At 36.1% G+C, this 144,179-nt stretch overlaps 4 protein-coding genes across 10 annotated transcripts in view; 1 reads left to right on the plus strand and 3 right to left on the minus strand.

Annotated features, from left to right (window-relative positions):
• Positions 1 to 3,785, minus strand: part of LOC121427754 (trypsin-like) — a 21,182-nt gene extending 17,397 nt beyond the window's left edge. Inside the window, exon 1 of the mRNA XM_041624301.1 lies at positions 3,658 to 3,785. Within this exon, the coding sequence (XP_041480235.1) occupies positions 3,658 to 3,721 (64 nt within the window). The 5' untranslated portion in view covers positions 3,722 to 3,785. The remainder of the gene's footprint in view (positions 1 to 3,657) is intronic.
• A 14,190-nt stretch (positions 3,786 to 17,975) lies between these two features.
• On the minus strand, positions 17,976 to 23,539 carry LOC121427705 (trypsin-like). Its single transcript, XM_041624229.1, has 5 exons — positions 23,391 to 23,539; positions 22,372 to 22,567; positions 20,230 to 20,486; positions 19,491 to 19,639; positions 17,976 to 18,504 (listed from the first exon to the last, which is right to left on the minus strand). The coding sequence occupies exons 1-5, from the start codon at positions 23,452 to 23,454 to the stop codon at positions 18,337 to 18,339; spliced, it is 834 nt and encodes a 277-aa protein (XP_041480163.1). The 5' UTR covers positions 23,455 to 23,539; the 3' UTR covers positions 17,976 to 18,336.
• An 18,441-nt stretch (positions 23,540 to 41,980) lies between these two features.
• LOC121427238 (N-acetylated-alpha-linked acidic dipeptidase 2-like) lies at positions 41,981 to 78,691 on the plus strand. 6 transcript variants are annotated; one of them, XM_041623545.1, is made up of 18 exons: positions 41,981 to 42,087; positions 49,887 to 50,274; positions 52,960 to 53,100; positions 54,590 to 54,722; positions 55,409 to 55,534; positions 57,041 to 57,224; positions 59,560 to 59,604; positions 65,832 to 65,913; positions 66,866 to 67,047; positions 69,675 to 69,797; positions 70,171 to 70,253; positions 71,152 to 71,283; positions 72,044 to 72,129; positions 72,605 to 72,695; positions 73,609 to 73,861; positions 74,716 to 74,800; positions 75,920 to 76,012; positions 77,186 to 78,691. In XM_041623545.1, the coding sequence occupies exons 2-18, from the start codon at positions 49,910 to 49,912 to the stop codon at positions 77,382 to 77,384; spliced, it is 2,403 nt and encodes an 800-aa protein (XP_041479479.1). In that variant the 5' UTR covers positions 41,981 to 42,087; positions 49,887 to 49,909; the 3' UTR covers positions 77,385 to 78,691. The 6 variants fall into 6 exon arrangements, with proteins under 6 accessions (XP_041479479.1, XP_041479480.1, XP_041479482.1 ...); XM_041623546.1 differs by lacking the exon at positions 41,981 to 42,087 and adding an exon at positions 45,212 to 45,620; XM_041623548.1 differs by lacking the exon at positions 41,981 to 42,087 and adding an exon at positions 47,219 to 47,241.
• Positions 78,692 to 87,562: 8,871 nt separating this feature from the next.
• On the minus strand, positions 87,563 to 112,690 carry LOC121427764 (inositol 2-dehydrogenase-like). Of its 2 annotated transcripts, XM_041624314.1 has the most exons (7): positions 112,207 to 112,690; positions 110,697 to 110,767; positions 106,988 to 107,096; positions 105,200 to 105,327; positions 104,688 to 104,911; positions 103,377 to 103,542; positions 87,563 to 88,086 (listed from the first exon to the last, which is right to left on the minus strand). In XM_041624314.1, the coding sequence occupies exons 1-7, from the start codon at positions 112,407 to 112,409 to the stop codon at positions 87,968 to 87,970; spliced, it is 1,020 nt and encodes a 339-aa protein (XP_041480248.1). In that variant the 5' UTR covers positions 112,410 to 112,690; the 3' UTR covers positions 87,563 to 87,967. The 2 variants fall into 2 exon arrangements, with proteins under 2 accessions (XP_041480248.1, XP_041480249.1); XM_041624315.1 differs by lacking the exon at positions 110,697 to 110,767 and having other exon boundaries at positions 112,207 to 112,323.
• Positions 112,691 to 144,179: the final 31,489 nt, after the last annotated feature.

Here is a 144,179-nt window from a genome sequence, read left to right on the forward strand (position 1 = left end):
GACGGTACATGTTGCGAAACTTCATCACAAAGGTTTTATCTCCCGATTTCTTTGACATACAAACAATATTCTCACTTCACTGTCACCTGCTTGCTGATCAGGTGAGAATGAAGTGAGAATATTATTTGTAGGCCTAGAATCTATGTCAACATCAGTGAAATCGGGAGATAAAACCTTCATGATGAATCTTTGAGAAGGTTATCTTTTCTTGATAATTAGATCAATCCAATGACCTACCTACCCAGTTTCATTAAAACATCCTTTATATTTAATCCTGTATTTTAACAGATTCAGCTACCTGCCACTCAATGCTCCAAGGCCAAGCTGTGCCAGTGCTCTGTTGCACACAGTTCAGTGCATGGTTAGTATTTTGACGTAAGACATAATATTTATATTGAATGATTGATGCCGCAGTAAATCTAAATTCCAACATGTGATGAAGTTGTTTGGTTGAGTCTGATAATCAACTCAGTGCTAAGTTCCAAAACTCAAAATTAAAAACTTCTTAATAGATTTGCTATTAACCCTTTTATTAAAGGGCAAATTTGATCAGATTTTCTTCGGAACATTGGTAACACTGGCATTTTCTTTCTTTGCTACACACATTCAACAAAATTAATGTCTCTAAAATTCATTTACAAAATATAAATGAACTATATTTAGTATTATGTTCGCCAATTCATATGTTAAACTTTATTTCTGTGTGATTAACAAAATACTAATGTAGTGTGATCGTAATAAACAAGCATTGGTAAAATGATTTTACAGACTGTCTCACTCATTTTATCACCCCCCTTCTCTCACTCTCACTTCTTTTCGACATCCTGCCATACTTATACAGTGCGTATCAAAAAAAAGTTTACACTTTGGAAAAGCCCTGGGAATTTAAAAATCTACACTATGTGGGTAATTTTTGCACGTATAATCGTGGGTTTGGGTCTCATCTATCCAATGAAGGTAAAAGTTTTGTCAGAATGTTACACTTGAGTGAGCACTGTCCATTTCTGTAAAGCTCGCAGAAATCTCTTTGCGCAGAAATGCTCGTTTTCATGCTGTGTCAAGGGGAAAGGGCGAAATCAAACTTACCGTACGAAACATTTATCATACATTTCCCTTGCACTTTTAGTCAATTAAAATAAAATGGATACATTCCAGCGTTTTGTAACAATTTTGCCACCCATAGTGAAATTTCAACCTTTACCCTATTTGTGCCAGCTGGATCTGAGGACATAACTGAATCCGAAGAAAAGTTTATATCAGACATCTCCAGCATTTCTTCACTAAGTTTTTATAATTGAAAGTGGGTTTACATTGCATTTTTCATTTAATACTTGTTTCTCCAAACTTTTCTCAATTTTAGCAATGATAAACAATGAAAATCAAGCTTAAGCCATTCCATGTAAATCACACCTCAGTGTAAAGCAAATATCGTCACGATGGGCTCGGTGTGTGGGGAGTGGGGTAGGGCGAAATGCACTCTTCGAAGTGTTTTGGGCAAGGAAACAAGTCTAGCAAAGTAGAAGATATCTTCAAATCAATTTTATTAGCTAAATTCCATGTGTTCTTCATGATTACGGTCTACTTTTATTCGCATAACTATTTCAATGTTCTGCGCAAATCATTTTTCATTAACTTTTCAAAAGTAAGTGGTGCTCACTCAAGCGGAAATATTTTTTGACAGTTATATCGTTATTTGCTTTAATGGACCTGTACCAATGTTAAAATGTGGGAAAATCTTCAGGATATTACAAATTCATAGTTTTACAAGATTTTTTCAAAGTGTAAACTTTTTTGATACGCACTGTATATGATTGAGCAACCTTTAATTTAAATAGTACAAACAACCGCAGTCTAACGTACATTGTAAGGTACATGTGCAATGTACTTACATATTTATTTCTGACCCAATACATGTAATCATAACATTTCTATATCACAATAATTGCCTCTTGACTGCTTACTGAATACACGGTGTTCTAATACATTTTTCCATTTTATAGTTAGATTTGGATTTCACTCTGTAATGATTATTGAAGTTCTTCCTCCAGTTCCACCCAAGATGCTTAACTTAATTGAACCTCCTATCTATATTGAAAGAGAAGTCTGCTGTGAATCAGTTGTCTAAATATATTTCGTCAATAAACTGCTTGGCTTTCAGTGTGAATAGGCAGTCTAGCTGTACAGACTCCCCCCCCCCCCCCACACACACGGGTAATTGCTGCTTGTGATTATTAATTTTTCTTACTTCACATATATAATATGTCACCGACACAGGTAACAAGACCTTATAACTCGGATTGTTGTTTTTGTCAAATCAATGTTATCCTATTCCTTGATAATAGTAATGATGATAATGATTCTACTATATACTACTACATTGACTCGTACTACTTCTTATACTGCTCCTACTCCTACTACTACTACTTCTACTACTACAACTACTCCTCCTCCTCCTCCTACTACTACTACTACAACTTCTACTACTTCTACTACTAATACTACTACTAGTGTTACTACTACTGCTACACTGCTTCTTTTATTGTACTTACATTGCTGTAATTATTTCTACCACTACTTCTGATGAAAGTAATTATATTGAATTAAAGGCTTATCAACAAAACCCGTAAATTCTACGGATGGTTGTGGTAAGAGAACTGAACCAAATTAAACATTATTCAACTTTACATTGTTCATGGCATGAAAATATCCAGGGTTTTTTTAAGACCCAAACGCCCCTAAAAAATGGGGGCACATTTTTTTTAAGACCCAACCGAACAAAGATAAAGCAAATAAAACGGGAAAACCTAATACTCGATTATTTTCATGGCTTAGGCAATAAATATTGATAGAATTACTGTCAATAACCCTGCTGACACAGGTAACATAAAAAGGAAGTGTCCATCGTACTTTTTTTTCTCATATTTTTACAAGAAAGGGGCGCAATAATTCGATCACAATAATGATTTATGGCTAATACCATATGTAGAAATGCATTGCCCGAGGCGTATATAGGCTGGGGTGCAATCTCCCGCGGAAGCAGAGGAGTTCCGACACTGTTAATCGAAACGAAATTATTTTGTACCCCTTCTTCTGCTTTCAACATCGGATTTTCCTAACTTTATTTCCACCTCCCTGTGCATCTACCCATGCCCAAAACGGCCTACGCACGCGCACTTCCTTGCCGACAGTGACGTCATCAGCATACTGCTTCTGCAAGTGAAATAATCTTATTATAAGCTGAATGTTTGGAACATTAACTTTCCAGACAATATTAAGTTATGTTACAATATACTCATTTAAAGTTACTATTAAAAGAAAAACCATCGAATCATATGCATCTCCCTCTTCAAGTTAATTATTCAACTGCCCTTTACTTCGCACCCACTTGATCAATGAAGAAATAAATTTATTTGAATGAGGCCGCCATCATTTTCAAGCTAATCCGCTCACGATGGCGGTCTCCTGCATTCGTTTAAATTGTTATTTTCTTTTAATTGCATATTGATTATTGTTGATATTTATTTTTCATTGCTTTATTCTGACTATTGCTTTATTTTTTTTGTAAAACAAAAATGTATCACCCAGATGTTATGTTGCATGTTTATCTTGAATGCAGAAATAAAATAAATCAATCAATATGTGATTATAGTGCCTTACCTTGCGGTATGATCATAGCCTGGATGGCGCCCAAAGCGCAGGCGAGTACGAAGAACCTCAGCATGATGACGAGTTGATGCCCGATGAACAACTTGAAGAAAGAAGTCCGTTGAATGGAGACAGGACCGAATCGGTGTTCTATTTAACCATTTTTTTTTCGAAAAGTGTCAGTAAAGATGCTTGGGAGTTAAGGGTCCAAGACCCTCCTCTTCACTTCCACCATTGGCTTTCTGTCTGTGCATTTTTTTTCTTATCTTATATTGTTTACCTATTGAGTGAGACGCCACGTTGATGATTGTATACCCTTACATCCACAGTGACCGACCACGCCCTATACAATGGTATCTTCAAATGAACAAATACCGTAATCAATCATCTCGTCACGAGAATACTATTTTGAGGTGTTTTTATGCAGTCAGATGGGCAAGTACCCATGGTATTCCAAAGTAAAATAAAGACATCTTATCATCGATTCATCACGATAGGACTACCGACTGAAAGTTCGCTCAACTCGACACGCGTGTATCTTCCGCGTGACATTGTGAAAGGGGCGTGACAGCTGATTTCTCTGACGAAGGATTTCATCATCAATTAGCAAAATAGAGTCTTCGTTTCGATCCATCGTTCTGTTTAACTAATTAATCAACTGCCTTGCACTTTTTACATACTTCATAAACCAGGCATTACCATAGTGTAGTTCTACCAACGTCCTCAACGGCCAAAAATAGATAGTTTTTTCTAAGTCTGTATAGTCATCGGTGTGACAGTATGTCATACAACAGAGTGTTCAGTTGAAAGAAAATCCATTTTGAAACAAAATTATCACGAAACTATATTTTGATGAATTTCATTAATTATCATTTTTTTAAAGTTGACGGATCATAGGAAATCAATAATGCTCATCTTACTAGCTTCATCCGTTATCAGGATCAACTATTGAATTATCGAATACATAGTCATGAAGAAATTGCTATGGCCTTTATGAGTAATGTTTATCTAAATATGTACTGTAAACAACAACACATTATACCAATAATGGTCAGTTCCTCAGTGCGTATACTGACCGAGCGAACAGTTCAGAACGATTTTTTAAAGCAAAAGTATTTAAAATGAATTGCAAATATTCTGGAGGGAAAGAATAAGACAGTTCGTCGTACGATTCACCCCAAGAGCATTTGATTGACATATGAAATGTGATTACGTGACCAATAATTGTCACAGATTGCTTTACTGTGTTGCTCTTTGAATGAAAATTTCTCATGTACTTCGTATCCGAATTGTTTGTCTGTCTATGATAGTAATCTTCGGAGAGAAGATGGTAAATATTTTTTTAATACATTGGTGAATATTCCTGGCTCCCATACTTGAACACCTGGGTTCGTGGGTTCGAACCTCGATGCAGTTTTTCCCCAAAGCATATTTTGGTTTTCCTATGGGAGTTGATAATGTCTTTTTCCTGGCCTTCAATGAGAGTTGATAATTTCAAGAAGACATTATTATCAGCATCATTATGATCAGCATTAATAACATACTAACATGACTAAAGTCGATTTAAAGAAACATCCCCCCCCCAATAGTTGGATAATCCTACATACATCAAATTGTGATAATTTCATCATGTTATGTTTATCATTGCCTCGCATAGCACAATTTCGACCAATGCGTTGGTGGCTCGCTTCTTATTATATATGTGACATCAAAATGTAATTAATTTTGTGCTTTCTCCCACAGGAAACTATCTACAAGGAATAGATTTGGTAATGAGCTGAGCTGTCATCACAAAAACGAACATTGCCTCCGTTGGAGAAACCACTGCCGTACGCAGAATAAAAATTCCTGGGGGGGGCAAGATGCATAATTTTTTTCGAATAATCTTGATGAGAGCGAGAGAGCGTACCAACCGACCTTCGGGGGGGGGGGCTTTTGCATTTTCGAAAGTGAAATTAAAAGATTTCGTGTATACTTTTGGTGAATTTTATGAAAATTTTCAGTAAGAAGAAGGGAGGAGAGGAAAAGAGGAAGAGGAAGAAGAAGATGAAAAGGAGAAGGAAGAAGAAATTGAAGAAGAGGAGGAAGGAAGGAAGAATAAGAACGGGAAAATGGAAGAAAGGGAAAGAAGGAGAAGAGGATCGAAGAAGTAAGAAAAGATAGAAGAGGAGAAATAAAAAAAAAGAGGAAGCAAGGTTGGAAGAAGAAAGTGGAGAAGGAGAAGAGGAAAGAGAAGAAGATAACAAAGGAAGGAAGAGGAGAAAGAAGCAGCAGCGGAGAATGAAGGAGGAAGTAGAAAGAAGAAGAAAGAATAATGGAAGAAGAAGAACTTGCACGCTCTCCCTCTCACATCTCCGGTATAAGCAAACATAATTTATGTAGCTACACGAACACTGCTCTCGATCTCTCTCCATGTAGGCTCTACCCTCATAGTCCGGGAGGAAGGACATGGGCTCCGTAACACAAAGATTAGCGATCAATCGCTAAATGAACTGACTAATCAATATCAATGTTACTTGCGCATTAAGTTTGAAATATTGACCAGGGACCAATCAGTGCGGTTCTTGCATATTTGCGATTAATCGCAAACCTTTGTGTTACGGAGCCATGTTTTCATTCTGTTGAATTCTCTAAAAATCAAACTTACATACGGAGACTTTTTCTTATTGTGTTTGATTATACTGTACTTAAGTTAATTACTACCCTGTATTCATACCTATTCATCTGTAAATTAATTTGCAATATTTCGAAACTTTTAAAATATTTATTATCAAATCTCCTTTAACATGGACACTTTGATGCACACTGAAATTTACTGTTTCTTTTGATATTATTTCAACTCGAAGTAACATTAGTTTTGTATCTGTCTACACAACAGATTTACTTTATTTAGATTTCAATCACTTGACCTTTGCTTCAACTACACACTAATTTTCTGCTTTTGTTCATTTTTGTTCATTTAGCCCTCTTTGTTCGTTTCTGTATTTAGACTTCAAACACAATAGAAGACAATCAATTTATTGTCATTTCTACCAATTGCATTTAACATTTTATCAATGTTAGTTCAATTTACGTTTTATCTCACACTATTGTATAATTATGTTATCTCTGTTGACTTTTTGCTTGTAAATTGAAAATTTTCAGCCTGCAAGCTGCCTGTTTGATACTTTTTTTCAATAAACAATACCAATTCAATTCAATGTTAAAAGCGAGTTCGTACAACCATAGTACACCATAGAAAAGGTTTGATACCATAGGTAGCTAGTATGGACCCTCTAGATCACTGCTAGGTAGGTAATAGTCTCAAAGTGTGGTATCACTTTTTTACTACCGTTGAATATAAAGAGCAATGTAAAATAGCTAAAGATTGGGAAAAAATCAATAACTTTGTAAGGGGAATGTGAAATGTAACTTGCTATATCTCCGCTTATATATGTCATGGATACGTCATACATGTATCAAAGTTTTGCTGGGTGACAGCTTTAACGTTACAACAACATTCAAAAGTGAAATTGAGATATCGAACCTTCAAAATAGGAATACACTAATCGACAGTGTCCATTTCCATTTAAAATAGTTATGAAAACATTGAGACGATAAATTTCTTTTGTGTTTAAATATGTGGCGCTCTATAACACTAAACTTGGATTAAATATGCCTTGTTCATAACAAATGAAGATTTTTAAGCATTTTCAGATATGCTCCAACTAGCCTGCGGGCTACTATTTTAAATCTTGTAGTGCCGTTATTTTTGGATCCAACGCTGCTTAAATATATTATAAGTTTACTTGCAATATAATCTGATCCAAACATAATTCATTTCCACTGGCGTAGGACCTCGCCCTCAAAAGTTAAAATGACGAGGCAAGACATTGACTATGGGGCAAAATGTAAAAGGAAATGTGGGCGACCGAAGCGATTGAGCCAAAAATTACGTTTTTAATATCTCTAATACACCAATATGTTTTTTGACAGTTTATGACATATCATCCAGAAAATATAATATTTCCTCCTCTTCCTTTCCTTTTCTTTCTTCTAACTTCATTTTTTTTCGTGAAATCTGTTTTGGGGTCAACGGCCCAATCCCCCCATTTTTACAGCATTTTTCATTACTGAACATCATAAAATGTTTTTCCTCCTCATAGTCTTTGTTTATATAAAGCCCCCCCCCCCACCCCCATTAGTAGGATGATCTCCGCCACCTAAATAACAAGTATCGAAATGATACTGGATGAATGGCCCAATGATACAACAAACATTTCGAATTGAAAATATCCATTTCGTGATTATCAAGTTCAATTCTCAGATGCATGTTACTATACTCTGTTATATACACTCAGCAAAAAAGTTCTTGGACACTTATAAAAGTTAAAATATTCCATATAGATATTTGATTATAGGCAAATTATTCCGCATACATTCGTAATTCCGAAGCTTCGTAATTCCGAAGGTTCGGTTATTCCGAAGGTTCGTATTTCCGAAGGTTCGTAATTCCGAAGGTTCGTAGTTCCGAAGGTTCGTCAATCCGAAAACGAAATAAGGTTCGTAATTCCGAAGGTTCGTTTATCCGAAAAAGAAATAAGGTTCGTAATTCCGAAGGTTCGTAAATCCGAAAACAAAATAAGGCTCGTAATTCCGAAGGTTCGTTAATCCGAAAACGAAATAAGGTTCGTAATTCCGAAGGTTCGTTAATCCGAAAACGAAATAAGGTTCGTTAATCCGAAAACGAAATAAGGTTCGTTAATCCGAAAACGAAATAAGGTTCGTTAATCCGAAAATTAAATAAGGTTCGTATTTCCGAAAATGAAAATAATTAATTTTGGTAACAAAAACGATATTGCTGATGTGGTTTACGGTACACCATGTGGAGTGTTATAGAAGCAGTGGATAGAAGAAGAGAGGAAGTGGATAGGCGAGAAAGTGGAGATTTTGAGAATAGAGTATTCTTTTTTGAGAATAGTCCTGAAAAGGACTGTAAACCAGAAGGAATGTTGAGTGAGAACAGCTTGAGTAGTAGAGCTGATGAGGAGATGCTGGCTTGCGTCGGCAAGTAGAGATGATGAGTAGTAGAGAGACTCGACGTTTCGGACAGGTTGACTGTCCGTCTTCAGGAGACGGACAGAAGACGGACAGTCAACCTGTCCGAAACGTCGAGTCTCTCTACTACTCATCATCTCTACTTGCCGACGCAAGCCAGCATCTCCTCATCAGCTCTACTACTCAAGCTGTTCTCACTCAACATTCCTTCTGGTTTACAGTCCTTTTCAGGACTATTCTCAAGAAAGAATACTCTATTCTCAAAATCTCCACTTTCTCGCCTATCCACTTCCTCTCTTCTTCTATCCACTGCTTCTATAACACTCCACATGGTGTACCGTAAACCACATCAGCAATTGTACATGCCACCATGCAAACCTTCAAACAACATCCAAAAACGATATTGTCATTACAAGATTAAACGATATTATGCAATGATAGTAATAACGATCGATGATACATGCGTGTGTTAGGGCCAAAGCATGTATTTCATTAAGAATATAGGCGCCCTGATCAAGCATAGGCTAATTTCGATTTTATCTGAGCAATTGCTGCCTAGGCAAATGGTTTAATTAAAGATGCAGGGAATCAAGTGTGTTGGAAGCGTGCGAGCAACCTCTAGATAATTTGTATTGGAGGGGATGTCATTTTTAATAACAGCTTCTGCTGGTAATAAAAATAAAAATAATACGAGAAATGATCCTTGTGAGATGTTGAAAGCGCGAATCGCAAGCTCAAACTAGTAGACATTTCATGTAACAAGATGCGAAGTGAGCGTTCGGAGCATTTTTTTTTGTAATCGTGAGAAAGATGTGTATCTTTCTAAAAGAATTAATGCGAGGGCGAGCTGTAATTTGTTTATATACTGACCTAGGGCCCGTTGCATGAAACTTTTTACCTGAGAAACTCAGGTTGTTTTTACAGGAGTTTTTGCCCTGTGCTAAAGTCAATGGCGGAAATCAGACTAACCTTAGTTTTCAGTTTTTACCAGAGTTTTCTCAGGTAAAAAGTTTTATGCAACAGGCTTCAGAAAGTAATCTTTTAAGGACTGCATTTAGTGACTCATGAATAGAATATATGTCTCACGAACTAAATAATGAGAGCGCGAACCACAGGCTTAAAATTTGTGATATTCAAACCTGAAAACTGGACATTTCATACCTTTTTTTGTAACCAGGAATAGAATGAGTTCCTCAATAAACAATACTTGATGCGAGCGAGAAACGTGAGCCAAATTTTTCAGATTATCCAACCTCAAAACTGGACATTCTAAGCGTTCTTGTAAAAAAAATAATAATAGCTGGGAGAATAGTTTTCAGAACTGAAGTGGCTTCCCTGGGCAAATAATATCTATATCAATATTATCATTCTGGGCCCACATGAAATTTCCAAAAGTTGGAGCACGTGATTCGCTCGCAACATCTCACAAGGATGCCCTTTTAACAGTAATTGACCAAAAAGGTGAATTTTACATCTTCAGATTTGACTTTTTCCCCCAAACCGCTTGCTCTCTACGCTCGCAGAAATGAAACGTAAATATATAACTTTAGTGATCACTTAAAAAATTGTGCTCAATTTAGTTACGACAAGACAACCTCTTCACACAGATGATAATCTAATGGTGAAAATATCCGTTTGCACCAAACTGCCCCTATTGGCCCCTTTTTTTGCTTTGCCCCCCCCCAAAAAAAAAAAAAACGTTCCGCCGCCATTGGTTAAAACACGCATCGTCTTCATGGCTAACTGCAAAAAGTTCTTAAAATGTCCCCTTAGATCAGGTCAGAGCTTAGATATTTAAAAATTCTGTTCGCGCTTCTTGCTAGCAGTTATTATCTAAATTTAGTTACATGGGCATCTCGCTTTGAAGATCACAAACACATTGCCCATCATATTAAAAAAAATATATAGCTTGCGCTCGCATTATTTAAAAAGGGTTTATCATGTTATTACATATTTACTTTATTTTATAAGGATAAAGCTAATTATTGACTGTTAGGACTACTCTTTCAAAGAAACAAACAAAAATCAACTTTAAACTGCCGATCAAGGAAAATATGGCTTAAAAAAATTGCCCCCCCCCCCCCTCTATTTGACGAAAGTTGGATCCGCCGGGAGGGAGGCAGGGGGCATCAAAAATGAAATAAAAAACAGGGGAATTAATATTTTCCAAAATGGGAAAGTTCCTTTTTCAAAAATAAATATGCCGTTTTTCATGTTTTTTTCGAAATAAAACTCTTTTTAAAGTATACAAGTTAAGTTAAGTTTTCAGGCTGGAATATTTAAAATTTTCAGCTTGCGCTTCGCACTCTCATTCGATTGGTGAAATATGCATCCTATAAAGAGGTCACTAAATGGTTTCTTTAACAGGTTCCTTTTCTGGTCAGTATGTTTAAGCTCGCGTTTTGCGCTCGAGTTAATTCTTTAGTTAGATGCACATCTTTTTAATGACAGCAGAAATCTGCTCGGATTTTTAAAAACTAATTTTCATTTTTTATTGAAATAACCTAAAGTTTTAGCTTGTGATTCACGCTCGCAACAACTCGCAATAATGCCATTTATGCCATTATAAGAATTATGCCATTATAAGAATAATTGACCACAAAAAACGTTATACAACTTCACCTTTGAATTTGTTTTACCAAGCCGCTCGCTCATTATACTCTCTCCCGAAAAATAACGCCTAAATATACATTTTGCCATAATAAGAAGTCACTTCAAAAAAAGTTTTTCTCTACTTCACTATCAAACACAATGACTTCAAGCAGATGATAATCTTAAGGTGAAAATATCACCAAAGTGCCCATTTTGACGTATGAGTTTCATTTTTTGGCTTTAACCCCAACGAAAATTCGTTCGGCCGCCCTTGCCTTCCCATCCTCATAATAATTAAACGGCAACAGTGTTCACCGCCCCCTCCCCTTGCCTCTGCCTCTGCTTTCCCGGTTTTCATTTTTCGGATTAACGAACCTTACTTTGTTTTCGGATTAACGAACCTTATTTTGTTTTCGGATTAATGAACCTTATTTTGTTTTCGGATTAACGAACCTTATTTCGTTTTCGGATTAACGAACCTTCGGAAAAACGAACCTTATTTCGTTTTCGGATTAACGAACCTTCGGAAAAACGAACCTTATTTCGTTTTCGGATCAACGAACCTTCGGAACAACGAACCTTTTTTCGTTTTCGGATTAACGAACCTTCGGAACAACGAACCTTATTTCGTTTTCGGATTAACGAACCTTCGGAACAACGAACCTTATTTCGTTTTCGGATTATCGAACCTTCGGAATAACGAATCGTCGGAATTACGCCACAAATGTTCGGATTAACGAACCATTTTTCGTTTTCGGATTAACGAACATCGAGGTATAGGCAATTTACGTGTTTCGGAATTACGAACCTTCGGAATAAAGAACCTTCGGAATTACGAAGCTTCGGAATTACGAAGTGTAACCAATTATTCTATGTCAACATGACCAGACAATATTCCTCTTCCAGTATGACATGGCATTTTCATGTGAACAGTCATGCATGGGTGATTAAATGCTTTAAACACTAATAGCATTGTTTGACTGTTCACATGAAAATGTCTTGTCATACTGGAAGAGGAATATTGTCTGGTCATGTTGACATACAATAATTTGCCTATACTCAAATATTTACATGGAATAATTTAACTTTTACAAGTGTCCGAGAACTTTTTTTGCCGAGTGTATAAGAAGGATTGCATGAGCAATTGCATTCATTTATTTAGTTATTTTCTCTTTGAGATATTCATAGCATAGAATGATTAAGAATATTCCAGAATGTCTCAGTAAAGCTTTGTTAGTAATGAGTAATATGTTATTTCTGGGATGTTGGAATGTCAGATAGACAATACAAACCCCTAAAATAGAACCTGCCTGCAGTGGAAATGAACAATAGGATTAGCTTTGTTGTTTACAATTGTTAATTTCACTGAGGTCATTCAAGAGCCTTCTAGAATTTGATTGTTCAATAAAGGAGAATGTTATGTTTGTTGACAATACTAGAAGTTTCCAGAATAGTGAATAAATTGTATATAAGATAGCAGTTTCTTCAAGGACATCATCACATCATATCAGATCAGAACTCAGAGTTTCAAGCCAGATTTTATGTCAGAGCAGAGTTTATTTCCTCCTGGAATATTCATCTTCTGTGGAATTATTTGCACGCCATCAATTAACTGTTTGTAGTTACTTTGAGAGAGAAATTCTCAGTTCTCATCGAGATCATCAAGCTGTTTTAATAAACGCTTTTCAACCCATGGATTGCTGAAATTGACTGTTAATCATCATCATCTTCACGGACTTTTCAACTTGTTACGGTGACTCTTGTTTTTCACCGTGCTTCAACATCTGTTTCATCATTGCCATCATTGTGAACTTTAATTTAAGAAATCTTTGTCAGCCAACTTTGATTTAACTTTGGATTATTTTGCTTAAGTACATGATCTATTTCCTGTAATAAGAAAAGGGCAATAAAAGGGCATTTAAAACTAAATTTCCAATGTTATTTGTTGCAGTATCGCAACACTTATTATCCCTAGTCATTTGAAATAGTATAAAGGAATGACACAGGCATTTTGTTGTATTATTTAACTCCATTTCAACTCAATTGAACATCTATTTTATTCCAATTGACATTTAATAAATTTTTATGTCTAATATACACATCAATATCATTGATATAGTAGAAAAAACAATGAATGTACAATACATAAATTGTACATGGAAAAATGCGTAAAATCCAGAAAGCAGGTGCCTTTGTCGGAAACCGGAATACCTTTAAAACCACCAGTAAACAATAATTGAATACGAAAGGACCATGATAATAAGAGAGGAGAAGAATAGAGAGGCTAACGCAGCGAGTAAATTAAGGAAGGATATGAATTTATGATGCAAATGACCTTGGAGTAGATAAACGCATATTTTAGTGAAGCAGCTTTTTATTGATTTCCTGCAAATTATTTAGGAGATATTTGCTCAAAATATCCTAGCATATCAAAGCCTATTTTTTACAGGAACCTTTTTCGCACTTGACATGTATTTGGAAATATCGTCCTTTGGCATCCCCATCATGCCAATTGGAGCAGAATGACATTTTTGCTGTATCGGAAACAGTGGAAGCAGCTTTTGCCTCAATGGGGGCTCCAAAATGGCAGATTTTTCCATAAATAGGCAAAATACGAAAAGGGGGAGGGTTACTTTGGCTTCGATGCCCTAGCACTTCTTTATATGAAAAATGGAACATCGTTGGGATCAGATTATATCCCAAATTAACAAGAAATGCTAACTTATTCATGTAGCGTTGCATCTCAAACTAACGGCACAACAAGATTGTGAAAAGTAGCCCATATATGGTAGTTAGAACATATCTGAAATGTTTGAAATATTGGACTTGACCTCTTATAACGCAATTTAGCCCCACTGTAGTTATATAGAGCGCCTCATGTTTAACATCACAAAATCTTTTTTTCATATCTACTTCAGATGGAAGTGGATATTGGCCATGAGTTTATTCTTACCTTGAAGGTTTGATTAATTTTAAAAGTTTCTGTAACATTAGAGCTGTCACCCAGCAACAATTTTTTCTTCAAATTTTTAGCTCATCCAGCCCGAAGGGCCGGATGAGCTAATGCCGCGGCGTGGTGTCCGTCGTCTGTCCACAATTTCAAAATGCTTCTTCTTCGTCATTTCAATTCCGATTTAAATTCTGTTTGCTTTATATGATAACACTAGGTGGGGGATTCGAACTTCTACACTGAAATTTGAAACTCATTAAATATACTAATTTATGCGCATTTTTCAAACTTCACCAAAAAATGCTTCTTCTTTATTTGTTGATCGATTTTGATTTTTGCTTCCTTTGGTAGCACTTCATGAGGTTCACCAAACTTCTCCGTAGAATTTTGAAATTTTGACTAGAAACATTTTTGTATGCTAATTTGTGCGATTTTAGTTTATGCATATTTTTAAAAATTCACATAAAATGCTTCCTCTTTTTTATTTGTTGACCGATTTTTTTTCCATCTCGTAGAGCTTCATGAGATTCACTAAACTCCTACACAGAATTTTGAACTTTTGAGTAGAAAATTATTTATGCTAATTTATGCGAAATTCATAAATCACAGAAAATGCCTCTTCTTTATTTGTTGACCGAATTTCAAAATGCTTCTCCTTCGTCTTTTCAATGATGAAAAATGCTTCTCCGTTATTTGTTGACCAATTTGATTTTTTTTTTGCTTCCTTTTGGTAGCACTTCATGAGGTTCACCAAATTTCTACACAGAGTTAAGAAATTTTGAATAGAAAATGCTACTTTATATGAAATCTTTTTTCATAGATCACAAAAAATGCTTCTTGTCTGTCATTCCTTCATCAATTTCAATTCTGTTCCCTCAATTTATGTCACCAATACAATCCCTACAGTGTCAACTGAGCTGAAATCAAAATTGTGTTAAATTTCGTTGCGAGATGGCTGATGAGCTCCACATCATTTTATGTGCTAGTTTGCTATTTTACATCGCTCTTTAAATTCGACTGTAGAAGAAAAGTAATACCACAATTTGAGACTACTACTTGCCTAGCAGTGATCTAGAGGGTCCATACTACGTATACACCCCCTATGGTGTCAAACCTTTTGGGGGGGTGTGGGTGGCACGAACTCCTTAAATAATGCCCCTATGAGATTTTGCTCCCGGAATATCAAAACTCTAGACACACATCAACCATGTCAACAATCTTATACTGAAATAGGATATCTTTTTTTCTGTTCACCTTCATGGGGATTCCAATCGATCATATACCGACACTCTCTCTATCTCTCTCTCTCACACACACACACCCTCTCTCTCACACACACACACACCACCCTCTCCCCCCCCCCCACACACACACTCTCTTCCAATCCTCACATACACAGATCCATGGATTTAATATTGATTTATTTTACCTCTCATTCTAACCCTGTGTTTGGATGGGTGTGTGTGCGCGCGCGTGTGTGTTTGTGTGAAATAGGGGGAGGTAGAACGACGAACTGGATGACAATGAATGGAAAATCCATTGAGGTACACAAAAAAAAAACACTGATTTTACGGAAAAAAACAAAAGATTTTGCAGAAAGCAATAACAGAATCATTCTGTAAATTCATAAAACAGGAATTTTCTGCAATTTAACAGAACAGGTCTGTTTAAAAGGGGGAAAAGTCAGTTTTATTTAAGGAAATTTGTAAGATTCCATACACCAAATACCAATTTCCTATAAGATTAGACAATCTGGTAAGATTACAGGTGTTCTCGAGACTCTGCTGCGGGAACTTCTTTTATTTTAAGGATAAATTTTCTAACAGTGCCTCAGCGTGCGCATGTGGGTATGTTAATGCACGGGCGTGTAACAGTATATTTTGGTAAATTACGAAAATTAACAACTAAGTTATCACAATGTTATCACAAAGTTAACATAATGTATAGAAATCCTCAAATCCCTGATAATTAAATACAAAGTCTATGGGACAATTATCCCTACCATTCTTCATCAAATTACCATTCCAAAATTTACAGTCTTGGTGCCTCATTTTTAAAGCAGCTGGAACTTTCTTATTGCTTTTCCGATTTTTTAATTCTTCAAACTTTCACCATTCTGCATGTTTGACTAATTTTCCCCTTCCCTCGGTTAACCCCTTTCATTTTTATATTTTTGAATATTTTTAAAAAGAAAGGTTTGGTTATGTACCCCGTGATTGAGTTTCTGTCACCAACCCTAAACTTTTATCTGAATATCCGCTGGGTGGGGGGCACACAGTCATACGATGTGAATGCCATGCTTGTCCACAAGACGTAAAAAGGGTTGATTTTTTTTCAAAAGTGCCTTGCGCATGGTGCGCGAAAATTGTATATTTTTTACCCTGTGTCATAAAAAACCCAGAATATTTGAGACATTATTTAGGGAAGGGAAAACGTGTTGACGGTATTCTGAGATTGAAGGAATATTTCTTGTTTTGAGGCCCTTTTTGAAAGTTTAGGGTGAGCATGGTGTCCACATGCTAATGACACCCCCCCCCCCCCCCATCTACTTTACCTCTGTCTATCCGCATTCATCCCCATACTCCCTCCCGAGCTCTTATTTTCTCTCTCTCTCTTCACCCTCTTCTCCTTCGCCCCCGGCCTTCGCCTCTTTTCCGATTGTCATTATTGTTGAGTTGATCCTACTTTGATTCCCAGAAATTACAAGCATTAGGCCTATTTTAGTGTATATGCATAGCTGCAAAATCACCGGTGTTGATTTAACACCAGACGGTATCTACAGTATATTGGAAAACACCAGGGAAGAGTGGAAAACAACACCAGTTAAGAATCAAACCGATATTGGTTTAACATTGATTAGTGTTGTATAGATGCCTATCTGGTGTTAGCCTAACGCCGAAGCGATGCCATTTCAACACATCTCTGGTGCTTTCCAAGCTGAAATACGGAAGGGGCACTCTTGGGGGACCGTTAGTGAGACATTTTCTCTTCGATTTGTCATTGGCCAATTTTCTCTCATAAGCACCCAATCACATGCAAAGATTTCTGTAGCTTGTAACAGTGGTAGAGGAATTAATTGACAAAAGGTTTGGTGAATTGCTTCCTCTGTTAAAGGGGAAGGTCACCCTGACGATGATTGATTACTATGCAAAAATAAGAAAGAAAGAAATAACAAAATAAACGAGAAATATTGGTAATGGTTTGATGAAAATCCATCAAAAAACGACCGAGTTATGAATTTTCGAAATTTTTATTGTGTTATCACAGACCAGTATACCTCCTTCATTATGTTGCGTGATATAAATTCCCAAATTACAATTTTCTAAAAGAAAACTGATTGTATCTGTGCAGGGGATATATCATCAGAGACATCATAACCCCTTCTTTTTTAAAAACAATATATTATTCATGCTCTGATATTAGAAAATTACGGAATTCATATTACATCATGGGGTAGATGCACGCATATGACCTGACAAATTCAAAATTTTAATTGTTTATAATTACTGTCTTATTTTTGATGGATTTTCATCAAACATTCACTAATACCATGAATACTTTTCTCGCATTTTCTGCTTATATCAGAACCAAATGATTATGAGGGTGAAGTTCCAATTCAACAAAACCACGTTTCAACATTCGAGCCTTTCTTCTCCTTTCCTCGGAGTCTCTCTCTTTCCCTCTCTCTCTATATCTCTCTCTCTCATCTGAGGCTTATATAATTAGATATACAAGACAAAGAGTTGTTGCATGCAATGTCCTCCATTTCCATTTATTATTCGTCATAATTCATCAGTATATTCATAGATTAAAAATAAGTACCGCATCATCGGTGCTTTTAGTGGACCACACCGAGTTGCACCCGTTGTCTGGAGCTATTATAATATATTCTTTGGTTAATTTAGCACTTTTCTGGGGTAGTGTTAACACCTTAGGATGTGATTCTTGCAGAACACCAATTGGTGGTGTTCTTCACACCGTACATACGCGTAGGTGTTATAGGATATTTTCTTTAGGGTTACATAATCATGTAAGGTCTACCAAGATTTTTTTTTTCTGTACACTTGAATCAGTCTCGATTCACCCGGAGGGACTGTAGTTATTATAGCGCCTTAATTATTCGCCATCTTGTTGGAAATCCAACCCAAATAGTTGGCGACGTTGGTATACACTCCGTATTTACCCGCGTCGGCACATCCGTGTCCCCAGCTCACGATTCCAGCCAGTTCCCATAAACCAGTTTGTTGATTTTTCACCACCATTGGACCGCCGCTATCACCCTGTATAAAACGATTCGAATTGGGTAAAAATACTCATGGATTTCCAAGCACATGCACACACTCACACAAAATTGAGTTGTAGGTCCCTTATTGGAGTTTTATGGCCATGGTTTGACATAAAATAGCTAAAATCACATTGAAATGACATCAACACCTTTGTATCCTATAGTAACAAGTGGAACGCCTCTGGCAGTCTTGCTTTCTTTTACGCAATTCATATAGCAGCTGTGCTGACCTTGAATACTACTATTGAATAACTATTCCAATAAAATACCAATCATAAAACAAACTATTTTCATTGACCCTAAATGACATTTGATCATGATCATGTGACCTAACACTTGTACCAATGATTAAGATGAGTATCTTAAAGAACAGTAGATGCGAGCTCGAAGCGCGCGAGCTGAAAATTTTGATATTTCGATCTGGAAAAAATTGACAGTATAATGGATGTTTTTAATAAAGGACAAGATATATATCCAACAAAAGATTATTGAGTTCTTTGGGGGTTTAGAACTGAAAACGGGACATTCTATTCACCTTTTCAATAGTGAGAAGTAGGCCTATTGGTTTCCGCTAAAGTAATGATACGAGCGCGAAGCGCGAGCTCAAAATTTGTATATTTCAATCTGAAAAGCGGACATTTTGAGCACGATTTTAAATAAAGAACGAGTTGTGTATCTCAATCTCGCTTGCCGATTTCTGTGTAGCAGTACAATCTTATTTTATTTTTGCACATCCGGAATTATTGGGGGGGGGGCAAAACGATCGTAAAGCGATTGCCCCCCCCCCCCCGATCGACGCCTCTGTCTGACCCTGTCTTACGTGCGTTGGTGATCTGCAGGCGGTGCATCTCTGACAACTCCGTGTAGGCGTAGGCCTATCCCTAATATATCCTCTGAGGAAGAGCGCTATAATCATGACGTCGCATGCATAAGGTGCACCGCAGGTTAGGGTTTTACTCAACGATCATTTGGTCTACCTACCTGGCACGAATCCTTTCCTCCTTCTGGGTATCCAGCACACACCATTGTATCGGGGTTGAAAGAAAGTCTGTAAGCCTTTCCACAGGTATCATCAGAGACGACTGGGACTTGGACTTGGTTAAGCCTTCTGGGAGTAAATCCGCCTGAGGCTATAATCATTATAATGATAAATATTCAAAAAATAACTGTTCTGAATGAAATAATGTCATTGACAATAACCCCACAGGCATAAATTGTAACCACTGTAGATTAATATTTTGTGTTATCCTTTTTTGTGACTTTGTTTTATCTTCTGTTCATGTTGTAGTGGTGCTTCCGGTCATGTTAATACATGAAAATGTCATAAATTTTTTTTTTGGTTGCGCTATACCCCGGCGATGCCGCCAGGTCGACTCTGGACCGTTAGGTATGGCCGTATCCTCCTTTTTTCGGTTAATGGATCGTCCTGTCGGCAGCGCTGGGGTACAATTTTCTTGTAAATTAAGATTATGTTGTATGTACTTATACAATGTTCTTTTTTTATTAAAGTGCAACGATATGTTTTGTATATTTTGATTATTTTTATGACGAATAAAAACTGCAAAGATAAAAAAAATAACCTCACAGGCTATGAATCAATAACAACCAACACTTATAAAAAAGAAAGAAAGGAAGGAAGGAATGAAGGAAACAAGGGAGGAAGGAAGAAAAAAAGAAAGAAAATAAAAGAAGTAAAAAAAAATCTGCAGTATGTACGTACAGAGAGTTCCCCATCCTGTGACAAAGGCCATGTCGCCATCATTAGGTCTCGCGCTCACAAGGCAAGCTGTGCTGATTTCATCAGTGCACGTGACGCTTTGGCTGAGCTTGATGAGTGCTATGTCGTTGTCAGTCGTTGATGGTTGATAGTTTTCATGAACGATGATCTCGGCTGCAGTATAGTCTTGGCGACTTGCTTCGCTTCCGCTTGATTTGTCGTGTACTCCTAATGCAAATGTGTAATCGTTAATATTGAACCTGAAAAGAAACCAACATATAACTTTTTTTTGTAAGATATTATATGATGGGGCCTAGAAATCTACTCACTTTAAACTAAAATAAATATGCCGATTTTGGTATTTGAACAAATTACTTTTCACTATGTAGGTAAATCCTCACCCAAGAAGAAAATCACAAAATTCACTTATACGAAAATCCCGACGTTTTTACCAAACCGAAGCTGTAGAAGGGGCCCTAAAGCTACGCACTCGATTTATCATGCGAAGAAATAGTATTTCATGTGCCTTAATTTCTAAATTATGATCATAATTATTGTTATAGGAAAATATTAAATAAAGTTAATATAAAACTCAAATTCCAAAGAGTTGCTGGTTTTCTCTGCATTTTTGCAGCCTCTGTAGATTTTTTTTTAATAGGAATCGTTCGTCACTCTGCATGAGAACATACAGGTGTTGTGACAATATAAGTACCATGACTACAAAGATCTGATCACTTAATGACGGATCAGTTTCCCCGATCTTGTTGGCTGATACCCTTCTTCATCATGTGCCTTTCAATCAACATGCTTCATATTTGGAGCAGCAAACTAGAAAAAGTAGACGATTTCTGAGAAATATGATATTATTCGATCCGGACACTTCCGGACGCACGTACGTAAACCTCAATAACATTGGGAGATACACGATCTATACACGTTATGTGCCACGTACATGTTGAATATTAGTGAGAAACTTAGGGAAATTGAAGTTTAAATAGTTAGCAATCAATGACAAATTTTCCTCTAAATCAAAATGTGCAGAAATTTTCCAAAATAAAGCACATGAAACTAATATTACTAAAGGTAAATAAGAAGTGCACATCGATTTTCCATGATTTTTAAAAGTGATTTGTTATCGATTCTTGCGCATACAATCTGTGAAATATAAAGTTCCAATCACGAACTGCTTCATGCAGGCCCTTCTCACGTTAACGATCATTAGACCAAAGTAAACAAGTATGAAGAGAATGTTATTCAGATGACAAGAACATTCACCTGTTAGTGAATTCATTAATCTATTGAATGTCCATCTCTTCATAGGTCCATGTTTTTTGTTTTGTGTGTATGATACACTCTAAAAAAGGATTGGTCAAAATGACCAATCTGTTGGTTAATATGCAGTGTCCGACCGATAAAATTGGTCAAAAGCAACCAAATTATTGGTTCAAATTGGTTCAAAAATTTGGTTGATATTGACCAATTTTATCGGACGGACACATATTAACCTACAGATTGGTCATTTTGACCAATCCTTTTTAAGAGTGTATGTTGAAGCAATCATGACAATGTTTATCTTACACATTAAATCAGTAGTCGATCCTATTATGATACTCTTGGAGAAAAAACATGATAAATATTTATTCTTATGATAGAAAACTCAATTGGGGACATGATGTTATTAGCTCGCCCATTGCTTTATATTCGTGAAGACAAGCATAGAACTTTTCCACTGAAACAAGACAAACTCTAATTGTTATAATTTGGCCGAGTTTGATTAAACTTTCAATGTTTTGTTTGTCTCTTTTTCTTTTCTTTTCAAGTTGGGGGTGTTGTGGTCAAGAGGTTACTACTCTCGTCTTTCAATCAGAGGGACGTGGGTTCGAATCTCAGCCACGGTTTTCCTTCAGCAAGAAATTTACCCACATTGTGCTGCACTCGACCCAGGTGAGGTGAATGGGTACCCGGTAGGATTTATTCTTCGAATGCTTTAGAGCCTATACGGCGGCTGTGTTACAGCCAGGGTAGTAATAATTATGACGCCAAGACAGTATCAAGCACAGTACAGTATATGCAATCATAGCAGCTGCGCTATACAAAATTGGAACATATTATTATTATTATTCAATGGTTTTGCTTTAAACTTACCCAGATCCAAAACAATGTGCCGCGCAGACGATCCAATCTCTATCTATAAGGGTGGCGCCACAAATATGTCTTCCGTTACTGAGAACCAGTGTCTGCCAAGGCCAGCTGTTACGTTTGGCTTCTTTGCCCCCTACTATAAGCGCTGCCGTCTCATCTGGATCGATTGCCGGATCTCCACAATTCGTGCAAAACTGATCTGGAAATATAGAAATAATATAATCTTCAGTCTTGATGATGATAAATGATGATAATAGTAATAAAAATAATGATTAAAATGATAATAATAATGATAGTAGTTATAATGATAATATTGAGAGGAAGAAGAATATGCCTAATAATGGTAATGATAACAATGAAGAAGACCCCCTCCCCACACACACACACACAATTTTTTAAGCTCCAAACGAACAAAGATAAAACAAAGCAAACGGGAAAAACTAATTTTCTTGGCATCAGCAATTGATAGATTTACTTTCAATGGCTCTGTCTGACAAACAGTTGTGAGAGATCCAATCATTAACTACTTGACAAGTAATAGCTGGGACAGGAAACATGAGAAAAAAATAAGTATGCTTCATACATTTCTTTTCATCGTTTTACAAAAAGTGGTGCAACAATTCGATCACAATAATGATTCATACGATATGACTTGTAGAAATGTCTTGCCAGTGACGGGGTCATCAGTTTGTCATGCATATAGTTGGGACACTTAGGTGCGATTTTCTACATCACACCAGTTTGTGGAACAGGGTTCACATCTGCATCCTCCAGCCTACTGCTCCTGCTAGTGAAATCTGGTGAGGTGGCGTCAATACCTCGGCATCCGCTAAAGGTTAATGAGCATGATGAGGAGAACATCTAGAGAAAAAACAGTTGGTGATGTGAGGAATTGCAGATGTGAATTGAGGTGTGTAATGGTTTGTGATCACTAAACTTTGAGACTTATGGAAAGCTATAGGCTCATTTACTAATATGAGAAGACTTGCGACAAGCATAATATGTGATGTATAGTGCCTTACCTCCGATTTGGATCATAGCCTGGATGGCGCCCAAAGCGCAGGCGAGTACGAAGAACCTCAGCATGATGACGAGTTGATGCCCGATGAACAACTTGAAGAAAGAAGTCCGTTGAATGGAGACAGGACCGAATCGGTGTTCTATTTAACCATTTTTTTTTCGAAAAGTGTCAGTAAAGATGCTTGGGAGTTAAGGGTCCAAGACCCTACTTTTTACTTCCACCGTTGCCTGTCTGTCTGTCTCCCCCCCCCCCCCCCCCCCTCTCTCTTACTATAATTCTCTCTCCCTCTCTCTCTCTCGCTTTCTCCCTCTTTGTCGCTCTCTTTAACAAAGTTTTTCTTATCTTATATTGTTTACTCATTGAGTGAGACGCCACGTTGATGATACCTCACTCCTCACCAATAATGACTGAACACGCCCTATGTAATGGTATCTTCAAATGAGCAAATAATGTAATCAATCGTCTCGTCGCGAGAATACTATTTTGAGGTGTTTTTATGCAGTCAGATGGGCAAGTACCCATGGTATTCCAAAGTAAAATAAAGACGTATTACCATGCATCATCACGATAGTACTTGACTTTCGACTGAAGGTTCGTTCAACTCGACGCGCGTGCATCTTCCGCGTGACATCGTTGAAATAATGGCTGATTTTCCTAACGAAGGATTTCATCAATTAAAAAAAAAATGGAGTCTTCGTTTCGTTCCATCTTTCTGTAATTAACCTATCCATTGCTATCCATTTCTTGGTGTAGCTCTGCCAACGCCCTCCACGACTCAAAATATATAGTTTTTCTCAGTCTGTATTGCTGCAACTGCATGGCATTATATACAACAGAATAATCAGTTGAAAGTAAATCCATTTTGAACATGTTGAAACAGATATCATTGCGAAAATAAGTACAAATCAACGCTTTACCTTATTTATTATCTTGGTCCGCAGCTAAGGTCTATCTGCGGCTTGCTTATTGAAATCGAATTGGATTTTTAGCTGATTAAAGGACGATTCCACCCCAACAAAAACTTGATTTGAATAAAAAGGGAAAAATTCAACAAGCACAACACTGAAAATTTCATCAAAATCGGATATAAAATAAGAAAGTTATGGCATTTTAAAGTTTTGCTTATTTTCAGCAAAATAGTTATATGAACGAACCAGTTACATCCACATGAGAGAGTTGATGACATCACTCACTCACTATTTCTTTTGTATTTTATTATATAAAATATGAAATATTTTGATTTTCTCGTCATTGTCATGTAAAATGAAGTTTCATTCCTCCCTAAACACGTGGAATTCCATTATTTTAACATTTTGTGCTTGAGGCAAGGAGGTCCTAATTGTCAAATTCGTAAAAATTGAAATATTGTATGATTCAAACAATAAAAACAAAAGAAATAGTGAGTGAGTGACATCATGCATCGACTCTCTCATTTGGATGTAACTGGCTCGTTCATATAACTATTTTGTTGAAAATGAGCGAAACTTTGAAATGTCACAACTTTCTTATTTTACATCCGATTTTGATGAGATTTTCAGCATTGTGCTTGTCTGATTTTTCTCTATTGATTCAAATCAACGTTTTTCTGAGGTGGACCTGACCTTTGATCAATTTTCATAAAAGTTGACGGATCATTGGAAATCAAAAATGTTCATCTTACTAGATTTATCTAACACTGTAAAAAATAAAGTGCTAATTTAGCACTTACAGTGCTTGTATATAGTGACTGCACTTCGAGTTCTGATTTTCTAGTTCAAATAATAAGTAACTCAGCACTGGTGTGCAGTCACTATACAAGCACTGGGAGTGCTAAATTAGCACTTCATTTTTTACAGTGTAATAATTATGATCAACTATTGAATTATCGAATACATCAAGAAATTGCTATGGTTCTTATGAATAGTGTTTATCTTGATATACTGTATAAAACAACTCACTATACCTTGTTATATTGACTAAGAGACTAAGTGAGCAATTATTATATAACAAGTGGAATGCCTCTGGCCGTCTCACCTGCATCACGCAGTTCAATATAGCAGCAGTGCTCACTTTGAAAACTACTCTAACTCGCACAAGATGTTTAGTGATACTTGGTTACTCTTATGTCCACTGTTTATGAACTAGACCAATAAACTTACAGAGATATGATGGTTATTCAACAAAAAACCCCAACATGGCCAAAGTTCATTAACCTTACATGACCTTTGACCTTGATCATGTGACCTGAAAATTGCACAGGATGTTCAGTGATACTTGATTACTCTTATGTCCAAGTTTCATGAATCAGATCCATAAACTTTTATAGTTATGATGGTAATTCTACAGATACGCCCAATTCGGCCAAAGTTCATTGACCTTTGACCTTGGTCATGTGACCTAAAATGCGCACAGGATGTTCAGTGATACTTGATTACTCTAATGTCCAAGTTTAAGGAACTAGACCAATAAACTTTCAAAGTTATGATAGTAATTCAACAGATACCCCCAATTTGGCCAAAGTTCATTGACCCTAAATGACCTTTGACCTTAATCATGAGACCTGAAACTTGCACAAAATGTTTAGTGACGATGCTTGATTACTATTATGTCCAAGTTTCATGAATCAGATTTATAAACTTTCAAAGTTATGATGGGAATTCAACAGATACCCCCAATTCGGCCAAAGTTCATTGACCCTAAATGACCTTTGACCTTGGTCATGTGACGTGAAACCCATGCAGGATGTTCAGTGATACTTGATCAACCTTATGTCCAAGTTTCATGAACTAGGTCCATATACTTTCTAAGTTATGATGTCATTTCAAAACCTTAACCTCAGGTTAAGATTTCGATGTTGATTCCCCCAACATGGTCTAAGTTCAATGACCCTAAATGACCTTTGACATTGGTCATGTGACATGAAACTCTAATAGGATGTTCAGTAATACTTGATTAACCTTATGGCCAAGTTTCATTAACTAGGTCCATATACTTTCTAAGTTATGATGTCATTTCAAAAACTTAACCTCAGGTTAAGATTTGATGTTGACGCCGCCGCCGCCGTCACCGCCGCCGCCGTCACCGCCGCCGCCGTCGGAAAAGCGGCGCCTATAGTCTCACTCTGCTATGCAGGTGAGACAAAAACGAAATCAAGCAAAAAAAATCAATATGGATTGCCAAATTTTTCTTGAAGAGTTCAATGTACGATTCACCCCCAAGTACATTGATTGACATATGAAATGTGATTACGTGAGTAATAAATGTCACAGATTGCTTCACTATGTTTCTCTTTGAATGAAAATTTCTCATGTACTTTGCTTCCGAATTGTTTGTCTATATCTCTGATAGTAATCTTCGGAGAGAGGATGGTAAATATTTTGTAATATAATGGTGATGATTTTTGGCTTTCATACTTGAGTACCTGGGTTCGAACCTCGATACAATCAACATTTTTTCCACAAAGCGACATTTTCTTCCCTGTTATCGTGTAACCGGGGCTTCTGGGAGTTGATCATTACAAGAAGACAGTATTATCAGCATAAATTGCAGTCGTTTAAGAAGCCGAATGAAAGAAAAACAAAGTCTCCGAATAGTTAATTGGATAAAATTGTACACCAAATTATGACAATGATTCAACAATGTTATGTTTATCATTGCCCCTCATGCTCATATACAGTGCGTATCAAAAAAGTTTACACTTTTAAAAAATCCTGTAAATTTATAGATTTGTAATATCCTGAAGATTTTTCCACATTTTAATATTGGTACAGATCCATTTAAGCAAATGACGATATAACTATCGAAAAATATTTCCGCTTGAGTGAGCACCACTTACTTTTGAAAAGTTAGTGAAAAATGATTTGCGCAGAACTTTGAAATAGATATGCGAGTAAAAGTAAACCTTTATCATGAAGAACACGTAGAATTTAGCAAGTAAAATTGATTTGAAGATATCTTGGACCTCTTTTAACTTGTTTCCTTGCCAAATACAGTGCACTTCGAAGAGTGCATTGCGCCCCGCCCGACTCCCCCACTCACCAAGGCCATCAAGACGATATTTGATTTACACTGAGCTATGATTTGCATAAAATGAATTAGGCTTGATTTTCATTTTGTTAATCAGTGTCAAGCTTGGGAAAAGTGTGGATAACCAAGTATTAAATGAAAAAATTAAATGTCAAATCACTTTCAATAATAAAAACTTTGTGAAAAAGTGCTGGAGATGTCTGATGTAAACTTTTGTTCAGATTCAGTTATGTCCTCAGATCCAGCTGGCACAAAAAGGGTAAAATTTGTGCTTACTTAGTGTTGAAATTTCAATTTGGGTGGCAAATTTGTTTAAAAATGCTTGAATGTATCTGTTTTATCTTAATTGACTAAAAGTGCAAGGGAAATGTAGGAAAAATGTATCGCAGGGTAAGTTTGATTTTGCCCTTTCCCCTTGACACTGGGTGAAAATGAGCATTTCTGCGCAAACAGATTTCTGCGAGCTTTACAAAAATGGACGGTGCTCACTCAAGTGTAACATTCTGTCAAAACTTTTACTTTCATTGGATAGATGATACCCAAACCAAAGATTATATGTAAAAAAATTACCCACATGTTGTATATTTTTTTAAATTCCCAAAGCTTTTTCAAAGTGTAAACTTTTTTTTGATACGCACTGTTTAGCAGAGTCTAGACATGTACGTGCCGCTGGCTCGCACCTTAAAAAATGTGACAGCCAAAAGAAAAAAAAAACCTCAGTAGTTTTGTGCTTTATTCCACAGAAAAATATATAGGCATACAATGACTTTGTGGTCGATCATGAACTGAGCTGTCAGCTTGGTGCAACAGTATATGCATCACGATTACACAACAGGACGGTCAATTAAAAAAATAAATAAACATTTTGAAACAGAAATTATCACGAAAATAAACAATATATGCTCTACCGGGCCGGTTACTATAGTATTTGAAATCAATTTGGATTCCTAATTTATTGACGACACATTGGAAATTCATATTAGCACCAACCATATCAACAACATAATTTTATGGAAATTTTCTGTTGTCTTTGTAAATATTGTTTATCATAAGATTCTTAATTATTGATGTAGGCCTACTTTGTTTTTAAAGAGATTCGACATTATTTTGTATAAATCGGAGTGTAACATAATACTATCACGTTTCTAGACTTTGCTGACATACCATAATTATACCATTTGCTGGTAGGTCCATGATTATACAATCACACAAACTGTATTGCTACTCTTTCTTCAACTGGCCCCTGGGTCCCCGTTACACAAAGCTAAGCGATGAATAACAACTATGTGAACAACATATAACAACATAACAACATTTCTGATTGGTTCCTGGTCATTATTTTGAACGAAATGCGCGAGTAACGCGGATTTTGATTGGTCAGTCAATCTAGCGATTGGTCTCTAATCTTTGTGTTACGGAGCTCAGGGTCCCGTAAGGCAAAGCTTTGCGTTGAATAGCAAAATGAAATAACGCTTCTGATTGGTTACTGGTCAGCCAAATGCGGAGTAAAATGAATCTTGATTTGTCAGTCAGTCTAGCGATTAATCGCTATTTTTTGTGTTACTTTAAATGAAAAAAAAAACCAAGGGCACACCTAGTTACCAATAATGCATATAGCATTTCCATTTATTTCAGAGCAAGATAAAAGAGCATTGTAGATTAAATGCTTTGCTCACGGGCATAGGTGCCGCGGCCGGGGATCGAAACCCGTACTTTCCATGTATAGCCAGGCGCCTTAGACCACTCGGCCACGGCACCTCTACGGACCCCTGGAATCGATACTGTGACTTTTAAATGACTTTTTTCATGAATGGACTCTTATGGCACTCACTATGCAAATATTACGATATCAAACAGCTGTATATGTAATATCCTAACAAATATAAACTGATGTAAATTCTTTTCATTCATCCATTCGTTGGCGAAACGTCGCAACAGTGAATTTCTTTCCAGTTCTTTGATATATTTTCTTATATATTAAAAGAGAAATAAACAAATTATTGTTTATGGGATATACTATTAAAGGGGTATACTCCTGGCTGGAAATTAATATATTTTAATAAATAAAGTAAAATTCGACTGCGCAAAGAAGTGATAACGGATGAAAATTAACAGAGTTATTGAATTTTAAGGTTTTATAGCAATATTTTTTAAAAAAACAGTTATGATTGTGCACATTGTCATGAATATCATAGGTCAGGGGTTCTCAAACTACGGCCCGCGGGCCGGTTCCGGCCCGTGAAGCTTCTCAATCCGGCCCTCGAGACTCTGCTGTTTTTTTTTAATTACTTTTAAGTCTCGATATGAAACATAGCTCAATATGATTGCATTGTGTATCCATGTAGACCTAATTGTAATAAAAGTAATGGCTGTCAAATTAATTTGACTTTTTAAACAAAGTTTAGTGGAGTCTTTCTGTCTGTTCGATCTACTTTCTTATTAGATGACCAGCGCTGTTCTCACTATGTTTGGATCTACATACAGGTGTGAAAGTGCATTTTCCACAATGAACATTTCAATGAACTATAACCCATACCGAAGTACCTTGACAGGAGCTTCGGAACGGGTTTCAAAGTGGGGGGGGGGCTGGCCATGCCAAAAAAAATCACAATCATATGGTAATTTTTACGCTTTTGTACATGGTTTTGGATAAAAAAGTGTGTATGGGGGGGCTGCTTGACCATTGAACATTTGGCAATTACACCTTTTGTGCCAGGACTGACATCCTTGTTAGAGTCTACAACAGACATGCTCTATTATTCATTCTACTTTGACTACAAAAAAAATTGATACTTCAAGACATTATCTGTCTTCCCAATACCAGGTATGTATAGGTACAATCTAGATTCCTTTTAACAAAGTACTACAATTTTGTTATCTTTAATATTGACCTTCGTTGTATTTTGGAATCTTTTCTAATTTTGCCTGCGTTCCATATGAAACTCTTATACAATTTGTTAATGTTGGATTAAATGCTCCCAAATAAGCGCCAGATTGCACAAGAGAGCATCTAGGACCCCAACCGCAAGGGTCTTTGCACTTCGCGCACATTTTTTTTTCTTCTAAGTATCCACTTCACCCTGGCCCTTTCATGTTTTCTTGGAGTCTCATCTGGCCCTTCATGGAAAAAGTTTGAGAACCCCTGTCATAGGTCATGAAGGTGGACTGATGATGTCCCCACTTTCCTTTTTTTATGAAATCATGATTATTACAAAATTTCATACAATGTGTGTATGATTATGTCTCCTTTGTACTAACATAAGTTACAGTAATCTCTAATAGTTTTAATTCATGGAAGACAAATTGTAATAAGCATAATTATTGTATATAATAAAGTACAAAAGAACAAGTGCGGATGTGACATCATCAATTTGTTCATTGAATATTCATGAAGATGTGCATATAGAACTGTTTCATTGAAATAATGCAAATCTGTGAATTGTTATAACTTTGTCATTCCTTGTCCAATTTTGTTAAAATGTTCAGTGTTGTGTTCGTTTGACTTTTCTTTATTCGATCAATTCATGTATTCAGGCTGGAGTACCCCTTTAGAGAGCAAATATCGAGTTTTCGCAAACCTCGGGGACGCGTCATTAGGGTCCGGTAACACAAAAGTTAACGATTAATCATACACTCGAATTTTTAAGATTGAATGTACATTAAAGTCAATAGAATCAAACGTAGAAAACTGTTCTACATTCATTGCTAAGCTTTGTGTTACAGGCCCTTTAGATCTACGCTATGCATGTACGACTGGTCATCAGCATATGCCCACCTGAACCCGAGGCGAGCCTCTATACTCTGGCAGCTAGCTGGAAATAATATGCGAAAGGCTAAATAGGCCTACACACTAGCGTACCTACGAGGGGGCAGAGGGGGCAGTCTGCCCCCCCCTGACGAGTCACAATCCATACAAAAGACCTATCCCTGCCCCCCTGACGAGCTTGAATACCTATTTTGCCCCCCCCCCCTGACGACCTTGAAGCTTTTTTTTATATTTTTTTGCTTGTAAAATTTTTCGACCGGTTTGCCCCCCCCCCCTTCCTGTGGAAAATCCCAGGTACACCACTGGGCCTACATGATAGATTATGACATGGAATGGTTTGATTTTTAAAGTGAGTTTACAACTTTGTCTATAACAATTTGGTTATTGTGAGTAGAGAATTTTTGTTCTGAATCCAAACTGGGCTGGTGGAATAATCTTATTTAATGACAAAAAGGAATCCAATCTTTTGTAAACAATTTTTCTAATATATATTTTTGATACGCATCGCTAGATGGCCGATAATCTGTAACTTGAGAGTAGGATCATCTTTTTTGTAAATCGGAATTACTTTGGATATTTTAAATAGATCAGGAAAGCATCCAGTGGTGTGCATGATAGTTAAAGATTATGTTCCAATGGAGAAACAATAAGTTATAATTTGCTTTAAAAGTTTTGTATACTAATACCATGTAGGGTCCATGCTAATACCATCATAGCTTGCTGACTTTTTTGTGTTAAAGCTTGTACTATTTCAATTATGTCATGTCGGTTTGTGGGAGTAAAAAACATTGCATTATGATTTGGCTGGGAGAGGTACTCTTTAAAATTCGTTTTGTCACTAACATTCTTGGAAGTTAAATTGTGACCGATGTTTTGTGAAGAAAATGGGAAGATACATTAACTTGTGCAATTAAACCCGGTTGAGATATTTCTTCATTGTCTATTTCAAGACTGTCGTTGTTGCTAGGTGGTTCGTTTTTTGTTAATCAATTTTGTTTATAACTTTCCACGTGGCATTTAAACTCCCTTCTGCATCTACATGTTAAAATAATTATCTTGTTTGGATGAGCGGATTACGCTGTTAAGAGTATTGCGATATTTGTTATACTTCTTGAAACTTTGTTCAGACGGTTTAGAAAAATACGATTTAAAAAGGTTTATTGCGTCATTTAATTGAGCGTATATTTCCTCGAGTGATCCATGGATTTCTTTTATCATTTTTGAGTACCAGTATTTTTCCTTGAACAAGTGGTATATATTTTTTTAATTATAATAATGAGTTAGTTTATAAATTAAATATTTTTGTAAGCTCTGCATCATGTTAGTCTTGTAGAAAATAATGAAGCTAACATGTTAGAATACCAGTCTTAAGGACAGCTGGTGTAAAGATGCGGGGCTTGGGGCCATGACCCCCCACCAAAAAAAAAAGGTTCACGACCAGTAAATATATAGGAGAAAAGAAAGAAATGAAAAAACAAATCTATTTTCAAAACAGATTTTTGCAATAAAAGATCATAATAATTGCTTTGCTCGCTTGCACCTTTTTCAAAGATTAATTTTACCCATTACGCCATGTTTGGACCCTGAAATATTTAGACTCGTTACGCCTCTGACCCCCCCCCCCACACCTAAAATGAAATCCTTCACAGAGAATGATGTTTGTGTCACACACACACACACACACACCATTATGAACACCGATCGATATACCCGTGATAATAAACTTCCAAGTCATTAAAGTTTGAATACTGGTTCAAAAAACGTGACGAAGAAATGGCATGTTGTTAGGACTAAGATGACAACGAACGGGGCTTCTTGCTGAAAGGGGTGGTCCGGGCTGAAAGTATATATAGCTTAATAAATAGAGTAGAATTCACTAAGCAAAATGCCGAAATTTTCATCAAAATCGGATAACAAATAAAGTTATTGAAGTTAGCAATATTTTGTGAAGACAGTCGTCATGAATATTCATTAGGTGGGCTGTTGATGTGACATCCCCACTTGTTCTTTTATATTAATTGTATGAAATTAGGTTTATTCCATTTTTTTCCTCTGAACTAGACAAATTGGATTGACAACTGATTTAGTGCATTAGATATTTATTGCTGCAACTTATTTCATTTAAGGGAGACATATTTTATTTACACAATTAAGTATGAAATAATGAAAAATTATGATTTTATGTAATAACATAAGAAAACGGAAAGTGGGGATATGACATCATCAGCCCAACTAATGAATATTCATGACGACTGTTTTCATAAAAATATTGCTAAACTTTAAACTTCAATAACTTTAATATTTGTTATCCGATTTTGATGAAATGTTCGGCATTTTGCTCAGTGAATTATACTCTATGTATTAAGATATGAATATTTTCAGCCCGGACCATCCCTTTAAAGGTGTCCCCCATCAGGCTGAAAATGCTTATGTCTAAGAAAAATTCACCGAGGAAAACGCTGATAATATCATCAAAATCTGAAAACAAATAACAAAGTAATTGGATTTTAAAGTATAGCAATAATATGGTACAGCCAAGGCAGAGTTTTAACAAAGAGATGGAATATCATGGAACTCATGTTTGATGTCACTAGGATAAGATAATTTATGTTACGAATAACATGAATAATGCCTCATTGGAGATTCATGTAAAAAAAGAGAGAGAGATTCCTGTCTAACTATATACAGACTGAATTATTGGTTGGTTACAAAAATACACTTTTGTAATGATAGTAATTGATTTTCGTTGCGTATTTTTTTTACCAGAAATGCTTTATAAAAATGCATCACTTTATGAGATTTTGATAAATGAAATATTGTATATTCACTGAGTGAGCAATCTATGAGGATTTTTTTCTAAAGCAAAAGTATTTGAAATGAACTGCAAATATTCTGGAGGAAAAGAAGAAGACAGTTCGTCGTACGATTCAACCCAAGTACATTGATTGGCATATGAAATGTGATTACGTGAGTAATAAATGTCACAGATTGCGTTACTATGTTTCTCTTTGAATGACAATTTCTCATGTACTTCGTATCCGAATTGTTTGTCTATCAATGACAGTAATCTTCGGAGAGAAGATGGTAAATATTTTTGTAATATAATGGTGATGATTATAGGCTCTCATACATGTTCATACTTGAGTATCTTGGTTCGAACCTCGATGTAATCTTTCGTTAGTGCAAGTTTTGCACCCTGAATAATGTTTAACCGGGTCTTCTGTGAGTTGATAATTACAAGAAGACATCAGCATAATCAGTATTAATTACAGGGGCGGCGGAGCGAGATTGAAAGTGGTGGAGGGCACACAGGGAAAAAGGGTCAATTTTTTTTTACTTTTGAAATCTTAAACATGGCAGTATGCAGAAAGTTTTTGCTAGGGGGTAGTGCGCGTAAACTGTCTGAAAAAAAAATCGAAAGTGAGAGAGCGGAGTGACCAAGCTTATCTTGGAGGCACTTTTGCATTTTGTTAAAGGGATGGCCCAGCATTATATAGAGTAAATTCACAGAGCAAAATGCTGAAAATTTGATCATATCGGATAACAAATAACGATGTTATTGAATTTTAAAGATTTGCATTAAACAGTTTTAGGCAAGTCTTTATGAATATTCATTATAGGTGGGCTGATGATGTCATATCCCCACTTGTCCTTTTGTATTTTATTATCTGAAATTAGGCTTATTCAACATTTTTTCTACTAAGAACTAGGAACAATTGGATTGACAACTAAATAAGTGCATTAGTTATTTATTGCTGTAATTTATTTTATCATTATGGAGGCACATTACACAATGAAAAAAATGAAACATTAATTATGATTTCATGATATAAAAAAAGAAAAAAGGAAGTGGAGATGTGATATCACCAGCAAGGAAGCGGGGGGGGGGGAAGGGGGGCACTTGCCCCCCCCCCCCAAATAAAATTTTGGGAGGGCAAAAAAAAATCTCGTTTTGCCCCCCAAAAATTTTATTTGGGGGGGGGCAAGTGCCTCCCCCCCCGCTTCCTGCGCCCTTGAGAGTCACAGTACTGCTCTACGATAAAAAATATCGTAAGATATTTTCACAGCCCCGTATTTTCCTCTATTCCTTTTCATTGGCATGATTGGAAGGCGTTTTGTCTGATACTATTTCAGTTCATAATATAGCACTTATGTATTTTAGATTCCAAAACTTCTTCCCATTACCTGTTACTAATCAAATCGGGATGGCAGCTATGTTCTCTGGTTCATCCCAGCTTTTGTAATTCATGGACGTTTGCAAAAATAAAAAAAAAAACAATCCGGGAGTGGGTGGGGCTGCAAGACCTAAATTTTCGAAGAAATTTAAGAGCGAGGGGGTTTGTGATGTGGGAGCTTTTGCATTTTCTAGAATAAAATTGAAGGATTTCGTTCACACTTTGGGTGAATTTTGTGAATTTTGCCTCTCGATCGGCGGCCCCCGGCTGTGTACGGTCATGTTTTGTCTAAAGTCTTTAAAAGGCCTATATTACATTGGTTTGAAACAATTTCGTTTGCAATAAGGCTCATCATTTGCTGGAACTGGGGACCCTGATCATGAAGAAACACCATTCTGGGTCGAAGGGAGGAAATAGAAGGAGAAAAAAAAAACTCCAAGACTGTTTAATTCTCAAGAAATTTATTTTTGGATGCTCTTAGAAATGCAACTTTTATACTCCATTTTTACACAAAGTCCTTACCGGGGGGGGGGGGGTCCCACAGCCTCTCCCGCTCGATCGCTTCGGTATCTCACTCTGTCAAAAATATTGTGCCCCCTTCGGTATTTTGCCCCCCACCCCAAACTGAAATGTTCCGGCGCGCCTTATCACCAGCCCACCTAATGAATATTCATGACCATAATGCATATAATTTTATTTTTTACAAAATATGAATAAACTTGAAAATTCAATAACTTCGTTATTTGTTACCCGATTTTGATCAAATGTTCACCATTTTACTTTGTGAATTTTATTCCATTTATTGAGATACAAATATTTTCAGCCCGGAGCATCCCTTTAAATGAAACAGTAATTGGATTTCGTGACTATTTCTGGTGAATTTTGTGAAAATAGTGCAGTAAAAAAATACGTGATTTTTTCTACATTTCGGGGGGGGGGGCTACTGCACGGGTGCTCTTCCTGTGAAAAGGGCACTATACGTTCGTGAGGGGGCGTTTCTCTTGCGTAAAAAAATCACCTTTTCAGTGTTTCAAAAAGTATACCCCCAGTATAGCCGCCCCTGATATATACTGAAGTCGATCGAAAAAAACTTTTTCCCCTAAATAGTTGGATAGTTGGATACTGTAGCCTATATAGATATATATATTTTGATTTGATTTGATTTGATTTGATTTTATTGATTTCCGTTTCACAACATAAGAATGATAAATATAACATGATAAGGTCGAAAATACTGCAAAACATAATAGATATATATAACATAATCTTAGACTTAAGGAACATGATTTAACAAATAAAAAAAAAACAACAAATATACCAAATTATGATAATAATTTAATAATGTTATATTTATCATTGCCTCGCTTTTATACCAGAATCCCGACAAATGCGCTACTAACTCTCACCTTCAGGGTGACCAGACGTCCCGTATTTCCCGGGATTGTCCCGTATTTTGCTTCTTTGTCCCGGCGTCCGACAAACCCTTCCCGGGACGCCTATTTGTCCCGTATTTCAGAATATTGAACAAAATGTATTTAAAAGTGACGAATTTTCATCAAAATAACCAACAGAGGTAGATGACGAAGCAGAGACAACAATAAAATCGATTTGCAAGTTCTACGGTGATTTTCTTGCTCACCCAATACATCGTAAACTAACTGGCCTCCTGCCATTGTGTGGCAGGCTACTAGCTAGGCATGTAGGATCTGAGCAAATTCTCTCCACCAAACATGCCAAAATAATCACAAAATCGGCGGGAAATTTGTATGACTATTATTATGGGTTCTCAGATTACTGATTTTGAGATGTAATCTCGGAGGAACAATTAAGTTATTGAGTTTTCATAACTAGACCTAGTTGTTTCAGCTTTCGTTTTGAGTCTTGTTGTGTATGATGCCGCAATGTTTCATCTAATTTTTAAAGGGGAAGTTCACCCTGAAGAAAAGTTTGTTGTAAAAATAGCAGAAAAAATAATAAAAAATATTGGTGAAGGTTTGAGGAAAATCGGTCAATGATTAAAAAAGTTATTAGAATTCAAAGTTTTGAATTTGTGACGTCATATGCGAGCAGCATTCCTACAAAGCGAATGGTAAAAAATATATGAAATGTCATTTTCTCAGAAAATTGAAAATGGTTTTTACTGTGCCTTTTTTATATCAATAGACAAATCATTTCACACCCGATCATAAATAGAAAACAAAATAAAGTTATCAGGAACCGTACAAAATTTGAAATTCATTGATTTTTTACCATTCGCTATGTAGGAATGCTGCTCGCATATGACGTCACAAATCCAAAACTTTGAATTCTAATAACTTTCTTAATCTTTAACGGATTTTCCTCAAACCTTCACCAATATTTTTTATTATTTTTTCTGCTATTTTTACAACAAACTTTTCTTCAGGGTGAACTTCCCCTTTAAGTAAAAAAAATCACTTTGAAATTTTATTCATTTCGAAAACATTATTTTTCATTCTAAAATTATATTTGAAAAACACCAAATATCATTATGATTTTTGTTAGATGATTGGATTTTTTTGCTTGAAGTTTGAACTTTTTTCCTCTTTCTTTCTTTTCTATCCTTCTTTCTTCATCCTTCTATCCTTCCTGCTTGCCCGTTTTTTGTTCCATCTATCTTTATTTCATATTTGTCTTTCCTGATCCTTTCTCTCTCTGTTCATTTTTCTTTCTTTCCCCCTTTTTCTTACCCGTTTTCTTTATCAAATTTCCCTTTTTATATTCTTTCTTTCTTAAAACTTTTTCCCCCTCCCTCTCCTTTTTCTTTAAATTCTTTCTCTTCTTCCATTATGTTTTCATTCCCTCCTCACATAAATTCTTTCTCCCTCTCTTTCCTCCTTTCTTTCATTCTTGATTTTACTTTTCCTTCTAATTCTTTCCCTTATTCTTTATCTCCCTCCCTCTCTTAATTCATTCCTTCCTTCCCTCCTCCCTTCTTTCTCTGTTTGCTTCTTTCTTTCAAAGAATGAAGGAAACATTTTTCTTTCCTTCATTCTTTCTTTCCTCCTCATTTTTCTTACTTTTTTTCTTTCTCTCCTTTATGTTGTCTTTCACACATTGTATTCTTCTTCCATTTCTTTCTTTTTCTTTCTTTCTGTATTCAATTCAAAGAATGACGGTAACATTTTTCGCTCTTTTATTCTTTCTTTTATTCTAACTTTCTTTTATTTTTTTTTCATTTTCCTTCATTTCCCCTTAATTTTTTCTTTCTTTCTTCTCAATTCATCTCTTTTCTTTCGTCTTTTCTTTCTCTCCTTCATTCTTTCGTTCACCCACCCTTCCAATGCTTTATAATTTTTCACAGGTGTAACCAGTGGCGTAACTACGGGGGGCATGGGGGGCACGTGCCCCCCAATCGGCTGGCCCCCCAAAAAACGGGGGAAAAAGAGGAAAAGAGGGAGAAAGTGAGAGAAACGTAGTGGGAAGGAAAAATTATTGTTAATTATAATGTTATATTATAATTATGTTATATTACATGAAAATAATTTGCTCAGGGCCTATGTCTTCATTGTTCCTGATGCTCGCATGTCTGTTTACCGAGCATATAATCCTGTTGTACTAAAACCTCCCGTTTTCAAGTCAATATACACCAAATATATTTCCTCGCACTTCGAATTATTATTGTTTTATGCAGTGACATATCATTTTAAGGTCTTAATATCAAACATTTCACGTCCGCGCTTACGTTCGCATTAGTGGATTAGTGAGATATGTCCGCTCTTCATGAATTCCTAAAACCAGTCCCTAAAATGTCTCTTTTTCTGATCTGAATATAAAAAATTTCAGCTTGCGCTCGCATCATTTGGTTAGTGAAATGGACTACGTGAATTCCTACAAACAAGCCTTAGAATGCCCCTCTTCAGGTGTGAATTTCCTAATTTTTAACTCGCGCTTCGCGCTCGCAATATTTGATTAGTGAGAAGTGCATGTTAATCATGATTACAATGACTACAGGTGCTTTATGTGTTTGGATGCATATAATTCTATATAACCAGCAAGCGCTTGGTACTCGCATTAGATTACTATGGTGAGATATGTATACTCTTAATAGATTCCTACAATATAGTCCTTAAAGTGTCAATATATACAAAAATTTCAGCTCGCGCTTCGCGCTCGCATTATGTGATCAGTAGCATACACATTCGTTTAATGACACTGTCCTTAAAATGTCTCTATAGGTCAGTATACCTAGCAACTGAGCGCGCTTCGCGCGCTCACTAGGTGAATCAAAATTTTTGCTGGTGCCCCCCAATGCCGTGACTCACGGTACGCCACTGGGTGTAACACTGCCTTCTTTGTTGATCTTTTTTGTCGATTGTCCCGTATTTCATTTTGTGAAATCTGGTCACCCTACTCACCTTATACGCACGTGACAGCAAATCATCTCATCAGTTTTGTGCTTTATTACAAAGGAAAATTTCTAATAAGAATAGGCTTAAAGTTGGTAATGAGTTGAGCTGTCATTCCAAAAAGAATGGGACTTTTGTATACCGTGTGTCTAAAAAAAACGTAACACTTTTGAAATGGTTGCCAAATTGAGCATATATTATTTCATGAAAAAATGTCAATATGTATGGAAAGCTAAAGGACCAACCTTTCATATGAAATGAAAAAATTGGGGAAAAAAATCATGCTTCGATGAACAGGGTTCACTTAAGTTAGAGGTATGAAAATGGGCCTGCGCAGGATTTTTCCTTCCAATTTTGGACAGGTATAGCATACAGAATAAATTTAATAGGCCTATGAGATATTCATGATCGTCGATGGATTAAAAGTACTTTTAAAGCCGTGATATTCAGTCAAGAAGAAAAGATAGCCATGTGGACTGATTACTTTTGTCAGATCTTTCATTTTAAGATGAAAAAAGCAGTTGTAATAAGAAAAAAAAAAGAAACATGAACATCTTAAAAAAAAAATTTAACTTGTTTTTGTCATGTCTGCCCTAATGTGTGTGAGGGTGTGCGCGCATGCGCGCGTGTGTGTGTGGTTTGTGTGCATGCGATTATTGGTTTGAGCAATTGCTTGATGGAATTAATGTTTCAGTGATTTATCGATTGATTTCATTGATCAAAATGAGTGACTGGTTAATAATTTGATTATTAATGGAAACAAAAAATGATCCACCAAACTTTCAGAAGAAAAGTGATAAAAAAGGAAGGAGTAGGTGAGAGGATAGGAAGAAGGTTGTATGTGTGTGTGTGTGTGTGTGTGTGGGAAGGGGAGGACAGTGGGTTGCGTAATGTTAATCATGATTTGGAATATTTCAATTTAGCCAATTCCCATTCATCCTTAATCCCGTTCACATCTACCAGATCAATGATACAATAAGATGGGAGTGGAAGTGTGTGTGTTGGGGGGGGGGGATAGTGGGCTGTGGTGTTTCGGGATTGATAAATAACAGAGAAAAAGGAATGGTATTCAAGGTATTCAAAATATCCTGTTGATCCATCGATCATGAACATCTCATATCGACCTTATTTTGTAAGCTACAAGTAACTTACCTGATGTCCAAAATTGGAAGGAAAAATCCTGCGCAGGCACATTTTCATACCTCTAACTTAAGGGAACACTGTTCATCGAAGCATGATTTTTTTTTCCAATTTTTCATATCATATGAAAGGTTGGTCCTTCAGCTTTCTATATACATATCGACATTTCTTCATAAAATTACATATGCTCAATTTGGCAACCATTTCAAAAGTGTTACGTGTTTTTTTTGAGACACACGGTATAGTTTACTCGTTTTTTTCTCAAACGTTTCCTCATTTGGAGTAACCATTGATTGGTGCTCTGAAGTTTTACAATTTAATTTTTTTTTATTATATTCAGCTCAATATATACCTTTCACTCTAAATTGCATAAATTTTATTCAGAACAATTCCGATAATTTTTTTTTTAGTTATCATTCCTCAAATTATTTTGATTGTATATATGATATTGTAAAAGAAGTAAAATCATGTTCATATAGCAACTTGAAATTGTATTTAGCGTTTTCTAATATTCTATTCATAAACAGAATATTCTTAGAAAATCATGTTCTAGGTCCCATCTTACAAAGAGTTACGATTGATCCGATCAATCTCAAGTATATGGAAATCCATCAAATTTTCTTCAGGAAATTTGCTCAATCCATGGCCTTTCAAAGCAAAAATTGAAGGGATCGAGCATAATATGAATAGGGATGAATTGTCAAGAAAACAGTGGACCATGAATATACATCACTTCTACAAAATATTTTGAACAAACATGTAATTTTAGATGTTGACGTTGCTGGATTTAATCGCAACTCTTTGAAAGACGGGGCCCGCCTGTACTCGTCGCTATATCGAGATAATTTTCCTATAATTTGCTATTTCATTTTGTGGATATAAATTGTCAAAGTCATGACTTATTCATGAGATTGCATGACTAGTTTATTGTTGGAATAATCAAGTCAAATTGTTCATTTTGAATTATGAATCAATTATGTTATTGATTTCATGTTATACAATTTTTTCACGTGTTATATAATGATCGAGGATCAGGAAGAAATAAGATATGATTAAAAAATATAGATCTATACCATAGAGATAATTATTTCTCACCCACCTTTACTGTTTTCCAGCAAAAGAGTGCGCACTTCGTCAATTTCGATCGATCGAGCCGCGCCGATCGAGCGAAACTGTTACGGTAACGTTTGAGGCTGCAGTACAGTGCAGTCCTGTGTTGCTGTGTGTGATCTTTTCGTCAATTTGGTAATTAATTTTGTAATTAATTATTATGAATTTCATTTATTGATGTATTCACGTGATTATTGGGTACCGATTTTTGATTGAGTGTGGCTGACGCACACATAACCAATTAACGGTAGCTTTGTTTCTGAAATTTCCATGAAATTTTGACAAATAGGGCCTAGAAATAGAATAGATCTAGGCCCTATGCCATGGCTATGCCTATGGCTATGGCTATGTAATATCTCGATCACGTCCATGGCCAGGCCTAGATAGGCGCACGGCCAATAAAAATTATAAGGCAATATTGGAGACTGATTTCCACGAGAGAGATTATCTCCAATATCACTGACTTATATACAGAATTTGGGTATCCAATTTCAGAGACAGTCTCCAGTTTGGGAGACCAAAATGCCTATGCCTATGGCTATGGCTATGTAATATCTCTATCACGTCCATGGCCAGGCCTAGATAGGCGCACGGCCAATAAAAATTATAAGGCAATATTGGAGACTGATTTCCACGAGAGAGATTATCTCCAATATCACAGACTTATATACAGAATTTGGGTATCCAATTTCAGAGACAGTCTCCAGTTTGGGAGACCAATTTTCTTTGTTTACATTTGCTCCAAAAGGATTAACTTGGCGGCAAATAAAAATGTGATGAGCAGATTCCTCACCGTCTAGGCCCCTACTTTAAAAATTCATCGTCTCATTCACACATAAAACAAATGGGCTTCTGACCTCAGTGGGACAAAAGTTTGGGTGGAAAAATCATGATTTTTAGGTGTTGTTTCTTTTGTTCTTTTGCAAAGCAAGTCTCCAAATGGGAGATTGTCTCCCTTATTGAGAGAGTCCCATATTGGCCTCTACTGATGGCATGATGATGAGGCTAAGTAAGCCAACGTTAGACTCTTACACTCTAGACTCTAGAGTAAGACTAAGAGTAACGTTAACAACTAACGTTAGTTACTTTAGGCATGTAAGTCCATGATCACACAATCGCCTGGCAGAACGTAAATAAATGCCGGTAACGCACGCTTAACAGTACCGGACTAGAACTGGTGTAGGCCTACTGTGTAACGTTTCGTCTAGCGCCTGCGGCCAGCAAGACCAGGGCCGGGGGGGGGGGGGATGAAATAAACTTGGGTTAACAAAAAAAGTGACAAGTCCTAGGCTTAGTTTCATGAAACGCTCCCCAGCTCAGGCTCAGGCTAGACTGTAGACAGCTGGCAGCCATTTGTTTCGAGGAGTTTTTATGTTAACATTTTAATTTTTACGTTTATTTCTCCACATACTCATAGACAGACGGCTCGGAATCTTGCTGCCGCCATTAGGGGGGTTAACAATGCAAAAATCCCCCGACGGAGCTCATCAATATTTGTCTTTATTTCATAAAAATATAATAAAAGAATAGGACCAAAAAGATTAATTTTCCGTGTTGGCCTGAAATGCACCAAAACGGGAAAAAAATAAACTTGAAAAGGAAACAAATGGCGACTTATTTTGGCTGTTGTGCATCACCCACGTCCATGGTTTACCCGAATTCCATACATAAACATATGGCCATTGACTCAGAGTCCCTGTACAGCTATAGACAGAGATGCCAAGTTCAAAGACCAGCTAGATCTATGCGTGAGATTTTCTGTGAATCTGAGTGAGATCACAGACATTGTGTACAATGTATATGGGGATAGGCTGTGATTGTTGCGTGAGACAGAGATTTGAGGGGATGAACAAGAGTCCAAAATGCTTGAGTCTCACGCCCAATGCGTGAGACTTGGTAGCTCTGTACAGATCGAGTTAGAACTTTGGTCTCTGTAATTGGTGAGTGGATCCAACGGAGTTCAACGGAACAACCAACATAACAGAGACTGAAGCTTTTGGTCTATAAAGCTCAGGCATGCCAGGCCAGGTATAGCTAGCCTCGCATGCATGTGTGAGTGGTCCAGGGCCAGCTCCATGCATGTAGCTTTACTCGGGTTCAGACTAACCTTTTTCTGTTTGATGTGTATGACTGAGCTTGTGTTATTTCCATTTTCAGTGGCATTTATTTCCCCATATACTGTATTATTTTCAACCCCACAGTATAAAGATACAATTGACTCTCACTGAATAGCTACATGTAAGCATCATATTACAAACACAATCAGATTGTGCCGCGGGATGGGTACTCGACCAAAAAAGTTAGGTCTGTTCCGCGGGCGAGACAAAAAAACGGGGCCTTGAAGCGGGCTTATTGCAAAGTATTGTGAGTGTGTATTCATCCCTATGGAACGGGCATACGTGAATGCAGCTATGGCCCTGCGGCATGGGCGACGGGTGCGCTTTGCAGCTGCTTTTCACCAAAATTGCGGCTCATTATAGCAGATTAATGCGGCCGGAACGGTGTAACGGAAATTATGCGAAGCTTTGGAGCAGATATCTTCTTTTTCCTCGAAAAGAAGAAAATGCTATGCTTTGGAGCGTCTTTCTTTGTTCTTTTTCTCAATAACACAAAAATGCTATGCCTTGGAACGGAAATTTGAGTGTAAAAATGGGGGTCCCCTCTGCGGCACATAGTCACATACCCACTATGCATATAATATACCGAGTGCCCCCCCCCCCCCCTGGGAATCGTGCTCAATATTATTTATCATTTAAGGGGATAGCATACATGAGATTAAATTTACCCAGAAAAACACAAATTTTCTTTGTTAATTAGAGAAATTCTTGTGCTATATGTTAAAGGGATTCGTTACTGTCCTTGGACACTGCTCCTGCCAGCAAAAAAATCAGGGTTTTTGGAGGACATCTAGTGGCATCCTTGATTTAGTTGATATGAAATTGGAGTGACCATTGAGTCAAAGTATGTATTTCCTTCTTAGCAAGTTCATGTACATGTACCAGCATTTGTTTACATTTCCCCATGGATCAATAGTTCTCTCATCGCTTTCATTATCCTACTCTTTTGTCCAGTAATTGTGATTATCCTTTGTTCTTACTAAGCTTTCTGTTCCTTGAGGGATTGCAATGGATCTATTGTTCCTTGTATCAACTGTTAAATTGTGATCTCTGAGAACAGATCTACTGTGGGATAATAATACATGTTTTCAAATGATGGTGTTATGATTTACCTCATACACATACACAGTGTGTAAGACAGAGTTTTAATCAGTCTCCTTTTTCGAGTGAGCAAGAGAACATCTTAACCTGTGCCACATTTATCAGCCATGCCACCTTGGTGAAATAAATTTTATGTGATTTTTATCATTTTGTGCTTCATCACGGCTAAACACGTATACCCTTTACAAAAGGCAAAAGGTGAAAGGCTATTAAGTGACAACAAAACTCTTTGACATCGGGGTAAAAATGAACAAAGAACTTTGAAGTTGTTAAAATTGATTTTGAGAAACTGCTGTCCAGGCCATTACATCATTGCTAGCTCGAGTTTCTATTATCACCAGTAAGCTCTTTCAAGAAGGGACCCACTTGATACAAAGGCTATTATTTGCATAAATTCTCTGCACAGAGCAAGTTGTACCCCATTCATAGAAAACTCTTTTTGAAGACTGGGTAAGTGGATACAGTTTAATTTTATATTTCTGGGGCCCGTTGCAGAAAGAGTTGCGTTTTAACGCAAGTCAAAAAAATCAATCGCAAGTCCCAAATGCGCGCTGTTGATTGGTTCAAAATCAAGTTGCACATGATTTTGTAGAGTTGCGATTGATTGCAACTCTTTCTGCAACGGGCTCCAGATCTGATGATAATATAGTGACCTACATTTTATCATGGCTACATAGTTTATCAGGATAGATCCTGTCAAGAAGGAATTCAGAAAATGCTTTTCATTGGGTTCCCTTCAATGGCATTTACAGTATCTTGTATAGAACTAACTGGTCACAACTTGAAATGGCAGATTCCCTACTTTGTATTACAAACATGTATGTATAAATACCTGAAGGTTATTATCATTCTCTAAATCTGCACTAGCTACAGAAAACTTACAAATGTTAGTTTGCTGGCACTACATGTAGTATTTTTGTGTATGTAGGATTGGGGTTGTACACAGTACTAAGGATTCCTTGGTTATTTCTGTAGACTTATTCATGCTCAAAGGGCTACAGAAAACCTACAAATTTGCAGTGTTTAAGTACTGGTAACAAGCATGTACAATTTTTTATATATAGTGGAAATAATGTTGAATTAGTGTTCACATTAAACTCCTGGGCTGGTATTTAGTTAGTTGAAAGCATTTAATTGGCCAAGCAAAATACTTAAAGAGAAATTCCAGTAGTTGCAGCAGTAAACACTGATTTCATGAGAAAGTCTGTAAAACCAGGCTAAATTGTCAGTTAATAATCGAGGATGGAGATCTGGTACAGTTACATAAACTGAACTTTGTGAAATCTTGAAATCTACGCTGAAAAACGTTCACACTGAAGATCACCAACACAGATAGGCACACGTGGGACAGTGTATTATTATTGCTGGAATAAAGACCCGACGGAAGTGACCGAATCCGCGCTTATTTTGCTTATTTCTCAGCAATTACACAGTTTCTCCCAGAATCCTTTGGCACATATTTTTTATTCATACAAACAGACACTTGGGTGGTCATTATATTAGATTCTGTAAAAAGTCATTTTGAGATCGTTACCAAAACTGGAATTTATCTTTAAACTCATATTTAGACCTCAGAGCAGCAGTTAATACTTTATTAAGCCAAATTTAGGCAGAATACTTTACTGCACAAGTTGAGCCAAATAATGCACAATGTACGAATCCATCTGTGCGCAGAATGCATGACCGCGCTTAACACGTTTGTAAACTGCAAGCAATTTAAGCTAGACTTAAGTCTGGTTACATACTTAGCCAAAAATGTCATTGAATCAAAGTATTTCAATTTACCAAAATACTTAAAATTCTGGCTTAAGTATCGAATTAAATAATCGCCCTGGAATGTAGTTGATTCAATGCTTTGCTTCCCTGTACAAACACAAAAAGGCATTAAATGTTAATAGGCATTCTTAGGAGTCAATTGTATTGTTTGAAGTTCTATACTGATCTAGTCCAATGCAGGTCATGAAAGTACAGTTAGCTGGATTATGAGGTCTATAGAAACTTTGTTCTCTAAATGCAGACATGTTGTGTAATGCTGTAATGTAGTTTGTACTGTGGATTAAACTGAAGAAAGGTAAAATGAAAATAAACTGTACAATGAACATTTTTCATGCAATCCTGGTTTACAATGTAAAGGAACTATAAATATATATGAAGGGTTTTGATATCATGTGGTCCTTCTGAACACACATCAGCATTGCACCATAAGATGGGAGAAACTTGTACATGTACATGTAGGCAGAAGAACATTTATTTGTCAGAAACTTGGATCTGGGGAGTGTTTCATGAAAGGACTTGTCGGACGTTTTATCCGACAAGTCCCATTTTATCCGACAGTTACCACAGGAACAATGCCTCTCAGCCAATCAAAATCATGGAAAGATGTCAGATCGGAAAACTTGAACTTCCAACGGGAACGCCCATTAAAATTTTCGAAAGAGTCGCCCGATCGACCTGTCATTGTGACGTCATCGAAGGAAGGCTTTCCCAGCTGTGCAGCCGGACCCCTAGTTATTGCACACGTTCCTCGTGTAGTCGACCAAGCTCATCCTTAATTGGATTTTTATGAGGTTTTGATCATGGCTGCAACATCGTCATCAGTTGCGTCTGATTTTTCAGACATTAAAGATTTAGGTTCTGAATATTATTCCAGCAATTCAATTTATTTACTTTGAAGCCACACATGCAACCACAATAGACACTTCATGCTCCAAACGTCAACAACACTAAACAGCTCCTTCCCTGATGTCATAATGGTCATGTGATATACAAAACCAAATCGAGCTGAATTTTTGTGGGCGGGCGAATTTGGCTCAATTTTCATTACAAAACTGCCTTTGAACCTGATGTGGGATGTTTTGGGGGGTAAAATTTTGATATCAGAATCGTAATTAGTAACCACTAAGCTAACGAATAAATCAGCATCTTTGCTGTATTTCATGGGACCTTTAAAGCTGCCTGGGTTGCGGATCAGAGCTAACCTGAAACCTGGACCCCAGGGTTGTTGCATATCCCTGTTCTCATAATCCTATAATAAAAATAATGATGGAAAAAAAATTACCAGTAACCTAGATTTTTTCCCACTACTTAAATATGATGCAACAAACTAAATTTTGCTATTTGTAGCTTTTATTTTAAGAATGAATGTTTTTTAAGATTCAAAGAAAATATGAAGTATTTCTTGATAATGCTATTTTTTCTATTCTATTTTTATTACATTCAAGTAATTTGAGGGCAGGAGGATTTGTTTTATTATTATTTTCATTGTAATTCGACACATATTTCATTTTCTTGGTATGCTTGTATACATATATACCAACACATTTGAATGTCCCCCCCCCCCTCCATTTTTCCCCAGTGTCAAATTGAACCAACCTAAATGCTCATTTGTACATTTATTACAGTATGTTATTTATAAACTGTTTCAGTTCTGCTGTAAAATTAAGGCTGGGCCACTATTGTGCATGTTCTTACTGTATATACATGTAGTTTTCCATGCAGTGCCTGGCCATCACACCAAAACACTCTACTTATGTATACAACAATAGAACAAAACTACTCAACTGAAACAAATTGATCAACATGTTACATCAATCATGGTAAACTGAAAAGCATTGTTGCCTACATCATTGTATGATTCTGTGTACATTGTCTGCGTATATTTGTGCCCGATCTTGCTTATCAGGAAGTGTTGTACTGTGACGAGTGTGGGAGGTTTGGCCAACCACAGTGTTTAACAACAACGACAACCAGTGGTGGGTTTGTACAAATATTTCAAATGCAGTCTGGGGCATTCACGATATAAAACCCATTATTTGTAGCAGTTTGTACATGTGTGTATTGTATTTCAGCTTGTTTACTCAATATGTATGTAGTGTGGGGTGTATGTTAATGTAAATTTTTGTATCTGTATGGAAGTGATGTGACTGCATGGGCTGATAAAACCTGGTTGGAGTAGAGTGTTTCTCAAAATTTTAATAATTGATAACAGCTCAGAACAAGGTAGACTTTATAGTTATTATGTGGATAGCAAGCTCCTACATGTATTGCCTCAAAAGAGTTAATCACAATCCTCAGGAGACTTTTTCAGACAATTATGATTCTAAGACCGCTGTCATTGCTATGTCTTTTAATACTGCCTTTTGAAGCTGGCTGCCCTCAAAATCTTCAAATTTTGAGATGGGGTTTTATCAGCCCAATGGCCTACATGTATATATGTTTGGCTCATAAATGTAGTACATGTACCTACATGTACATGTACATAGATGCTTGGATTGCCTTGCCTTCCCTTTTGTGCCCACCTCAATAGCCTTTTTTGAATGCCCTTGTTACGCTGGTTCTGATACGATTCTTACAAAATGCCTTTCCCTCCTACATGTACATGTATGTGCTCACCGCAAGGGCTGATAAAGCGTTGAGCATTGTGCCCGAGTGGTTTAGTCTTCGGATTTGAAACAAAAGGTCTTGGGTTGGAATCCCAGCTGTCATTATACTTTAGCAAGAATAAGTTTTCAATGTGCTGCACTCACCCCAGGTGAGGTATTTAATGGGTACCCACAGGAAATAATTCCTCAAAGCTATGTTCATCGCAATCAGTATCCCAGCTTAGTCTGGGTAATATAGTAGGGGCTTTAGCACCTAACGCGGTGGATAGGCGCATACAAATACCCGATGTTATTATCATTATTGATTATCTATCTGTATTTCAATTCCTTTCAGGACTTGTTTAATAACCCAGCACCATGACGGGCGACGGGAGCGGAGCAGCATACACCCGCTTTGCGGAGGAAATGGACATTGATACGCTGGATCTTAAGGTCCGCGACAACTACAGTAACTACGGTCGATGGCCTGCCATCAGGAGATGGTGTAGCCATCACAGGAAGACGATCGGCCTTCTAGCCTTTGCATTGTGCCTATTCTTTGTCGGTATCGTGATTGGACACTTTTTGCACTATGTGGTCGTGGAGCACTGTGAAACCGAAACACACAATGAGACACATACCACACCTGTGCCACCTCCTACCACGGAGCCAGCTCCTCATAGTAATTACAGTGATATCCTGCACACCCTCATCATGAATGATACGTTGGATTCGTATCTAAAGTAAGAATTTATTTTTGTTTATATACAATGTACATTTATAAGTGCAATGCAGCCATCCCCATTCAAAGTGTTTGAACATTGAAATCTAATTTATTTGATAATATTTTGATGTACTTGTAAAAGTACATGTACTGTTGCACAAACATATATATATTTTTTTTCTTTTGCCGAATGCATGTCAGCGTATGATACAACAATGACATGATGTGGAGGTACTTTGTCGTGAATTATGATCGACAGTAGATTGCCTCACCCCTACCTCTCCCTTTCCTTTATTACTCATAATTATCCCACAAACATAGACAATGGGAAAATTAATTGCAATTCTGTTTATCACTACTACAAGGATGACACAACCCAACAAAAGAATAAACCATCATTAATAATAATAATAATTAACATCATTTATATAGCGCTTATCACAAAGAATGTCTCTAAGCGCTTAAAGGTATTGTTTAACTTTGTGAGCAGCCGATTAAAAAAATTCTCAAACCAAGATGAAACATGTGTACAAGTGCATGTATTAGAACTAATAAACCGTGAAAACAACCATTATTGAGAATGAAAAGCGAAAACTACAAGGCAAACCCCGATTTTGTAAATAGGCCCTTATAGATGCCTAAATAGTACACATAACTGTATGGGCTGAAATTAAGATGGTGTTTCCGGTCACTTTATATTTCAATTTTTGAAACACTAAATAATGATTTTCTAACACAATTTTTTCAGGGCTTCATTTATGTAACATATCACAGACACATGCAGGTGACAAGTGTGACCTTCTAGCTCAGATTTTTAAAAGTCAAACCAATGTTAACCAATCACTTTAAGGAAAATAAATAGGAAGACAAGAGATTTCAGCTAAAATTAAATTATACATGTTGACAGTTGAAGTAGATAGATGAAGCAGCATATGCTAAGAACGATCTATTTTAACAAAAAGGTGAGTTTTTAACATGGATTTGAATTTGTCAGTTGAGTCTGCTTGCCATAAAGCACTGTATCCTGTCTGTATTGCACATGTATTACTTTGTTTCCTATTTAGATTTGGGGGGGGGGGGAGATTGTGTGCGCGAACAGGAAATCTCTGTTATCAAAGAAACAAAAGAGGGATTTTCTCCAAAATTTAAGATGTGAGTTTATGTCGCCGAAAGAATAGCTTCCTGTCAGATGTGCATGTAAGACAATAACAATTATGTGAAGCACATACATGTAACAACAACAATGTGTAAGATTGGCATACTGTAGCATTGTAGGCCTACTGGGCCATAATTAGATTGCAATTTCTAAACACCACAAGCATATTGTATACATAATTTACTTTCTCCGTTCAGTAGATCTGTGATGTAGAATGTGATTGTTTTTTCTTTCAAAATCAAATGAAAATAATATAGGCATCTTGTATCTCATTTTTGTCTCACCTGCGAAGCAAGGTGAGACTATAGGCGCCGCTTTTCCGACGGCGGCGGCGGCGTCAACATCAAATCTTAACCTGAGGTTAAGTTTTTGAAATGACGTCATAACTTAGAAAGTATATGGACCTAGTAAATGAAACTTGGCCATAAGGTTAATCAAGTATTACTGAACATCGTATTAGAGTTTCATGTCACATGACCAAGGTCAAAGGTCATTTAGGGTCAATGAACTTAGACCATGTTGGAGGAATCAACATCGAAATCTTAACCTGAGGTCAAGTTTTTGAAATGTCATCATAACTTACAAAATATATGGACCTAGTTCATGAAACTTGGACATAAGGTTAATCAAGTATCACTGAACATCCTGCATGAGTTTCACGTCACATGACCAAGGTCAAAGGTCATTTAGGGTCAATGAACTTTGGCCGAAATGGGGATATCTGTTGAATTCCCATCATAACTTTCAAAGTTTATGGATCTGATTCATGAAACTTGGACATAATAGTAATCAAGCATCACTGAACATTTTGTGCAAGTTTCAGGTCTCATGATTAAGGTCAAAGGTCATTTAGGGTCAATGAACTTTGGCCGAATCGGGGGTATCTGTTGAATTACCATCATAACTTTGAAAGTTTATTGGTCTAGTTCATTAAACTTGGACATTAGAGTAATCAAGTATCACTGAACATCCTGTGCGCATTTCAGGTCACATACCAAGGTCAAAAGTCAATGAACTTTGGCCGAATTGGGTGTATCTGTTGAATTACCATCCTAACTTTGAAAGTTTATGGATCTGATTCATGAAACTTGTACATAAGAGTAGTCAAGTATTATTGAACATCCTGTTCGAGTTTCAGGTCACATGATCAAGGTCAAAGGTCATGTAAGGTCAATGAACTTTGGCCATGTTGGGGTTTTTTGTTGAATAACCATCATATCTCTGTAAGTTTATTGGTCTAGTTCATAAAAAGTGGACATAAGAGTAAAAATGTATCACTGAACATCTTGTGCGAGTTAGAGTAGTATTCAAAGTCAGCACTGCTGCTATATTGAACCGCGTGATGCAGGTGAGACGGCCAGAGGCATTCTACTTGTTTTTCTAATTGACACTTTTGATCTTGTATGATTCTACAGTTATTTTTATTTATGACACACTTTTTGTCAAATTGCTCTTTATTTTTCCTGCATAAAAAATCCACAGTTGTGCCCAATATATGAGTGCAAGTTCAAGACCAACGTATATTTTCCTTTGGTTTTCTTTTCTCAGACAATACACACAGCGGCCTCACTATGCAGCCTCTCCTGATAGTGCACAGATCATAGCGGGTATAAAAAATGCCTGGACAAGTGCCGGGGGATTCAAGGTTTACACAAAGAAATACCAAGTCCAGCTATCTAGACCGAACAGGTAAGGATCAGGGTCATCTGGGATAAAGGGGTGTGATCACTAGGTGGTTTCAAACCGCCTCGATCACAAGAATCCCCGCTAAATTACGAGAACTTTTTAAGGCTAAAAAAATACCCGTTAATTATTCCTGCATTCACACCGCCCCGAAACACATCCTTCGGGATAAGTTCCCGAAGTTACGAGCATGCGCAGTGTGGTCTGATAAGCAGGCAAGGCGGGAGATTCAAAATCATTAGCCCAGCAGCCACCCACGCCGCCGCGCCCAACGACACGCTGGGATAAAAGTTCCCGTAATTTGTTTTCACATCGCCAAAATACCTGCGACCTTGGAAAAATCCCCACGAAAGTTCTCGTAATTTCGCCAAGTACCTACTATTTAGCGGGTATTTTCTTTCGGGGAAATTACGCGTAGTTTGCTTTCACATTACCAAAATACCTGGTATTTTCTGATCGGGGTAAATTTCCCGATCAGAGAATACCTGGAACTGGCGAACTTCGAGGCGGTCTGAAACCGCCTATCGATATGCTTCATTTGTGGGCACATCATGGTCTAGTGGTTCTGACTCTCATCCTTCAAACAGTGTTCAAATCCTAGCCGTGGCGTGTTTTCCTTCAACAAGAAATTATCCACACTGCTGCACTCTACCTAGGTGAGGTAAATGTGTACCGGCAAGAAATATTCCTCAAAAAGCTGTCTGCACCTAAACCAGTAGCCTAGCTTAGCCAGGTAATAATAATAGCAGGGCCCGCTGGGAGAATAATTTTCTGAACTGAAGTGGCTACCCTGCATAAATGTGCTGTTATTATTTTTATTATTATTATTTGTGAGGGCAGAATAATATGCAACATGAAATATTTCTTAGTGCTCCATACTTTTACCTTGGTATTAGCACAACTAACCTGATCAAAAATCAAAATGGTGTCATGCTACCCCTCTTCTAAATGAACTTCATTGGATACCGTTTCTGATGGAATACATTATGGAATACTTGTTCAAACCTAAAAATCTCTGTCAATCACACTTTTCTTTTTTTTTACATATCTTCATTATTTCGGCAGCAAAGATCTCTATACTCTCATCAGTCTGCAGCTGCTCCTTCCTATGTCATTCCAAAATCTCCCCCGTCTTTGGAAAAAAACTCTCTCCGAAACCTCTGTTCTCTTGACCTCTTCAAAAAATATCTCAAAATACACTTATATAACCATACACCTTAACTTGTCTTATGCCATCAACAGCGCTTTGTTTCCTCTGGAAACAGCGTTATATAAATCCAATTATTATCTGGTGCTCATGCATTTTTCCTATCCTATCCATATGGGTGGAGAGTGGCAAATGTAGAAAAATAAAAGCGTGCATCAGAACCGGACATATCTTAATATACGTGGTATTAAGCTTAATTTATACAGAAAATCTGCATAAACCATGGGTTCAACCGATGGTTTTCAAAACCACATTTGTGAATTCGGGCCTTTGTGTTTCCATTGACAGGACCCATCCCACACGTTTTGATACATACGGTAACCCTAGAGATTGCTGTAATACTACGTACTACCCAAACGATGACCCAGAAAACAATCTTCTACCAGGTTTTAATCCGTATGGAGCAAACATAGATATTGAGGTAAGTCATATGACATGTGATTTGGAGGTTAAACTTTGGTCACAGTAAGGAAGGCTGTTCAATTAAAGCGGGTACCGAACACTGAATCTTGTGCTATACGCCCATGTATTATTTGAATAGTATCTCTCTTTTCTTCAGACAATCGGAAATATAGTAGTTTGCATTTTGGTTTAAAATTATCATGGTCACTTGATCTCTATTGAAACACTTGAATAGCAGGAAACATACTGAAACATATTATTTCTTGGCATATATTATTTATAAATGTTGTAAACGATTAGGACACTGTACATAAATGTTGGTTTACCTGTCTATGATGAGACTGCAGATCAAAATATTGCATCGTGGAATTGTGGATATTAAGAATGCGTAGTTTTCATTGGGTGTTTAAGGGCTCAACATGGCGCTTTTTAAAATGGCTGTTGCATAGTGGCTTTTAAGACCAACAAAAGATCAACAGAAAAAGATTTCAATTAATGAAGAAAAAAATACCAAGAATAACTGCAGGGGCATTAATAGTGATGTGTGGTATATGTAATCATGCCAGAAAAGATATTTTCTAAATTTGTTTTGGTTCTCTTTAGAATGAAAACCTATTTTGTGGCGATCTTAGATGTGGCAGTACCAGGATGAAAGTTTCTTGTTTCCTTGGTAACTTAAACTTTTTCTTTGTCTTATCTTCACAGGCAGATCTGGTTTATATCAACTATGGAACTTGGCGCGACTATATAACATTAAAAGAAAAAGCAAACATCCCCCTTGAAGGGAAAATATGCCTCGTCAGGCAAGGCAAGCTGAACATAAGATCAATTGTAAGTATCCCTGTATGCACATCATTGAGTGCAATATTAGGTAATAAAGAAAAAAGAAATGCCTTATTCGCTTAATTTTAACAACGCCTTTTTTTATATGACAAGGGCAAAGTATAGTTTATAAATCGTATTTACACTCATATACTTTATAGATTTTGATCTTTGAATGAACCCTAATTCCTTGTCACAGTTTTACATGCATAGGCCCGGTCATTTCTCATTTCTTACTGTTTACCCCTTGAGAAGACAATGGCCTCTGTATGTAAAATTTATTACATCCGTCATAAAGAGTGGGTGGATTCACAATACGGTGCGCCATCTATCGATTGCAGTGCACAGGCCGAAATTCGCAGTGCATCATGGGAAAAAAATCGACATCTATTGGGCGTGCCAGTACTGAAGTGAATGTGTGCAATTATTCAGCTCTGGTCGACTGCTCGACCGAATATACTGTTTACTATTAAGGTTCAGGGGGTAGAAGAGAAATTTACCCGCATATTTCTTTTCAAAATATAGACCATGTTTGATGAATTCTTGCCATATGGTTAATATTCATTTTTGAAGCACGAGCAATATGTGCTGCCTGCGCCTGCGTGCGATGTCGACCACAAAGTTAGACATTTGGTCCGGTCGCTGCCATCGATAAATGGTGCACCATATTGTAAATCCACCGAACTGATTGGTTCAATTGCATCAGGAGAATGGGTGATTTCAAGTTGAAGGGGAAGTTCACCCTGACAAAAAGTTTGTTGTAAAAATAGCAGAAAAAATAATAAAAATATTGCCGAAGGTTTGAGAAAATTTCATCAAATAATTAAAAAGTTATTAGAATTTCAATTAATTGATTTGCGAGCAGCATTCCTACGTAGCGAATGGTAAAAATCAATGAAATGTCATTTTCTCAGAAAATTGAAAATGGTTTTCACTGTACCTTTTGTATATCAATAGACAAATCATTTCACACCCGATCATGAATAGAAAACAAAATTAAGTCATCAGGAACCATACAAAATTTGAAATTCATGCATTTTATATTACATAACACATGGGGCAGCTGCTCATTTATGACGTCACAAATCCAAGACTTTGAACTCTAATAACTTTCTTACCCTTTAACAAATTTTCCTCAAACCTTCACCAATATTTTTTACCATTTTTTCTGCTATTTTTACAACAAAGTTTTCTTCAGAGTGAACTTCCCCTTTAAGTGTTGACCTTACAGTGTATGTTGGTGTGAGGTCAATATTTATATGAGTATAACACCAAATATAAAAGAAAGATGGATCTGAAAAGTCACTGGCTAGATGTTGTGCTGTCAATGTTGTGATCTGTATAATTAGTGTATAAAACCCAGAATAGGTTTTGGAGCTACATCTAGGAGATGCAAACTGTGCTTTCAACAACAACACCAGACTTGAAATCACCCATTGGATAAATGAATTTAATTTTAATTTAATAAATACATACCTCCCATTCCTCTCTATATTTACTCTTACGATGTGGTAGGCCAGGGCATGCCGTTATCATGGTGGGATAGCCCTCGTGGTGTTCCCAGATACCCTTCACTACACCCCAAACATCACCAAGGATGCTGACCCCAACACCTGGTGGCTACCGGTCGATGCTACCATCCGCGACCCGGTCAGGATGGCCTTTGGTGACCCTCTGACACCGTTCCTGCCTTCTCTCGGTAAGACAAGACTCATTTTTATCCAGGAATGTCTACTCCGGAGGCCTTGGGCCCTGTATCATGAAGTTTAGCAATTGATTGTAGGGCTGATCTCTGCCTTTGCATTGATTATTGTGTGTGATCAGGGGCCTATCTTACAAAGAGTTACGACAATCACAACTGTGGTAAGCCAGCAAAGTAAACATAAGTCAACTAAATGTACGTTTGTTAAAAAAAAAATTCATTCAAAATTCGATTTCTTGACAAATTGATGTGTTCTCCTTTGTTTACAATGGAAATTTTACAAATTTCCTGTAGAAAAAATGATGTTACTGACCGATTTCCATAGAGTTACGATTGATTGGATCAATCGTAACTCTTTGGAAGACGGGGCCCAGTTGTGAATATCTATCCCATGATCAAGCACTATGTTTTATGTTACAAACCCCAGGTTATTCATAGTTTTTGCATACATGTATGTTTGTGTGCATGGGATATAAACTCAGTGATGTAAAGTAATGCGAGACACCAAGCACACCCAAACTTGGACTACTGAGCAGCCTGACATCTAAAGTTTTTGTGATGGTGACATGGATTTCCCCAATTTGCATGTTTTGGGAAGATAGTGCACTCGTACGTGACAACCAGATGCCGTTGATTGTACGTCAGTGGACAGATGCAGATATCAAAGCAATGTACTGGCATTATTAGGTGCTTGTACATGCTTTGTGTGTTGTTCCACTCCAGCAGCCATGCACTATGCACAAAAACGCAAAGTAGACAATTATGAAGTAAATGCACAGCAATCCACTTGTCAACATCCAAACTGACAAATCCCCAATGGCACTTTTAATAATATACACTGTGCATTTTGTTTTATTAATGGCATCGTGTGTGTAGTCCAGCATTGCAATTGAGCACCGTCGGCACTTTGCATCCAGTATAACACCCGTCACAAGTATTCAATTTAACTCTCAAACTGAAACTGTTTCTGTGAACCTTTATGATGGGTGGTGTGTGAATGTAATCGTACACATAAATGAATTTTTTATCGAGTTAGAGTACTTTCCCCCAATTAAGTAAACTTTTTATGAATCCGTCTCTTTCTGAGTATTCATTTTCAAAAGCCATTTGTGATTCTGTGTGTGCTTTCTGTAATGTTCATTATGCTTTGTGATGCATTTTTCTGAGCCGTTCCACAATATATTTCAATTGATTCTTTTCTCATCTATGGAAAGCCAATGATCTCAGCCTCTATTTTGCATGTGCCTGCTGAAAGTGTTTTCAAAAGTGAATGATTTGCAGTCTTTCATGCGTAATTGTCATGACAAATCAGAATGCTCATAATTATTTCCCGCATGAATTATAATAACATTGATGGATTTCCGTAGTTGATTGATTCAATCGCTACTTTCTGTAAGACAGAACCCATGTGTTACTGGTTCCTCGTTTATCTCACAACAGTAAGGATTATTTGCAAGACACATACAATTTAAAATGAAGCCTTTTCAGTAGTAGACATTGAGATTGCCATACAAGGTTTCCTACTTGGTTGTTCCCTTTATATAGAATACCTGTGGTCTATTTATAGGAATTAGGAAGTAATGATGGAAACCTGTCCATTGTCGTTAGGAACATTCCAATTGGGGAGTTGGGGGGTTACCAAAATAGAAAGTGTACCTGAGACTTAAAGTTTTTTTGGGGTATGAATATCATGTACCACCTTTTCAGAAATTTTCTGGGAAGTCCATGATGAGGGATTTTATAGTTCGTTTGAATACATGTAAATGTGGTTGAAAATTATGGTTGTTCCACCTTATATGTTTGTCATTTTGCCTCCGAAGAAGATTCTGCGTTCTGGGCAATTTTTGGTTTGCATGCACGTATGAAGTGTTGCGTAATTCCGGACCTGCGTACCTGGGGGTCACAATTTTGGTCTAAAAAGTTGCGCAAGACTTGAAAGTAAATTGAAAGTAAAAAGTCTTCGAGCGACGCGGTCAAAAAAATTTGCACGGCGGATTTATCACAAAAAGTGACCAGAGGGACTGAATCAGCCCCCCCCCCCAGTCTTATTAGGGTTAAAGTAATTCATTGATATGTAATGAAATTGACCAGGCTTTCTTTTTTCTTCAGCGCCCCAAGTAAAGAGATAGCATGGACATGTTGATAAGATTTATTTCTACATGTATGTCATAGCCTTTCACCAACAGTATCACCATTGCATTCATTGTCAGTTGCCTTCCTCTTTCTCTTTTAGTTTAGAAATTTGATTAACTTTTTGTTTTAGCTTGAATTCTTTGTTCTAAATATGTGCACTTGTGACCTTTTGCTCCCCACTCCGTCTTTTGCTTAATAGAGTACGGTTCTGTGAATGATTCAGCGCAAGCGTCAAAGCTACAAGGTATGGTTTGCCAGACTCACCCGACTATGAGCTTCTTTCATTCTTATTCAAAGGCAGAGTGCTGTGATTAAATAATCAGAGATATGCTTCTATCTTTATATGTGTGCACCCTCAACTAATAGGTTAGAGGAAGAGATTAATCCTGTTTTAAACTTACGGGTTTTCAATATTTTACATTATTTTAAATAGAATTTCTGTGGACTAACACTTGATGCTAACTCTATATACTACCATGTAGTTCTGTCATGTCGGTTTCAGGCTCGTACGGGGTATCGTTGCACTCACTGAATAATATGAAGAATTTACGTAGTTGGTTAAAACTGAAAACAAGAGAATGAAACTCATGCCGGATCTCTTGGCCCATGCATATTCCTTGCACTTTTATCCATGCATACACATGCAGCTGCACACACTGCCCATCCACTTTTGCAATATTCAGTAAATGATATCTTTCAAGTTTTGGATTGACCGGTGGTGTGAACTTGCCATCAAACTTGTATACTAGATTCTTTACAAAAAAAATAAACTATAGCTATTTTTTTTCACATGATTTGACTTTCTGTGTCATATTCATTTAAAACATTTTGATTATACCAGAGTGATAGAGGCCACTTTCCTATTCTATAAAACCCTTTGCTGTTAATAGTTCAAAGCTCCTCTTCTCAGCCAATGTCTAGCTCTGATATTCACAATAAAATGTAAACAAACATTTTTAATGTTAATATGTATGTAGTACATATGTATATAGCCTCACCTCCTTGAACTTTAACTTTCCTTGCACTTTCTTACATCAGCCTGCTTTACTTCATTTATTTCTTCACACTAGGAATGTATCAATAGGTTGAGGCTGTTGTAATGCCCCCTTCTTATGCAATCCAGAAACTGCTTGCTGTGTATCTATTTCTCAAAGGGCTCTGAAGGTAATTCTGCTTCTCCCGTGATTAGGGAATTTCCCCTTTCTTGAATAGGGGATTCCCCCTCCCCTGCCCACCTCCTGTCATTGCATGCAGTCCGTATATCCTTCATACATGTACACTATTGATTTCACATAGGGCATTAAAGGTAATTCCGCTTCTCTCATGAATAGTGAATTTCCTTTCTTGCATGAATAGGGGATTCAATTTCATTTCAATGTATATATATCCAATATGTAAACCACAGTAATCTTCATTTTGAAATTACCGGTACAAATGGTGTCTGAAAATAAACAATCCATATTTGTGTTTGTTTTGTGTGTAATGGATATATTTTATACTATACTGCGAGCAGCCTACCCAGTAACTGGTTAGCATACCGGACTACCGGTAATAGCTTGATAGGCCTAGGACTTGGTCCAACGTTAGAATTGGTCCAGATTGGTTGTAAGACACCAGCAAGGACCGAGATCTGCACGTAGAATAACTTAAAGAGGGATATCAGACAAATATATCGGCCGTTTCCTTCGAAAGCACAGTGGGAATTACTAATCCTTGGTTGGACTGGCAACTGTTTTTCCTTTGGCGCTTCGGGGAAAACAGGAATTGCCAGACCAACCTCAGATAGATTCCCACCATACTTTCTCAGAGCCTGATATACATGTCTTTTTAAACTATGTACAGTTGAGGCCAAAGCTTGACATACACCCATGGAATTCAGTGAAATTTGTTCGCTTGCCAAACATCGTAAATTACTATTTATATTAAATTTCTATCATATGTCACCACTGAAGAAAAAGAGTGTAATCTGAAATGTTTGTGTTGAGAAGAAACTAGCACAAATACATGTATGAAATGTTTTTGTCAAGTTTTCATCTTTTATTTGTCTAAAATATGAATATTTGGAGAGGGGGGGGGGGGGAAATGACACGTCAATATTTTTCAGAGCCTGATGACAAAGCAATGTAATGAAGAGGCGTGATATACTCATTTGTTTGGTTCTCAAATGTGCCATGATAGCACAGATACAGTAAATTTTATGATGTTTGGCACATGTCAACTTTTCCTTGAATTTCTTGGGTGTATGTAAACTTCTGGCCTCAACTGTCTATCTATATGGTACTGGGGGCCGTTTCATAAAGCTGTTCGTAAGATAAGAGCGACTTTAAGACCGACTGGTGAACCTTTCTTACGCACTAAACCATCACCAATACAACATACCACTTACCGCATGAAGGGATCACCAGTCGTTCTTAAAGTCGCTCTTAACTTACGAACAGCTTTATGAAACACCCACCTGATTTATTAGTCTGCAGGCATAGACCCGACATGGGCACTTTTAAATCAAGTGGGTCTTGATAGGGAAGTCTAGACCCATTTAGCATATTTTGAGGGTTCCATGACTTTTGCTCCGATTACAATTGCTCTGCTGCAAATTCCACACGTTCATGGAATGAGCAGCTCCAACCCTGGGTTTAACACTATACCAGAGCTGCCAAGTAGTACGATTTTTCCGTATTTCATACGGAAATCAATTTAAAATACGGCAGTACGCTTTTTCATGATAAAATACGGGGAAAAACAAATTAGAGAAGAAAAGGTATTCCGTGTGTTGCTGCCCTCTACGTTCAATGAGTTATGCTTTCATCAAGGCTTTCCGATTAGAATTTTCGATATCCTGGCGAATCAATGCGGGTGACAAGTTCCGAGCGCACGCACGTAGTTTACAAGCGCAAAGCAGCGGCTCAAATCGCGATATTTTGCGACTGGTAAATACGTCTGTAAGGATGATGACGTCATCCAAGATGGCAACTTACGTTGACCGACAGAAGGATCGAAGATGACGATGTTTCGATCATAATTTGAAACGAATTAGCCGTAACTGCGGTCTAAGGTACAATATTTCTGAATTTCATACATTTTTCCGTAAATATGGATGCAATTTCTTTTTCATAATGTGATATTTTATGATTTTATGTGCAAAAAACGATCGGAAAAAAACCAGGTTACCGTCGAATGTTAGATCTAACGTTACTGCTAATACGTTGTCTGTACGTACGGGCCTCCAAATTCTTCAGTCTATGTATTGGTGAGTCAGCCAACGCAGTTCAGCAGAACAACCAAAATCTAGACTGAAGCTTTCAGTCTCGTGTACGTATGCGACGGTGTGGGGCGCAAGTGATCGAACTTTGCCATATGCAGGCATATTTATCTCATGGTAAAAATACGGATTTTTTGGTCAAAATACTGATTTTGGGGGATAAGAATACTGAAAATGCAAAATACAACTTGGCAGCTCTGCTATACCCTACCCTAAACCTAACATAAAACCCTATTGCAACCCTTACCCTATGGCCCGTATTCTGAAGTAGGATTTTAACTTTATAGACCACGGTCTAACTCTGTGCTAAAACTATGGGAAACCAAAAGTGTTAAAATTTTTATTAAGTTGTATTTTTTTTTTACATTTATTGTGCTGTTTCCTTATTCTTCAATGGTGGAGTCAATCGTATATTTATACTTCCGAGACAATTATGAATGATTTGAGAGCCAAATAAGCTGAAATATGATATCTCTACTGTTGTTATTTATGTAACAATTGGCTATTCATACTTTAACCACAACTTTAAACCTGAGTATAAGTTAAACCCGACTTCAGAATACTGGCCTATATCTTAGACGAAGTAAGGCCCAAAGTAATTGTCGTTTGAGCAAATATGAAGTAACTTTTGAGAAACCATGGGTTTCTGCCTGCCAACTAATAAATCATTATGGTCTGTCCGTCATGGTTATGGTGATAATTTTATATAGCATTCATGATTAATAGATATTTAATAAACGTTATAACCAGAACAATTATAATCAGAATCGCTATAATTTAAATCATCAATAATCACAATTATCCAGGATCATAACATCCCTTTATAAAAAAGGGGAATGAAACCTTTGGAACAAAGAGGCTTGTGTAGAAACAGAAAAATCAAAGAATAAGAATAAAGAAAGTTTGAGAAAAATCGGACAAATAATGAGAAAGTTATGAGCATTTGAATATTGCAATCACTAATGCTATGGAGATCCTCCCATTGGCAATGCAACAAGGATGTGTGATGTCACTGATGAACAACTTTCCCTTTGGTGGACTATAACATACCCTCAAAATGTCTCTTTTTACTTTTTCTTATGATGATACAAACTCTTTATCCAAGATGTATTCTAAAAAAATATGTATTGCATGCCCTCATGTAGAAAGAACACATGATCTATGGATAGATGTGATAAAAGAGGCAATTCAAGTGAAATATATACTAAAGTAATGGGGAGAGTTGTTCACAAGTGACATCACACATCTTTGCCGCATTGCCAATTTGCTATCTCCATAGCATTAGTGATCGCAATATTCAAATGCTCATTACTTTCTCATTATTTGTCTGATTTTTCTCAAACTTTTGTTGATCTGTTTCTTTGATTTTTCTGTTTTCACACAAGCTATCTTGTTCCAATGGTTTCATTCTCCTTTAGTTGATTCCAACATTAGTTGTGGTCATTTGGTTGCATTCACCTTTAACCCATTCAGTTACTGTGGTGACAATCACAGTTGTACATGTAGTACTAACCATTATTACCATGATCACATCTTGGTTGGTATATAAATACATTTTTTCATCTTCAAATATTTTCACGATTTGTTGTTATTACATGTATATGTACATACGTAATGTTTATGCAGTATGGATGGCAATATACATGTACACCTACTTTTAATTGCATGCACCTAGTGAAAAATGAATATGTCATTGAAACTTTTGAAATTGTTATTAACTGAATTGAGTCTCTTGCATTGCAGAATGATACTTGGTAATCCACAACAACTTTTCTCTCAGCCAATCAAATGCTTGAGTTAAGGGGCTTAGCTTGTAGCTTGCCATTGACGCAGTTTGTGAAAAGGGAGCTCTGTCGTCATTGAGTGTACCCATCAGTCATAATACTACTGAAGGCACTTGAAAATAAAAAGAAAAAGAGTATGAAATTTAAAAAAAATCATACTTCTACTACAAGATAAAGAATGTGAAAGTTGCTACATGTACGCTTCTCTTTGGAAGACGGTTTACACTATTCACCAGTGGTTGGAGCTCAAGACACATACAACTTCTCCAGAATGTGTATTTTCATAATATCTTAATGAAAACCCATTTAGCGAATGGCAAAAGGGAAATTTGGATTGTCTGTAGGTGTTTTTTTAGTTAGCAACTACTTTTTATGATGAAGTACTGTTTAATGCCTTATTAATGGTACATGTATTTGCTTGAGCTTTAATAAAGTAGTGCAATTTACAGTGAACCTTTCTATACTAGATACTACCCCAGAGAGAACAGGGACTGTTGCATAAATTAGTAACTACATGTATAGTACAAATTTGCCATCCAATGATATCTTTCATGACATTCTTGTTATTGATTGGCCGTTGGGTCACGTTTCCATGGTAGTTACCATGGGCTGGCAAATTTACCATGATTGTAACTTTTATGCAACCGGGCCCTGGCCTGGTGGTCTTTGTGAGCAGATTCCTGTACAGGTTTCATGAAAAAATACTTTTCAAAGAAAACCAAATCAATGTTGGTCTTAAAAGGGTGTACATGTAAAGGTGTTGTGGCTCAGTGGATAAGTCTCCGAACTGTAAACCACAGGGTCCGGGGTTCAAATCCAACCACAGCACTAGCGTCCTTTGGCAAGGCGTTTATCTGCATTTGCCACGCTCGACCCAGGTGTAGTAAATGGGTACTCGGAAGGAATTCCTTGAATGCTTGATGCACCCGATCAGGGTACATGTAACCGTGCTAAAGCCGGGGTAATGGTATGCAGTGCTTAGAAATATTTGTATTAAGCACTATATAAATGTTGCATATTATTATTAAAAGATGTGTGGTCTTTTCTATCAGGATTTATTTACTTTGGTCATTCTGTGGTCAGTGGTCTTTCTATTCGGATGGTCACTATAAAATCAAAGTTGACTGTACTCTGGTCATTCTGGGCAAAATGATGCATGGTACTACATGTACCTGTCTATGAAGACATAAAAAATTTATCTTTACATGCGTGATGACATAATGAAAAGTTTTCCACAATTTCACTTTACTTGATTCTCAGCGAAACTGTGTTCAGAGGAAATAAAATAAATGTGGTGTTCATAGTCAGATGATCAGGAAAGGTGGATGTTTGATTATAAATAAAATAGCAAAAGATGGTGAATTGGTTGTCTGTAGGGGAATGCATTAATGATTATGTATCATGTCTTTGTATCCCTTTTCTTGTAAGAAACTATTTCTGAGGATGTCAACGATCCAATGGACTTTCCCATACAGACCATCAGCTATGAGCAAGCAAGACAATACCTTGTGTGAGTACTGTAGTTTTATATTGCTCCAGTATGAGATTAGGGCTGTGTGGGTCTTGAAAGGGGAACATATATGGTATCTCCCAAAGGAGTGTCACTTTGGGTCTTTTCACACGTGATTCTTGAATCATCATTGTAATGATGATTGCTTTTGTAATCATGACTGTGGTTAGCGTTTGTGATTCTAATCATGTTCTAGATTGGTTTCACGCGTGTTAAATATTTGTCAGCCTTATTTTTCACTGGAATCTTCAAATTGATTTTTTTTTACCATGTGTTTATTATCAGTACCTGTTCACCTCTATCAGGTCTGAATTCAGATATTTAAGCATTACAACTACATGTAGATCTATTCTAATTTATATAATTATACATTGAAATCAGATGTATATATTACCTCCCTCTATAGTCATATGTGATGTCAACGTTTGCGATATTGCATGCAGCCATGCCATGTTGCTGAAGTTCTTCCTATCAGTCAGTTGGGAAAGTAGCCCTTCCCACTCCGTTTTCAAAAGATCATAATCAATTTTGATTGATAACCATAATACGTGGTTATTTTTTTATATTACATGCTTCATCATTAGTTCATGTTATGTTTTTAGTTGTGGTGTTTTGTATAATTTGTACTCTCTGTGGTAGCAGCATCAACATTAAAGGCTTTTAAATCTTTTTATCAACAATTTTGTAAATGTAATTTTTAATCTATGAATGAAATAAATGAATGATATTATGGAACGATCAGATAGTTCAGAAATGCAATACAAAAATTAGGAGTTTTTTATAAGAGATGGGGTGTATGAGTGTTATGGTCCTGCTTCATCTATGTAACCCCTCACTGAGCAATTGTTTGGCGTATTGTGTCGAGTTCATCAACTGAACATGGAAAAAGTATGCGCTGATGCCTCGGTCTCAGAAGCCTTATTCTTATAAGAAATGTTATTTATCTTTGCAGCAACATGTCCTATCCACCAGCTCCACCTGAGTGGCAGGGTATCAAGCTTAGAAACCACACCTTCAGAGTTGGACCCGGCTTCAACTCCCACTCCGAGAAGTTCAAGATGAGGGTCAACAACGTCCTCACAACGGAAACCATCACAAATGTCTTTGGGATGATCAAAGGAGATGTAGAGCCAGGTCAGTCTATTAGCTACTTTTACCACACTCCTAGGCCCCTTCTTACAAAGAGCTACGATTGATCCAATCACCCAAACCTCTAGAAAGCAAGCAACGTCAACATCTAAAATGCAAGTTTGTTAAAGATATTTTCTAGATATGCTGTTTAGTCATACATTCATTGCTTTCTTGAAAATTGAGGGTACTTCTCTGTTTCTGTTTCTGTTTGTGGTAACTCCCGTAGGAACTCAGCAGGACAGCATTTTGCTGGTAAACGCCAAGCTGGTATACGACCAATTACCTATGAAACATTTCACGTCTAGGTTAATCAGTCATAGTGGCTGACGTTATAGACGACAGATATCACTCTCGGGCCTTTTTATCAAAGTGGAGACAATGGCAGAGTTGGGATTCGAACTCGCAATCTTGCGATTATGAGTCCAATGCTCTAACCACTGGACCACATGTCCCTACTTCTCTTTGTTTACAAAGGCCATTGCACAAATTTCCTGTAGAAAAAAATATGACACCGATGAATCTCCATACATTGGAAGTTGATCGGATCAATGGTAACTTTTCCAGGGCCCACTTTAGCTCAGTCCATGGTTTAATGCTGACTTGGGCGCGTGGGCGCGTCGTGGTCTCGTAGTTTGAAAGACTCTCGCCTTTCAAACAGAGGGTCATGGGTTTGAATCCTAGCCATGGCGTGTTTTCCCTCAGCAAGAAATTTATCCACTCTGTGCTGCACTCGACCCAGGTGAGGTGAATGGGTACCCGGCAGGATTATTTCCTTGAATGCACTGAGTGTGGATGATGGTAGCTCGAGCTAAAGCCGAGGTAATAATATCCTCAGGCAAAAAGCGCTTTATAATTCCAGCTATTATTATTATCATTATTGTGTTCAAAATTATGCAAATTTGAACATAACCAAATTGTTTTAAATTTTTAAGTTAAGTTCAAAATTACCCTTGAAAGTTATTTCAATATTTTTTGGGGGTCATGGAAGTCGCAAGTTGATATTCTGAATAGACAAAGAATTGAAAAGTTATGAGAAGGTAATAATTTTCCTTAAAGGTCAAGTCCACCTCAGAAAAATGTTGATTTGAATCAATAGAGAAAAATCAGACAAGCACAATGCTGAAAATTTCATCAAAATCGGATGTAGAATAAGAAAGTTATGACATTTCAAAGTTTCCCTTATTTTCAAGAAAATAGCTATATGAATGAGCCAGTTACATCCAAATGAGAGAGTCGATGATGTCACTCACTATTTCTTTTGTTTTTTGTCGTTTGAATTATACAATATTTCAATATTTACGAATTTGATGATTAGGACCTCCTTGCCTGAAGCACAAAATGTTAAAATAGTGGAATTCCACGTGTTCGGGCAGGAATGAAACTTCATTTCACATGACAATGACGAGAAAATCAAATTATTTCATATAATAAAATACAAAAGAAATAGTGAGTGAGTGATGTCATCACTTCCCTCATTTGCATACCGACCGAGATGTACATTTAACTGTTTTGTGAAATAAAGCGAAACTTTAAAATATCATAACTTTCTTATTTTACATCCGATTTTGATGAAATTTTCAGTGTTATGTTTGTTGAATATTTCTCTTTTCATTCAAATCAAGTTTTTGTTAGGGTGGACTTGTCCTTTAATAATTAAATTCAAAATTAAGTGGCGTTATTTGCAAAGATTGAGATTCACTTAGCTGTGGGAAGTAGAACCAGGAACAGTCAGGTTGACTTAAAATGAAATTTAAAATCTAATTGTGATGTCAATTCTGTCATCATTGGAAACCAGAGAGATTTACTGAAAGCACAAGTCCACCCCAACCAGAAGTGGATTTGAATGAAAATAGAAAAACAACACTGAAAATTTCATCAAAGTCGGATGGAAAATAAGAAAGTTATGACATTTTTAAGTTTCGCTTAATTTCACAAAATATTTTCATATCCTGGTCGGTATGCAAATGAGGGAACTGATGACATCACACACTCACTATTTCTTTTGTATTTTATTATATAAAATATGAAATATTCCAATTTTCTCATTGTCCTGTGAAACAAAATTTTATTTCGCCCTGAACATGATGAATTACCATTGTTTAACATTTTATGGTTCAACCAAGTTGGTCTTAATTGTCGAATCTGTAAAAATTGAAATATTGTATGATTCAAACAATAAAAAACTAAAGAAATAGTTAGTGTTGGACATCATCGATTCTCTCATTTGCATGTGACTAAATTGGGCATATAACTACTTTGGGAAAAAATAAGCGAAACTTCAAAATGTCATAACTTTATCATTTTACATCCGATTTTGGTGAAATTTTCAGTATTATGCTTGTCTGATTTTTCTCTATTGATTCAAATCGACGTTTTTCTGAGGTGGACTTGACCTTTACCTATGGGGGAGTAGAATTAGTAACAGGAACTGCCATTTTATATAAAAATTATATTTAAATTAAAACCTAGTGATATTATCAATTCTGTTTCTTGTAGATTAATATGGGATTACATGTATGGAAAACATATATATGTCTGCTGGGGAGAACTTATAACTAGATCAGCCATTTTGACTTCAAATGAAATTTCAGATTTACATGTAATGGTGTTTTGAATCTATATCTTTGTAGATCGATATGTTATTATTGGAAACCACAGAGATTCACTGACCTATGGGGGAGTAGAACCAGGAACTGGAACAGCCATTTTGATGGAACTTGCTCGTGTACTTGGAGGACTCTATAAAAATAATGGTAAATAAGTGTTATTTTGATTTTGAATGTATCTGTTTATTCATTTTTGTTGAAATTATTATTGAAATGTCAAGAGATCATTGTCATGAAATCATGTTACTGCGTATGAATTTTGTTTAATAAACTATTTCCTTTCTATATTCAGTTCTATCCTATTCTGTTCTGTTTTGTTTTCTGTTCTATTCTATTCTAAAACACTAGAAAAGTTACCAAAATTTTTTTTTTTTTGGTGGGGGAGGTTGGATTTTATTGAAAATTTGAGAAACTGAGATATAGTTTGAGGTAGTAGAACAGTGTGATTTATGTTCATTTGTGTTTGAAGAGGAAGGGTGTTTACTTTGTTAAGAGTGTATTTTGTTGTCTTTTTGTGTAGGATGGAGGCCGAGGAGGACTATTATTCTAGCCAGCTGGGACGCAGGAGATGATGGGAATATAGGATCAGCGGAATGGGTGGAGGTAAGACTGAGGAAATAAGCCAGTTCGTAGTTCCATTCTGGGCATGATGAGAAGATTCTGCGCATGATCAGAGGAAGGTCATTGGTACTAAAGTGACATGGTGGTTTAAAATTTAATGAGATAATCACCAACTTCAGTGTCTTGATTATTCATATATTCTTTTGAATTGTGTTTTTCATTTACATCCACAAAGAACAAAAATGTATCCACGAACAACTGGTATTTCACAGTTTGCCAAGTACATAGTACAGCATGCTATAATATGCATTCATAGTGTGTTCATTGGTGTGCTATTCTAGTCACCTGGTCTATTCTATTTCTTCACGCTGCTATGTAGGCATGCATATATTATATCTTGCTTTGAAATCTGCCTATCATAATGAAAGAAAGGAAAGGTCATTTGACAAAAATTGTCCATGATGTAACTACGAACTGGTCTATTATAAGATGAGGGTGGTTATGAAGGTGTAGGTGGTTGTCATATGATGGCACAAAAGCTGAATTGGGTGCAATCAAAATTCAATACAAAACATTTATTTTTGATGCAGTTCTTCAAACACTTCACCAAATAACGATATCAAAAGAAGGGGAAAATAGATTTTTTAAAAAGGAGGAGAAATCAAGAAACAAAAACATTAGATAAGATCAAAACAAGGTGAAGAATAAACAGAAAAAGCAAGGATTATTAGGGGGGTATGATGGGATGTGAAAGATAAAATCAAAGACCTATGATATACAATCAAGATATTGAAATGCAATTAAAAGCAAAAAAATTGTTTTTCCAATCTCCATATTGGTTTTAAAAGATATATAAGTTGATAAGAAATACAAATTATTTGTACACCGTATACGGTAATCTTGGAACATAAAAGGTATAATTATATCATCTATCAAACAGGAAAATGTTGAGGTATTACGAGAGAGAACGGTCGCCTACATAAACCTCGATGGTGCCGTGGAAGGGAATTACACGTTCTCAGCTTCAGGGAGCCCTCTATTGACGGAGATCATATATTATGCTACCAAGAGGGTAATTCAGCAATTTTTTTTCAGTTAGAAGAAATATTTTAACTATCCTTGAATATAAATGTCATGATCATAGTTTGAATTTGATTAGTACGGTGTATTTTTATCGGAATAGAAAATAAACTACAAGTATGATATTTTTGTTGTAAAGGGGTAAAGCTAGCTGTTTAAGTAAATGGTAGCTCGCCCAGTTTTCAATTTCATACTTTAGCCAGTATTCTAAGTCTTTTACAAAGTATTCTGATTTTTAATTGCCATTTTGGGCAATATCTTGCTTAGTATCTTGCTTAAATCTAAGTCAGCCTCCTCAGTCTGGCTAGTGTGTAGTTTGTAAATGAACATACACGCAGTCATACATACATTGTGCATCATTTGGCTTAGGATTTGTGACGTCATGATGGTTATTATTGTATTGTATAGTATTTTCAATTTCAATTTGGCTTGATAAAATAAAATACTTAAGAAGGGAATTGAATAAAAGTATGAACTAGTAAAAGCATTTTGCTCTGCCAAGTAAAATAGTGACATTAAACCAATAACTTTGAATTAAATAAAGGCTCAGGTAGTTTGATGAATAGATGTCTAGATCAGTTCTGATTAATTGATTGATTTATTTATTGATTGATTGAGTGAGTGATGAATATGTTGATATATTGATTGATTTGTTCATTCATTGACTGTTTTGTCGATTGACTGATTTATTGATTTATTCGCTATTTCACTCAAATTGTAAATCTTATTGACATTAATCACGTATCTTGTAGGTAAAATGCCCGCATGCAGCCCATTCTAACAACATGAGGGTCTATGAGAACTGGGTGAAGAAAAGACCCAGTCAAACAGGGGCAGAGTAAGTCTATTCATTTTGCCACTTTAGAATGAAATTGTTTCAGATTGAGAAAGTTATGAGTCATTTTGAAGGTCACATGGAATGTTAAACTCACGTTTATCATAGGAAATTTTCCTGAAGGCATTATGTACTTGTATGCAGGTAAATAACATATGCTTAAGATCCAAATTGCATATAAATCAAGATTTTAGATCCGTTTTTAGATAAACTTAATATACTTATGATGCTGGAAGTTGAACTGAATGAAGGACCATCACCGCATTTTGGAACTCTGTGGGTGGTATTCTGATAGTTCTGAGTTCTTGTTTCAGGATGGCTTTTTCTAATCCTTTGGGAGACATTGCTTCTTTGCTGTTCTTGTATTGTTTTTTTGCAAAATTAGTCTTACTTTCCTGTTAAATGGGTTAGATTGTCATTCTCTTAGTTTGTCTTGTGCACCAAGTTATAAACATTCCTTTGTTGTTATTCCTGACAGGATTGAAGCTCTCGGCCTTGGTAATGATGCAGCCCCATTCTTACACGTTGCAGGAGTGCCTGTACTGGATCTCAAGTATACATACGATAAGGTACTAGATCTCTGATTCATTCAGTAGAAGCTATGGCCAGTAAACGTGAATACCAGTTGTAACTATCTTAAAAATTTTATTATATGAAATTAAGTTTATTCATTTTTTTTTCTCCAAGAACTAGAAAAATTGGACTGACAACTGATTGAGCACATTAGACATTTATTGCTGCAACTTATTTCATTATGAGGGAGACATATTCACACAAGTATGAAATAATGAAAAATATATGATTTTATGTAATAACATAAGAAAGCGGAAAGTGGGGTTGTGACATCATCAGCCCACCTAATGAATATTTATGATGACTGTTTTCACAAGATATTGCTAAACTTTAAAACTTCTATAACTGTATTATTTGTTATCCGATTTCGATGAAATTTTCTGCATTTTGCTCAGTGAATTCTACTATATGTATTACGATATAAATATTTTCAGCCCAGACCATCCCTTTAAAGAGAATCCAATAAAAATGACCTCCCAAGTTATTGCATGTGTATTGTATTGTAGAAGTGTGTGAAATGATTCTCGTAGAATCTGTGTAGTGACAGAGTAAGCATGACAATCCTGCCATGTGTGTGGCCTTTTTACCTGGTGATGAGAATGTACTGTCCCACATGTCCTTCAATATCTGTGTTTGCAATCGAAGTGTGATATTTTTTCACCTTTAGTTTTCAGTTTCCATAATAGCTCTAAATTAGATATATGGAGGCAGTTTAGCTTTAAGGCCAAGTGCAATGATATTTTACTCTACTCTTATTGAAGAAACCACATAACTGACTAATTTACATCTTCTCTGAGGAACATAGTAATTAGGAATGATTCCTTAAAAATGGGCAATGAATTTCTAACCTTGTTTTTTATGTATAATTAGTGATGTCCTGTCAAATGTTAATGATTGTATTTATCCTAGGAATATTACGGGGGCATTCCCACATATCCTGTCAAGCACACGGCCTATGATACGTATGACTACGTGAAGCGTTTTATCGACCCCGATATGTCGATACACGTTGCTGTTACGGAAGTCGTTGCCGAGGCACTTCTCTCGCTGGCTGACGATCCCCTGCTCAAGATTAACGTGGTGAATTATGCAGACAAGCTTGTGGAATACCTGAGAGAATTAAACCTGAAGAACTTCACTGTTCCCCTTGATGAAGGTCTAGGTGAGACATTCTGGTTTCCTCCAGTTTTATCTGGTACAATCCAGCTTATTCATCATGCCAAAAGTATATAGTTCACTGTAGATCTGGGTCCCGTAATACAAAGGTTAGCAATTAATCGTACGCTTGATTTTGACGATTGATTTTACTTTATAAACAATGCAATCGATCATATTGCTAAGCTTTGTGTTACAGGCCTCAGGTAAAAGGGAAGTCACTTGTTAGCTTGCCTTAGATCCATTTCTTTAGTAAGAATTCAGATATTTCATGGGGGATGTATTTGAGTGCTCAATATTTTATCCATTTAAAATATTTGATTCTGGCTCAGCTACACTTAATGTGTGTATAATCTACACTCCCTGGCAAGTATTTTGTCAATGAAAAGACGAGCTGCTACTATTTTTTTTTATTGAATGGGTGAATGACTTTTCTTTTTTTCTTTTTTTTTTAAATAAGTTTTTGTTAAACCTCAATATCTTGCTATAAGGAAGTGGTTATTTTATTGGCGTGGATAAAATTTGGGTATATTTCTCTCTATATTTTATTCTTCTTAGTCCATTTATTTTACTTTGTTTGCTTCATTGAAACCCTTCTCCTTCAACAATTCAAAGAAACATTGAATAATTTTCAAGGAATACAGAACAACCTTGGATAGTTTTCAGGATGAACAATATCTAATATGAAATGACTTTATAGTAAACATACATCAATGTACTTTTATTTGAATATATGTTTACCTCAAGCCAGGATTATGATACCCAAGTTCTTTGGAAGTGCATAGAGACGTTATTGTCATAATGTGCTGTGCACTATACAAGAAATGTTTACTATTATTATTACTTATTATCTGTAAAAAGGTCACCTAAGTCAAGCTATCCAGAAGTTCGCTGCAGCTGCCCAGGAATTCCACAACCAATACTACATTCCACCCGATCTTGTTGAGTAAGTCGCATCATTTTCTTTATAACTTTTGAATTATACTTAGTAGTTTTGCATTGGTTTTTCTTTATTTGGTCTCATGCCAATTCGTCTAATTGAAACGTGTCTTCTCTCATTTGGTCTACAGTCAGTTGGTCCACTATCCACATGGCTAATAGTCATTTCATCCTCTCACCAGTTGGTCCAAAAGCCATTTAGTCCATATACCGGTTGGTCTATTTGGACTAAGTTTTAATTGGGCATAATGAATGAAAAAATTGATATTAGACCAACTGTTCATGAGACAAAATGGTGATGAGACAAAGTGATGATTGGATCAAATGTTTAATGGACCAAATGGTTGGTAGACGAAATGATGGACGGAATGACATTAGACTAAATCAAAGTATACCATGTGGTGAGTGGACGAGTAGGCAGTAGACTTACCGTTTGCTTTGTGTACTGTGTGTGAAATAAGTTGTCTAAATTTAGACTGCTAGTATTCAGAGATAGCTGAATATTTTTTATTTTGGATGGCTCAGATATATTCCATGAGTTAGGGCAATTATTACAAACACACACAAAATTAAGGAAAAGCAACAGAACAACTTATTTTTCAATCCAATTAGACAGCTTGGTAAGCAGGAACGTAAAACAGCCCTATATGACCCTATTAGTTTTAGCATAGGCATGTTACTTTGCTTATTGATGTTGAAGTCAACAGGTGTACAAATTCACTTTTCATATTTTCAAAGTTTTAGCAAAGTATGCTATTTTGTTATTGTTTCTTTTTATATAGTAAAATGCATTTCATTATTATTTACTTTAAACCCCTGTTTTTGCACATGCCTCAATTTCTTAATGTTGAAAACAACAGATATATGAACAATTTACATTTTCCAAGATTGAGCAAGTAAGGCTATTCTTGTCCATCACAAGCACTGTGTGATAATGTTATGTTTGTTTGTTACCGTATATAGTGAAACACAGTTACATATCTAATAATGCACTTGCCTTAACTCATCATTGTTCTAGACAACCAGTGTATGAAATTCACCTGTCATGTTTTACAAATTTGGGCAAGTAAGGTTATTTTTACCATCATCATTAACACTGGTAATGCGATTGTTTCTGTTTATATAGTGAAACCCATTTACGTGAGCTGAATGACAGAGTGATGTTGGTTGAGAGAGCCTTCTCTGGGGATCCGGGCAACTATTATCTACCTCAGCTCAGGTAAGTTCAGAGAGTTGCGATTGATCCAATCGATCTCAATTATTGTCTACCTCAGCTCAGGTGAGTTCAGAGAGTTGCAATTGATCCAATCGATCTCAATTATTGTCTACCTCAGCTCAGGTAAGTTCAGAGAGTTGCAATTGATCCAATCGATCTCAATTATTGTCTACCTCAGCTCAGGTGAGTTCAGAGAGTTGCGATTGATCCAATCGATCTCAATTATTGTCTACCTCGGCTCCGGTAACATCAGATAGTCATTTACATGAAGATTTGCAATCAATCCAATCAATCTTAACTATTGCCTACCTCATCTAAGGTGAGGTCAGGGAGTTATTTACATGAAGGGTTTGAAGAGTTGTGATTGATCCAATCAAACTCATCTATAATTATCTACCTCAGCTCAGGTAAGATTAGAAAGTCATTTACATGAATAGTTGCATTCGATCTAATCGAACTTGGCTATTATCTACCACAGCTCTGGTAAGGTCGGAGTTGTATACATGAAGAGTTTAAAGAGTTGTGGTTGATCAAATCAATCTTAAAGGGGAAGTTCACCCTGACAAAAAGTGTATTGTAAAAATAGCAGAAAAAATAATAAAAAATATTGCCGAAGGTTTGAGAAAAATTCATCAAATAATTAAGAAGTTATTAGAATTTCAATTATTTGATTTGTGACGTCATATGCGAGCAGCATTCCTACATAGCGAATCGTAAAAAATCATTGAAATGTAATTTTCTCAGAAAATTGAAAATGGTTTTCACTGTAACTTTTGTAAATCAATAGACAAATCATTTCATACCCGATCATGAAAAGAAAACAAAATTAAGTCATCAAGAACCATACAAAATTTGAAATTCATACATTTTATATTACATAACACATGGGGCAGCTGCTCGTTTATGACGTCACAAATCCAAAATTTTGAACTCTAATAACTTTCTTACTCTTTAACGGATTTTCCCCAAACCTTCACCAATATTTTTTACTATTTTTTCTGCTATTTTCACAACAAAGTTTTCTTCAGGGTGAACTTCCCCTTTAACTATTATGTGCCTTGACTCGGATGAAACTTGTGCTACTTGTAAACGAATCCTCTAAGAATGACGAAAAGTTCAACGTATGATTTCTTCAATTTCAATGTCATTGAATTTTCTATTTACTCAATTTCTCAGACATGTGGTATATGGCCCCTCAAGGAACGGGTACGACGGTCAAGGTTTCGGACCCTTGACCAGAGCCCTCTACATGGCTAAATGGCTCGACAACTGGGAACTGGTCCAGCCCGCCCTCTCTGGAACCATAGCAAGGATAGATTCTGCCGTTCATCTCTTGACAGGGACTCCTTTATCCGCAGCCGTCCCACTCACCTAATGACTATTCTGTTGGAGAAATATGTATCTCAATGAGATGTCTTCAGTGAGAGCGACTTGGTAATGTACATCTCTGCCTTGTCTCATTCAACAAAACTTTTGTGATGAACAATTTGTTATAGTCTTGGAGAGAGTGATGCTAAGCATCAAGGTTCCATGAGACATTCAAGGGTGTTAACATCTAAACTTATGAAGCAAACAGTGGATTGCTGCGATAAATTTTTATCAAGCACAGTTTACTCTAGTAAGTAGAGACCCCCCCCGCGCTTTATGTTTCTTAAATGCCAATTCTGTGTTCTAAACACCACAGTACGGTGACATCTACCAAACAATATGATGAAGCAATTATTATGAATTTTTGAAATCCGTAAAGAAAGTTCTGTGCATGTAAAGCTCTTGGAAACACTACAAACAAGTTTATTCGGCAGAATTTTCACTTGTGCATGGTTTTGTTATATTGGATTATTCTTTGAATTTTATCATTTTCACTGTGTTTGTTCTTAATTCATTTATTTTGTCCTGGAAAATTTTGTTTTCTATCAAATTCTGTCATTTGTTTCTGTTTCCTGTATCAGAGAACACTATGGACTCTACTCTATTAAAAAAAATCAGTTTATTTAGGTTTACTTTATGCAAGTCTTGGTGACAAAAATTGATGTGCTTCATTCGTTTATTTACCCAACTGATAATGGTGAAACTTCATGTCCTCTTGAGAAGGGAAAACACTTTTTTATTATTTTAGCCATCATTATTTTAAATGGCACAAAATGCTTGCTTGACATCTCTTTTTATAAATACTGCCAATGCAATAATTAGATAGGGTATTTCTCATTTTTATTTTGTACTATTTTTTAATTGATTTGATCTCTTAGCATTGGACATTTTGGGGCCTGTGGTCTAATGAAATATAAGCATATTAGCCCTGAAGTTCGAAATCACCTTTTTATCGATAATGTCTTTTTATAAGCCAGGGGATATTATTTTTTGTGTTTCATTTTTTTTATGACACCAACATTTTTTCTGGTATGAGATTCATGTTCCTGCTTCCATTCTGCATTCTCTGGCACTTATTCTATCCCTGTATTTTCAAATTCTTTTTTAAAAGTTGTTTTATTTCAAATTATTCAATGCCAGGCGTGCTTAGGGGGTTTTCTTTTTTATAAGATTAATCGAAAGCCTTTTGTGCTTTACTGATTGGCCCTATTGCACTTTGACCGAACTGGGGTCCGTAACACAAAGATAAGCAATGATCATAAACACATTTTTCTGTGATTGATTGCATTGACTACAATGTACAATCAATGGTTTTATATCAAGCAGAAGAAGTTTAATCGCTAATCTTTGTGCTACGGGACCCAGAGATATTTTTGTATCCTTTTTAAATTTGTCCTATTTTGTGCTGTAACCTTGCCCTATGAATATGGAGCATTGTGGCCCAATGGATTAGTCTTCGGACTTTGAAACAGAGGGTCGTGGGTTCATATCCCAGTCATGGCGTAATTTCCTTCAGCAAGAAACTGATCCACAATGTGGTGTACTGAACCCAGGTGAAGTAAATGGGTACCAGTAGGAAGTAATTCCTTAAAAAGCTGTGTGCGCTATGAATGCCTACATGTAGCTTAGCCAGGTAATGTAGGAGCGCCTTGAGCACCTAACAAGGTGGATATGTGCGCAATATAAATACCCTATATTACTATATCAAAGTGTAAAGTCTGTAAATGTCACCAGCTATGATCTTGTGAAGCAAACCAGGGGACCTATGGCTGTTACAGGAGTAAATTATGAAATTCATGATACTGACTTTGATGAAATACAATGTTTTTTATGTACATGTATATCCTTTTTTTCTCACTGTGATTGTGATAATGATGTTGCCCTGTGGACTATGCCAAGCCTTTGTATGCAGACAGTTTCAGCAAATTGGCGATTCCACCACAATTTTTTTTTTACTTCAACAATCCGTATATTATCTATCTTCAATATCGTTGCCTGGATACTGAAATAACCTGGGCTGAACTAGATCCATCAGGCAACCTTTAGTATTCAAATAAAGTTTTATTAAGCTGTTTGTATATTTACATCTGTGCATTTGCCACGATATTGAGAAAGGACAACTTGTCTATGGTAATATGAAGTGCAAATGAGGCTGGCCTTTAGCTGAAGTTTTTATAGTTTCACAAGATTTTAACAAAGAATTACAATATTTCAACAATTTTAGATATCATTTTATTTGAATTGTCACACAAAATTAGGGCTGCACATCATGTACAACAATTTTCTCTGAAAATATGTGTCAGTTGATTGAGGAATTCACATCTGCCATCATTTCAAGATTAAGAAACTTTGTGTTTATTGAACTCAGTCCTTGATTTTATCTTAAAAGCCATTGAAAATCTAAATTTAGCCATGAAAGAGAGCTGAAACCTTTTATTTTGTTCTGTCTGTTGGGTGCCCAACCTACTATATATATTGAATATTTATGAGATATTTGGGGCAATATGTCTTACCTTTTTGTATTCACATCACAAAATTTATATCATATATTGCCCTATAATTTTTTAATGTGCATTTGTAATAATTGTTTCTTGTGCTGAAATTGTAAGAGGCTCAGTGTACTTGTACAGAGTTTTATTGGTGTTTGGTAGTGTGTAGTTTAAGGTGGTTTGTGAAATTTTTCTATGACATGGGTGTCGGTTTTTATTGTAGAGTGTTAGCCAACTTAGCCTGTTGATCTATACCATTCAAAATTTATAAATCTAAGATGGTTTTTGTGTGTGTTAATTTGTTGTATTTGATTAATTCAGTGTTATTGATTCTTCAAAATTTCTAAATCTAAAAGACGGTTTGTTTTTGTTAGTTTGTTCTATTTGATTAATACCGATTTATTGATTCGGTGGCTTCATTAATTTTTCAGTATCATGAATATATATGATGTGAGTTGGGAACATGTTTTTTATTATGAGAAATTACTACAACTTTGCTGCAATTTCTGTCAGTCTTTCACTTTACTCTTTGTTTATCTAATCTCCAGATTATGTTTAATATCCACGACAATGCCATCCTTGTATTTGCTGCACTCTTTTATTGAAAATAGTTTCTTGGAGTATAGTTTCTCCTTAATCTATCCGAATGAAATATTACCTTTGTGTCTTGAATGAGAGCAGTTATTGTCAGGGGCCTGATGCAGAGTTATGTTTAAATGCAGATCTATAAATATAACAAGCACAAGTTCCAGCTACAGGCGTTTCATTGGTTGGAAGTCAAGTTGATTTCGATTTTGGAGTTGCATTTGATTACAACTCTTTCTACAAAGGGCTCCGAAACAAAATGTAGATTGAAATAGTTCTTCTGAAATGATTTGGCTTTGAGACAGGTTTAGTATTTGTTATTATGTGACATCTACATAGATCCCTGTCATTTGATTGGTTGATATCGATCATTCAGACGGTGAGTCATTATGACGCCATCAACCGTGCAATTTTGGATCCATACGATTTTGTCCATTGCACGTGCGCACTGAGCCACCAATGCATGTTGTATGTACACGATAATCAACAGACCAAGCCCGCACTCCATATCCATAAGCTTATTTTGCATCGAAATTCATAAATTTCATATGAAAGAGAATCTATTTTAGGTGTCATATAAACCAAATATTGAATGTTATTTTAATTTGTGCAATATTCAGAATACTTCATTCGGCGAAAGATGAAATGATCCATTTCATCTTTCACCTCGTGAAGTATTCTCTCCATTGCTCTGATAAACATTCATTGTTTGTATACTGTGGTCAAGACACACAAACAGTGGTGCTCAAAAGATAGTGAACCTCATCTGAAAATTAAAGAGAAATGCCAGTAGTTGCAGTAAAAACTGATTCCATGAGTAAGTCTGTAAAACCAGGCTTAATTGTCAGTATATCATCGAGGATCTAGATCTGGTACAGTGAACTTTGTGAAATCTACGCTAAAAAAATGTTCACACTGAAAATCACCAACACAGATACGCACACGTGGGACAGTGTATTATTGTTGGAATAAAGACCCGACGGAAGTGACCAAATCGGCGCTTATTTTGCTTATTTCTCAGCAATTACACAATTTCTTCCAGAATCCTTTGGCACATATTTTTTATTCATACAGACACTTGGGTGGTCATTATATTAGATTCTGTAAAAAGTCATTTTGAGATCATTACCAATACTGGAATTTATCTTTAAGATACTTAAAGTGTTCAAGTTCTGTCATGTTTCATATACCTAATTGTGAAGGTAGCTGATAAAATACATGTATTACTTTCAATAAAGTTTGTTTCTATGGGCTCGCCGGACATTGTAGTGTTGTCTACATTCGACACTCTGCACGAAGGACTGCATTTTCTGTGGTGGGATTCACTTACTTTTGAGCACAACTCGAGATGGGATTTCTGGGGCTCGTTGCGCAAGAAGTGTTTAATCACAACCACCAAAAATCAAGTATAAGTCCCAAATACAGGCTTTTGATTGTTCGCAAATTAACTTGAGAGGTTTATTTGCTGTTGTGTTTGATTGCGATATTTTGTGCAACAGCCCCTGGTATTATGTGATGCCTGTCAGTTATCTGCAATTTATTAGAATATGCAGGTGGAAGATCTTATCCGATTTACTAAAACACAGCATAAAAAGAACTTTTTGTGAAAATGGGGCCAATTTTTCAGCAGATGTAGTACTAGTATGTATACCTGATAGAAGATTTTCTTCAATTAATGTTGTGTGCTACTAGCCTGCTTATATACATGTACAAATGAAGTAATATATTTGATTGTTTGATTGAAGTATATTGCAATTTATTGGGGCCGTGTGTCATAAAATCTATAATTAATAAATAATTATAAAGTATAAATATGTGTCATTTGATATGTTGAAAGCAGATTTGTTGTTGAAATACATGTACATGTATTTGCTGTTGATATAAACACATTTCATGAAACAGTGCTCTAGTACCGAAATTTGAAATTTATATTTGTGGCCAAATTCATGAAAATCAGTACTCGATCCAACAATTTTATATTTTCACATCGTGCGTACATCTACTTTTTGTTCACAATTCATTTGTATAACTTTTTAGAATAGGGAGATTTTGGTGTTATTTGGTATTTTTTATATCTTAGAGGTAGGATTGCCAAATTCATACAAGAGGTCAATCTCTTGAAGGTGCAGGTCAAGTTCGAATGTGAGTTGAATTTGATTAAGGTCAAAGGTCAATGAACTTTCCATGACTGGCACTGTGCTGTGTTGTACAGACAATAACTTTCTATAGCTTCGAGTGGGATCGCCAAACTAATAACAGAGGTCCATCTCTTGAAGGTGCAGGTCAGGTTCGAATGTGAGTTTAATTTGATTAAGGTCAAAGGTCAATGAACTTTCACACTACTTTGTTCCTCTAATGACATGAACTTTATAATTTCATACTTTTTAATACTAACATTTTACTTCAGAACTCAGTACTCTATACCTGAACCAGATTTTGTATTTCACTTGTTTATTCTTTGAAAACTGTTATTTATTTAATGAGCTAAAATTCTTGGCACCATTTATAATATGCACACAAATTTGCCAATGGTACAATAGAAAAGCTGTCAAAGTTAAATGTTACCCTTCAGATTTTCTGTATGTGCATGTTCTGGTAATACTGTAGATTGTACAAAAAAAATTGAGAAAAGTTATGCTCCTACCATCATGTAACATAATGCTAAAAATTGGCATTTCATTACACCTTAATAATTAATTTAATTTTACAATTTTACTCACATTATTATCAATTACATTCTTTTTCACTAACATTAATTTCCTTACTTGCATGGAAATAATTATAGCTTCATAGTATTAACAGCATTCTTAGTGTTATCTGATTTTCTAGGGATAAAGTAGGCCTATACCATTAATGAATATGTAAACTGTCAGAACCACAATTCATCCCCTAAACTGCCGACAGCCTCAGAAGTAATAGAGCAGTTTTGACTTTTGACATGCAGTCTCTTCATGACTGCAATATGCAGGTGAGACAATGCTTGGCATTTGCCTTGTTAATCTTATTTTGCAAAATGAATTCAAGGAATTGAAGATACCGTAATTCTTATCTTTATCTGTGTTGCATAGTGATATATGGGACCCATCAATTTTTCATGCACAAAATCATTCACAGAGAATCAAGTGAGCGCTATCATTCACTATTCCCAGTCATTTATGATTATCAATAATTTGATGAATCTATCAAAAAATGTTATGCATGAAGTACAGTTGTATGTATTTTAAAGTTGGACATGATGTGAATTAATTTGTAAATATTTGTAACTATCATGTATTATTCAACTATATTGTATATCATGAATTATTGAATTATTATTTTTCTGTTTGTAAAAAGTACTAACTGTCATATTCATTCTCGGTACAAAATTCAAATTTATTCCAATGTAAGGTTGTGTGATATGTCACCTCGTTCAACCATTATTTCATATTTTTCCAATGTATTAAAAATGTTTTATTCATGATTGTATTGAAGTATATGTAGGTGCATTACTGTGGTCAAATATGTTTGTAGGGTTTTTTAAGAGATTGTTTCAAACTCTAACAACTGTGATGCAGTAATTCATTAAGTCAACTGCATGTAGTATTGCTGCCAGTGTATCAAGTTTTAAAAACAAATTATATCGGAATTGAAAAAATGGATAAAGTCACGTTAGGGACGATGCCATTGGTATTTTTTAATTCTCTGTAAAATAAGATTGACAATTTCATTGAAATTCAAACTGAACTTTCATTGGTCATTTGTGTTCAGGACATACCCCGGGGGCAACTTCCATTGACGAGCAGATACCATGCCTGACCATGGGGTCTCGAAAAGCACCCTAAACACATATTTTCCATATTCTGAAAATGCACCCTTTAAACAAGTATTGGCATCTCAAACCCTACCCTTAACAAGTATTGAAAACAAAATGATACTCTTGGCAAGTAATCCATGAAATAACCCCTAAACAAGTACAGCGATATATTGTCGCATATGACCTTGACCTTTAAAAATCACACTTTATCATATATTACTGAATTTGTGTAATAGATGGCCCTTATAATCTCTCACTTGTTAGAGATTATATGTGAGCATGTTTTAATATTTCATTTGAAATTTGCTTGAAATTTCAGAGATAACGTTTTCTTTCACTCAAGTGCTTTTTATACCTTAATATCATAACATTAATCCTGCTATTTTGTATTTTCAATGGTACTTCATATTCCAGCACAAAGAAAAAAAAAATCTTTTTATCTCGTCTTGATAATAAATACAATTTCTTTGTATCTTTGAATAGTTTCGCCATTTCTCTGTGTGAATCTTGTTTTCCACATACAAGTAGAAAAAATCCTTGGATTGTTTGGTTTATGGATTTATCAAATCTGAAGGTGACTATCCGCCTTCTTGGCGGAAGAAAGTTTTGCTCCAAACTGTTTGATATAATAATACAGACAGCATCGTGGCCAAAATGAAAACTGCAACGTTTTCATCCCTATGAATCTTTTTATCTGTCTGTCTCTCTCTTTCTCCATAATATTTCCCTCCCACTTATTCTGCCTCTCCGCCAATCTCCCGGTAGTAACAAGTCCAAATAATAAACAAAGTGTAATGATTAAAAATATATATATATTTTCTTTCCGTTTCCACATAAATTGATCATAAGCTTATAATTCACACACCTAACTGTTGACAGACAGTGAAAGACAAGATTCTTTACAATTACCGGTATATCACAATTGTACTGGAAATTGAATAAAGAACTCTAAAAATCTATCAATACAGCAGTCATATTTCAACTACGGCGGCCCTACGACGAGTCGAAAAAACTATTTGTTCCTTTTTATTAGCTGGTACAAAAATGTTAAAATGGCTGTTTTCGACTAGCCGTACCACCGTAGGGGAAATGGGACTGCAGAATAAGGTAGGTTCTCTTACAAGATATCTCATTTCCAAGAAAGAATAAATGGTCAAGCATCTCCCACAATACTAAAGCTGTATAAAAATAATGTAGACGATCTGTTCGGAAGCGTTCTGGAGAAGCAGTTCTGACTCTTGCCTTGTAATCATAGCGTTGACTCTCCTAATCCCACAGCATCCTAACATCCTCAATCCACACTTCTCCACCCAGGTATTAAAGGTCAAGTCCACCTCAGAAAAATGTTAAATTGAATCAAAAGAGAAAAATCAGACAAGCACAATGCTGAAAATTTCATCAAAATCGGATGTAAAATAAGAAAGTTATGACATTTCAAAGTTTCGCTTATTTTCAACAAAATAGTTATATGAACGAGCCAGTTACATCTAAATGAGAAAGTCGATGATGTCACTCACTATTTCTTTTGTTTTTTATTGTTTGAATTATACAATATTTCAATTTTTATGAATTTGACAATTAGGACCTCGTTGCCTGAAGAACAAAATGTTAAAATAATGGAATTCCAGGTGTTTAGGGAGGAATGAAACTTCCTTTTCCATGACAATGACGAGAAAATCAAAATGTTTCATATTTCAAATAATAAAATACAAAAGAAATAGTGAGTGATGTCATCAACTCTCTAATTTGGATGTAATTGGCTCGTTCATATAACTATTTTGTTGAAAATAAGCGAAACTTTAAATGCCATAACTTTCTTTATTTACATCCGATTTTGATGAAATTTTCAGTGTTGTACTTGTTGAATTTTTGTCTTTTTATTCAAATCAAGTTTTTGTTGGGGTGGACTTGTCCTTTAAATTGGTACCCGATAGGATGTAACAGCCTATGAAGTATGCCTAGCAATTGATTCTTGAACTCTTGTTGGAATACTCCCCAAGGAGTGTAGAAGGTGCTTACATTGTGTGGAGGCATATCGTAATCCAATGGCCACAGTTATGATAATTTAATGTAATACAGTATTCAGCACAATGTAGATGGAACTATTATCATTCTTATTATAATAATATTAAACAGCCTCATACCATTTTCATATCATGTTACAAAAACTAATACATTATCATAAATTCATAAAATACCCATACAAAACAGTATAATTCTCAAAGCTGTACATTCATTTATGACAACAATTTCTGCCCTTGTTTGAAAAAAAGGAAGCAAATAAACCGCAAATTTGATGTTTAAATTTTTCAAAATTTCTTCTTCCAGGCAAAATTTCATATCAAATCACATCATGCCTTGAGTTACATCCGGTTAACAAACAAATAATGCACTGAGATCCATGTACTGATTTCCCTGTATTACAGGAAATTAATTTTATATTACTTGGCAATGCTTCATTTTGTAAAAGCAGGGGAGATTTTACCACACCTATTTCTAGATTTGAGGAAATACTTCAAGGATTTTTACCTATTTTTAGTAAGATTTGCTTGCGAGGTTGCAAGTTTCACGGGACCTTCGTCGTAGCTGGAGAAGCCTGACGAAACCTGCAGCTTCTCAAGGGAAGGCTTAGCAAAAACAGGTAAAAATTCATTGATTGTGGAAACAAAGGATTGTTTCTTCATGTCTACAAACCAAACACATGAATCATTTCAGTGATTTATTTCAGATGTATTGCATGATTCTAAAGGCCACCGCACACCTTAGTTATGACCCGACTGATCTACGACTGGTCTGCGACCGATTAAGGGGAGATGAATCGCAAGATAGACATAAGCCGCGACACCGCACTTCTTGCCATCCGACTACCCTGCTGTCTGAGACTCATGCATGCACTTTTTGCTTTTGCAAAAGCAACTGAGAAAATTACTATTACAACTGTGAATGCGCGTTGCACATCATGTACGCGACTCTGCTGTCTCATTGGCCGGAAGTTGGAGTGAGCTTGCCTTCAAATTGTTGAATCCTTATAATTTTCCATATAATAGCTGTATGGATTTTCCTTGCGATTTGTTAATAACCAGCCTGCAAATCTCGAGCAGACAAGTGCTGTGATGTCACATTTCCCTTCACTCAGTCGCAGACCAGTTATAGATTAGTCGGGTCGTAAGTTGTGCGGTGGACAACTACCAAGTACGAAAAAAACCCATCAAGAAGCATAGGTATGAACAGGAGTTTGTTCACACATGATCCGGCAAAACTCAGCCAGATCTTGCATTCAAGGTCAATAGGTAAGAGGTGACACATTTTGTTGCAATCATGGTTGCAATTCTTCCTCAAAGTTGCCACAAAACAAGTTGTACAGTGAGTTGTGTGGACAAATGAATGACGATCATCATTTTATAGCTGGATTACGACATTACAAAATCATTGTCCTATAATTTTGACTACACATTTTTAAATCTTTTTCTTAAAAAAAATGGCAAATTTCAGCAGCCCAGAAATTCCCAGAATTGGAAAAAAAACTCTGAGCATGCTATTAAATGTATTTGAACTGGCAATAACTTCAAATTCAAAATAATATTACTCTTTCTTTTTTTAAGTACATATATAGGGACATAAATACGGCAATAGGGTGTATTTGAGCTATAACTGGTGAGAAATAAAAACGAGAAATTTACATTTGCTGTAAATGAAAATCCTGAAGATTGAAATCAACCTGAACTATTCTACGCTTACACATGTGATGGCTTGATTCTTTCGGAATGACTCTGAACATATATCACAGAGTCTAGTCGCTCTTATGGTGTCTTCCATGGTAACTTCCATTGAGTTGACTTCACCTACAACAGGATGCAGGGAAGAAAAGAAAAAAAAAAGAAAATTATTTTAAAAGGCAATCCTGCCCCTGTAAAGATGGTGATGAAAAGTGAAAACAAGAGCATTAGTGATATTCATGTAATATTTCTGTATTTGGCATATGAACAGATGAGTTCATAAGCCAAAGAAAGCAGGCGCGTACGCAAGGGGGGGGGTTTCGGGGGTTCAAACCCCCCCCTTTTCGTTTCCTTTTTTTTTTTGCTTGTCTCCCCAGAGGTCGGTCTGGTCAAGGAGTTATCGGGCAAGCGCCTGATAACTCCTTGGTCTGGTTACGGACAGTTCCCCTACCCAATAATGTATATGACAGCAATAATGAACAGAATCTCATGTTTCCGACGAAAAACACAGAAAAAATTTCCGCTCGCTTCGCTCGCTCCATTTTATTATATCTTTTATTTCCGCATGTCGCCGACATGATCACGGTATCGCCATTAACAAGGCCATACATGATTATCATGATGTATACTTATGAATAAAAGTGAACCAAGACAAAGACATACGTTTTCTTACAAAATATGTTTTACCAATATGAAAACCAAAATGACGGAAAACGCTAAAATGTCGGTTAGCTCGCTCCGCTCGCTCGTAATAATTTATGAAATTCCATAAGTATCTAGTCTCCTGTTCAAGGCCGTATTATGAGTGTTACGAATAGAAGGACATGTTGCATCGACTAATACTTGATTTACTAACAAACTATTGACAAGAAATGTATGTTTTGACAGGAAAACACGAAAATTTCGGCTCGCTCACTCCGCTCGCTCGTAATCATTTATGAAATTTCTTAAGTTTCTAGTCTCTTGATCAAGGCCATATCATGAGACTTACGAGCAGAAGGACATGTATCATCAACTAATATGTAGTCATTACCAACAAGCTATTGAGAAGAACTGTATGTTTTGACGGAAAAACGCAAATATTTCGGCTCGCTTGCTCTGCTCGCTCGTAATTATTCATGACATTTCTCAAGTTTTTAGTATTCTGATCAAGGCCATATCCAGGCGCGTAGCCAGGGGGGGCGGTCGCCCCCCCCAAACGTCCCCAAAAAGAAAAAAAAGAAGGGAAAAAAGGAGAGGAGAAAAGGAAAAGGGAAGGAAGGAAAGGGAAGAAAGGTAGCTTTGTGTTTTTTCTATTTATTCTTTATTTTTTTCTCAAAAGAGAAACTCCTTCACTCTTCTTGCTTTAAATTCATATATGAATTTTGCTTCCGCGCTGCGCGCGGTTAAATGACAATATTGAAGTTCTCCATTGTTCCCCCACCTTTTCTCTAACCCTGTTTTTCCACCTCAGCTATGTGCTTCTTGCCAGTTAAAGTTAAAATTGTATACATTAGGGCATGAATTTGAGTAAGGTTAGGCCGAAGTAAATGTATGAAGTTATCTTTTTTTTTCAATTGATCGCGCAACTTCTGGTCTGGTCGGCTCCGAGCGGGTAAAATCTTTATATCAGTTTCTGCCGTCACCTCCATAAAGTCAGCTTCTCCCGCTTTTCAGCTCATTACTATAAACAACCATAATTTGGGGGCAAACAGGTTCCTAATTTAAAAAGAGGAAGGTATGGAATTCGTGTCGTATTAAATAAAAAAGTACAATATTTTTTTTATCAAATTGTATTAAACTTCATGTCATTTCCCTGTATACATTCATCTCCTGTCCTGTTTTGCGCCCTCAGTTTGAAATTTTGAATGACACTTATATTTTTTATATAAAGTTTCTTTATATTCAAAATGAAGCGCTTCAGGATAAGTCAAAAAAATTAATCATCCTTTATTATATAGATAGATAATTTCAATAAATCACAGAAGTTTCAACTTTATGCGCACTATTTTCCTTGTAATGAAGTTCAATAATCTTAGAAAATCAATTGAATTAGAGACGATTGGGTATTAGAGATATCTACATTTGATGAAACGTCCGCCCTTTGAAATTTCAGAGTTTCATTGCTCATCGCAGGGAGGAATATCTTCCTCTACCAATCTTCTCCTCTGTTTTGCGAGTTAAAAATATGCACTGATGCTAAATTGTTTGTAATCAATTTTGATATTTCCAAAGAAAGTTTCAATATATCTTTGAGAATACCCTTTTCTCGGGACCCTTTTTATGGCAAGAAAAATTGATAAATCACTTTAGCTTCGGAGTTATTATCATTTTAATTTCCTCCATTGTATACCTCTTTTGTGCGTTTACAATCACTTTTGAAAACAAGGTTCAAAATCGCAATATAGTCAACCGAATTGGAGGTACTAGAGACAAGAGAAACGGCCCCTTTTCATTTTAATTTATGAAACACTAAAAGCTTCGCGCGGGAGGGGGAAACTCCCCCTCCCTGCACCCACCGCCTAGGGAGCGCGCTTCGCGCGCTCTGTAAGTGTTGGCACGCTTCGCGTGCATTTACCGCCCCCTCCAAAATGAAATACTGGCTACGCGGTTGGCCATATCATGAGTGCTACGATCCGAAGGACATGTAGCATCGACTATGATACCAACAAACTATTGACAAAAAGGTTATGTTTTCAACGCAAAAACAAGAACATTTCTGCTCGCTCGCGGGTCATGACCGCACTGTTACATACCCATCCCCACTTAAATGTTAATGTCTTATTTGCAGTGCTGAAAAAAAAGAAAAAAAAAATCATCACCCCCCCTGCTCATCACTTTTTAGAGACTGGGCGGGAGATTTAAAAAAAAAAAAATCAGCTCGAAAACCCCCCCCTTTCAAAAATCCTGCGTACGCGCCTGAAAGAAAGAAAAAGTAGTGGATTCATCCAACAGTACGGTACAAAGAATTAAGAAGATGATGCCGCCCATAAGTAAGCTTCCACACTACAGTTGTCCCAGAAATAAGAAAACCAGGATTCCCATGTCTTTTTTCAAAGGCAAATGAATTATGGAATTTAATTTACATAATCATATAATTCTATTATTCATCTTTATTTTGATACCTAATATGAGAGGAACACTTCACGCATTCATGAGCAAGACGAGTTTGAAAGTTTAATGTCTAAACCAGGTCACGAAGAAAAATTGGACAAGATTGGTTCGTGATCAACAACCATCCTTAATAAACGATTGGCTCATTAGCAATTCTTTTGTAGTCTTTGTTAAGATTCTCTCACTGGTCCCTAAAATGAGAGTGGATTCAGTAGTCCGGGAGCAAAATCTCATAGGGGCATAATTTAAGTTCATACAACCCCCATAGTCCAGGAAAGAAGAGGCGTAACCTTGTTTTTTATATACATGGATACAATATTTATTAATGGTTTCTTGTCAATTCGAGGGTGCTGATTACGAATCGGAATGATGCCACTCGTGTAACCTTGAGCATTTTCCGCAAATTGGCTAAATGAACAGATGAGTCACTGGAAACAGGTATTTTTCCTGATTTGTTCAAGGAAGCTGTTGTTCGACCTATTCTGAAGAAGCCAAGACTGGACCCGGATAACCTGAAGAACTACCGACCGGTGTCCAATCTCAAGTTTATTTCAAAAGTCTTGGAAAGAGTTGTAGCCCAGCATCTTCAAGATTATATGGAACAGAATGATTTTTGTGAACCACTGCAGTCAGCTTATAAGAAGCATCATAGCACTGAATCTGCCATTGTCAAAGTTCACAATGATATCATTCAAGCACTTGACCAGAAGCAGGCTGTCTTCTTGGTCCTTCTCGACATGTCTGCAGCCTTCGACACTATCGACAAAGATATTCTAATCAGAAGGTTCTGTTCGATAGGCTTGACTGGATCTGCACTCACATGGATTTCTTTGTATCTAAGCAACCGCTCGGAGATTGTTAGGATCGGCGATTGTGTGTCATCTGAAGCTGAACATCCGTACGGAGTGCCGCAAGGATCCGTTCTGGGCCCATCATTCTTCAGTATTTATGCAAGCCCTTTTGCCAAGATTGCAAGATTACACGGCATCAGCATACATCTTTACGCAGATGACACCCAGCTCTACACACCGTTCGATCCATCGGATCCTTTAAGTGAGGCCTCTTCTAGACGTAAACTTGAAGCTAGTATTGATGATATGAGGGCATGGATGGCAAAGAATAAACTGACACTGAATGATGATAAGAGTGAATTTATGATTTTTGCCTCTAAAAGCCTGTGTGCTAAGGTCCGTAGTAAGTCAATACGCATTGGGTGTGTTGAAGTACAATCTGTGTCCAGTTGTAGGAATCTCGGTGTTCATTTTGACTCTGAGCTGTCAATGTCATCACACATCACAGCTACTTGCCGATCAGTATAGGTACTTACAATTACGTAATATTCATAGCACAAGGAAATTTCTGTCATCTAGTTGCAGCTTCTGTGGTTCACTCATATGTAATATCTCGTATTGATTATGGAAATGCTTTATTGTTTAGATCTCATCGTATCAACTTGCCAAGCTGCAACGTGCTCAAAATTCTGCTGCTCGGGTCCTCAGTGGAACATCTCGTTTCACCCATATCACTCCAATTCTCAAAAATCTTCACTGGTTACCGGTATCTAAAAGAATAGAATTCAAAATCCTACTCCACACATGGAAAACATTGCATGGTTAGTCTCCTTTATACCTTCAAAATCTAATATCTGAATACATTCCCGTAAGAAATCTCCGATCCTCTACTAATAAACAGGTAAATGTGCAAAGAACGAATTTAACTCTGGGAGAAAAGGCATTTGCCTCATCAGCTCCATCTCTCTGGAATGCTCTTCCACTGAGGATCCGATCAGCAGAATCACTTGAAGCATTTAAAAAATACCTAAAATTTTATATGTTTTCTTCTTATTTTTGTTAAATATTGTTAGCTAATTTCATTTATTCATGCACCCATACATATGCAAATTATTTTATCTGTAATTCCCAATCCCTCTGCGCCTTGGAATAGTTCACTAGATAGATGGCGCATAATAAATGCTGTGTTTATTATTATTATTGAATTGGCAAAATCCAATATGGCCGCCAAAATATGCAAATTACCCATAAAAATCCTAAAATTGTCCGCACATTTACTAATGCATGAAATTGTGTGGCAGGAGTGAGATACTCTCTGAAAAATTAATTTTTGACAAAACATTTATTTTCCTCATATTCAAAATGGCGGCCAAAGTCCATTGTATACTCTATTATGTACAATATAAAGAGGGAAAACTAGCTTTTACAAAAGTGAGCACTAAACTGCAAAAAATCGCGATGTATGAACGAAGTTATATATGCAAATCATTATTACTAACGAGATATATCATAAATGGGAAGATTTCTGTATTTTGATATCTAAAATGGTCGCCACTGGCCCAAACAGTATTGCTACAATGGCAATGGGGGCCAAAAATTCACAAGAGTGATCACTAAAATGCATATTATTAAGATTACACGAGTGGAATACTGACTAAAAACATAACTGTTAACGAAATATATCATTAATATGCCATGTATTGTGATGAATGTTGTATTTTGATTTTCAAAATGGCTGCCAAAGGCCCTAAAAGTATTATGCACACAATGAGAAAGAGGGGCAAAGAAATCACAAGAGTGATCACTAAAATGCATATATATGTGATAAATTAATGGGATATTGTTTAAAGACATATTTTCTAACGAAATATATCATTCACGTTTAAAGATTGTGTTAAATACTGTAGCTGTACTTTCAAAATGGCCGCCGTAGACATTAACAGTATTATGTAATGCAAAGTGGGAAACCAATATGAGCACCATAAATGCAAGTATTAGTGATCTATGAGTAGAATATTGTCCAAAAGCATAATTTATATTACGAGATATCATTTATTCTGCCAGTTAGGTGATGAATACTGTTATTGGAAAGTCAAAATGGCCGATACAGGCCCTTATGATATTATGCACAATGTGAATGGGAACAAATTATTTCAACAGAATTTGGCTTTGCTTGGCCAAATGGTGATGTATGAGTGAAATATCGTCTGAAAACATGATTTATAACAAAATATATAATCTCTTATGTAATTTAGGTGATAAATACTGTATTTCAACATTCAAAATGGCTGCCATATGCCCTTTTTGCGAACATTATTTGTCTAATTGTATATTATACGATAAGGGCCTATGGTGGCCATTTTCATTTTAAAAATGAAGTGTTTATCACCTTAAATACACAACATTATGATATATCTTGTTAGAAACCATGGTTTTAGACAACGTTTCACCCTTGCATCAGAATTCACAATTATAGGCAATATTTAGAGTCAAACAAAGCCAAATTATGTCAAAATTATATGTCCAATGTTACAATGTACATAATACTTTCAGGACCTATGGCAGCCATTTTGGATTTCAAAGTACAACATTTATTACCTCCACAACCAATATGTGATGAATTTAGTTAGACATATGTTTAAGACAATATTTCTACTCATATATCAGTCATATGCATTTTATGATTCTCACTCTTGTGAAAATTAGTTTCTCTATTCGCATTGTACATAATAAATATAGGGATTATGGTGGCCATTTTGAATGTCAAAATACAGCATTTATCACATAAATGGCATATTAACAATTATGTTTTTAGTCAGTATTCCACTAGTTTATCTTAATTATATGCATTTTATTGCTCACTCTTGTCACTTTTTTGCCCCGGCCATTGCCCTTGTACATAATACTCTTTATGCCACTGGTCGCCATTTTGAATGTTGAAATACAGTATTTATCACCTAAATTACATAAGATATATTTTGTTATAAATCATGTTTTCAGATGATATTTTACTTATACATCACAATCTGGCCGGCTCGGAGTAAAAATGGCAGAGGTAATAATGGCAGAGGTGAAAATGGCAGAGATAAAAATGGCAGAGGTAATAATGGCAGAGGTAATAATGGCAGAGGTAAAATTGGCAGAGGTAATAATGGCAGAGGTAAAAGTGGCAGAGGTAAAAATGGCAGAGGTAATAATGGCAGAGGTAAAATGGCAGAGGTCATAATGGGAGAGGTAAAAAAGACAGCTCTAGGTAAAATATGGCCAGCCTCAAACCTGATGCAATGAATTGTCAAAAAGCCCCTGCATGTACATAGATTAAATTAGAAGTGCATGTCACGCATCATATCATTATGCCTTTATCGGCCTAACAATGCTATTTACAAATTCGTTGGAGGTGTACCCTGAAGGCTTTTTAAAAAGAAGTCAAACGAAAAATATTTTTTCATTCAATTCATCAGGAGCAAAATGAAACTGCACTATTCTCATTCATCATTTTATAACATTACTTTTTGTCTAGCTGGTTTTTTTGTGTCTGAAGTTTTGCCACGTTTACCGTTACAAAAAGGAGGAAGAGAGGTGGAGAGATACATGTAGAGAGGGTTAGGGGTGGGAAAAGAACATAGCGGGAAAAGCTTACACCTTGAAATTGTCACGAATGATTGTGGTTGAATATTATGTCCTTATTTGTAATGTCGTCTGTACTATTCTTTTTAAATATTTGAATGACAATAAGCATGAGTTCCCAGGCTTGGTACTGAATATGTAACTGATAATGAAAATCCATAATAATCTTGACTGGTAAACCAATTTGGGGTCGATCGAGGGGGACTGTCTGGTTCAGATTCTTTGCATAAAAGAAGACCCTGAACCTTCAATACCATTGCATCCAATATGATATAGACGGCTTGATGGTCATAACCCTTGGAAGCGGAAGTGCTGTTGGGTATTTTGTACACCATAAGCAGCACCCTCTTGGTAATTAGCTTGGTATGCTAAAAAAACATTGTTTATTATCTGATTGTTATTATTTTTGTTGTAATTCTTTTTCTGAGTCAAAAGAACTTCACTTAGTTCAAATAATTTTTTAAGTCATTTTCCCCCTTAACCAAATCCCCTTTGATTTTAGAGTGAAAACTTTTTTCTTCTCGGCTTTTTAACAAACCAGCACCCCATATCTCTTTCATTTTTGCTTATGCCATCTTTACCTTTGCCATTTTCAACTCCGCCATTTTTTACACTGTTAGAAAATTTATACTTAAAAATAAAAAAAAATCCTGCAACAGAGTCTGGAGAACACCTATAACCTTACTGCACTGTGTAATCCTACATGCATGCATTTGTATAAACTTACAGAAAATTGGTATTTTGTGCATGTACCCTTACAAATTTATTGTAATAAAACTGTTTTCCCCTTTTTTAAAACATATCTGTTCTGTAAAATTGAAGAAAAATTGTGGAAAACCCTCCTGTTATTATAATCTTCAAAATTGTTTTTTTTTCTGTAAAACCTGTTTTTTTATTTTTCTTCTGTAGAATCTGTTTTTTTCTAATAGTGTACCTCGGCCACTTTTACCTCTGCTATTGTCACGTCTTCCATTTTTACCTCTTGTCATTTATGCCTCTGCTCTTTTTATATCTGCTGTTCTTACCTCTGCCATTTTTACCTCTGCCATTATTACCTCTGCTATTTTTACCTCTGCCATTTTACCTCTGCCAGTTTTACCTCTGCCATCATTACCTCTGCCATTTTTACCTCTGCCATTATTACCTCTGCTATTTTTACCTCTGCCATTATTACCTCTGCCATTTTTTACCTCTGCCATCATTACCTCTGCCATTTTTTACCTCTGCCATCATTACCTCTGCCATTTTTACTTCTGCCATTTTTACCTTAGTATCTGCCATTTTTACCTCTGCCATTATTACTTCTGCCATTTTTACCTGTCACCATCTGGCCAAGCAAAGCCAAATTCTGCTGAAATAATTTGTTCCCATTCACATTGTGCATAATAATATCGTAAGGGCCTGTAGCGGCCATTTTGACTTTTCAATAACAGTATTTATCACCTAACTGGCAGAATAAATGATATCTCTTAACTGCTTAATAGAAATTATGCTTTCAGACAATATTTTACTCATAGATCACTAATACCTGCATTTATGGTGCTCACTCCTGTGAATATTGGATTTCCACTTTGCATTGTGCATAAAAATACTGTTAATGTCTCTGGCGGCCATTTTGAAAGTAAAAATACACTATTTAACACAAACTTTAAACCTGAATGATATATTTTGTAAGAAAATATGTTTTTAAACAGTATCTCATTAATTAATCATATATATATATGCATTTTAGTGATTACTCTTGTGATTTCTTTGCCCCACTTTCTCATTGTGGATAATACTTTTAGGGCCTTCGGCAGCCATTTTGAATATCAAAATACAACATTCATCGCATACACGACATATTAATAATACATTTCGTTAACAATTATGTTTTTAGTCAATATTCCACTCGTTTAATCTTAATAATATGCATTTCTGTGATCACTCTTGTGAATTTTTTGGCCCCCATTGCCATTGTACGCAATACTGTTTGGGCCAGTGGCTGCCATTTTAGATATCAAAATACAGAAATGTTCCCATTTATGACATAATAAATGATATATCTCGTTAGTAATGATTTGCATATATTACTTCGTTCATACATCGTGATTTTTTGCGGTTTAGTGCTCATTTTTGTGAAAATTGGTTTTCCCTATTTATATATATTGTACATAATAGAGTGTACAATGGACTTTGGCGGCCATTTTGAATATCAGGAAAATAAATATTTTGTCAACAATTATTTTTTCAGAGTGTATTTTACTCCTGCCACACGCTTTCATGCATTCCATAGCCAATGTGCGGACAATTTTAGGATTTTCATGGGTAATTTGCATATTTTGGTGTCCATATTGGATTTTGCCAATTCGCTGAAAATGCTCAAGGTTACACGAGTGGCATCACCCAGATTCGTAATCAGCACCCTCGAATTGACAAGAAACCATCAAAAAATATTGTATACAAAAAAAACAAGGTTTGGTCAAGTTTCTATGAGGCCTATCCTGGACTACCACCACAGAAAAGGTTTGACACCATAGGGGGTGTATACGTAGTATGGACCCTCTAGATCACTGCTAGTTAGGTAGTAGTCTCAAATTGTGGTATCACTTTTTTTCAAGTCAAATTTATAGAACGATGTAAAATAGCAAAAAAAATGAAAAAAAAACATTAAGGAGGAGGTGAAATGTGACATGCCATATCTCTGCTTCTATGTATCATAAATACATCATTGCGGTATCAAAATGTTGCACAGTGATAGCTCTCTAGCAATGCAGCAACATTTTAAAGTGAAATGTCAAAGCTTCAAAATAGGGACCTACCCATGATCAACTTCAATTTTAAATCTGAAGTAGATATGAAGAAATTGGGATTATAAAATGACTTTGTGTTGTGCAACATGGGGATCCTTAGAATTACATTGGACATAACTAAATGCACATCATAGCAACTTATTAACTCTTCATGCGTTACGTTCGCATTATTGCACATCCGTAGGCGTGTTTCGTTCGCATTTTTGCACAACCACACATTTCCCATAGACGTCCCCTGTCCCACTGTTTTTCGAACAATTGCATACCTTACATGTGTACCGATTGACGGATTATCGCAGTTTACAAATTACAGAATGGTTGAGTTTTCCCCAAAAATCAATACATCCTGATCACAGCCAGGAAGTTCATTGAAAAAGGAGAGAATAAAATCAATAAAACCCTCCTCACAAACAATAATATGGCCAGGGGGGTGTTTCACAAAGATTTAAGTATGACTTAGAGTCGCACTTAAATACCGACGCGTACATGATATGCAACGCGCGATTTTATTGATAGATACGCAATAGTGCGCGTCCTCATGACACGATCTGACCAATGCGGTCAAGCCTTTCATACCGTACGCAACTCGGTATTTAAGTGCGACTCTAAGTCATACTTAAATCTTTGTGAAACACCCCCCAGGTTTTATTGTTAGGAGTCTGTGACTCATGCCACGAATGTGAATGAGACCTTAAAATAATGCAACACATACGGGGTTTACAGGTGAACGCATGAAGAGTTAAAACATTTCAGAAACATTTCACGACCATTTGGGCGAATATTCATAAATCTTGTAGTCCAGTATGGGATACAACACTACATGAGTCAATTAGAATTGTGTATTCTGGCAATGATCTGATATAAACTAAATGTACTACCACTGGCATAATGAGTCAAAACTTTTGAGGGGGGAAATACATGTCCTATGAGGAAAACTTCCGTAACGCTGTGAGCGAGTGAAGCAAGCAAGCCAAAAATTGATGTTTTAAGAGACCAGGAACAGGGACCCGTACAAAAATCAGTTCATTCAACCCACACCACAGAAAAGTTTTGACAGCATATGTAGTTAATATGGACCCACTAGATCACTGCTTGGTAGCAGTCTCAAATTGTGGTATCATCTTTTTCTTCTGGCAAATTTGTAAAATGACAAAAAAAAATTAACACCCTTATATTGGAAGGAACAATGTGACTTGCTATATACTTATTTTTGAAAAAATAAAGAATGACTATAATTGCTTTGATTTACAAAATAATTGAAATTGCTTTTTCTGCAAAAAATTTCTTCAGTCAAATTCTTCAAATTAATTTTTAATATTTTTATTACCAATGTTTGTGTGTATTTATATATGGCATATTGATAGGCTTCTCTACCATGTTGCAAAGATCATTAAAAAGATATTATGACATGAAAGGCATTTTCATAAAGCCACCAAATGCATGTGACATATCTTTGATGACATCCAAATCTGTAATTCCTGAAAGCCTGTACAGTCTTCTTCGATTGATGATAGCAAATCCTGAAATAACTGATGAGTTTTCAGACGCAACTTGCACCAATATGAGATGAAAGACGTATACTGATGTTGGCACAAGACATCGTGTACTGTGCATCCTATTCCAAGTTAAAATGTCAAAGCATGTGGAACTGGGTATTAACACGACGTCATCTCACGGGGTCCAAACGGCTGGTAACAAAGCTAAATAGGATGGGACACTGTTGTTCATACAATGATGTGGAAGTAATGGATACCAGTATGGCAAAAGAGATCCTAGCCAAATCAGACTTGTTTGGGGTAGTAGTGCCTGATGATATAGGAGTTTTGATGAAACTCTGGATGGTAAACAACCACACATGCAACAACATTCGCCCTCTACCAGCAAGGTAACTTTGGTCCCGTGCCAAAGACACCTGTACATGCAAATCATTCATAGAGGAACAAAACTTTGGATAGAACCAACATTCAGAAGACTCTCATAGAATTCAGTTTCTACGGAAAACATCCCCCACCAAGAAACTTCGTTGGGGAAGATTAGTGCTGACTGGTTCAAGATTACAATTGATTGCCAGTTATTCATTCATTAGACCTAGCTTGAGCTTTGGTCAGATTGTGTCCAACAAAGGTTTTGAAGTGAGTTTGACTCAAGGACACCCAGTTGAACGGAAAGTACCTGCTTGGAGTGCATTTAATGCTCTGGTTGATCAACACGCCCCCGTCAAAGCCACTATTGGAAACTATCCTATGATCAGTGGCTCAGTCGCCTAACAACTTCAGCACAGTTTTCACTGTTATGCAGAATCTCCAACGAATGATGGCAAGTCTTGGCCAGAAGGAATCCATCATTACCTTTGACTTGGCTATATTATGAAAGCCAAAGAGATTCAATAGCGGAGGCATGATGAGTTTGGTGACATGGTAGTTCGGATGGATGGATTTCACATCATTTTGAACTACTTGGGAAGAACACTTTTGGGAAGGAAGTTTGAAAATTCTGGTCTTGAAGATCTACTAATTGAGTCAGTTGTGTATGGAAGTGCTACAATATCATCTGCCATGAAGGGCAAAGCTTATAACCGTGGTGTGCAGGCCTACAAGTTGACGATGGAAGCCCTGTTCCGTTTGCAGTGGCATGCATTCACCTCGTGGTATCATCAGAGGGATGATAAATCAATGTCCATCGACAAAGAGACCTTAGTAGAAAGCATAGCAGCTGTTCAGAATGCCATGGACGACCAAGGAAAGATCATTTATGCTTTCAATAGCTTGAAAACAGATATTCGAGCGATGGAAGATGAATTCAAGAAGTAGCAACAAGAAAGTAAATCATCATCAAAGTTGTTCCGATGTTGGAATGATTACATCAGAATGGTTCAACTTCTCCTTGAGTTCATCAGTGCAGAGAGAACAGGAAATTGGCATCTCTATCTCTCGACTACCACAGCCATGATTCCTCATTTCTTTGCCATGGATAGACCCAACTGTTCCCGGTGGATTCCCATTTATGTTTCAGATATGCAACAACTTCATAAGACATAACCTTAGGTATGCACAGAGTTAATGAAGGGAAACACACAATCAGTCGGTCTAGACAGCCATTTACTAAAGTATCTACAGATATGGCTCTCGAAAGTCTATCAACTTGGACTCCAAGACAACGGGTGGAATCGTTGGAATCATCAAACAGCCCAGCTACATGTAGGGCACTGGAGAGGTGGTTCTTGACATGTCATCAACGAGGAGCGATTACTGCAGCAGTAAATGAGATGTGTGATATGGGAGAAAGTGAAGGGAGTCACAAAGGATCACCATCAAAGATAATCAGAGATGAGGATGTACAGAAGATATTGCAACAGTTTTCTGTAGGATTAATAACCAATCCTTTCACATATGTTGATTCTGATGTCTTGTTGAATCTTGCAACTGGCACGGTCCCCTAATGAAGCATCGTGCTTACTTGATTCTTATCAAGAAGGAACTGTGCAAATGACACAGTTCGTTGACCAAAGGCTGAACAACAATCATGTCCCATTTTCGAATCCTATTCAAAATCTACAAATCAAAAGACGTTGGCTCGCATGGCACAGCAACGTAAAGTGAACGCTTTGGCCTAAAAGGTGATAACTGTGAATGCAGACCAAGATCTACTTAATAGCCTAGTGATTGCTGCTAAACCTAGAGATGTAAACTTGAAGGATATGGTTGGTTAAGAATTATTAACTGTTCCTTTCTCAACTGCTCAAATGAATGGTACTCTAAGAAAGACAAACAAGGCAAAAGCTATTTTGTGTCTCGCCCACTTATGAAAATAACAAGAAATATTGTGATTTGCAAAGGCACGCAACAGAATTGTATCGAAACTTCATGGAGAAATGACTTGGATGAAATAACACTTTTCGTAAGAGTCTTGCATAAAACTTTATTGTTGACCTGAAAATGACCTTTGACATTACCATTTGCACTCCGACTGCAGCATAATATGCAGGTCGCCTTAGTACATCTACCATCCAAGTTTGGTTGAAAAGTGACTTACAGTAGCGGAGTAAGGTGTCATAAGAGAGTCTTGATGTAAACTTTAACGTTGACCTGAAAATGACCTTTGAACTTACCATGTGACCTCCGACTGCAGCATAACATGCAGGTCCCCCAAGTCCATGGAATTAAGAGTGACTTTTCTTACGTGCTACACCAAAGAAAGGATCGTTCTTAAAGTTGCTTTTATCTTACAAACAGCTTTATGAAACACCCACCAGTAACGGTAACGTGTTGCCATTATTGCAACTACCATGGAAACCTTGATTTTGATTGGTTACTGAGCCACGTTCCCATGGTAATTATCATAATGGTAAACTTGACACAAATGATAATAGTGATATATTCCATTCATGTGGAGCGATTACTACATGCATACAATCAAAGATACTACATGGGAAAGATCGTACAGTACATAGACCGCGTAATGAAACGCTCGGGAAGAGAGCCCAAAAGCGTTGAGCAGGTAACAACTTTTTTTACCTTTGCATATCGCGATATGGTTGCGTACAAAAGATGAGGGAAATGGTGAAGGGGTGAATAGACAATTTCTACATTTTAGATTTTTTTTCAAGTTTTTTTTCTTAAATCAAAGATGAATATATTTCAGAGGTTTCTTTGTAATAAAAGGTGGAATTATTCCAGTGCGTTGCCCTTGAGCCCTCTCAAAAGTCCCTAGAGGATTATGTATTATGCAAACTGCATCATTGGTGTAAACGTTTCTTCTTTTATGTGCACAGGGACCGTGTTCATTGTTAGCTGCCATAGTACCTGAAGCTTCATAGCCCAGAGCAACAAATAGACAAGGTTCTTATTTAGTCCCCTTTCTCATTTTCCCCATATATGTTTCATACGCAGTCGCGTGCCGATATGCGAAGGTTTACCAACTCAACGCTTGAGGGCGTCCTTCCCCATGAGCATTTATCAAGCATTTCAAAAAATTGCCAAAGTGTCTGATCTTCCCCTTGCAGTATGTTTGATACAAACTACTGCGTTTGATACAATCTACTGCGCTTGATACTTGGTATCACATACCTAGAGTTGTACATCTTTATGAAATAGGGCCCTCTGGTTCTACATACCTTTCACAATGTCAATGAAATGGGTCATTTCAAGCTGGTATGACTCTGCATATCTCTCTGCAAAGAAATATTGCACCGGATCAAGGGTCGCTCCGTCTGATTTGTGAACGGTCACTTCAGTTGGCCTCATGTTGCCAATTTGAAGCATGCCTTTCGATCCATGAACCTGGAGATAAGGGTTTTGAAAACCAATTAATTACACATTAGGTTGAATGAACGTGGCATTCATACTGCATGAACATGTAATCCTTACATTTTCTGATTCTTCTATGAATCCCATAAGACAAATATGCCATTTTTTATCTATTTGGGAGCTGATTTGTTAATTTTGGGGCACACAAATCGAAAATGATTATGGTTCCATTTTTTCAACGTCTCGGGAAATCATTTTGAATCCGGCAAGTCGCCACAGGGATTGGCTAATCTTGAGCTCATTTCCATCTGTTTATGGTGATTGTTTTTATTTGACTGGCCACTGTAATAGTTTAAGATTCAGCCCCAAGGGCTGATCCAGGGGGGGGGGCAAATCCAGCCCGTGCACCCCCCCCCCCTAAGCATAATAAAATTTGTAATGTAAATTTGGCATTCTAACATAAGTGTGTGCCCCCTCCCCCCCCCCCCCTTTTTGAAAGTGAAGTCCTTTTTTCTTTTATTTTTTGCTTGTCAAATTTCCTCAGATTTTTTTCTTTCTTTTGGGAAATCCTGGATCCGCCCCTGTCCAGCCTATACCCAGATTTTAATCCTGTAGGTTGTCAAGGTAATGATTACATTTACCAATAAACATGGCCATATGCAGTTTTTTTCCTGGAGGGGGTGGGAGGACAAAAAAAAACACTTGAAAGCGAGGGAGCAAAGCAACCAAGATTTTCATTGGGGTAATTCAGCATTTTTTGAAGTGAAGTTGGAGGATTTTCTGCACACTTTTGATGAGTTTTGTGAATATTTTCAGGGGAGGGGGTAACTGCATCATGTACAATTGTGCTCAAAAGTTAGTGAACCCCACCCTAGAATATATTTTACAAAAACGATTTTGTATAATTCACATTGAAAAATCATATTTTGTGAAAAATTGAAAAAAATAAATGTTTATTTATTTGAATTGAAAATACACTCTATCATGGTGAATGTAAACATCAACACCACAATGTTCGGTGAGCCCCCCCCCCAAAAAAAAAAAAAAACTTCATTGAATGTAATATTTTATCACCTGAATTCACAATTAAATATTTAAAACATAGAACTTGGAACACTTTAAATGTATTCTTTTTTTAGTGGGCTTTACTAACTTTCAAGCATCACTCTACATATTACCTCCAACCGCTGGTCATATCCAAATGAGGCTTCTCGACCCGTGTCTATGGTCGCGAGGATGCCGGATGGAAACTTCAGAGACACCAACGTTTCATCCAAATCCCCTACCTCTGCAATCCTTGGGTCGAATGCATGGCCCTGGGCGAAGACTGTCTCTGGAAACTCATTGGTTAGCCAACAGACCAGGTCAATCTCATGTACGACACAATCATGAAAGATATCACCTACATGGAGGGGGGAATAGACTTGTGTCAATTATTTCTTTTATAAAGCCTGTTTCAAATTTGTGTAAATCCCTCAAAAGAGCATGTCATTTATTAAATTAATAACTAGATTGCAGATTATTATATGAAAATAGTAAAATGTGAATGAAAAACAGAGCTTATCATTTTCAGCTTCCCTTTTAGCACATATGCAATTTATCTTAAAAGTACAATAAAAACATGTTAATACATTTGATATTGTTAAAAAGATATCTGTGGAACACTTTAGAATTTACTACTTTCCGATACCTGAGTCTTTGAGGTATTTCAATGTTGGTGCCTTTGGATCCCTTGAAACTATTTTAATACGATGGACCTGGCCAATCTCACCACCTTGAATCCGATCCCTCAGTGATCTTTTTGACGGATCAAACCTCCTGTTCAAGAGGAAACACAAACCTCTTTAATATTCAATTTAGCACACAACCAATTTTGTTAGAAATTTGAATGAAGAGCATATTTGGTGTAGTGATATATCCATTTAGTCTAAATAAGATCGAAATAGACATGAAATTAAATACTCCGAAAGTTGGCTTTACCCAATTGATTGTGGGCTTTGCAGCCACTGTGCAGCACCAGATGGACAAGTCTCTATCCCTTTTATTGTTGAACTCCAATCTGGGTAGCAGTAACTCCCATCTTTTAACTTATTTTGGTCTGCCGCGGCCGGGGTTTGAACTCCTATCCCGGTTGTGAGACGGACACTCTACCAACTAAGCCAACACAACGATTATAATTGAATTGGTTAAATCATTGGTTAGAATATGATCATCCAATTCTACCAAGTCTATAATGGCTACAGGGGTGTATCTAATGTTGGCCATGGGAGGGGGGAAGTGGGGGGGGGTCAGAAGTGTAAAAAATATTCTTCCAAGCAGACAAAAAAAAAGATCAAAGGTTGAAACCATCAGTGACCCCTTAGTGATTGTTTTGATTATCCAAACCATAAAAAGTTAGGTCAATGGAAGGGGTGGGGGCAAGTCCCCCTGCGATCCCCTAGATCTGTTCCTGATGGGCTATAAACCACATTTCTAATCTACTAGAGGTGACAGCTCTTTAAGTCTCAGACTTTGAACCACAAGGTCCAAGGTTAAAATCACAACTTGTATTAACTGTGTCCTATTGCAATTATTATCTACATTTGCCATTCTCCATCCAAAAGTTGAACTCAAATACAGTAGTAAATTTCATACAAAGTGATAATCATCCAACAACAACAAAATGGAGATTTGGGTACAACTGTCATTCATTACAGGAAATGGGAAGGTATGACTTTATACTTCTTGAACACTGTTGACAGTTCATGAACATGTCTTTATTTTGGTATAAAATCTCCAAATGGCCCAAATATATAGCAATTAGGCCTACAGATGAAGGATGGTTTTACGGATCGACATCACTACCTCTTCAAAAACAAGTACACACATCATTTTGGTTTGGGATTATATAAAGGGGTACTCCGGGCTGAAAATAATTATATTCAAATGATCAAAGTAAAACCCACAAAATTATAATTATCATAATTATAAGGGACTTTATTTTGAACATAAACAAGGTGAAATTAATTGATTTTAAAACTTACGACACATTTATGAAATTTGGCTTATACACTATTTGCATTGGATTTGTCACAAATCCATGTTATAGAGCAATGGGGGGGGGGGCAACGTGGGGGGGTCGCAATTTTGGTTTCAAAAGTTGTGCGAGACTTGAAAGTAAAAAGTCAGCAAAAGTAAAGAGACACGAATAATAAGAGACACGAATAATGTCTCATTAGGGTTGGTCTTCAGTGCTATACGATCAATGATTGCTATACACTGTACATACATGTACACGTATGTACTAAGTAGAAATCCCCACCCACTGGGCTTTCAAATACAAGTAACTCTAGATTATCATCTTTAGTGATGACATAGTTTCCTGATTTTCCTCATAAGGAACTCATTTTACAGAGTTGCTTCCTTTTGTCATAGCATGGGAAGGCAGATCTATATAAACAATACATCACACAATTCATCATAACAAAATTGAACTCGCCTATTAAATCCACAAAAGAGTGGTCGGCCACAATCCTCTGCTTTCTCATAACAGTCTCTTACACTGGTTAGGTCAGGAGCTAGAGGCTTCTCACAGAAAACGGCTTTACCTATATAACGGAATCATACAGAAATATTGTGCATTCATCTTTTCAAATTTTAAGGTTAATGTTTCACATTCTGAATAATGAATGATCAACCAAATCTTCTGCAGATATGAAGGAAATTTAATGAGAATATGACAAATGAATATGATTACAGACAAAATATGAAAAAGGCAAAAATTGATTCGTTAAGAAAATGCACATGAGCATTTTTTTATGAATCAATTTTTGCCTTGTATGTAGGCCTATATAGGATTAAATACAGACATTGCATGGCTGCTGTTATGTTAGTGTTTAATATTGTTGAACAAAATGGCACAATATCATATACAGTGGTGCTCAAATAATAAAACCCACCAGAAAATAAACTATTTAAAGTGCAAGATCTGCCATGTTTTAGATAATTGTGAAGTCAAGTGAAAAAATATTATACATTAAACAATTTCAATTAAGTTTTTCTCACTGGGCTCGCCGAACATTGTAGTGTTGTTGTCTTCATTCAACACTCAGCATGAAGAAGTGCATTTTGTGGTGGGGTTCACTTACTTTTCAGCATCACTGTAGCTTAAAGGACAAGTCCACCCCAACAAAAACTTGATTTGAATAAAAAGAGAAAAATTCAACAAGCATAACACTGAAAATTTCATCAAAATCGGATGTAAAATAAGAAAGTTATGGCATTTTAAAGTTTCGCTTATTTTCAACAAAATAGTTATATGAACGAGCCAGTTACATCCAAATGAGAGAGTTGATGACATCACTCACTCACTATTTCTTTTGTATTTTATTATATAAAATATGAAATATTTTTATTTTCTCGTCATTGTCATGTGAAATGAAGTTTCATTCCTCCCTGAACACGTGGAATTCCATTATTTTAACATTTTGTGCTTCAGGCAATGAGGTCCTAATCATCAAATTCGTAAAAATTGAAATATTGTATAATTCAAACAATAGAAAACAAAAGAAATAGTGAGTGAGTGATGTCATCGACTCTCTCATTTGGATGTAACTAGCTCGTTCATATAACTATTTTGTTGAAAATAAGCGAAACTTTGAAATGTCATAACTTTCTTATTTTACATCCGATTTTGATGAAATTTTCAGCATTGTGCTTGTCTGATTTTTCTCTATTGATTTAAATCAACATTTTTCTGAGGTGGACATGACCTTTAAAGCTTGTGTATAGTTTTGGTAAATCCACCAAAATGCACCTATCACTATTCCAATTCATTGCTAGCTAATATGAATGGATATGCCCTATAACAGTTATGATGTGGAGGATATGAAATGAAAATGTGTTTTACAGGATAAATTTTGCGATTTTACATGGAAATTTAACTTGATCGGGTCACCCGATCAAATTAAAATATCTGTGTGTTTTTGTCTTTCAATTAAATCCTATTTCAAATCATGGAATGGGCTGAAACTTTCAAGATATGTTCTTTGTCTGTAACTTTTGGATATCTAATCACTAAATTTATAAGATAAGTGCTTGAATGCCCATTTTTTAAATTTAAAACAAGCATCGCCGAGAGAGGGCGCTATATATCCAAGATTTGAATATTTCAAATTTTCTCAGAGAAGTGCAGTTGGAAAAATATCTGACGGTCTCTACGCTTCAGTAAGACTGTCATATTAGATGATATTCGATTATCAATCACATTATTGACCCTTTACCAAAGCTATACACAGGCTTTAAGTCCTTCACTTTATATAGATCCCATACATTCTTTTTGTTTTCGCAGGTGGCAAAAATAATTCTTGTATGATACAAGCATGCAAGCAAGGAGACGCATCTCTGTTTGAAAATCAATGAATGAGGATTATACAACTGAAAAGAACAGCTATAACAATGCTCACACAAATGTAGTTTTGGTCAGAGAAATGTCAGAGTAGATAGTGTCCATCTGAACAAGACTGTGGGAACTTTACAACCTTTTCCTCCAAACAAGATAAGATTCCTGAATATTTCCCGGAATGTCTTGCTCGAGCTTTACCACGACTAGACGGCCAATGTGTTGGCTCAGTTGGTATCTAGAGCGTCCGTCTCACAACGGGGATGTCGGGAGTTCGAACCCCGGTCATGTCTGACCAATAGATGTAAAATGATGGGAGTTGCTGCTACCCTGTTTGGGGTTCAACTTTTAAGGGATAGAGCATCGTCGATCTGGTGCTGCACAGTAGCTGCCCGGCCCATGATCAACTGGGAAAAAATGAACTTTAGGAAGGGTTTCTATTCTCAGATTGCTATTTCAAACAATAATATGGATTTATTTTTAAATCTAACCATGCAGACAACCCCTTGGAGTATCTATAATCTTACGACCTGAGCTACCATTTTGAAGGAATCCATTGCCGACTCTAGATCAGCAACTCTACCTAGAAATACTCCATCAAAATACAGATTTCCGGCAGTTACAATCACAAGCTCGGCACATGCAGTGCTACTGCTTTAGGAAGTTATACCGACCCCCCTCCATCACGATCCCTGCAAAGTCTGTGAACATTACACTGTGCTGCATCATGCATGCAGAGATTCTTTCCATGTCCGTGTGGACACACTAGGGTCGTGGTAAGGTCCCGGGGGGGGGGGGCACTCGACCAAAAATGTGGTGGGGGTGTGCCGCGGGCGAGACAAAAAACGGGGGCCTTGGAGCGGGCTTATTGTGAAAAGGAGGGTCCTCGGAACGGGCTTCGGAACGACAAATGTTTGTGAAAACGGGGGTCCTTGGAACGGATCGCCAGCGTGTGGGTGCGTATGCATCCCTATGGAACGGTTATGCGTGCATGATGCAGCTAGCGCGGCCTCCGCCGGGGGAGCTCTGCGGCCGCTTTTCACCAAAATTCGACTCATTCAATGCAATCAGAGCGGCGTAACGAAAAATATGCGAAGCTTTGGAGCGGATTTCTTTTTCTTTTTTCTCGATAAGAAGAAAATGCTATGCCTTGGAGCGGCTTTCTTTGTTCTTTTTCTCAACAAGGCAAAAATGCTATGCCTTGGAACGGAAATTTGAGTGTGAAAATGGGGGTCCCCTCCGCGGCACATACCCACTATGCATTATATACTGAGTGCCCCCCCCCCCCCGGGGGTAAGGTGCTTCTCAAGCCAATCAAGACCAGGGAAAGTAGTCGGATCTGACAACTTGTGATCATCAACTAGTGTTGATGATCAATCTGCCATTCAACACTAGCCTCATCAACACATATCAATGTCCAACTCATTTAGGCTTGCAAGCTATATTGTCTATTAGTATTAATCAACCAAATGCGATACGGTAGGTGCAGAATTGATTCTTCCTTTATTATTCTTCATGAAATTCAACCTTCAAAATAAAGTTTTGATTAATGCCCATACAAACAAACCAGTGGAACAAACCAAGAAGTTTATGAAATTTCCTCATGATCTCCAATTCTCCATTATGAAATTCAATCCATCATGGAAAATGGTATTAGAAATGAAATTATATGTCAAAATACTGAAAGAGAATATAAGAAGCATGGGACAAGCTTGGGTTATGAGAATATGAAGTGAATATCAAGAGAAGCAATTTCTCTTCTAATAAATGATCATGATGAATAATTAAATCAATTAATTAATCATACCAGCAGACAAGGCATCCATTATAACTGTTTGGTGAGTACAGGTTGGCGTACACACTATCACAGCTTGTGTCCTGTTTCAACAATTAACAAAAACAAAATTTTCAGTCAAATGAAGGGCTTAGAGTCTACTGTTATAAAAAAAATCACGAATCTTTGACATACTTTTATGAAATTATGCTCCATAGTTCTAAAAATAATCTGACATTACTTCTGGTTTGCAAACAAAAATGATTGCATCTACTAAAATAATATCTGCTTGAGTATTCAATTATCCTCTACATGAAGATGTACCGTTCATAATCACAACAAAATAAAAAACAACTCATGGACACAACTTCTCCAAAAGTAAATTATGAAAATAGATACAACATGTAGGCCTGCCCAATAAAAAGTAACTTAAAGGACAAGTCAACCCCAACAAAAACTTGATTTGAATTAAAAGAGAAAAATTCAACAAGCATAACACTAAAAATTTCATCAAAATCGGATGTAAAATAAGAAAGTTAATGGCATTTTAAAGTTTCGCTTATTTTCAACAAAATAGTTGTATGAACGACCCAGTTACATCCAAATGAGAGAGTTGATGACATCACTCACTCACTATTTCTTTTGTATTTTATTACATGAAATATGAAATATTTTTATTTTCTCGTCATTGTCATGTGAAAGGAAGTTTCATTCCTAACTGAACACGTGGAATTTCATTATTTTAACATTTTGTGCTTCAGGCAATGAGGTCCTAACCATCAAATTCGTAAAAATTGAAATATTGTATAATTCAAACAATAAAATAACAAAAGAAATAGTGAGTGACATCATCGACTCTCTCATTTGGATGTAACTGGCTCGTTCATATAACTATTTTGTTGAAAATAAGCGAAACTTAGAAATGTCATAACTTTCTTATTTCACATCCGATTTTGATGAAATTTTCAGCATTGTGCTTGTCTGATTTTTCTCTATTGATTTAAATGATGATTGATGATTGATGATGATTACTGATGATGATCATGATGACACAAATATGAATTGATAATTTTACTAACTAAAAACAAATAATAATCATACAACTATGATGATGGATAATTTATAATAATCATAAACATAATAATAATCAGGCCTATAATTATTTTAATAACAATAAAAAATGATACAATTCATAACAATAACATGAGTGACTAAGTGATTACTAAGGGCTTGTTCGACATCAACAATCTGTAATGGGGGGAGGGGGCACTTGACGATCTGAATGAATTTTGATCCTGAAAATGAAATGACAAAATGGCAAATCATTGCTTTTGACCTAGACTCCAGGGGCCTGTTGCATAAAACTTTTTTACCTGAGGAAACTCTGGTAAAAACTGAAAACAAAGGTTAGCCTGATTTCTGCCATTGACTTTAACACAAGTGAAAAACTCCGGTAAAAACAACCTGAGTTTTCTCAGGTAAAACGGGCCCCAGAAGTCCAGAAGAAATTCTCTTTTCCTTCTAATTGTATATCTCAACTTACTCTTCATCATTCCAGACTTGACTTGCATTTTTGAATTGTATCAGCTTCGTCTTGTCAAGCCTTAGGGTTCCTGCCATGAACTCCTTGGCGTCCTCATGAAACTCTTCAACGATCCACCGGATCTCGACGCTCCGATTCACCACCAAATTCTTGGTGTGGATGCGGCCGATGCGCCCCAGTCCAAACACAGCGACTCCTACCATCTTCTTGTCTTCATGCAGTGGACAGTGTGTTCATCTGTACTAATATTGGATAAACATGAACTTCCCTGGAGCAGGTGCAGGAAGAAAACTAAGCGAAATTGTAAAGATTTACAGCAGATCCCTGTTGAGTACGGTTTTGCGCATTAATTTTGGCATAAATGATTCAACTAACTGAAAGGGGGCGCTAAAGTGGTAGACACACAAGTTCGATGTAGTACCTTTCAACTTAATTAGGATCCATAGGATCCAATATTTACAACAATAGGGATGCGTGTGTGGCCCGGGGGGCCACTTACATTGACGAGTGGATACCATGCGCGACCAAAAAAAAACACGTAAAAAGGATGTCTTTTTCACGATAGGGCACGTTACGTACGTAACGTGATAAGGGTGTCAAAAACACAAAAATAATGAAAAAAGGGTATCTATTTCGCTAGGAAAATTACGCGTTTATATGGTCGAATTTGCAGGGAAGATAAAACAAAATTAAAATGTTTTGTAAAGGATGTCCTTTTTGCCCCTAACACTCCCTGTTTAGAGTCCGATATGCGCGAAGTGTAGAAGGTGGGGTCGTACTAAACCAAATAAGGTAAAGCCGACTCCGAATAAAGGACCCGTAACATATTCCTGTACTTGTTTTAGTTGTTTAGGGGTTCATTTCAGGGAATATTTGCCAAGAGTATCGTTTTGTTTCCATTACTTGTTAAGGGTAGGATTTCACACGCCAATACTTGTTAAGGGGTGCATTTTCAGAATATGGAAATTACGTGTTTAGGGTGTTTTTCAAGACCCCATATATCCACCCGCATATCCACTCGTGAATGGAAGTGGCCCCCGGCCCACTCCCCCCCCCCCCGGGGTGTGTGGGTGAGCACTTATTGTGTGTTTGGCGGACATATATCCAGATTAACAAAAAAATGACATGGGCACGTGTGACCCCTGTGGGCGCGTAATTGCCATAGGCGGTGCCCCCTCCAAAAAAAAGTGAAGGAAAGAAGGTACATGCATGTAGCTTCTTTCTAATTCTCCAACCTGGCATTTTCCCCGAAAGAATAAATACCTTCTGGCCTACGAGAAGTCCTCTATTTCAAATAGGCCTATATTTCATTTCATTTCATTTATTTTCCATTTCCAACAATCATTAACATTTACAATAGTTTTGTTACATACATCTTGATATAATTATAATCAATAAAACAAAGAAACTTATTATGTATAATAATCAAGATAACAGGTCGGAAACGGAGGAGGCTGCTAAAAAGCGAAGCTTGTAGGATGCAGCCTCCTATAATACACGTATGAAGAATATAAACAAAAGCACAAACCCAACATAGTAGACATTTGAACTTAAATCTATCTGAATGAATAATTTAAAAGAAATAAAAAGAAAGGAATAGAAAATGAGAGAAAATAGCAAGATCAGTGGTCTCCAGATTCTTGCCCCAACACTCAAGGCGAATTTACAGAACAGGAAAACGAAAAATATCATATTTCACAGCTCGTAGTGCTGAGTATATATGAAAAATATAATGTATGAGTGATGAAGAGTTAAAAAAACTAACGAGTATCTTGGAGAAACTTTTTCAACTTAAATTTAAAAGAATTTAGGCTTGGGGAATCTTTGATAGTATTATCAAGAGTGCCCCAAAGTCGAGGGCCTTCGAAAGTGAAGATGGATTTGGCAAGAATTGTCCGGGGTAGAGGAAAATGAAATTCCTCGGATTGACGTGTAGGGTATTTATGAATAGTTTTGTTTTTATTAAACGAAGAATCAAAGATTGATGGTAGCATATTATTATTTAATTGATACATAAATTGACCCAAGTTATATTGATATAATGTTTTTACTTTTAAGATTTTATTGTTAATAAACAATTGGTCTGTGTGGGATCTCCAGGACATATTAAAAATAACGCGCAATGCCTTACTTCTTGATTTAATAGGTGCCTTAAAGAAAGGGAAAAGCCCAGGGTGTGATAGTATTGGAAATGGTTTAATTAAGGATGTTGTTGATGGCATATTGAAACCTCTTGCTCACATCTTTAACCTGTCTTTGTTAAATGGGGCTGTGCCTTCGAGGATGAAAATTGCTAAAGTAGTGCCTGTATTTAAAAAAGGGAATGCAAAATTATTCACAAATTATCGTCCAATTTCTCTATTAACAACCTTTTCTAAGCTTTTGGAAAAGCTAGTATACATACGAACTGTAAAGTTTTTGAATGAGAGTAAGGTGTTCTCTCAATTCCAATTCGGTTTCAGAGAAAAACATACCACAAGCCACGCTGTTTTGCATTTTGTTAATAAAATTGCAAATGCCCTTGATAACCACACCCACACGATTGGAATTTTTCTGGACTACTCTAAGGCATTTGATACTGTAGATCATAATATTCTGTTGAGTAAACTGGAATATTACGGAATGAGAGGCACAGCCCTTAACTGGTTCAGAAGTTATTTGGCAGGGAGGAAACAGTTTGTTTCTTTAAATGGTGTGGATTCGGAATTGCATAGTGTAACATGTGGTGTCCCTCAGGGATCACTTTTAGGACCCCTCTTGTTTATATTGTATATTAATGACTTCCAGTATTCATCTAAACTGCTATCTTTTTTACTTTTTGCAGATGATTCCAATATATTTTTTCCCATAAAGATCCTCAATATCTCCTGAATACCGTCAATATTGAGTTGCAAAAAGTAACAACCTGGATTCATGCAAACAAATTGTCCCTCAATCTCAAGAAGACTAATTACATGTTATTTAGCAACACAATCAAAACTCTGCCTGGTGATATCTCTTTTGACGGTGTATTAATTGACAGAGTGGTTACAACTAAATTTCTTGGTCTTCATATTGATGAGAATCTAAACTGGAAAACCCATATCAACATATTATGTAAGCTGTTGTCAAAGAATGTAGGTGTTCTAAACAGGCTTAAATTGTATCTCCCAACACATATTCTGAAAATTATATATTCAACTTTGATTCTTCCTTACATAAATTATGGGATCCTTGCATGGGGTAACTCTCTTAAGACACAGCTGAATAAATTATTTCTGGTCCAAAAGAGAGCTATACGAGCGGTTAGTAATGCTGACTTTCTAGCTCACACTTCTCCTTTGTTTTATGAACATCATGTTTTGAAGTTGGAAGATGTTTATCTTCTGCAGTTGGGGTCGCTCATGTATAATTTTCATAGAGGTGATTTGCCATTGACGTTAACACATTTATTTCATAGGAACAACCAATTTCATAATTACCCGACAAGAAATGCTACTGCACTGCGTATTCCTCATGCAAGGACAATGTTTGCTCAGAAAACACTGATCTGTACAGGGCCAAAGTTATGGAATTCTTTGAACTCCAACATTACCGGGTCTGTTAGTATTTCTGTTTTTAAAAGGAAATTGAAACTTTTATTTTTGAATAAGTACATTTATGATGTATAATTGTTCTTTTAAATACATGCAGAACTATGTGATTAGCAATATCAATTCTGTAAAATGTCTTGACCAACTGGTACATCAGTGCTCCTATCATTAAGTACTAGTAGTCATTTCAATTGTATTTTTGTTACAAATCTCTTATCTCTTGCCATTTTCTATCTAACTTCGTGCTCCCCCCTGTTTTTCTATCTTTTTGTCTATCTATCTATTTTTTATATACCTACTTTTTTCAACGTATCCATTATTTTTCTGTAAATAGTTTTTAACCACATATGTATCCCTGTATTTTTTTTTCTTTTAGTATTATCAACCAGTTTATTAGCTAGAATCAAGTTTTGCTTTAAACAAACAATGTATTGTTTCAATACTGAGGGACCGTATAACAAGCCTGGCTTCCAAAGGTCTCCTCGTCTTCCTCGTCTTGATATTACTTTCCTTTAATTATCGATGTTTGTTGCTTTTTAACGTTTTAGACATATGTGTTAGCATATTATTGTACAAGTATCTTGTTATATGTTACTTTTTCGAGGAGGATCAATAAAGTTCATTCAAGTTCATTCATTCATTCATTCATACAAAAAACTTGACCTTATTTATAACACCAATATTGCGTGAAATTGTACGGCATATAAAATCAATGTGTGTTTTCCAAGATAAATTGTTGTCTACTATCAGACCTAAAAATTTTGTTGTAGTGACCACTTCAATGTCAGCGTTGTCCAATTTAATATCGTATGGTAATTTATCTAAAGAATTGCTGAAAAGCATACATTTCGTTTTTTTGTACATTGATTGACAATTTATTAGATCTTATCCATTGTACTAGCTTCTCCAGTTCAATGTTCAATATATTGACTAAAATATCGGGATTAGGATGAGAATAAAGTACATTTGAATCATCTGCAAAAAGAATATAAGATAACATTGTCGAAGAATTGTGAATGTCATTTACATAGATCGAAAATAAAAGTGGGCCCAGTATGCTGCCTTGAGGAACACCCCAATTAACCTTTAGTAGAGAAGAATTGTGTTCATTTATGTGAACAAACTGTTTACGGTTTATTAGGTAATTCCTGAACCACTCCAAGGCCTTTCCACGGATTCCGTAATTTTCAAGTTTGTATAGTAGTATTTCATGATTTATAGTGTCAAAGGCCTTGGAGAGGTCCAGAAAAACACCTACTGTATGTTCAAAGTTATCAATAGCTTTTGTGATTTTTTCAACAAATGAAAGAGTGGCATGAGAAGTACTATGCTTTTGGCGGAATCCAAATTGAAAGCCAGAAATTATGTTATATTTATTCAAAAATTCTAATAGTCTTGTATATATCACTCTTTCTAGAATCTTTGATAGAGTAGGCAATAAAGATATCGGTCTATAGTTACATACATTATTCTTATCTCCTTTTTTTGTACACAGGTATTACCTTAGATATTTTCATATTGTCGGGAACGACGCCATTGATTAAGGATAGATTAAATATGTGTACTAAAGGATCAACAATATATTCTATGACATTTTTTAATAAAATATTATCAATACCATCATGACCACAACTCTTTTTGTTTTTTAAATTATTCACTGTATCTATTATTTCATTCCTATGTACTGGTAATAGAAAAAGAGAATTAGGATTTGGTCGGTGAGTGAAATCGGTAAATTTCTTTTGTGTTAATGGTATATTGTCGGCTAGATTTTTTCCGATCTGTGAAAAATATTGATTGAATATGTCAGCTATCCGCGCAGAATCATGAAATTCGATATCAGTGTGTTTTATTGTTCTTATGTTCGATTTTACGCTATACTTATTCAAGGCATTGTTTATAGTTTGCCATGTTTTTCTTATATCATGCTTGAAATGAATTAATTGGTTTGTGAAATATTTTCGTTTTTGCTGCGCAAAATTTTTGTGAGGGTATTTTATACATGGTGTATTTGCGATGCGACTTCTCTGAACGATTTATTTTGTCGGCATAGTATAAATTGTTTTTACGATTTATTGACCGTATTTATTGATATATTGATTTCGATATCCAAGGAAGTCTTGGACTCTTTTTATAATTGTAGCATTTATTGACTAGTGGTATGTGTCTAACTAAGTGTGTGGTTAAATTTTTAATGAATATATTATATGCAGTATTGGTATCTTGCGAACCGAACACCTCAGACCAGTCGGTGTCTTCTAGACCTTCTTTCAACCTCGCTATATTATTTGGCGTTACTTTTCGGAACTTATGCTGCGGGGAATGATTTTTTGTTAAACTAAACGGGACTCTTGAAAATATCGGAAAATATTCTGAGATATCAGATAAAATAATTCCCGACTCGGGTAAAGGAGTAACATTACAAAAAATATTATCAATAAGAGTTGCAGATTGGTTATTAATATATTATTAATTAATTCGATTTCTTCGAAAGGGCAGCTATGCACAGAGGGTAGGCGCTGGAGCACCCGTCTACATGGCTGCAGTACTGGAGTACCTGACTGCCGAAATCTTATTAATTCCTTTCCCTCGATCACCATCTTTTTTTCCATTCATTATGACGAGATCTTACCAGCAAGTGAGATCATTCTATCACTATGAAAACCTAGCTTGGATCAAATTATATAGCTTGTATAAAAAAAAGGAAAAAAGAACGAGATCAATGACAGTTTGAGAACAAGTGGACAAACAATAAACAAAGTATATTTGAATGTTACTTAACCTATTTTAAGAACTCCCCATTCACAATACGAACAAAAATTGTGATGTCATCCCGGTGGTGTCACTCACCCGCAGAGGGGGACGCGTATGACCGTTACCACAAATGCAAGTAACCCCCTATGAGTCAATTTCAAGGACATTTTGTGAAATTTACCCCCTATTTTCACGCAAAACAAGGAAAATTTTGCGGTAAAATGGTACCTTGAAACACACCTAATTATAAGATTGTAAGGACACTTTTGCCCATTTCGCAAACTTCCCCCTATTTACCATATTTCAAGGACAGGGCATTTATACCCTTCCTCATTAGAGGAAATTGCAACACAGGCGAGGGAGAGCTCAGTCCTTAAAGATGACCAAGAGCCATGTCAAACTGATACAATAATCCAAAAGAAAAGTAGAATTCTTTGTAAAAATAAATGTAGAGTTGTCCACATAAATATACAGAGTATGATGAGCGCCCCCACTGCGGCTGGTGAACGGCGACGGAATTTACTTCCCGTGATCGTTCTCCCCTTTTTGCTGACCCCTATTTCCATCAGATCGAGGACGGTGAGCACCCCTATTTTCACTACTTCGAGGAGTGTTCTGTCCGCGGACGTTCCGTGAAATTGACCCCTTTTCCCGCGATTTTGGTAACGGTCATGCGGTCCCCAAGTCATATTGAGTGACCCCACCGGGGATGTCATGCACACTTGTATAGAATTTTCCCCTGTGTATAGCCTACTGAATTACCCCTAAAACCTTTTGCTGTCAATCTTAAGAAAAATACTTCATCTATTATGATGAATTTGTAAAACCTCTGAAAAGAATACCTCAGTGGGCCCCGTCTTATACCAAGAGGTACGGTTGATCCAATCAAACTCAACTCTATATGGGAATCCAACCATACCATTTTATTCCCACAGGAAATCTGCAGAATCTCCTTTCGGGGGCGACGGAGCGAAGTTGAAGTGGGGCGGGGGCAATAATAGTGAAAAGGGGCACATTTTCTTTTGGAGGAAGAAAATCTTAAAACAAAGAAAAAATGACTTATCTACACTGGCGTAGTAATGTGCCCCCCCAAAAATGTTAGATTTGTCGTATCACATAAAATTTGTAAGACGTTGCGAGGGAGCAAAGAAAACGAGCAAAATTTTTGACATTTTAATGAAAAAATCAAATTTTGTGATAAATTTTGACGTAATTTATTCAGAAAATATCATATTTCACCCTTTTCTCTTTTCTTTCTCTTTTCTTGGGCCTGATTTTTTTTTTTGGGGGGGGGCAATAGCCCCCGAGCCCCCTTCCATATTTACGCCACTGCTTATCTATCCAACCGTCATGACTCATGAAACTCAATGCACATAGGATTTTTTTTCCTTCACAAGCAATAACATAACAATGCATTGTTTGTTTCAGAGGGGCACTCGTTAACACATAAAACAATTAATACGTCCGGGCCCTTCTCAGGTGAAAGGGGCACAAAACCAAAACATTCGTGATGGGCACTTTTCTTGTGTAAAAAGTGGTTGCCAGAAACGACACCCATAGGAATGCAAAGGGGCACTTGCTTACACATAAAACGCGTCCTTATCAGGTCAAAGGGGCACAGAACACGATCGAGGGGGGATTTTTTGTTAAAAATAACAGTTATACGAGAAAGGGCACTCGTTATAAACACATAAAACGTTCCCTTCTCGGGTGAATAGTGGCACAGAAAACATTCGTGAGGGGCACTTTTCTTGGGTAAAAAGGGCACTGACAGTGGCGTACCGTGGGTCACGGCATTAGGGGGGGGCACCAGCAACAATTTTGAGTAACTTAGTGAGCGCGAAGCGCGCTCAGTTGACAGGTATACTGAGCTAATAGAGACATTTTAAGGAAGCACTTGGAGTCATTGTAATCATGAATAAAAAAAATACGCATCTCAGCAATCAAATAATGCGAGCACGAAGCTCGACCTGAAAATTTTTGATATTCAGACCTAAAAAGGGACATTATAATCGATTTTGTAATCATGATACGTACCTGTCTTGCTAAACAATGCGAGCGCGTGAAGCGCGAACCGAAATTTTTGTATATATTGACCCCGAACAGGGAGATCTTAAGAACTATATTTCAGGAATCCCTTAATAGTATACATATCTCACCATAGTCATCTAGGGCGAGTGCCAAGCGCTTGCTAATTTTGTTGGAATTACATTTGAACACATGAAGCACTTTTTGTAGTCATTTTAATCATGATTACCATACACATCTTTCTAATCAAATATTGCAAGCGCGAAGCGCGAGCTGAAAATTTAGATAATTCAGACCTGAAGCGAGCATTCTAAGACTTACTTGGAGGAATTCACTAAGACCATACGTATTTCACTAACCAAATGATGCGAGCGCGAAGCGCGAGCTGAAAATTTTTGATATTCAGATCAGAAAAAGGGGACATTTTATGGACTGATTTTAGGAATTCACGGAGATCAGACTTATCACACCACTCGACTGATACGAACGTAATCACGGACAGGAAATGTTTTATATAAAGACTTTAAAATGGGGCAATCATTTTAGGTAGTCATGGAAAAAGAAGCATATAATCATGTCAATACTTAAAACAATAATATATTTGGTGTATAATAGCTTGAAGCTGGAGTTTTTCGTACAACAGATTTATATATCTCTTTAAACAGACAATGCGAGCACCAGGAACAATGACAACATAGGCCCTGAGCAAAGTATGTTTCATGAAGTTATGATAAAAATGTTTCCTATGTAATATAACATAACATGATTGTAATAAATTATACCATTATAATGAATAATAACATTTTCTTTCCCACTACGTTCCTCTTCCTTTCTCCCTCTTTTTCTCCTTTTCCCCGCTTTTTTTTTTTTGGGGGGGGGTCAGCCGATTAATTAATGCCCCCCCCGTAGTTACGCCACTGGGCACTGATACGAAAAACGACACCTATATACAATGATATAGGAAGGCAAAGGGGCACTTGCACATACATAAAACGTGTCCTTATCAGGTCTAAGGGCACAAAACACATTGGGGGTTATTTTTTGTACAAATTCGCTCTTATACGAGAAAGGGCACTTTTTAACACCTAAAATGGGTCCTCCTCAGGTGAAAGGGGCACAGTACACGTTTGTATGGGGGCATTTTCTTGCATTAAAGGGCACCTTTTCAGTGCTTCAAAAAGAGGGGGCACTGTGCCCCCGTTCCCCTTCAGGATCGCCGCCACCGCCTTGTTTCATAAAAAAGAATCAAGTTGAATTTTCAAGAGAACAAAGTATGTATGAATATAGGCCTATACATCACATCTATGAGACGTTGACTTTGCTGGTCATTCGTTGTTGTAATTGATTAGATCAATCGCAGCTCTTGGTAAGACGGGGCTGAGAAAAGTAAGAATTTGAGTACTCAGACTGCCACTCATCAGAACTCATCAGTACGAAGTACGGATCCAAATACAAATTAATGCAAATAATGAATATAGATTTGAAAACAAATACAAATTGTGCATATATACTGCGCATGTTCACAAGTACAAATTAATGGAACGGTTAAGAAAAATATCCTATTTAAAAGAAAAAATCATTAGAAATTATAAAATCTTACACAATGAATACAAAAGCATATGAATACAAAGTACATGTGTCGGAATTGATGAAGACTCCTTTCCCCGTATAAGAACGTAGTTTGCTTTCGACAAAGGAGAAGGGCTTTTTTCAGATTCGCTTTAAAGAATTATCAGGGGCGATTGATTGATGTTGAATATGATGGCGCTCTTCAATCTCTCCATCGGTAACATGCTGCAGGAACTTCTTTTATTATAAGGATAAATTTTCTAACAGTGTAGTTATATATTTAGATAATTTCTTACAATCTTAGTTAAATAACAATTCAATTGTCACATCACATACAAATTCACGTTATATTTATTCTTTTGTTTTGTCTTTTTTTATTAATAGGAAATATCAATCCTTCTTTCATGTCTATAGTGTTTGAAGAAAATGACACACACCTAACTGTCAAAACGGTTAGTAGCATATATAAAACATAGTAGTTCCCGCGGATAATCGGGATTAATCAACAATTGTTTTAGATTCGGGTCATTCATCTTACTTTTATTAAACATGATGCGCCTCTCCTTTACATATTTTGAACAAAATAAAATATAATGTCCAATAGTCTCAAATACATTGCACACCTCACAGAGGCCTGAAGAGTGCTGTTTAATTTGAAACATATAATAGTTTAATTTGCACTTACCTATTGTGATTTGATGAAGGAGGCATTCCTCTTTCCGAGAAAAACCTTTTCTATAACCCTGCTTAAAGACATTATCGTGAATAGCATATAAAAATCTACCATTTCTAGACGCATTCCAATCTGCTTGCCAGACACCTTTATAAAATGTCATACGTGAGCATGTAAGTTCATTCACAGTGTTTGGTAAAACGAAGGATATATACAGACTACAGAGGGGGTACTATGCGATCCCAAAACTTTTCTCATTTTGACACGCGTAATTTAGAGCACGTCGACCTCTAGGCCTACCCCTTTACTTTTCTTTCTTCACTCTTCCGTTTCTTCCTCTTTTCCAATTTATTTTCACTTCCTGAAAATTCAAATAGCCGGACATGCCCTCATCGCCGCCGCTGAAGAATAATGTTAATGAAAAAGGGGTATATAGGACTATAATATTTCTTTTACGAATTTCGTGACAAGAAAGCGTTCATGCAATATTGATCTTTCACCTCGTTTGGAGATCTATCACTATGAGATCCCCGGCCAAAATCTCTCCATACTCTCTCGTTATTAACTCATCAATGTCACGAATGGCCTCCAATTCGACTAATTTTCTACTTGGCCAAAATCACTCGTTTTTATCTCGTCAGGGTGAAAGGGGGTAGTTGTAAAAAAGTTGGAAAAAGGATATATTTGAGATTTTTCATACATCGTTGAGCCAATGGCGAAGGTCAGAGAACTTCAATTCCTCTCAAATTTTGACAACGGTCGTAAACCATTGCTGAATCACTAGAAACCGTCCCGATTTAATGTCCCTTTTTACGAGCGGCCGAAGGGCGCTCACTCCCCAGATAGGTCATCAAATAGTCTGTATATTCATACATTGGATTGGATATGATAATGGCATCGACCAACATGGCCAGCATTTTCTATTCTGCAAGTAATATAGTTAATGAATTAACAATGAAATGAATCAATGTATCATATACTTTAATTCATTTTTCCACCAACACCATTGTTTATTGTTTTTTATCTGACATTCCCACCAATTTGGTCTGGACAAACAACTGTACGTAGACTATGAAGTCTGGCCCCGATATAAACAGAAGGTCATTGGTCTGGGTGAAGTATAGAAATTAGCTAATCATGATTATTTCCCTATCTCATTTACATGATATCGACTAAACATGTAAAAAAATGAATAGAGTATGAAATTTCATGTTAAAACAAACTTTAAACGAAGGAAATTGATGCACGAGAAGTCGACTTTCTGCACATGGAACATAGCCTCATGTCAAGACTTTTGGTATCGGTTTATTATTTTGTTCTTTTGGTGGCAGCCCCATAATAAGGCTATTTCTGCTGCCTTCTGAGCTGTCTCCTCATTTCACAAATCATTTCGATTTCTTGTGTATCTCTCGCATGAAGAAATATTAAGCTTACCAACTAAAACTTTTAAAGCAATTTCCGCCAACATCTAAATAATTCTGGCACTATGGTGGTTGTAGGTTTTTTTTTTCAATAAACCTCGCCTGAATTGAATTAAATCAGTGGCGTAATGACCCCCCCCCCCCCAAAAAAAAAAAAATAATAATAATAAATGAGGGAGCTGTATAGCTTTTCGGGTATATTTATGAAAAAGATTTCAACATTTCAAAATAAATTTACGATATTGTGATAAATGTTGGCATAATACTCAAATAATAAATTTGACACTTCTCTATTTTTTCATTCTTAATCGTGATTTTAATTTCTTTTGGGGTGGGGGGTAAAGCGCCCCAAGTAGGGGGGGGGCATCTGTGCGCCACTGAAATGATAAAGCTTTAAGTTGAGCTCCCCCACCAAACTTCGAGGAAAAGGGGCCCAACTGCATAAGGCTCTAAAATACCATAAACACGATTCCACCTATTATAATGATCATGGTACTGCATCCGTATTCATTGAAAATATTACGCAAGCTTTGTTTTCAAGAAAAAAAATAATAAAAATGATTTTTAAATCATTAAATAATTGATTTACTTATTTATTCAATCATTTATCTATTTTCATGTACAATGAAAATGTTCAGGACAGGCCTAACGGAAGAGCTGTTTTGATTAAATGCAGCGACGCAGTCATGTGAAAATTACATTTATTTCTTGACGTTTGTTTAGAGAACCTCTATTCGTATGCTTATAGTATGCAAATATATTTCTTTCAGGAAGGATTTCCCTTAAATTAATACAATATTAGGTCTATAGGATATATATATATATATATATATATATAGGTATATTCTCAAGCATCAATGCGCTCCGCTGGTCATGCATTCTATATTTTGTACAGGTCTAGAATTCACTGTTAGAAAAAATAGAAGAAGTTCCTGCAGCAGAGTCTCGAGAACATCTTACCGAATTGCGTAATCTTACAGGAAATTGGTATTTGATGTATGGAATCTTACAAATTTCCTTGAATAAAACACCCTTTTCCCCCTTTTTAAACAGACCTGTTCTGTTAAATTGCAGAAAAATACTTGTTTTATGAATTTACAGAATGATTATTACGCAATTCGGTAAGATTACAGGTGTTCTCGAGACTCCGCTGCAGGAACTTCTTTTATTTTTTCTAACAGTGTTCGTATACATTAAATTGTCATCGCCATGAGAGTCATGTACAGACGCTGGCGCAAAAGCATATTGAAATTCCTCAGTTTATTTTTTCATTGGGTAACTCCCGCCACCACTTATGGCAGTTACACTATAAGGGCGAAATTTTGAGTTATTGTATATCCTTGGTTTCGCCATGGACACATCCGTTGAGAATACACGCATGTATGTGAAAGAGGATAGAGAAAGGGAGAGATGCGTGATTGATTCAATCCATATGTTGGCATTTCATTGTAAGTTTGTGCTCCAACTCTTGGAGCTTGGAGTGTGGTAATATCTGTTAATAGCTCTATGGTAATATTGATAGAGAAAGTCATTAAACTTCTGTTTATTCTAGTGTAGATCTAAACACTTCGTTTTGTCCAATATAAAACAGATAGACAAACAATCAAAGTATAGACACACTGGCGTGAATGTAAGCGGTGGTGTCATACCCTGTCATCTTTGTGGAGGCGGATGATATTTTTTACAAAAAAAAGTCCTATCCCATACTGCAAGGCAATCAAGAGTGTATGATGAGATTACATTGATCAAATCAACCCGTTAATGACACATTACGTTTGGACAATATTTCCCATATAATTATCTTTGCAAAGTATCCAATATATATGGTGACTGCATCATTTTTTAATATAAGTTTAAAATCTGTCCTATAAATTTTTATTTTTATTTTAATCATCCTGCTATTTCCACGTATTTATATAAGCCTGTTGTGGCCTGTGGTGGATTATAATTATTTCATAAGGCATCCTAGATAATGACAACAACCAATTTGACCAGCAATAACTATTCTGAAATTAAATATGCAGTTTTTAAATTAGCAATTAAATGAAGCAAAGTGTAATAAATATAACACCAACGCCATTGTTTTTGTTTTGTTTAACTGACATTCCCTCCCGACTGGTCTGGACAAACAAGAGCAACTGAAATCTGGTCCAAATAGAAGGTCATTGGACTAGGTGAAGTACAGATGGCTAATTTATTTCCATTGCTCATTTACACGATTTCGAAAAAAAATATGCAAAAATGAATAAAATATGAAATTTTATGTTTAGATAAACTTTGAACAAGAAAATTGACAAGTAAGCTTTTCTCCACATTGAGCATAGCCTCATGCCAATACATTTGATATAGATTCATTATTTTGTTCTTTTGGTGGCAGCACCAATAAGGCTTCTCTGTATTCTATGCCTTCTCCTCGTTTATAGTATTAAGCAAACATATTCGTTTTTATTCATTTTTATCTATATTTTCTATTGCACACATTTTATCTCTCTTCTTTATCATTTACTATTGTGAATATAAATCATTTTTAATTCTCAATTCATTTTTCAATGGGTACTCCAATCTGAACAATATTTACATCTAAATGAATAGAGTATAATTCACAGAGCAAAATGCTGAAAATTTAATCAAAATCGGATTAGGAATAACGAAGTGATTGAATTTCAAGTTTTATCAATATTTTGTGAAAATAGTTATCTGCACGTTTAATATTCATTAGGTGGGCTGATGATGTCACATCCCCATTGTCTTTTTTTAAATGTTATTACATTAAATCAATACGTGTAAATGATGTGTTTCCCTTTTAATGAAATCAGTTGAAGCAATGAATATCTGATGCACTTAATATGTTGTCAATGCATTTTTTTCAGTTCTTGCTTGAAAAAGAATGTAAAAAGCTAATTTCATATAATTAAATACAAAAGAACAAGTGGAGATATGACTTCACCTTGCTCACTGAATATTCATAAAGACATGCCTAGAACTGTTTCACCAAAATAATTCAAATCTTTAAAATGCCGAAACTATTCCTTATCCCATTCGGATCCAATGTATTGTTTGCCTGATTTTTATTTATCTCTTTAAATTATATTATTTTCAGCCCGGCTGGAGTACCCCTTTAATTGAATTGAATAAGTGGCATAATGAGCCATTTTTTGTAAGGGCTGGATATTATACTATAGTAAAGTATTTATTTTCCGTATATTAAAAAAATGCAAAACGGATGGATAGCCCATTTTCAGTTTAGTCTACATGACTATACTGTTCTTTCATGGGTCCATATATACAAATAAAAAAGTAAACACATATAGAACATATACGGTAAATCAAACAGAATAACAAAAGTGACATGTTTTATGTTGTTATAAGAAAAGATCATAAAATTAAATAGTTTGGCAAGAATTTACACTAAATATTTTATAAAATTGAATGAATTAGGCTGATACCACGTTATTGAAAAGGCTTTCACAAGGAGCAAGGAATAATAAAATAGGTACAATGATTCAAAATGAATATGTAATTATTGGAAACTGTCATCATAACACACAATTCTGGTGCACGCATACAATTTTAAGAGGACAAACAATATAAGAGTGTAAAAATATTGAAAGGAATTCAGCATAAAACTACAGATTGCATTGAGACAACATATATATATATATATAAAAAAACATGTATATACACTAATTGGAATCATATGAGGGGTAAAATATAAAAAGTGAAAAGGATCATGGCTTATTAGACAACATTTATGAAAAGTTGTCAGCGTGCAAGCAAAAATTCTGACATAAGTATTATGATAAATTTTGACATATTCAGAAAATGTATTTCACCTTTCTCTCTTTTCAATTTCTTTTTTTCTTGGTCGTGATTTTTTTAGTCAGGAGCAAGCGCCCAAAGGCTAAGTTCTCCATATGCACGCCACTGAGTTGAATAAAGTTTATGTTGACTCCCCGCCCCCCCCCCCCCCCCCCGCCTTCATGGAAAAGGGACCAACGCTCAAAAACATCAAAATGATGAATCCTCCTGATATCATACTGCTCGCGCATATTCATTCATTCATTCATTCATTCAATTGTATTTACTCTTATTTACAATGGCAATTTACATGATTTATTAGGCAACAGGCCTAATAAACGAGCTGCTTTAATTTATGAGACGCCAATCATGTGAAAATTACATTATTATGTTGACGTATGTTTCGAAAACACATATATATTGTATGTGGTTATAATATTAAAATTTACTTTTCCTTCGGGACGAATACAATTTATAGGGAAAAGGTATACTCACAAACATCCACGTGTTCTGCTGGTCATTCATGCTACTGGTGGACAATTCGTCGCCATGATATATATCACAATATTAATGTACAGAAGCCTGCGCGAAAGCATATTCCCTCAGAGTTTCCCAGTGAGATAGTTCCCGCCACCACTGACAGTCACGTTACGCGCGAAAGTTATATCCGCGCATCCCGGGGTTATATCCCTGGGTGAACCCAGCTGGGTTCACCGTATAAAATACACACATACATGTGTTTAGAGGATGGAGAGCCAGAGAGAGAGAAAGCATGATGGATTGTTCAATGAAAATATTAATCCATATATTGTTCACATTATTGTAAGTTTGTGCCAGATGATCCAACCATCTTGGAGGATGGCAATATCCATATAGAGGAAAGTCATTCGTCTATAGATCTGGACGTCTTTATTTTGTCCAATATATGGTCCACGGTATGACCATAGACCAATAAATCATAATACAAATGTTCATTTCATCTACTTCAGACCTTGTAGTTTGAGCTAGGGGTTAAACCCTTGACCCATGGAGCTATTAGCCCCATTCTCAACCACTGCCAGGAGGACTGGACATGACTTGTGTCATGCAGAACATGGATATATAACTTCCACATCCAAGTAGGCAATATATGCAAGCATTGCCCGCCAGTAATAGTATTTTCATTAGAGATAATCAATACGCACCTTGTGAAGAGAAATGTACTTAAAAGAAAAAATATTAATTGATTAATGTTCAAATAATAACGCGTGAATTCATAATTTAATGCACTCAAAATGTTTTATTTTGCCTATTATTTTGCATTCTAAAAACGAAAAGTTCCTCTGCGGTCTTTCCGCTTTTGCAGTCAATCATGATATAATATATTTTTTTTTTCTAATTCATTTTATCTCGATTTTTAAGTATACATATTTTTTTTTAATTTATTGTGAATATCAATCATTTCAGATTCTCATTATTCATATGTTACTGTGTACATAATATTGTGCACAATTAAGTCTATGACCGCAATCATGTTTCTTATTATCATTAACGGCTCCGTATATGAACTGTATGATTTCATTAACTTTAATAATATAACTTTGATCATGAACCGAACCATCCTGACATTCACTGGCGTGGATGTTAGCGGTGTGTGTGGAAGCGAGTGACATATTCTTTTCTTCTTTTTTTTAATACTTCAAAACAGTTAAGTGTATATATATGATCAATGTCATTAATGAAACACTTATACGATAGGACAACAACATTTCCGACATATCTCTACAATTTTATTCATTTTATAGGGTAATTACATCATCTCTGCATAGTTTTAAAGATTGTTCAAACTCTGTCCTTTTCGCAATATATTTCCAAGTTTTTTGTTTGAAGTTGTGGCCTGTAATGGCATAATCATTTCATAAGACATCCCTATACCCGATAACCATCGTCTAAATATCTCACCTCTAAAAAGTTAGGAAACTAGTTTTCATTTCAATTTTAGTTTTATTTTATTGTTCACATGGAAATTTGTTCTGCTCATTATATTAACATTTGTAATAATTACCTAATACTTAAATGATTCGACTTCAAAGAGCAATTTGTTTTTGTTTTTTATCCTTATTTGCCAACTGTGATGTGACAACTAATTTATATTTCGTTTTCCTATTCTTATTAGAGTTCAAGTCCACCTCAGAGCAATGTTGATTTGAATCAATAGAGAAAGATCAGACAAGCACAATGCTGAAAATGTTATCAAAATCGGATGTAAAATAAGAAAGTAATGACATTTCAAAGTTTTGCTTATTTTTAACAAAATAGTTATATGAACGAGCCAGTTACATCCAAACATGCCAAATGAGAGAGTCGATGATGTCACTCACCCACTATTTATTTTATTTTATTGTTTGAATTATACAATATTTCACTTTTTAAGAATTTGACGATTAGGACCTCCTTACCTGACGCACACAATGTTAAAATAATGGAACTCCACGTGTTCAGGTAGGAATAAAACTTCATTCACATGACAATGATGAGAAAATAAAAAATATTTCATATTTCATATAACAAAATACAAAAGAAATAGTGAGTGAGTGAGTGATGTCATCAGTTCTTTATTTGCTTACCGACCGAGATGTGCATATAGGCCTAACTGATTTGTAAAATGAAGCGAAACTTTAAAATGTCATAACTTTCTTATTACATCCGATTTTGATCAAATATTCAGTGTTATGTTTGTTGAATTTTTTCTCTTTTTATTCAAATCAAGTTTTTGTTGGGGTGGACTTGTCCTTTAAGTTTTCGTTCTTCTTGCACTTACTTTCTTCTGTAATAATATGCACATTACTTTCTAAGCAATCTTCAAGGCTCACTCACTACGCTCGCTTACATACCCCTTGAACGACGTTTTAGATACTATTCTGCCTTTAGCTGCTAAAGATCTAATTTCCATAGCAATAGCCATCTGGAAAAAAAATCGAGAGAGGCCTTATCTGTTAACACGATATTAAATTCAGAAATGGTAGTATTATTGTTCACGGAGCCCCATATGCGTGTGATAAATACTGTAAACTACACTTGAAATATGGTTTGGACAACATAATTCTGTCCTTTGATGTAGTAATAATTGAAAACTGTTTCACTCGCCTAGTTCCCACATTGATTTATATCATTTACGCCATCAAATAAATAAAGGCACAATCTATCTGGGTCGAGGGGGGAGGAAACTTTCCATCTCCTGCGATCAAACGAAGTCGGGAAACTCTTTCATGAAATTTGTAGACGTGTTTCGTAAACAATAAAATCTTGCTAGAAGTCAGTGCTAACAATAATGGAACCCCGCCTTGACCCCCTGACCCATGGTCTGCACGCTTTATGGGAGGTCTAGTATTAATAGCTCTATGGTCTGAGGCATTTATACTTTCTGGCAGGAGACGATTTTTTTACATGCTATACATGCATGGAGGGAAGGAGAGGGGGTGCAAATGGAGCTTCAAAGCTTACCACTTAATATTATACATCTCTTTCGGAACATAGCCCCTTGATTGTTATACCAGTGAGAAGAAAACAAAATAAAAAGAAAGTTGCATAACATACGAGAGAGGCAAAATAATTTTTCTATTAAAAAAATACTCCCTGCTAACATAAATAATTGTTTATAGCCTAAATGATTCGTAAAAAATATTTTTAGCCAACACGCCAAATTTAGACTCTAAAATAGTATATTTTGCTTTAGAATTCAAGGATGAGACCCCCCCCCCCCCCACTTCGGATCGTCGGGTGTGCCAAAAATGTGGCAGCCAAAAGGCATATGCAGCGTGCAACGATCTTTGGTCGATATCATGGTGCGTGTGCTTATCTGATTTATTTTTACATGAGTCATGGCAGGCATAACTTTAACATACACACTGACATAGGGGCAATGATTTTCTTTTCTTCAGCTGATTTTGTTTTCTGTTATGTTGTCAATTACAGCTGAGATTCCGAAAAAAATATACGGTAATCAAATGTAGACCGTGAGTGTAACCCCGGGAGTGTAACCCATCAGTATGTCAGTGATCTTATAAATTTGCAAGGAATCCTGTCCTCCTAGCGCCGAACAGTATTGGATTAAACGAAATAATTAGAAGTACAGCAATCACACCACATTGGTTTGCATAGCTTAATACAGTTAGCATTTAAAAACAATCAACAGGAACCATGATCGTAATATTAAGGCTGTGTGAAACATTTTAAGCCAGAATACTATATTTCCTACGTTTTTCAGTTTCATTTTTCATCAAAGCTATAAACGTTGTATCGATATTTTTTGTTGCTTCCCAAACTTTCTGTTGGCCAAGAATTATTCATTATCGTCACAGTTATTATCATTGTGTTGTTGAATAACTATCATTGTTTTCTCGTACAAGATATATTATTCCAGAGGTCTTTTTTTAATTTACTTAATCTACTGATGGGTTACTTTTCTGTACATTGTTAATCCATAGATCTGTAATTAAACTTTTATAAAGGTGCACCCCCGCACGGACCTCAACATTTCTTAACTACAAAATATGAAGACTGGATTCCCCTTAAGCCCGCGGTGCAAAACGATTCGTAGCGATCCGAAAAGCAAATAAATTGTAATAACATTTGATGCAAATTTTATTAACATTACATCTAATAAAATCTTAGCGTTCAAAGTAGTGGTAATGAAATCGAAATTCAATCTTGTTCGAGCCTTTGTGTACGAGAACAAATTTATTTTGATAATGAAATTCATCCCTATAACCTCTAAATTATTGATTGTCCTACATAGTAAAAAAAATATATACAATGCTGTTTACTATACGAACCTTACAGTAATTGTGTAAAATGATTAAACAAGGGTTAGTGTTTTACTCTTAAGCAACAAAGTTTAATTTTCAATATCTTATCTTCAATAAATTAAACAGGATTGTTTAAATGGTTAAACAAATACTGCAAGGTTCATATAGTAAACAGCGTTGCATAAAGTCTTAAAACATACCCTTGTTTACTTTTGATAAATTTTCAATTTGATAATGTTCTAATAGCGTCCCTTTTCCTTTTGCACAAGTTTTCCTACTACATGTATAAAGATTCTGGAAACACACATTTTAAATTACTAAATATTATATCGAGCCTCGAGGAAAACGAGGCTGTTGCTAAAATCAAATGATAAGCTATGTACATTAGTTTCATGTCAAAGTTTTGTGAGTGCAGTGAGTGTCATTTCGGGAAAAAAATGTGCCCTTAACCCTCCCCCTTTTCAACTTCGCTCCACCACCCCTGGAATTCTGTGAGCTCTTATTAAGCCATACGGGCCAAATATGACTTTCCTTGTCTGATGACAGTTCACCGTTGATTTCCTTCAATTTAAAGGTACACATATGCAAAATGTTAGGAAAAATACTGTCCACACAAAAATTGATTTGAAATTTTTATCCAACTCTGGGTAGTTTTCAAACAAAGCACACATTATTGGTTTAAAACTACCCAGAATTTGATAAAGTTTTAACCAATTGTTGTGTGGACTGTATGTTGCCAAACAGTTTTGAGAGTGGGTTTTACAACACTTCTCAAACGCATGGTTTGACCGATGTAGATTACTGAAATTAAATTGTTAAATGCTGTAATTTGAATTAAATCATCTTGATCCATATCCCGTTATTGTATACCAATGCAGATTTTCTCTTGAATATGATCGACTGTATTTTGTTTAAATAATAATAATAACACATTGATATAAAGTCATTTTATATATACTATTTAATTTGTATTCAACTTTGATCCTGCCTCATTTAAACTATGGTATAACAGCATGGGGGAATTGTGCTGACTGCCTCCTGAACAGAATTTTACTTTTGCAGAAAAAGGCTATTCGTATTATTTGTCATGCTGATTTTCGTTCACACACTGACGAACTTTCTATAAATATAATATTTTAAAGATTGGTGACTTGTATACAATCTCGGAAAACTCATGTATAGTTTAGATAAAAATGAACTTCCAAATATTTTTTATTCCATGTTTACTAAAAATGTCGATATTCATCATTATCCTACTAGGTCTGCCGGGCTCTTTCATCCACCAAGAGCTAGAACAATCCTCTTGAATAAAACATTTATTTTTACAGGTATCAAACTATGGAACTCCCTTATAGAATCATTACGTAACAAACCAACACATTGAAGTTTCGGTCGAGGGTTGAAGAAAATTTTTATCCTTCAGTATAAACCCCAGAACTCAAACATTTCTGTGTAAGCAGCTACCACCTCTTTTGTTCTTCTTCCCTTCTTATTTTCTTCCTTCTTATCTTTCTCCCTCTCCTCTCACATTTCTTTTTTCTCTCTCTCTTCCTGTCATCTTTATGTCTAGTTCTATTGCTTTTATAATCTTTCTGTCCGTCTATGTTTTGTAGTGTGTTTTGTTATGTTTCTTTTCCTTTTTTCTGCTGTCTTGTCCTGTTTTGTTTTTGTTTGTGTGTGTGTGTGTGCCATTTTGTTTCTTTTCCTTTTTTTTGCTGTCTTGTCCTGTTCTGTTTTGTTTTTTGTTTGTGTGTGTGCCGTTTTTGTTTTTGTCTTTGTTTTGTTTTTAGTATTCGTCCTCTCTTGTCCAAGTGATTGTCTGTTCAAACACTCCTGAACTTAGGTTTTTTTATTTATACAGCAGGGGCACGATATAACATTTTTTTCTGTTAATTGTAACTTATTTAGTAAACATAAAAAGCTTGACCCCACTGGTATTCTTTTTCATTGTACAAACCTTTTTAATTTACGAATTGAATTTCATCGATCAAATATATACTTTAACTATTTATTGCAGGGAACCCATACTAACAAGCTTTGCTTTCCAGTGGGTTCCCTTTTTTCATTTCTGTATATGATATTTTTGTGTTATGCTTTACATTGTAACTTTTGTTAAATTTGGAATGAAAAAGAATAAATGCAATCAATCAATCATTTTTCGGTGCTCTTCCCACCAATTATTACCACTGCAACTTGGCTGTTATAGAGCTGTGGGATAACTTTGTATTCTTGATATTAAACAGATCATACTGGTGGAATTTTTTTTTAAATATATCTTACCAACCACCAACAAATACAAATTTCACAAATACAAATTCAATTTAAAAGGCTTCGGTTCATAAATAACTCCATCTGTATGGTGATGTGTTGTTCTAATAGGGAATATACACGACTATGTTTGTGTTCTCTTTAATCCGTTTCAATTATGCAAATTAACTTTTAATGGATGTCATGTAAATTGTATAATATCCAGTTATCTCTATAATTCATATAAACAATCTTCACTTGATTTTTCTGTAAAATGTGCAAAGAATTCTAAATCATGTCAAGCCTGGCAATTCCAGCCTGCTGCTTCTACGGCTACGCCTGACACATCCCGCCTTGAGTTCCGGGGGAATTACAGTCCGGGTCGGGCATCATTCCTGCTGGATATTTTGAAAGATTTTATGCCATACGTAATATTTATGTTTTCTCCTTGTTTTCGATAAGATCCGTATAATTGTCCCGTTAACAATATAATCAAATGTCATTTCAACAGAGTTTTCGTTAAATTTGCTCCTCTGAAATTACATGCAACATGTTTGGGCCTATAAAATGAGGTCATTTTGAAAGCTGTAAAGAAAATCAACCTTTCTCCAGCTTCTTAATCAAAGCACTCGCTATTCGATAAAAAGAAATTTTACAAGGCTGATTTTTTTTATGCTGACTAATTAGACATATCAATAATTTATTTCATTATTTGCATGATTTTATTTGCATTTGATGATTTTTAAACAAATATTTCTGTTTTGAAATTTTACGCCCTCTATGGTTGAACATTGATTCAGTATGAATATTATAGAATTATTGTAACAGTTTTCTTTCTTAAAATAGTTTAAAAGTAACATGATTTTATACCATAATACAATGATATTATAGTGCATTCCTTTCCCATCTTTTTAAGACTGGATTCAATGTATAAAAAACTTCTGAAATATGGTCATTTTGTGATGTTTGAAGTCAAAAGGCCGACTTTTTTCAATTACATTATGCATGTACTGGTAAAAGGGCGAATGGGATGTTTTTCCTTGTCTGATTATACTTCACTGTTGCTTTCTTTAAATTTACAGGTTCACACATGTACTGTAGTATAAACTTCTCAAACACACCCATGCATCAAACCAAAGTTTGACAGACTTCCCAAATGAAATTGTAAAATGCTATCATTATTTTGAATAAAAGTTAATAATCTTGATCCATATCCCCGTTATGGCATCGACCAGATCTTCTTTTGAATAGGACTGTATTTTTTATAATAATAACTAAAAATACACTCTTAAACTGTTGGGTAACAAACTGTCCACACAACAATTATTAAAAAAATCAAATTCTGGGTAATTTTCAACCAGTACTGTAGTTTCACCCAAAGCACACATTATTGGTTTAAAACTACACAAAATTGAAATTTTTTTAAAACCAATTATCGTTGTGTGGACAGCATGTTGCCAAACATTCTAGGAGTGTGGGAAACATTCTAAATATCATATATTGCCAACCACCAACAATGTTTGACAACTGTTCGCTATTCAGGAACACCTTTCACAAATACAAATTTAATTTAAAAGACTTTGGTTCATTTAAAATAACTCCATCTGTATGACTGAATCTCTGATATATCGAGATCTTACATCAATACATTTATATATTATATACATTATATAGACATCTGTTTTATTTCTTAGATAGCCCTTAGCCTACACTTTGAGAACCACCTAAATGGAAGGGTCACGGTGATGTGTTGTTCTGATAGGGAATTACACGACTATGTTTGTGTTCTCTTGAATCTGTTTCAATGAATATGCAAATTAACTTTTAATGGATGTCATGTAAATTGTATAATATCCAGTTATCTCTATAATTCATATAAACAATCTTCACTTGATTTTTCTGTAAAATGTGCAAAGAATTCTAAATCATGTCAAGCCTGGCAATTCCAGCCTGCTGCTTCTACGGCTACGCCTGACACATCCCGCCTTGAGTTCCGGGGGAATTACAGTCCGGGTCGGGCATCATTCCTGCTGGATATTTTGAAAGATTTTATGCCATACGTAATATTTATGTTTTCTCCTTGTTTTCGATAAGATCCGTATGATTGTCCCGTTTAACAATATAATCAAATGTCATTTCAGCAGAGTTTTCGTTAAATTTGCTCCTCTGAAATTACATGCAACATATCCAGGCCTGTATGAAAATGAGGTTATTTGAAAGCTGTAAGAAAATTAACCTTTCTCCAGCTTCTTATAACAAAGTATTCGCTATTCGATAAAAACAAATCGTGCAAGGTTGATTTGTTATTCTTATTGATTAGACAAATCAATAAATTATTTCATAATTATTTGTATGATTTTATTTGCATTTACTGATTTTTAAACAAATATGTCTGTTTTGAAATTTTACACATTCTATGGTTAAACATTGATTCAGTATGAATAAAATTGAAAGTAATATGCCTTTATACCATAATGCAATGATATTATAGTGTATTCCTTTTCCATCTTTTTAAGACCGAATACAATATATAAGAACTTCTGAAATATGGTCATTTTGTGATGTTTGAAGTCAAAGGCCTATACATTTTTCATTATAATTATGCATGTACTGGTAAAAGAGCGAATATGATGTTTTTCCTTGTCTAATTATACTTCACTAGTGCCTTCGTTCAATTTACAAGTTCACACATGTATATACACTTCTCAAACACGTAAAATGCATGCATTCAATCCAAAGTTTGACAGACTTCCCAAATGAAATTGTAAATTGCTATAATTTGAATAAAAGTTAATAATCTTGATCCATATCCCCATTATACAGCAGTATCAACCATATCTTCTTTTGAATAAGACTGTATTTTTTGTAATAACTAAAAATACGCTCGTAAAATGTTGGGTAACAAACTGTCCACACAATTGGCCAACAATAGTTTTCAACCGGTACTGTAGTTTTCACCCCAAAACTACACAATATTTAATACAGTTTTAACCAATTGTTGTGTTGCCAAACATTTTAGGAGTGTGGGAAACATTTTAGAATAACATGTCTTGCCAACCACCAACAATGTTTGCCGACTGTTTGCTATTCAGGCCCACCTTTCGAAAATTTGAATTCATTTAAAAGGCTTTCCGTTCAATTGAAATAACACCATCTGTATGACTGAATCTCTGAATTTATCGAGATCTACACATCCATCTCCTGTCTGTTTTGAAGTTTTTTAACCAAGTTATATAGAGGTTATTTCCAAGCCTCGCCTACACTCTAAATTACAGGGATTTAAAATAAGTCCACATGGACTGTAGTTAGGGACCAATCGAATTCCGGATTTAGTTTGAATCCTTAAGATTCATTTCTAAATCTCGAAAGATTTAAATTTAAATCATTTGAGATTTAAATTTAAGTCTTTGTGATTAAAACTAAGTCCAAAAATCGATTGGTCCCTAACTACAGTCCATCTGGACTTAATATTTTAAATCCCTGTAATTTAGAGTGTACATGGAAAAGTAAAAGTCCCGCATCTAGCTTGCAGCATGTATATGCCTTTCATAATCATGTTGAGCTCTTTTTTCTTCGTACTCGAGTTATGTACTCGAGTTATATAAAGAATATCAAAACTAGAGCAGGTTAAAGTTTCAGAAAAAGTTCTAAAATTCAGAGCTTCAACGCCATTCGCGGGAAGGAGTATTTGCTCCCTTTGCACATTTTACAGACAGATCAAGTGAATATTATTTATATGAATCACTGAGATATAAACTGGATAGTATACAATTTGCATAACATCCATTAAAAGTTAATTTGCGTATTTGAAACGGATTAAAGAAAAAAATGAACACAGTCGTTCACCCAAAGCACACATTATTGGTTTAAAACTACACAAAATTGAAAAAAAAAGTTTTAACCAGTTATTGTTGTGTGGACAGCATGTTGCCAAACATTTTAGGATTGTGGGAAACATTCTATATATCATATCTTGCCAACAACCCGGGGGGGGGGGCCACTTCCATTCACGAGTGGATACCATGTGCGACCATGGGGTCTCGAAAAGCACCCTAAACACGTAATTTCCATATTCTGAAAATGCACCCCTTAACAAGTATTGGCGTGTGAAACCCTACCCTTAACAAGTATTGGAAACAAAACGATACTCTTGGCAAATATTCCCTGAAATGAACCCCTAAACAAGTACAGGAATGTTTTATTGTTACGGGTCCTTCGGTCGTCGGCTTTACCTTACTTTGGTTTAGTGCGACCCCACCTTCTACACCTCGCGCAAATAGGACTCTAAACACGTAGTTTTGGGGCAAAAAGGACATCCTTTATAAAACATTTAATTTTGTTTTATCATCCCCGCAAATTCGACCCTAAACACGTAATTTTCCTAGCGAAATAGATACCCTTTTTTCATTATTTTCGTGTTTTTGACACCCTTATCACGTTACGTACGTAACGTGCCCTATCGTGAAAAGGACATCCTTTTTACGTGTTTTTTTGGTCGCGCATGGTATCCACTCGTCAATGTAAGTGGCCCCCCGGGCCAACAACCAACAATGTTTGACAACTGTTTGCTATTCAGGCCCACCTTTCACAAATGTGAATTCATTTAAAAGGCTTTCGGTTCAATAATTAAAATAACTCCATCTGCATTATCTGTATATCACTGAATCTCTGAATTTATCGAGATCTTACATTTGAGAAACCCTATACGTTTGGAAGTGTGTCACGGTGATGTGTTGTTCTGATAGGGAATTACACGACTTTGATTGTTTCCTATTTTAATCCGTTTCAAATATGCAAATTAACTTTTAATGGATGTCATGCAAATTGCATAATATCCAGTTATCTCTGTAATTCATGTAGATAATCTTCACTTGATCTGTCTGTAAAATGTGCAATGGGAGCAAATACTCCTTCCCGCGAATGGCGTTGAAGCTCTGAATTTTAGAACTTTCTCTGAAACTCTAACCTGCTCTATAGTTTTGATATTTTTATAAATTTATAACTCGATTACGAAGAAAAAAAGAGCTCAACATAATAATGAACGGCATGATGCAAGCTAGATGCTGGACTTTTACTTTTCCATGCAGGCGAGGCATGGAAACCTCTGTAACTATAATTAAAACACTATTCAAAACAGACAGGAGATGGATGTGCAGCGATATAAAAAGTTTCATCACATATACATTTTCATGTAGCATGACACGAATTAAATGCCTCCGCCCCTGTGAGCAGATACTTTGCTCAAAAATTGCTTGCTGAAAAGCGGAAGAAATAGTATTTTGGAACTCGGGGAGTGAAGGAAGTGTTAATCCGCTCCGAACAGAAGAGCCGAAATTTTGTGTATTTATGTGCAATGAAAAAAATACTTTTCATACCCTTACATCGTGTATACTTTACAATTTCTGGCAAGATAGGGGAAAACTGAGTAGAAAAAAGGTGTGGGAACTAATGGAAACCAAAATTTATATGGAGAGAGAGAAGAACGTCTGGAATATAGGTTTTATTCTTTGGACAGAAAGAAAAAACACAAAGCCATATAGAGGACTGTGTATTAAACGTTTGTTCTATCATGTGCAAAGGGACCGTGTTCATTATTAGCTGCCATGGCATTTGAAGCTTCATATCCCAGAGCAACAAATAGACAAGGTTCTTATTCCCCGGTCTTATTCGCGTTTCACTGTTCATTTGAAATCATGATCATGTTCACAACTTTTACTATACATGGTGATCGGTCCAAACACACCCATCTTTCGAGACGGTGGCACCTTAGTCTACATGCAGACCCACATCTGCACCTCAGCTGATTCAACGAGTCTGCACAGCAGACTAGGTCTACTAAGGCTGCAGAAGATGGATGAGGCTGCAGGAGATGGATGAAATGGCTCGCTTCGCTCGCCCTTTCAGGCTGGTTTGCTTCGCAAACCAGTAGCAGATCCCACCTCACGAGCCATTCAGAGTCTGCATAGCAGACTAGTGGCACCTTTGTTTTCCCTCTGAAGTACCCATAAAAAGGCTAAGGGTTAAGGTCTAGAAAAGTTTACCTACATCATGGACCCTACCACGTAATAGGTCCATGATGTGACCATAGAGCAATACATTGGGAACAACTTAAAGGTCTAGTCCACCTAAAAAATAGTGTAATTTGAATCAAAGAAAAATCAGACAAGAATAATGCTGACAATTACATCAAAATCGGATGTAGAATGAGAAAGTGGGGACATTTTAAAGTTTCGTTTATTTTTCACAAAATATAGTTATAGGGCCTATGCACAATTTAGTCACATGCAAATGACAAAATCGATGATGTCCCTCACCCTCACTCACCACTTCTATTGTGTTTTATTGTTTGAAATCTACAATATTTCAATCTTTACAGATTTGACAATAGCTCTATGCTGTGACTAACAATTATTTACCATGTCATTACATAGTCATAAAAGGTTTATTGTTTGAACATGTTTCTTAATAAGAATAAACAAATCAATCACTCATTTCATCATTTGGATAATTTTATTTCCATTTATTGAAAGACGTTCAAGTGCTAATTGATGCCTCTCCATAGCCATAAGACACAATATGAACAGGCGCGATTCTAGACGAAAGTGTTTTTTTTTATTTGGTGAGGGGGGGGGGCGCTTAGTTGGGAAAATTTTGACGTTGGTTTACTCATTACACTGAAAATGACCTATTGCTGCTAGCCTTATACTGACCAAGAAGCTGTACACCCCCTCCATTAAAATATTTGTAATATGCGAGGGAGCGTAGCGACCGACAGACGAAAAAAAAATCAAACTTTCAAAATGCTTGAGAACACCCTAATGGGTGTTAGGGCATTTAACGATAGGGGGGGGGGCTGGGATTCATGGGACTGGTACGTTCAGGATTTTTTTAAGAGCGATATTCTCATATTTTAGAGCCCTTAAATGCAAAAAAATGTATTATACAGAATAAAGCAAGATATTGGGTTTTAATGTCAATGACACCCTTTTATTACGAGGGAATGTGGTGACCAGGTAGAAACATTTTGAAGTGAAACCTTAATTGCATTTGGAGCACTTTATGAACATCCGAATACATCTGTAACATCGTTAAGTTACTTAATTGGATACTCAGCATGTATACAGGCTGCAAATGAATGCACCCCAATAATCACTGCCTTGTATACATAAGTCAACACGATCGAGTATTGTAGAAAATAGAATCAAATCATTCTACATGTTATGATGTTGCTTCTATCAGGAGGCCGCGCGATCTCGTGAGACCGCGACGTTTGTAGAACGAGCTGACAAAGGTGTGAACATATAGGTATATTACAGGCAAAAATAAGTATGTCCCACTGTTTTTTCGCATGTTCTTACAATAACAAACCATGGTTTTTCATTTGCTTTCCTCGGATGAATAAAAGTTTTGGCATTGAAGATTATAGCTCTTTATTTTCAATTAGTCTCAAGCCAATTGCCAACTCGTATATCATAATTATGATTTACCATCAGCCTTTCCACTATCCACATGGTCTAATTGCCAATGTATCCACTCACCATATTAACCAGTTGGTTAAAAAGCCTGTAGTATTTTCAAAATCTTATCGCTTTCCATTTCTCAAATTTGCCCATCATCTTCGAGAGGACATCACCCTTGGATACAGGTTACCTCCACTCCTTAGCAATAAACATGCCAACAAGTGGTGACTCTCAAACACCGCACACTCACCTGTGACTCATAAATTCTCTGAATTGGTACCCCTCTCTCTCTCTCTCTCTTTGTTTACATTCTCCATCTCATTTGGGATGAAAAGTATTCCATGTACATGCACTTTCTTTTCTGGCACACTTCTCAAGGTTTCCTACTTTCGTAAACACGTGTTTTGAGAACGTCGTCAAATTACTTTATACCCCAGGCTTTATATTATGTGGACTTCCATCATCTCACTTGGAGCAAACTTCATCCACTTCATCTCACATACCAGTTATCGTACTACCCTTTTTCTCCGTCATTTCACTCAGAGAAAAATCCCAAATACCGCTTGTGCTAGTCAAGTTATTTTTTGGTAATCTGTGTGATCTTGTGTATATTTTATACACGTATAAATACAAATACTGGGATCGTGCAATAATAATTCGACACATTGAAGAATTGTCTGTCGGATTTCTCTACACGACGCATAAAGTCGGTAAGTGGAGATTGCCTTCCATTTCCGCTTCAAGCCAATTACTCCATATAGAACTTGGACTAAATAGTTATCGGCTTGGCCTTTAAAAGTCAAGGACACTTTCCCCTCAGTACACCGTTATTCAAAAGCAGAACTGAACCAAAGAAATATCAAGATTGCTTTCGTGACTCCGACCATGTTCCAACCACATACATTAAAAATTGTGCCACGCCCATCCACACCCTTTCGATCGGTCACTCTGCCAGCAGCCACTGCCCTGCAAATATGGTCAGTCCAGCATTCAGTGACTAAAGTACTGAAGCTAATGAAATATGGAGAATAATACCAACCACGTTCCGCCAAAAGAGGCAAAAACAGTGCAATGCCCTGCCAAAGGAAAACTTATCCGGCACGGTAAGTGGATCAGTTATCATATTTTATGTTTGGGTGTGCGTATGGGTGTATGTGCGCGGGTGGTATGCCTTTAAAAGAAAACTTGCAAATTAACTACAAATAACAAAGCAGGAACTAGGGACATGTACATAATGGTGTCAAAAGACATAAAATATTGGAGAAGTGGATGATTGTAACAGAGTAGTTCTCCCGGAGACGCTACACATAAATTGTTATATTCCTTTACTGGCATACCTTGGGTTGCGGCATTGAAGGGGGGGGGGGCCGGCAAAAATTTCAGGTATTTACTTTGACTGACCTATTAGGGACAGTGCCATTGAACGGATATGTATCTCAATCATCAAATAATGCGAGCGTGATGCGCAATCTCAAGTTTTGATATTCAGACCTAAAAAGGGACATTACAGCAATTTTTGTAATCACGATACGTACCTGTTTAGCTAAACAAATAATGCAAGCGCGAAGCGCGACCTGACATTTTCGTGTATGACCCCAAACAGAGACATTTGAGGAATACAGTTTAGGAATCCATTAAGAATATATAGGCCTACTGTATATCTA

This window comes from Lytechinus variegatus, chromosome 14, assembly GCF_018143015.1.
Source record: "Lytechinus variegatus isolate NC3 chromosome 14, Lvar_3.0, whole genome shotgun sequence".
In the NCBI taxonomy this organism is placed as follows: domain Eukaryota; kingdom Metazoa; phylum Echinodermata; class Echinoidea; order Temnopleuroida; family Toxopneustidae; genus Lytechinus; species Lytechinus variegatus.

What these genes read in the sequence shown, in the direction of transcription:
- LOC121427705 (XM_041624229.1), bottom strand. Translation starts at nt 23,454, where the DNA reads ATGCTGAGGTTCTTCGTACTCGCCTGCGCTTTGGGCGCCATCCAGGCT. An exon ending in GCACATTGTTTTGGATCTGG is followed by an intron (nt 20,487 to 22,371) that starts GTAAGTTTAAAG and finishes GTTTCTTTTCAG; the next exon opens with GTTCAATATTAACGATTACA. An exon ending in CACAGGATGGGGAACTCTCT is followed by an intron (nt 19,640 to 20,229) that starts GTACGTACATAC and finishes TAATGATTATAG; the next exon opens with CCTCAGGCGGATTTACTCCC.
- LOC121427238 (XM_041623545.1), top strand. Translation starts at nt 49,910, where the DNA reads ATGACGGGCGACGGGAGCGGAGCAGCATACACCCGCTTTGCGGAGGAA. An exon ending in GAGCAAACATAGATATTGAG is followed by an intron (nt 54,723 to 55,408) that starts GTAAGTCATATG and finishes TTATCTTCACAG; the next exon opens with GCAGATCTGGTTTATATCAA. An exon ending in CAAAGGAGATGTAGAGCCAG is followed by an intron (nt 67,048 to 69,674) that starts GTCAGTCTATTA and finishes ATATCTTTGTAG; the next exon opens with ATCGATATGTTATTATTGGA.
- LOC121427764 (XM_041624314.1), bottom strand. Translation starts at nt 112,409, where the DNA reads ATGGTAGGAGTCGCTGTGTTTGGACTGGGGCGCATCGGCCGCATCCAC. An exon ending in AATGGATGCCTTGTCTGCTG is followed by an intron (nt 107,097 to 110,696) that starts GTATGATTAATT and finishes TCCGTTATATAG; the next exon opens with GTAAAGCCGTTTTCTGTGAG. An exon ending in GATATGACCAGCGGTTGGAG is followed by an intron (nt 103,543 to 104,687) that starts GTAATATGTAGA and finishes CCTTATCTCCAG; the next exon opens with GTTCATGGATCGAAAGGCAT.